Source organism: Pollicipes pollicipes, unplaced genomic scaffold, assembly GCF_011947565.3.
Source record: "Pollicipes pollicipes isolate AB1234 unplaced genomic scaffold, Ppol_2.1 Scaffold_3718;HRSCAF=4362_pilon_pilon_pilon, whole genome shotgun sequence".
Classification (NCBI taxonomy): Eukaryota; Metazoa; Arthropoda; class Thecostraca; order Pollicipedomorpha; family Pollicipedidae; genus Pollicipes; species Pollicipes pollicipes.
The window spans coordinates 112309-238894 of record NW_023596361.1 but is presented as its reverse complement, the minus strand read 5'-3'; the positions used below and the strand labels follow the sequence as shown (position 1 = coordinate 238894).

General features: G+C 56.6%; 6 protein-coding genes across 6 annotated transcripts; 3 read left to right on the top strand and 3 right to left on the bottom strand.

Annotated features, from left to right (window-relative positions):
• The first annotated feature begins 8130 nt into the window (after positions 1-8130).
• Positions 8131-35911, top strand: LOC119092940 (uncharacterized). Its single transcript, XM_037215837.1, has 6 exons — positions 8131-8227; positions 9873-10001; positions 11693-11810; positions 12248-12312; positions 12685-12701; positions 35875-35911. Exons 2-5 carry the CDS (start codon positions 9878-9880, stop codon positions 12693-12695), a joined length of 318 nt encoding a protein of 105 aa, XP_037071732.1. The 5' UTR covers positions 8131-8227; positions 9873-9877; the 3' UTR covers positions 12696-12701; positions 35875-35911.
• Positions 35912-39114: 3203 nt separating this feature from the next.
• LOC119092939 (receptor-type tyrosine-protein phosphatase U) lies at positions 39115-73944 on the top strand. Its single transcript, XM_037215836.1, has 15 exons — positions 39115-39379; positions 42899-43014; positions 46905-46992; positions 47355-47449; positions 51551-51685; positions 56571-56705; positions 57764-57912; positions 62949-63084; positions 63980-64226; positions 65296-65372; positions 66531-66662; positions 70247-70372; positions 71534-71721; positions 72276-72411; positions 72965-73944. The coding sequence occupies exons 1-15, from the start codon at positions 39133-39135 to the stop codon at positions 73040-73042; spliced, it is 2085 nt and encodes a 694-aa protein (XP_037071731.1). The 5' UTR covers positions 39115-39132; the 3' UTR covers positions 73043-73944.
• Positions 73945-74979: 1035 nt separating this feature from the next.
• On the bottom strand, positions 74980-81962 carry LOC119092960 (SUN domain-containing protein 2). Its single transcript, XM_037215857.1, has 7 exons — positions 81930-81962; positions 81738-81785; positions 80659-80799; positions 80264-80399; positions 77962-78215; positions 77124-77288; positions 74980-75854 (listed from the first exon to the last, which is right to left on the bottom strand). The coding sequence occupies exons 1-7, from the start codon at positions 81960-81962 to the stop codon at positions 75636-75638; spliced, it is 996 nt and encodes a 331-aa protein (XP_037071752.1). The 3' UTR covers positions 74980-75635.
• A 2873-nt stretch (positions 81963-84835) lies between these two features.
• Positions 84836-101221, bottom strand: LOC119092959 (uncharacterized). The gene is made up of 12 exons (XM_037215856.1): positions 101017-101221; positions 96394-96754; positions 90312-90408; positions 89466-89638; positions 88900-89027; positions 88312-88407; positions 87986-88132; positions 87076-87204; positions 86458-86698; positions 85934-86073; positions 85252-85406; positions 84836-84844 (listed from the first exon to the last, which is right to left on the bottom strand). Exons 2-12 carry the CDS (start codon positions 96513-96515, stop codon positions 84836-84838), a joined length of 1437 nt encoding a protein of 478 aa, XP_037071751.1. The 5' UTR covers positions 96516-96754; positions 101017-101221.
• Positions 101222-101787: 566 nt separating this feature from the next.
• LOC119092958 (DNA helicase MCM9) lies at positions 101788-112272 on the top strand. Its single transcript, XM_037215855.1, has 16 exons — positions 101788-101821; positions 102683-102816; positions 103682-103863; positions 104122-104288; positions 104592-104750; positions 105012-105112; positions 105908-106124; positions 106828-106948; positions 107120-107229; positions 108153-108299; positions 108481-108662; positions 109276-109447; positions 109683-109941; positions 110966-111033; positions 111487-111765; positions 112171-112272. Exons 2-16 carry the CDS (start codon positions 102683-102685, stop codon positions 112270-112272), a joined length of 2400 nt encoding a protein of 799 aa, XP_037071750.1. The 5' UTR covers positions 101788-101821.
• Positions 112273-115319: 3047 nt separating this feature from the next.
• Positions 115320-125930, bottom strand: LOC119092957 (prolyl 3-hydroxylase 3-like). The gene is made up of 7 exons (XM_037215854.1): positions 125878-125930; positions 120622-120829; positions 119909-120001; positions 119319-119466; positions 117355-117554; positions 116912-117098; positions 115320-116255 (listed from the first exon to the last, which is right to left on the bottom strand). The coding sequence occupies exons 1-7, from the start codon at positions 125928-125930 to the stop codon at positions 116188-116190; spliced, it is 957 nt and encodes a 318-aa protein (XP_037071749.1). The 3' UTR covers positions 115320-116187.
• Positions 125931-126586: the final 656 nt, after the last annotated feature.

Genomic DNA, 126586 nt, shown 5'->3' with positions numbered 1-126586 from the left:
GAACAGGAACAGGAGCTAACGTCAGATCAATTCTGTTTGTATTTTGAAGTTAATAGACTGCAAAAATCAGGCGTTCAACGACCGCGTGAAATAAATCACCGGCGCCTTTCATTTACAATGGTTTTGTTGACTCTTTCTGAAACGATAGAACTCGGAAGCTTTGTTTGAATTTTTATCCGGGCTGTTAAGAGATTAAGGACATCGCGAAGGTACATTGTAGATCGATATGTCTGATCGAAATTTGAATATGAAAATTTGATTGTAGATCGAGTGGTCCACAATGTGCATTAACATGATCAAGCCATGCTTGGCTGGAAACGTTCAACATCCAGTCAGACTCGATTAGTGATGCAATTCATGTAACATGTTTTTTAACATGCGCGCTCTCAAATCTTGGCGACAAGAACCTCCACTTCAAGCGTTGCAGTCTCCGTAGTCCGCGGAGCATTAGTGTAGCGGCTAACTTTTAGTTGTGGTCCATCGGTGGACGAAAATGATGACACTTCTGAAAAAGCTATCGTTAGACACTTGCATCCATTAGTGTCACCAGTTATGCGACATAATTTTGAGCATGCGCACGTGCAAATCTTGGCAACAAAAACCTCGACGCCAAGCATCGCAGTCGCCCCGGGCCGCGCAGCGTCGGCCCAACAGCAAATATTAAGCCGTGACCAACGGGCATTCAAAAATGATGACGTTTTTGAGAGAAGTACCTGGGACACTTCGGAACGTCAAATCTTGCATTTAGAAGGCAGTCTGGGCGCATATTTCACGTGCGCGATTTTAGACTGATGATAAGAATGAACTGGCACTTAAAGCACCACAAAGCGATGCTGGAATCTAGCGGGGGAATTGGAGTAGTAAAGGAAAAATCTTTATTTTTCGTGTTTCTGTAGTTATTAATCCGTCCAGAAGACATATCACCACGGCGCCCGCCGTCTGGTGACACTTGCAGTGGCTGATGCCGTTCGGTTTCACGGAAGCCGTAACCCAGGCCATCACTGTCCTCGCACTCGAGGTTGCATGCGGACATGTCCACACATGTCGACGTAATTTGTTTTACTCATCCATTCTTTAAGAAATCGGCGTTCTCAGGCAAACATGGGATGGCCTTGTTTGTTTTTTGTAGCTCATCTCAATGCGCTCTATCCAACAGGAATGAGGCTTCCACTTTACTCAACAAAATTGAGACCCCTTATTTCCTTCCAGGCGAGGGCCCTTGAGTAGAACACCCGGAGCACATAACATTACACGGGGCACATTAACGTTTCAGGTCAAGGGCTGGAGGGCCATTCCGTCCTATCGCAAAGTGCTTTCTAGCTCTCATTTTGGTGACACGGGGCGAGATCTCGTGATCGATCCGGAGGCCATTGGAAGGATATATCATAACAAAATGTTCCCCTCCCTGACACGGTAGACCTTCTGACCCGCGCAGTCGGCCCTGGATGAGCACAACAACCCTCACAGACGCAGCAACATCCCTGATCGCCGCAGGGGTCCTATAATTGTCGCATAGACTCGGGTTTCAATTTTTTGTGTTCTTCAGTGATATTGAGGACTCACTGAACGTAGGTTGTAGGTGAAATGAGGGTCCCAAATTTGCATTAGCATAGCTAATCCATGTTCGTCTTAAAATTTTCAAGATTCAGTCAGAACTGATCACTGATAAAAAATATGTAACATGGTTTAAACATGCAAGCTCGCGTCACAGCAACAGCCCCGATGCCCGGCGTTGTAGTCTCCATAGGCCGCGCGGCGTCGGCCCTGTGGCTGTAACATAAAGCAGTGGCCTATGAGCAACCGAAAAACATAACGCGTCTTGAGGAAGACGACTGGTAAACTAGGGAAATCGGCATGTATGTTTAATGTAGTGTAAAAGTAAGAAAACACAACCTTAATCTGAAAAGTGGGGGGGGGGGGGGCAGTTAACGCTGCTGCCCCCCCCCACCTTGAAAAGTGGGGGGGATCATGGCCCCCTGCCTCCCCCCCCCCCCCCCTGTTCCTACGTCCATGGTCATCCACATCGCACCGTAGAGGATAAAGACACAGTTCACTTAGCAATGACGTCTTCATTAGTTGGCACGCGTGTGCACGAACCAGATTTCTCAACAACAGCACTGGCGGTGCGAAAAACGGCTTAGAGGCCATTGCCGGCATTTCTGGTCTACGACGGCATATAAGCAGACTTATGATATAAATAGCATGATTTTCCATTACACCATTCTTGAGAATAATACATCGTCCTGTTTTGAAGAGAATCGCATGACTGGCAGTTGGAATCCATTGTTTTTGAAACTTTAAAAGTGACGTCTGCTTCTAGAGTATCTTCTGGAAGCATGCCAGGTGGGCGCGACAGAATGTCTGGTGGCAGAAGCCCTGGCCACCAACAGGCTTCAGACGGAACTCACCTGTACTGGTGTGCAATGAACTTTTTTGTGATGAAGTGTCAGCCACGCACGCCAGCACCGAGAGCCTCCCAAATACCTCAGGCCGGGTTTCAGGACGATGCTCATGGATGCCCTGCGACGCCCGCTGGTACATGGCACAGCCAATGAGCGGCGACCTTTTTGCGTTAAGCCGCATTCGCACCTATGACGTCACAAAACGCCAAGGTAGTCACGTATCTTGGCATTTAAGGGATCGATAATGCACTGGTAGCACGAAATATTAGACTCGCGCTTGGGAATAGCAACGCGGGAACCTCTGAAAAGCGATGCCGTGGGGTCACCAACTTAGTCCGGAGAGCAAAGTTATCTTTTTATCATGGCTGACCTGGATATTTCTGGATAGCGTGGATCTCATTACTGCTTCAGCTCCTGGCCTGACTGATGGCGGGGCCTAGCATCAGCGTGCAGCTCCTGGTTGGGAAGGTGCCGACGGTATTGCAGTTGACTCACGTCATCCGCCATTCTTTTCTTCTGGTTGCTTGATTTTGTATCATCGAGTAGCCCTTGCTCTGATACGGGGTCGATATGGCCCCTCTAGGGTTTCTGAGGATCCATATCCGGTATGTTGTGCAGTCGCGCCCAAATTTTCAGTAGCACGTGTGGCAGCCATTGCGTGGGTTTTGATACATCAAACGTGTTCATAACATTTCTGGTTTCGGATCAGCGGCGATTTTTGAGGGACGCTGCACGGCGATCTATAGCCTGGGCGGGCGGCAACCGACAATACCTGGGAACGAGCGCGGCGGGACCATATTGTTACATTTTTAGGGCCGTAGATTTTGACCATATGCTTAAAACACCTAAAACTGTATACTATGTACTAGCAATTTGACAAATAACACTCTTGTTTAGGTTTTGTATCGCTGTTAAGTATGGTATCGTAGATATGAACATGTAAAACTGAAAAAGTGCGATTTTTTGGAAGACTTACCATTGATCTGGGGTGGTGGGGTTATTACCAAGCGTGAAATCTCGTTGAAACGAACCCACTGGTGTTCTCCACCCGGCTCTCCGTTCGTTACCTTGTAAACAGCAGGGAGGTCGAACCCCCCCCCCCCCCCCCTTCCCCATCGGTCCGTAATTTGAAAAGCGACGAGTTGGGGCGAGGGTAAATGGACCGGGGTAGGCCGTACACATCATCCAAGAGTGGCCCAGAGTTCCCCGGGCTCTCCGAGTGCCGAACACAAACCCTGAACAGGTGCCCCTGTACGGGCCTTGCATCAGTGGATGGAAATGCAGCTGCGTTTGGTTCTGCCCCATCGTTGTCCACTCCCCTTTATCTCATAGCTCTGGGACGTTCATTGCTTGCCGGAAGGGTTCTAATCCACGCAACTTAAACAACCCGAACAGTTGCTCTCTGTTGAAACTGTAGGGTGAGATCCATCTGTTTCTTGGCTGCGGTCAGGACAGCACGCAGAGTTTCACAAGCGAAATGTTCGACCTTGAAGCAGCAACAATGTTTTCTAGTCTATCATTTTTGTCAGCACACCCAAGAGGCGTACGGACCTAGTGACCTCGGGGTCACGAGCCCGCGAAGGCCAGCGTACTAGTTGTGCTGTCGGAGCGTGAGCAGCAGCTGTGTTGTGACACTATGTATACCAGGTCCTGTCCTAGACCCTCTTCTGCTTCACACATAACATGGGCGTAACGGCTGAGTGGTTAGCTCGTCGGATTCCCTCGTGGGGGGCCGCCAGGGCCCATGAGCGCTAATATGGCCAATGCAGGTGCTTGCACTCCATAAAATGGACGTGGTGACGTAAATCGCGTTGCCTTTTAATAATAGAAGATGTAACACGGCTCGCCGACTCGTGCCTCAGAGACAGACTGATCGGACGCGTCTGCACACCGACCGCTGCCCCGGGACAGGTTGATCGGACGCGTCCGCACACCGACCGCTGCCCCGGGACAGATCGATCGGACGCGTCTGCACACCGACCGCTGCCCCGGGACAGGTTGATCGGACGCGTCTGCACACCGACCGCTGCCCCGGGACAGGTTGATCGGACGCGTCTGCACACCGACCGCTGCCTCCGGGACAGATTGATCGGACGCGTCTGCACACCGACCGCTGCCCCGGGACAGATTGATCGGACGCGTCCGCACACTGGCCGCTGCCCGGGACAGGTCGATCGGACGCGTCCGCACACCGACCGCTGTCCCGGGACAGGTCGATCGGACGCGTCTGCACACCGACCGCTGCCCCGGGACAAGTTGATCGGACGCGTCTGCACACCGGCCGCTGCCCCGGGACAGGTTGATCGGACGCGTCTGCATGTAAAGGTCCGATCTTTAGACGCGATCGGGGCTCCGATGTGACCCGAACGATAACAGCAGTTGGACACGAGTGATAAAACTTCAGGCACGAACGATTATATTGTATCTTAATCAGTTTAAGTGTGAGAATCTCTGGTGTCATAGTGTTATCTTTTTGCAGCGTTTATCACTCAAAGTGAGCCATGAGCATAGCAAAGGTCAAGTTATGTCTCATGTTTACCTTGTCCTTTCACAGCGTGGTGAACACATTACGTGCTACATGAACACAATCAATAGTGCGGTTATAATGAGCACACAGTGAGGGGTAAGTTATACCAATGATGTTCATCCAGGTGACTCGTCTTTTTATCATAGACTCGTGCTATGGCTATGGAAAAAGAAGTGAATTACCAAACGTGAAAAACTGTTGCCTGGCTTTTTAAAAAAAATTCTTAAATAGTAGATGGAGTTTGGATGCTGATCACGAGGGTGCATATCATTTTGAGCCACATTAAAAAAATAACGCCAGGAGATCTCGAGGTCTACGAAGTTCAAGGTAGTTAAAATTAGACCCCCACGACTTCTTCAAGCCCATGTAAATGGTAATGCTTGACATGCTTATTACATTTGGCCATCTTGTTGCTCGTTGCATTTAAAGCTGTGACCGACAGGTCTCCAATGCCTAAGGTTGATCAGGACGCAGGGGTACAGGTCACTGAACGTGTACCCTCACCATTCATCTGAAACTTGTATCAATGGTAGATTTTACCTTTTGAGTACTATGGCGTAACTTGTTATTTGAATGTCACTGATTGTCGATTAGGGAATTGTTCGTAGTGATCTCCTCGTTCAAAGCAACGACACACATCACTTCCCGTCACTTTGAAAGTTATTGGTTGTAAAGGCCATACAAATATATTGCTTGCGGACACGCACAATTTTTTCCCCAACCTTTGTTTCCATCGGTCTTTGGAATTCTCGCGACAAAGGAACGTGTTGTTTACCAACACTTCTAAATTCACGAACTGCACAGATGTAGGTCATGGCAGCCACCGGTAAACTGCCGCATTCATCTTCATATTTATTACAATCGAGCACTGACCCCTACAATTTTTCTCAAGTGCAATCATGATCACTTTGATTTGTAATAGCGCTTCGGCCGATGTGACGATTTCGCTCTGTGCTGTTGTGTCGACGGGTAAAATGAAACAATAGAGAGGGGACACGCTCAGCAGACCGCCACTAGCCCGATGCGGTGACTGCCAAACCTATTTAGCTAATATATTATAAGCTATGCTAACGTGGTCTACTTTCCTGTCAGGAAAGTAGACCACGTTAAAAGGAGTGTTCCACTTTTGGAGCATATTTCAAAAACATCCTCTGTTGAAACCTCAGGACTAGTTGCGTATAATAATAGCTCTGGGTTGTAGCACTGCGGTACCGTCAAGACACATTACGGATATAAATTTTTATGATTTTCGAGTCCCAATTACATTGTAAATGTGTTTTGTAGCAGAACTATCCTTCCCTGCAGTCGTGACCAACGCCGTCATGACAATCACCATGCGCACCTCTACCGAAAAGAACTTTTGTTCTTTTCGTGAGGGGACACCTCTACCACCTCACGCACCTCTACCGAAAAGAACTTTTGTTCTTTTCGGTAGAGGTGCGCTAAACGTGCCCGCTGACATTTTTGTGCAGCGTGCAAGGGTCTGTTACCGAGGAGCACATTGGTTGCAGTTTGAACAAGTGCGTCGCGGGGATTATGTGATACTCACGTTCCCAAAGCCAACGGGCGCTCCGAAAAGAGCCACTGTCGTAAACGCCATAGTAAGAAATAAAAAAAAACATAGCATAACGCTTTACTGAGTTTGTGAGATAATATTTTCCTGTTCGCATATCGGTTTGGCTGAACAATTTTTCAAACTTCCGAATATTGCACGAACATCTTGACAAATTAATGTGTTCCAAACATTGCAGGACACACATTGGAAAAAGCGTAGCAAGCAAAATATATTGCTTTCATATTGGTGAGCAGGGAGTCAAATGAGATTTCTCCTGTATGGCTACTTCAAGCAGAAATTTTGAACTATTCAGAAGGATTTCGAGAAAGCTGGCATAACTTATCAAATCATACGCATCCGATGTAACAATAGGTAAAAAATACAAAAAGGTGGGATGTTTCATTTGCGTCCAACCGCAGCTTAGAGTTTCGTCATGACAGAACGTTCAAACTCGGAAAGTAACCTATCAGCGGCATCAGTGTCGTCCAACCGCAGCTTAGAGCTTCGTAATGACAGAACGTCCAAACTCGGAATGTAACCTATCAGCGGCATCAGTGTCGCGTGATGTCCGAGGAATCTCTGTCTCTGAGAGCTGAATAATGTGCAGTCAACAAGCGTGTGTTTTGCAGTCAACATGTGTCCACACCGTTCACATGTGGGGACATCCGCTGTGCCGTTCAGTCAGGATCTGTGGATGCCCCACATGTGACCAATGCGGAGACAGGTCGGAATGAGTTTGCCTTTTTTGACCTTCCGGAAAGACAACTCTCAGTCCCCTATCTTGAATTTGATGGCTTTCAACTTGTTTCTTCTGCGTTCCTCGCCCCACAGCTTTTGCCAGTCAGTCAGGATATAGCTCCCTGTAATAGCGTGGAGGTCACTGTCGGGAGACCGATCGTTCTCATTTGGGGAAGGCAGTGCTGCAGCCTGCATTGCCCGATCAGGCGATCATTGCCAGCCAGACCGGACCTGGCGAGCCCTGGTTTAACCGTCAGAGGCTACATGCACCGATGTTCCATGTCACTTATTTTTGTAACGTTGCAAACGTTATCCGAAACCTATTTCCACTCAACTTAAGTGTGCTCAGCTTTCAAGATAACATTAGTATCTTATTATGGTGCTTCGTTTGACAAAGGCGAGACAAACTTAACATCGGTCATCCAAGGTCTCATACGGGGCACATACCATCTCCTGCGTGCCTTACGGTCCTTCTTTTCATTCGGTGGAATATTCTGTTTCGGTGTCGGAACAGCGGGACGGAGTACTGCATGTTTAAGGGTTTCTTTCCAATCTGGCATCGTCCTGCCAAGAGGGTCGCAATCTTGGCACAATATTAACCGACATGGGCATATTTGCTCGTTACTACAAAGGCAATCTGCGAGATGACTCCTAGAATAGTTTGTTAACGGAAAATTTAAACAGTAAACATGCCCGATTATGATGTTATTTATTTACAATGTTAATTGAAAGAACGTACAAGAAATTCCGCAGCCAAGAACGATACAATATTTCTTTATGATGTATTACGTCACTTATCCTAAGTGATAAGGACTACCACTAAACCCGACCAAACCAGTATTCGTCTCATGTGCGGCATAGACCAATATTGATGTTTATTTTGATCCGATTTCCAGTTGGACGTGCAAATGTATGGGGGTGGGAGTTGCGTGGGTCAATGATCATTTTGTTTGGCTTTTAAGCGCCTGTAAAGAGAGGGGAGCTGAGAAAGCTGTCTGAAGCGGGGTAAGAAAACCTTGATGCCAGCGTAGGAATTACAATGTCACTGAGAGGACTGGTTAGAATGGATTGCTGCCTCAAGATGGTGTTCATTGCTTGGATTGACGAATCTCGCATTAGTTGTACATTGTTGCATTGAAGAAATAAAACAATGCATTAATTACTTGTTGGGGAGCTTCCTGCACTGTTGAAATGCAACCATACATTGAATAGTAAAAGCCAAAATAAATACAACCAAATACATAGTATTTGGTGGCAGGCACATCCAGGGCCCACCATGGTGATTGGTTAAATGTTGGTTGATATGCGGTATGTGCAATATGACAATAAATATTATTTGCAATGGTTCCACGATTCAGAATTGATCACTGAAAAAACACGGAAGTGCACCCCATTTGCATATTTTTGTTATAGGACATATTTTCTCTATGAGGCCAGATTTTAATATATTTGTTAAAGAAAATCAATGCAGCAGACCAAATATGCTGACAATTATAGTTATGCAGTTCTGTTATGTCTGCAATATGGAATAATAATTGCATGAAAATAACATGATTTAAACTGTTCACCTGCAATCAGAAGTGGTTACCATGCTCATCTTAAAATCAGGGCAGAGGCTAGGGTCATTTGGCAGAGGGAAATTTGTTTGACAAAGTTATCTTTGATAGTCATCTATTAAGATTGTTCAGTTACATTTAGCAGGTCTAAAAATTATCCCCTTGTTTCAGCTCTCATGCTCTGTGCACATCCAATGGTTGCACCTATGTATGGCATAGAAAGATACTCAGTTTTGGCTTTGCTTTGAAAGTTATCTGTTTTTCATCCTCTGTATGGATAATTTACTGTAGCAATTCTCACAGATACCTATTTGCACTAATTCTTGGTGCTGGCATTGACAAATTTTCAAACACTTTAGATAATTGTCTGAAATTATCTGCTGGCCGAGCATGTGTATGACGTGAATGTGTGTTTGAGGTTATGTCTTTCTAATGATCTGTGACATTACTGGGAAATGAAACTAGATGGCTATGCAAGTGATGTAACATAACATAACATTATCTTATGCAGCCTAATTTAAATTGGCCCTAAACCACAAATCCTATGACATGTATGTCCTTCCTAGGTGCTAGAATGGATTGATGCTTACAGTAACCTTGTTCTTTTCTCAGTTGAGCCTGGGTGTGAAATGAGTAAAATGTAACTACTGTATTAAGGATACAATTGCAGCATACCTCTTCATGCCTCAGACAAAAGTACGGAGATGTGCATCCTAGATAAGCTAATGATGAGTAAAACAGCCGGCTGAGTAGGTCTCAGTGTCAACAACTAAATCTAGTATCTTTGGAAGCCTGGCCTGGTTGTTTAATCATGTCTAATCATGCACCCATTACTGAGCATTTTTAGGGATTGAAGTGAAATCTGGATGACCCAGTGACTCATCAGCATGGTCATGGCAATTCATTTGGTCTGTGTGCAAGGGATGCACCAATGAATCCTCTGGCTTTGAATCAGGCAACATGGTACTAACAAGACACAAAATGGAATGCGCTTATCAGCTCCACATGGTTTCCGGATGAACCGCTTGACCACAGGCTGACCTAAACAACCCCACCAAAAGCAGTTATGCTTCACCACAGTCTTCCGCCCGCAGCTCCGATGCAGACCACCACGCCGGCTGCCGTGTCCGCGGCGATGGATGGCGAGCCAGCGGAGCTGCCTGCGCTGTACGGATGGTCGATCACCGACAACACTACCGTACGGCTCGCGCTCAACGGCACTGGTAAGGCCCAGGCAGCAGCAGTAGTCACGGCGGTGTGCTCAGCGCTAGGAGAGTCTGCACTGGTGAGGCCCAGGCAACAGCAGTAGTCACGGCGTTGTGTTCAGCGCTGGGAGAGTCTGCACTGGTAAGGCCCAGGCGGCAGCAGTAGTCACGGCGGTGTGTTCAGCGCTGGGAGAGTCTGCACTGGTAAGGCCCAGGCGGCAGCAGTAGTCACGGCGGTGTGTTCAGCGCTGGGAGAGTCTGCACTGGTGAGGCCCAGGCGGCAGCAGTAGTCACGGCGGTGTGTTCAGCGCTGGGAGGGTCTGCACTGGTGAGGCCCAGGCGGCAGCAGTAGTCACGGCGGTGTGTTCAGCGCTGGGAGAGTCTGCACTGGTGAGGCCCAGGCGGCAGCAGTAGTCACGGCGGTGTGTTCAGCGCTGGGAGAGTCTGCACTGGTAAGGCCCAGGCGGCAGCAGTAGTCACGGCGGTGTGTTCAGCGCTGGGAGGGTCTGCACTGGTAAGGCCCAGGCGGCAGCAGTAGTCACGGCGGTGTGTTCAGCGCTGGGAGAGTCTGCCCTGGTGAGGCTCAGGCGGCAGCAGTAGTCACGGCGGTGTGTTCAGCGCTGGGAGGGTCTGCACTGGTGAGGCCCAGGCGGCAGCAGTAGTCACGGCGGTGTGTTCAGCGCTGGGGGGGGGGGGGGGGGGGGTCTGCCCTGGTGAGGCCCAGGCGGCAGCAGTAGTCACGGCGGTGTGTTCAGCGCTGGGAGAGTCTGCACTGGTAAGGCCCAGGCGGCAGCAGTAGTCACGGCGGTGTGTTCAGCGCTGGGAGAGTCTGCCCTGGTGAGGCCCAGGCGGCAGCAGTAGTCACGGCGGTGTGTTCAGCGCTGGGAGAGTGTGCCCTGGTGAGGCCCAGGCGGCAGCAGTAGTCACGGCGTTGTGTTCAGCGCTGGGAGAGTCTGCACTAGCGCGATGGGCTGTGTGGAGTAGGCTATTGATAATGGGTTCCAGGCCCGGCTTTCAGTCTGCCCGGTCGGCGGATAACGGGCGCGGCCGGCCGTGTTTATGCCTAAGGGCATTGACCACGTGACCTGGCCGAGGTCGCTTGTGCGGGCCTGAGTGGCCGCAGACTGGAGGTAGGGACGGCCGGGTGTCGCCTGGAGTTGAGTTGAGAGCGACTGTAATACAAAGGACCAAGTGAACATTTACGTGATGTGGTGCCACCTTTGTGGGATGATTTTCGCCATCAGTGGGTGCATGGTTTGCAAGGTCATTTGCTGTCTCGCGGCATTGTGTTTAAGGCTCATTGTATCGTCTCTTGACCTTGAGACTTGTTTCCTCGGCTCATGAATTATTGTTTTTGGTCGGTTGTAGTGAAAAACTCCTGAGTCGTGTCCCCTGAATGAGTCGCGAATAAAATCGCGGGCTAATCCAATCTGAGGCTGAGGATGATGGCGCTGGAAGAGCTGTGATTATTTGCATGGTCCCTTCAATCCAGCTCATTATTAGGGTCGCACTCAGGTGACATGGCCACGGCGCACAGTACACAAGGAGAAGCATGTGACATATGCCTGACGCGTCCGGGGCTGGGTCGGTGGAGCAAGCGGGGCTGTTGTGAGCTCGCCTCTCTGGTCTGTGTTCGGAGCGGTCTCCTGCAGCACTGGCGGCACGCGACCGGGTGTGCTCTTCTGACCCGACCCTGCCCTCGGTCGCAGTGCTCGACCCCGACTGCTGCGGTGCCGGCTGGCAGGTGTCCAGCAGCACGTGGTGGTGGTTCGGCTGCATCATGCTCATCGTGTGCGCCCTGATGGTGGCCACCCTCAAGTATTGCAGGTGAGCGGCCGGGTGCCGCACGTGCTGGCCTGGTCCGGTCAGCCGGTCGGCCGCTCGCTCCGGCGTCGGGGAGGTGTGCTTATGACGCTGGTCACCGGTGCATGCGGCCGTAAAGAACAAGCACAACAGTACCGTGCCACTGCAGCTTCATTTTAAGCCTGTTAAACGCGACTGAATATTAAAAGCGGTGATCGACATTGACCAAAGTTCCTGAAGAGGTGAGGGCTGTGTCGTTTTTGCGATTGGGTTCTGATTGGTACATATGATTCCAGACGCGACCGTTTTTAGGCGAATCAAATCCAGCAGTTTATATGATATCATATTTGTATCCAACAGTTTATGTGGCTCAGTACCAACAATACGGTCAAGGTAGATTGATGAGCGCCGACGGAGCCCATGCAAGTTCGTTGTTTGAACGTGGTGCCATCTGTTGCCAGCAAACTGGCGAGTGATCCCGACGCCGTGGCGCGGCACAAGCAAGCCATCTACGAACTGGTCCACGGTGAGTGAACGTCGCCAGGCGGCTGCCCTCCCAGATGGCTGACCGCAGAAAGGTGCTCAGAGACAAACTGATACTCAGAAGTCCGGTGGATGTCGTTTATGTCGTTTCTGTCGACCAGCACAACTTTGGTGTGACGGGAATGATTAGATATTGTGGAGGCCGCTGCATTGCCATTTCGGGATGCAGTTGCCATTTTAGAATAGCATTTTGCTCATCTCAAAACAGTGAAGGCGATTGAGCGACCTGTACTTGATGCCACTTGCATTGCGATAGAAACGGTGTCAGATCACGCTATGGACAGTTTGTGCCCGACCTTTATGTGAGACACTTCCGTTTTGTAACGATGGTTCGATGTTTTCATTCTGCTACTAGGTCACGGCTGAAGATTGGTAAGCCTCGACCACAGTGTGCCGTGGCTCTTCTGTTTTAGTTTTGTTTGCTGACGGATCACTAATCGTAGAGTCAAATCCATTTATCTTCCTTGGCTGTCCAAAGCATGCTCAGATGCACGTTTGTGTTGTGCATGTGATTGGTTTGATTTTTGTGCGGCTTATTTTTTATTGACAATGACTGTCTAATATTACCGATTTTTCGGTTGTTGCATGACACGCACGACTAAAGCCGCTTGCCTATGTTTGGCACTGGACCATTTTTTGTCTACCAGCTAGCCAGACACAAAAGTTCGTACAATCCAGTTGACTGCTTCAATGAAGTGGGAGGAGGGGGGGGGGGGGGGGGGAGGAGGGTCACAGCAAACATGTGTCGGAGGCATGGTAGGTCGAATGGACTCAGGAGCCCTGTTGCTGTACCTTGCGACACGAACCCACGACACGAACCCACGACACGAAACCACGACACGAAACCACGACACGAACCCACGACACGAACCCACGACGCGAACCCACGACACGAACCCACGACACGGACCCACGGCAATTTCCGCATTGTGCTCGTACTGAAATTAACCGACTTTTCGCTGGAAATAGCATGGTCAGTATCTACAGGTCAATTTTTGAGAGATGCTTCCTTGAAAAATAAGTATTCATTGTTTCTTAGATAGTACGCCAAGTATTTGATGCTACGAGCGACTTAACAATACATACCAGTAAGACGCCGCGTTAAGCAGCGTAGTACGAGCGGGCCGTTAGTAGGCGAATTCTATCGTCATACATTCAGTTCCAAAACTTACCTCATGTGCTATCAATGCACTGCCACGTTTTTTCTTCTTCTAAGGTGTAGTAGGCAGATTTTGGTTTAATTTAGTAGGTGGATGTGCGCTGATGTGTTCCGTCCGTCCACAAATTAGCCTACGCTCTGATGCGGGGCGAGGGAGGGAGGGGGGGGGGGTTGACATGACCCCCCGAGGTTTTCTGAGGATATGCCATGTTGTGTTATCACGTCCAAAGTTGGGTGACCTTTGGCGCATTCATTATTTTGCGCATGCTCTTGCGCGTGTTTTTGGCTTTTTGCGCGTGTTTTGGGCGTTATTTACCTAGGAACATAAAACTTCGTCACCGACCCTAACAACCAGTATCTGGATAACGGCTGCCCGGCCGGGTGACGCATTGCCCTGACGTCACTGCCCCGGCGGGTGACGTACTGCCCAGGCGTCACTGCCCGGCCGGGTGACGCACTGCCCTGGCGTCACTGCCCCGGCCGGGTGACGCACCGCCCTGGCGTCACTGCCCCGGCCGGGTGACGCACCGCCCTGGCGTCACTGCCCGGCCGGATGACACGCTGCCGCAGCAGTGATTTCCCAACTTCCCGCCTTCCAAATTCACGGTTCCCATCATCCCAGCGTCATCCTGCGGGCCGCGGCTCGGTTTTGCCAGTAATGTGATATCTTTCGGTTGTATTAAGATGGAACGCAGGACAATTATTTCTCCTAAATGCCGGGTCGTATTCAAGAACAATCAAGATGATGGGGTGAATCGAGGGTAAAAATTGCGGGCCAGCATACACCGCCACCCTTGCCCTTGCCATTATGGAGGCCCTGCGCGCCACCCCAGCCTTATGTAAACCCCGTAGCCAGCGTGCGAGGAAGCCAGGTGCACCCAGAGAGCTTCGGCGAACTTTTCTGCTGCACCTCATTCCGCCTGGCGCTGAATCAGGTCTTTGTTAAATGTCGTGCCAACAGATGCTGAAAGCCAACAAAGCTTCGTTCGACGCTCCTTGTTATTTGAAGAAGCGGATGTTGGTGAGTGCCTCACACAGACCGATTTCCGGGGACCGTGGCTGAACGGGTCGGAGTGTTTGTTCGCCGCGCGCCTGGGCTTCTGAGGGTCTTTCGCGCGCCGCTGGCTCGTGTCAAGGACAGCTGGGGAGTCCGCGTGTTCTGCCTGTGATCTGCGGGCCCGGCCGGCGGTGCCGCGGGTGCTGCGTCGATCATCGCCGGAGATGCCGGCCCCTGCTGAAAAGCTGGTGTGATGAGTGGGCCTGCGGTGATGGGCGCAGGCTGGAGCCGTCCACTACAAACGCTCGGTTCTTCCCCGCCACGAAACCGGGGAAGGTTTCAGTGTTTATCAACGGGAGGCAGTTTTTAGAATGTCCCATGCGTAAGCCTGCTGCATGACGGAGTCTAGATGCTGGGCGGCGCGTCACTGTCGCGGTGGCATACACGCACGTATTCCGTTACCAACCGGAACCGCCGCCCGCCGGCCGGCTTATTCCGGTTGGTTGTTCCTGTGCGATCGGACTGCGGGCGATCACTTCTCGGCACCGTTGCGTCGTCTCGCTGCGCGCTTGGTTAAGGTGGGATCGACTCTGTAAATGCCACCTTTGTAGCCTGAAGACCTATCTGTCATACTGCACGCCTTACGCTATCAAAGTCCTCGCTGCAGTCTGTCACAGACTCGAAAGCAAATACCAGCCGCCCAGCGTGAAGAACGGTCTGTCAAACGGCACGCGACGCACTGCCAAAATCCTCGCTGCGATGCGTCGCCGGCTGAAGTACAGTGCGAAGAACCGGCGGCGCAAAGGGGTGAAGACCTGCAAACTGCGGCACCCACTGCGGGCGAGCGACGTGACTGTCACCAAACGCGGCGGGCTAAGAAAACACTCGTGAAGTTTCATTGTACTTGTGGGCCAAACAGGAGCTGGTGGTGCGCAACCGTGTCTAGATTGGTGGCGAAATACACATATAAACGGCAGGCAAACGGGCAGGGCTGAGTTTTCCACGTAACTCACCACATGCATGCCGAGCCTTTTTAAGAATCGCACTCCGCCTGTACGCACGAACCGCCATGTTGCGCCAAAGGTCCCACCGGGCTGTCCACGCGATCCCATCGGCGCTGCCCACGTGCCTGCGACTCCAGCCGCTGCCGCACCGGCCGGCAGCTCGGCTCGAGGCAGTTGGCGGCCGCCAGTCTGCGGCCCGCCCCCTCGGCGCCGCTGCGGCCGCCGCTCGGCGATCCCAGCCTCGGCCCGGGCTATTAGCCGGCTCAGGTGGGGTCATGTTGGCGGCTGATTGGTTCTACGCGTCAGCAGCTTTGACGCGCTGCGCCCCGCATCCCCCGCCTCGCCCCGCCCCCCCCCGCCCCTCCCGCCCCGCCCCGCCCCGCCCCGCCCCGCCCCGCTGCCGCCGTTGTCCGAAAGTGCAGCGGATGACCGCGTTGGAAACGAGTGTATGGCGAGATGGTGACGACAGCGTCTCAGTGGAAATCATTCAGTTGCTATGCTTTTTGGTTTAAAAGTGCGTATCCGTTAATGCTGTTGGGAAGTAGATCATGACGAACAGAATATTTTCTGTCAGGGCACTGGTTGTAGGTTGGACACAGTTATCCAGTGATTGACGGCAGTCGTAGAGTCTTGCGTGGTTGAGTTTACCGTTATTTCATGTGCCATGAGTTGTCATGCCGCCATCTCAAGCATCACAAGTCGTCATGAAATTTGCACATGCATCGGGCCACTTTGGCATATCAGTCAGCTCTCAGCGAATAATGGGCACAGCGCCGTTTAGACTGCGCTGTTGTCTCGTCCCATCACTTCAGTTGGAAGGCCAATCGTCGGGCGTGCGAGGGTGATTAATCACCTGTCCCGGGCGGGAACGGGCAGGACTTTTGCGGCCCAGGGCCGGCAGTAGTAAGGGTAGGAAAGGTGTGTCGCCTCCTTTTCCGTGTTCTCTTCCCACACCCTACCCACCTGGTGATGGCGAACACGTCAAACTCCTGCCGCTAACTTTCCTTCCATCCACCAGCCTACAGGCCAGTGATATTAGAGGCTGAAGGTAATTTGTCTACTCTCGATATTAATCTGACATCAAATTGCTGATTGTAAATTAGTCATCTAATTGCAATGCTGGCGGATGTTATGACGCAGTTAGTCGCAAAGCAGAAATGAAGGTCGTGGTAGAAATATCACACCACAGGTGTAGGCTCCAGCTTGGCTCGCCCATATCACATCAGTGAGCACAAGAAAATTTGTTTCCCTGATGTAAAGCCGTTTGAAGAAAAAAAGTAAACTAAAGGGCATCTCTGATGTTAGTGACCATCATAGCGCACGTGTCAGTCTACTACTGTCGGTTGTTACAGAGGCTTCTCATGTGTAAACAACGTGTACCTAGTTTCGCGTGTTGAAGTTGTGTATGCTATGCCTGCGTGGCGCGGGTGTGCTGGCCAGCATACAATCTTCACTGCTGGCTGAGCCGAGGCAGCTGGCGCCTATCAGATGGGCCTGCGCTGTGCGCCGACGGGGCGGACGAGAGAGCGCGTGCCGCCAGCAATGAGCCGCACAGCGTGAGGCGCCGGAGTCCCGCTGGGGCAGCGGGTCTCCGCTTCAGATCAGAGCCGCGGCGGCCGGAGACAATCTAGATCGGCAGTTGATGAGGTGACGCTTCAGAGCCGTGGCGGCCGGAGACAATCTAGGTCGGCAGTTGATGAGGTGGCGCTTCAGAGCCGCGGCGGCCGGAGACAATCTAGGCCGGCAGTTGATGAGGTGGCGCTTCAGAGCCGCGGCGGCCGGAGACGATCTAGGCCGGCAGTTGATGAGGTGGCGCTTCAGAGCCGCCGCGGCCGGAGACAATCTAGATCGGCAGTTGATGAGGTGACGCTTCAGAGCCGCGGCGGCCGGAGACAATCAAGGCCGGCAGTTGATGAGGTGACGCTTCAGAGCCGCGGCGGCCGGAGACAATCTAGGCCGGCAGTTAATGAGGTGACGCTTCAGAGCCGCAGCGGCCGGAGACAATCTAGATCGGCAGTTGATGAGGTGACGCTTCAGAGCCGCGGCGGCCGGAGACAGTCTAGGCCGGCAGTTGATGAGGTGGATGAGGCTTCTGTACTGCATGGGACGGTCGTTCTATTGATCAAAGCGTTTTCTGGGAAATGGACCAACGTGGTGAACCAGTGAACCAGAACTATTAACCAGTGTGCTGATGAACACGCTTCCTTGTATACCTAATATGTATCCGGGGCCATGTAAGCAGTCTAAAGGCGCGATCAGTTGTAATCACTCCGAGAGTCCAACTTGTCTACGCACTCGATAGGAAAAAAGTGCTTAAATGAAAGGATAATATTATTGGGCTTTTGGAAGGCGAATGAATAGTTAGGTACAGTAGTTACCAGCCCTCTCTAGCGTGCCTTTATTTAAATATACTAGCTCCTTAATACCAGCATGTTTATAATACCTTAAATGCGCCTTAAGTAATGCTGCTGTATCTGCAGCCCTGTGCTTCAAATACACAGTTGCCTTAGCTCTGTACTAACCACACAGCCGTCGGCCGTCCTCCGGCCCCGCACAGCCAACGCCTGACCGACCCGGCCGGGTCATGGTCAAGACGCACCTGTCCCGGGCCTGCATATGGTGCCTGATGAGCGACCCGCTAGGTTCCCCGAGCGGAAGCCGGTGCGAACCGGGTGCGCCGCAGCATAACACTCGTTTTGAAGGCGGGCTGTGGAGGTCGGTCCCGTCTGTCACCTTATCTCGCCGTCCGGGACCTGCAGCTCGCCACTGTGTGTCGGGCGCGTCTCGTAGAACGGGTGCCGGCCGGCTCAACGAGGGCTTTGCGAGGAGTGTAATGGCCGTTTCAGCCTGGGTGGGGTAGCTGTACGGTTGCTCGTTGGCTTCTCCCGTTGGGTGTAGTCTTCAGATGACATCAGTTGTGCGGATCACTAAGCGGGCTCCCATGGTGGGCGAATCGCTGCTTTTGAGTCAGGATTGTCGCTGCAGACCATTTGCTGTGGATTGGTAACCCGTCCACGAACGAGATGACTTCATCTGATGAAAAGTTTAAGCTACCCAGCGGACTGTAAGTAAGAAGCGACTCGCTTCAACCAACATTACGTCTTGCAAATGTCAAGTTCTGTTTCCCATGGGAAAGCGGTAGACGAAGCTGGCCAACTGTGATTCCAGCGGAGCGGATCTAGTTATTGGTACGGTCCGCGGTTGACGATAAATCGGTTCGTGGCGACACATTCATGAATGTGCTAAGTGCCCCTGTCCATAGTGAACTTTTATGTGGGGGCTTGAGCCTTTGCCTGCAGGAGAATCCTGGACAGGACTGGGCTGGAGTTGGCAACATTTAATGAGATGTCTTGCTGCCTATGCATGACCCTTCGTAGTCATAGGACTTGTGAGAACCACAGGGAGCGGGAAAAGTACTACAGCCTGTCTGACTGTACTGCCGACCTCGGGACATGCCTGGAGGGCTTGTGCGCCGAGCTGCGGCGGTGCTGTGAGCAGACCTGGCCCCTAACCGAGCTGTGGCGGCGCCGTGAGCAGACCTGGCCCCTAACCGAGCTGTGGCGGCGCTGTGAGCAGACCTGGCCCCTAACCGAGCTGTGGCGGCGCCGTGAGCAGACCTGGCCCCTAACCGAGCTGTGGCGGCGCTGTGAGCAGATCTGGCCCCTAACCGAGCTGTGGCGGCGCTGTGAGCAGACCTGGCCTCTAACCGAGCTGTAGTGGCGCCGTGAGCAGACCTGGCCCCTAATCAAGCTGTGGCGGCGCTGTGAGCAGACCTGGCCCCTAACCGAGCTGTGGCGGCGCTGTGAGCAGACCTGGCCCCTAACCAAGCTGTGGCGGCGCTGTGAGCAGACCTGGCCCCTAACCAAGCTGTGGCGGCGCTGTGAGCAGACCTGGCCCCTAACCAAGCTGTGGCGGCGCTGTGAGCAGATCTGGCCCCTAACCGAGCTGTAGTGGCGCCGTGAGCAGACCTGGCCCCTAACCGAGCTGTAGTGGCGCCGTGAGCAGACCTGACCCCTACCCGAACTGTGTCGGTGGGTCTGGGCCGGTCGAACTGTGCCGGTGGGTGGCTACGCTGCAAGCCCGATGTTGCGGAACGTCACGGATCTCGCGCGAAGAGAACCGTACAGGGGGCCTGTGTGCCGTCAGGAGCATTGTCCAACACCGCCCGTGTAGATAGGTGGACACGTCGGGCGCGGCAGGCCGTGCGTGCGTGCAATACGGTCCACCTCCAGACAGGCGTGTCTGGCGCGTCGCTCTGTCGGGCTGTGTCTGCTGCACACTGCCCGGGTCTGCCGTCTATAGACCGACAGGCCCACACGGGATCTTTCGGCATCTCTGACGAGCCGGTGTTGGCCTGCTCTTTGTGTGGTAATCCACTTCGATCGCGTATGGAAAGGCGCTGCAAGTTACGGTTATTCTCTCGCGCAAAACCTGTGCATGTGTATTGCTCTGCTGTTTGGTAAGGCAGCACAATACACAGAATCGACGGGGCGATCCCTGACTTAATGCGCCGCGCTGACCTCGGGCCGACGCCGGCCGTCGTCGAGGCCCGCTCGCTGCGCTGCGGTAATGGTGCGCGCGGACGAGCGGCGCTTCCGGCGCTGGCTGCGGCCGGACGCGGCGCGGCGCAGCGTCTCGGAGGCGCTCACGGCCGGCCGCGCTGGTTCGCCGGCCAGCCCGGCGACGTGGAGCGCCGCGCCGCGACGCCGCCCGGGCGCTGTCACAGCGGCGGCGCGGTCGGCTTCAGTCAGGCTGCGCCCGTGCAGGCGGCGGCGCGCCGGCCGACCTCGCGACTGGCCCGCGGTCCGGCCGGCCCGGCACCGGACGCCCTCCCGGAGCGGAGCGAGCGACACCCGGCCGACCGGGCGACGGTCTGTCCGTGCGCGGCCTCTGCTGCCAGCGGGGGTGGCGTCATCGATTGCCCGGCTCCGTTTTGTTATCGTGTATGGGATAAGGTTATGGTCGATGTGTGCGGGGCGGGGTCGTCAGTGGCCGGCGCCGGGCGGCCGGGGGTGGAGCGCCGCCGCCGCCGCCCCATGAGCGAGGCCGAGGAGCCGGAGCGCGTCGGCTGCTGTCGCCTGCGCCGGAGCTGCCGGCTCTGTCCAGGTACGGGCGCCGTTCCGCCGGCTGGCGCGGGCGACCGTGTGCTCAGGGCGAGACCGGCCCGCCGGCCGACCGCGGCTCGACCGCCGCGTAGTGTGTGACGATTTTTGCAGACTTCCGCCGGCGGTATGTCTCCTCTCGGAGGACTACCTGCTGTCGGGGGCGGAGGCAGGGTTGTGACTTGACTGGCCCGCCGGCGGTATGTCTCCTCTCGGCGGACTATCTGCTGTCGGGGGCGGAAGCAGGGTTGTGACGTGACTGGCCCGCCGGCGGTATGTCTCCTCTCGGCGGACTACCTGCTGTCGGGGGCGGAAGCAGGGTAATGAAGCCTTAAACTTGTGCTCTCCAGAACCAGGGCATGGCGTATTTGCCCCCGTCCGTCCCCTAGCGGGATGAATTTCTCCTGTTATTGGCCAGGTCATGGTCGGGTCCCGTGCCATCTGTGTCGGAGTCGGGAGGACTGTGTCGGGTTTGCTGGGTTTGGGGGTGGTTCCATTTGTCAGCGTCTGTCAACCCCAAGTTACTGCCTCTTGCAGGAATTATCATTTTCAGGTCACAAGGCCTTATTGGGCTCATGTCATTGCCTTTTTTTGTTGCTGCCATTTTTGTTCTTTAGATCACTACGTTTGTAAACCTCTATCGCCAGTTGTGTGCTCATCTGGACACCCTGTGTAAATCTGGTGCTTATTTATGTACTCATAGTTGCCCGCTACTCACTCATAGTTGTCCGCCGCACCGGAAGGGGGTGTGGATCTACACCCATCGATCCGATCCGGGGGCCCCGATCCATGGTCATGCTATCTTATCCGTCAGTGGTAGCCAGATACGTCATCAGCGTGCGCGCAAACAGTAAACCCAGCACGGCACATCTGTCTTTTGGGGATCCCAGGGGCAGTCCCCGACTAGCTGCGGCTCATGCGCAGCATATTTGTTGTCTGGCCAGTGATTTCAAATGATTCCCGGACAACATTGCAGGCTTTGGTTGTATTTTAATACCCACTACATCGTTTTTCCAGCACCCAATCTACCTTTGCATTTGATTGCATATGATTGCATTGCATGTGATTGCGTTTGGTAGGCACGCTTTATGCACTAAGGCAGCCAGAATCAGCATGTTTGGATAAGAAGCAGTCAGGTTGCATGTCCTAGACGACCACCATTCTCTTCTCTAGTATGGTGGATGTCTTCGTTTCCGATGTTCTTCTTCAACATCATCCACATCGGCTGTGCGCTGAATAGCGGTGATACCAAACTTGCATATACGCAACTATGAGATTTGAACCTTGTTCTCTCTTCTCAATGCCGTGGGTCCACTTGGTTAGTTCATTAAAGAAGTGGGTATTTAGTCCATTTTGTGTTATTTGCCCCCCGCTTGAGATTTTCCGTGGGTTTTTAAGATGACATGTGATGTCTTGGTGCTTCCGACTGTCCTGCAAGGTACATGTATTTTTCCGCTTTCCGGAAACAAGATAGGTGGCATGTGTTTGCATTTGTATCAGCAGCTGTCCAGCGTAGGTATTTTCTCCCTGATAGCCGCAGTAAACATTTGCTACTGTCATGTTTGAGGCTCCGAGTTTCTGTAAATTTTTATTTCGGTCGCTTGTATTTGTTCAGCTTGTTATCTTGGCGGCCTGTTTGTTAGCTCTAGCTTTGGGATGTGTCTGCCTTCCTATTCAGCTCACGCAGTTTACTTGAACTGCACCAGCCGTGTGTTGTGGCGTTATTTAACGCCACATTATTTTTGGGCACACAGTGTCACTCCAGAAGTTACTTTGTTGAAGTTTTTCATGGCTACAACGTCAACGCTTTTGGAGTCAATTGACAATGCAACCGTCATCTCGCCGTTGTCGGCTGGACGTACTTGATGATAAAGGCACGCGAGACACGATTGTAGTGGGAAACTCAACGTTTATCTCATTAGGATCATGTAATAGCTACCAGTATACAAATAATAAGGCCTTTGAAAGATCACGATAGTAACTGGACGGCACGCACAACTGCGCTATGGTCTTGTGATGCGGCGGCGTTTTACGCCGGCATTTCTGCGATATTATCAAAGTGTTATCGTTTGGTTCTGGGTCCGTGAAATAAATGGATGCCAGTCTCACAGTAGTCAACGCTGCGTGACGCTGTCGCCGTACATCAGTTAAATCGGGACGTTTCCGAAACATTCCGAGCATTGACATTCTGCTCCTGAATAATAAAAGAGCGAAATGGACTACGTTTTTCTCCGGCCAAAATACATCGAGGCTGGTACAAAATTGTCCCATACATCACTCTGGGTGGCGGGCAATGTTCTGCCAGCAAATCGTGCCCAGACGGTCAATGCCGATCCCAGCGCCATTCGGGCAAACAATAGCATGCTACCCACCTCCGTAAACTTCTTACTGTCTGCACAGTGTACAGTTCCACAGCCCTCACATGCCATTTCCTCACAATATGTATTACATAAGCTGCTTTGATTGTGATACTGGTAAATGACGACTTGGTCACCATATATCAAAAGAAGGCCAAAAGTTCAACCTAATTTGTTTTGCACGTCAACAGAAAACAAACCTTTTGATTTTTAAGCATTCTCCGGACGTATCGTGGGCAAATGCAGGACTATTAGGTGCGTAATCTTTATCATGCTGCCCACAGTTTATTTGTAGCACCTATCGCACGTGAATTCACTTAATTCAGACAGGACAAGTGCCATTAGCATTGCTGTGCTTGCGATGTTACTTTCGCTTTCGTGGAATTGCCTTCGTTTTCCTCAGTGTGTTAACACTGTTGTAATTTTCACATGCAGTGATGAAAACCTTAATGTGTTCGCCATGGAGATGGAGATACGTATAATTTGAGAGGAACTACATACAAATTTTCGGCCTCTGGAAACAGGCACACATGCGGCCGGCCTGTCGCACAGCATCGCCTTTCATGAGTCTGGCTTTCAGGAAGTCGCTTACGGATAAGAACTGGGATTACCGCGGATATCAAAGCGTAACAGAAAGTCTCTTGATCGGAATGTTGGCGGTTACTACCCTGCGGGTACGGAGACGTGGGCGAGTGCAGCTGCCCGTGGGTCGACGCAACGGCCGGCTGATTTCCAATGGATCAGCGGCGTCGAACAAACATGGCATTAGCAGCCAGTTTGTGTGCCGCTGTGTAGCCCACTAATAAGACAGTTGTGGTGTGGAGCAAGCACCTTGTGGGGAGACTGTGTCAATGTGTACCTTACTAACGAGGTGTTTGCGCGGCTCCAGTCACCCGCGAGGAACCGGTTGAACCAACGGGCCGATATTGGTGTTCTCTGACGCTACGGACGACGCTGTGTGACGGACGCTGTGTTCTCAGGCCAGTGGCTGCTGTCAGGAGGCTATCCGTACGGGCTATACATCCGGCCTTATGCCATATATAATCCGACCACGACACGCGGAGATCAAACTCGCTTGCGAGTTGAAGCTGTGAGACGAGCCCGTAGCGTCGACCGGAGGCAGCGCCGTGCAGGTGTTCGCCTGTCGCCATTTGCTGAGCAAACTTGCGAGATGTTGATCAGGCGTGCTTACGTAAGCATGGGCTTATTCAGCAAAACTGCCACCGCTCGGTCGGCAAAAACAATCGACGCAGCGAGTGAGCTCGCTTGAAGTCAGTCGGGCGTTTTGAGGCATACGAAGCCAACTTTGTAACCATCACAACGATTCGCGAAATAACAGGTGGTGTAGGATTGAAGTAAAGGCCTAATCCGTCAACTATTACCCTGGACAATATTTATGTTGTCGCCCGATGTCACCCACATGAATCGCCAATGCCAGGGCGACAGCATCGAATTGGACAATGTTGGGGTCATTAGTTGTGCCGGAAATGGGCATGAAATTAAATGTGTATAACGCCCCTGTGTGTGTAAATATTTCCCAAAATGTGGAACAAAATCTCTCGACTCTCTATTTCATGCTTCACCTCGGGATAAGCTTGAGTGCTGCGAAACGTGAGCGGGGTCGATGCCCCACCCGTCTCCACATCTTGGGCTGCTGGACGATCCATTGATGCCGAACATGCTCGATCTAGCCTCACGAGTGAACCTTTTTTGATAATTAGCTGTACTTGCATGACAACCGTGTTGTCGGCAATTTTATGTCAAGCATCGTGATGATTCCCATCGACCCTTTTGCCACGACTCGTTGACCAGGTCAACCTCTCCTGACACATGTGCCACTTTTGTTTGTAAGGCGGCAGTGTGCCGAGCTGCCTTTGGCTGACGTGGCGTGATGTCCTGCGCCGGAGGCCGGCTGACCGCCGGCTCTGGCGTGCTCCGGGGTTGTCGGGGCGCGCGGCTGCCGGTGCCGCCATGACGGGCTCCTGGCGAGCCTGGCAGCGCAGCACGGTGTTGAGACGCCTCCTCTAAACAGTGGCGCCGGCTGGCTCCGGCGCCCGAGCTGCCGGCGCCGACAAAGGGCCGACTGACGGCCCGGCTCTCGCCGCCGCCCAAACACCGACGAACGCCTCCCCCGCTTGCCCGGTCCTCCCCTCCCCCGGCCATGGACTCGGCGACCGGCTGGGCCTCACGCTTCGATCCTGGCGTCCCTTCTCGCCGCTGCCTTTTTCTATCCGTCCACTTCCCCCGGCCCTGCTGGACCCCGGGGACAGCCGCTCCGCTACCCCACTGGTATCCTTCCCTGCTCTCAGGTGCCCATCGTGTCGGAGCCCTGACTCCTGAGGTTGAGACGGAGTGGTGACTCCTCTGCTTTCCGTCTCACCGATACCGGTCCCGTAGAGAGCGTACAGGTCCCTGACTTCCAAGCCGGCATCCCTGAGACCAGCGCGGCCCACTGGTTCTGCCCCGCCCGCTCTCGGACTGGTGAGACTATTTAAAGGGATTACTCCACCTTTCTGGCACTTTCACTGGTCGGGCTCGTCCGATTTAGTCGGTACTACTAGTTTTCTCGAAAATCCTCTTGAAAAGCTCTGAATTTCGATTTGAAGTGTCCTCTCCGACGGACTGTCTTACATGCCGGTTACTTCGATTTGAAGTAGCCACCTTTGAACTCCCAGCTCACCGCTATGAAAGCATTGCTCCCCGGTGGTTTGGCTATTCTCAACATGTGTGTCATTTCAGGTACGCCAGACACCAGTTGGCCAAAATGCCTATGCAGTAAATGGTGCGAGAGCTTAAAACTTTACTGAGGAAAAACATGTACTTTTAAGAAGCTAATGATTATTATGCGAATTCAACAAAAGGTCGTACCGTGGCTTTGATTTGTCCCTTAAGGTCTCCTCTGATGGCTTAGCACAGTGCCCCTTTTCGAAGGGAACTGTGGCCATGGGAACCATTGTTTACTCGGACACTCAGTTCGTTGCAAAGGGTACGTTTACAAAGCAAGCATACACCAGCGATGTATCAGTTGGCTCTAGTATGCCGCAACATAGCCCCATCCTGAGCCGACCGGTTTTACTTCGCGGTGAATACAAGTAACCAACTTGATTTACACACGAGATGAGAGGGACAAAATGGTAAAATGGCCAATTGGGGCTGGGAACCAAGTCAACCTTGGGGGACAGGCGGCAAAAAAGGCAGTCTTGCATGGAAAGTCACGAAATTCGTGCATCCTGCGGGTGACTTGACCGGGGGGGGGGGGGGGCACCAGCTAGATTGTGATACACGTTTTCCTTGGCTGCTCCATGCATACTGGTAGATGCAGCCGTGGCAATCAGGGGATTAAGTGGAATATGGGGTAAAGCCAAGTGCAATATGAGACCTGCCTTGGTCAGGAAAGAAAAGTCTTTGATGAAATGTTTCTATATCCGTGAAAAAATGCTCGAAATCAGTCCGGAAGCAAAAATGATGTGTAACATTTTTCACATACGGCAGAAAGCTGAATAATTGAAAAAGAAAATTGGATTCTTAACGTATGGCAGAAAGTTGGACAGTTGAAAAGCTAACTGGGCTGAAGAAAATGGATAAGAACACAGCAAAAATGCATGGTATAGAAACGGTGCGGAGCTTAAGATCCTTTACTTAGGGAATATATATATATATATATATATATATATATATATATATATATATATATATATATATTTGAAGTTTATGATTGTCCCATAAACTCAACAAAAAGTCACGCTAGCTTTTTCCCCATCGGAGAAATATGTATAATATATGCATTTTGTTAGCACGCCTTTGTCACCTTCGTGTGGCGCACGCATTGCTATACCCATGGCAACCATGGAATGAAGTGAATCCCCGTTGATGCACAAAAGCAGGAACCGGGTTTGGTATTTTACTGTTCATAAGGAGACCGACTTCTTGGTTAAAGAGCACAATTACTTGTTTTTAAATGTGCAGCGACCACAGTCTTTGCACAAAGATGTAAAGGCTGTGTGCTTGTGAGAACATGATAATAATTTGTATTCTTGCATTCATGTTACAATGTTTTTTGTTCTCTATTATTTCAGTTGAACCTGTCCAGTTTTCGGCATGCAGAGCTAAATAAAAGCACTGGGCGGAAATAACCTGAACATTTAGTTGATACCAACGAAACATGACATACACAAAACAAAACAAAGTGTTTCTTCACTGCCTGGATGCTATAAATGGTTTGTATTGATATTAACTCACTACATCTGATTGTTATCTTTGACCAAATGTGTTAACGTTGAGTGTGGATGGTATTATTTTTTTATTATTATGCATTGTTTTAGGAAATCCATCCACCACACAATTAACATAATATTATAAACTTCCTGGCAGCCTTCTCTCACTATTCGCATACTGCGCACGAATTACAGCAGTTCTCAAAACGACCGTGAACTACATACGGACGGATTGTTTTGAAAGCGCCAGTGTCGTCCATGCGCTGGGTGACATATGGGGCTACTAAAAGAAGAAATAATGGTGGTGTTGGTGTGAAATGTTAACACACGTTGGACTCGATGACAAATATAATTAAGCTCCTTATAATGTCCACTTGGATATACAGTTTCACTCCCCTGTGCTATTTATAGTAATGGCACGAAAAGAGCCTGCTTTTGCAGCATGCTGCAAAAGTCGCACACTCCGCCTCGCTCATGCCTCAGACCGACATGGCCCTCGCTTCCGGCTCACAAGTCAGCCGTGAAGATACGGCATTTAGCGTGGTCAGTCGAATTACCTGACTGACCGCGGCCATCCATTGTCTGCCGGAAGAGACGCACCGGGCACCATCTGGTGACCGGCTAACCAGCAACTCCGACCCCTGTAGGCATTCCCAACTACAAAAAAAAAAAACGCAACGTGTCGTGCGCTTGACAACGGCGTGGGTGGGTGACTTGTAGTAGTGTCCCAGGATACGGAAACCGGCCAAGTTGGTACAAAGCGTGTGTACGGAGAACAGGTACTACAGCGCGTAACATATGTTATATTAGCAGTTTGAGGTGATGCATCTTAGTGCACCACCCGCACAGTAGTTCGCCTTCTTCAGAGGCATCCGTGTCGTTTGAAGGTATCGAGGGAGATAGTGTGTGATCTATCCGTACGCGGGGTTGCCGCGGCAGCTGTGTGCGGTGACGTGGGAGTGTGGCTGTAAAGGTATTGGGGGAGATAGTGTGTGATCTATCCGTACGCGGAGTTGCCGCGGCAGCAGTGTGCGGTGAAGTGGGAGTGTGGCTCTAAAGGTATTGGGGGAGATAGTGTGTGATCTATCCGTACGCGGAGTTGCCGCGGCAGCTGTGTGCGGTGAAGTGCGAGTGTGACTGTGTTTATCGTGTGAAAGCAGATGCGTCAGGGCGACTGCCTCCCGATGCCGTTGGAGGGCTGGGGATGTTTTCTGTTTATTAGGCTGTGGGCGATTTGTCCCTTCTCGCTGCTCGTGACGGTCAGTGCTGCGGTCTTTGCTTTGATGTGTTTTCCTCAATCCTTGTGTTCACCTTTCGTGCTGCTCCGGCTTTCACGGCCGATTGGTTATTGGGTGACGACGCAAAAACACCTCATGCTTATGTAACCGCCGCTTGTAAATTCACCCAAAGTCCACGACTGCCATCATTAGTTTTATCTCCTGAAACAAATGCATGTGTTATGTAACCGGCGCCTGTCAACTCACCCCTAGTCCACAACTGCCATCATTAGTTTTATCTCCTGAAACAAATGCATGTCCTGGAAAACAGCTGTGACCGTCGTCACAGCAGTTGCTCCCTGATTACCGTCACCTGTCTTCTGACCAGAAATTCTCGAGTGATCATTTCGTCGAATTGACCGCCATCTGGCAACTGCCATGGTCTTTCATTGCACTGTTATTTTTCCGACTTTTAGTTTTTCCGATTTTTTTATTATCCCTGCCGCATCACTAACAAATCTGAACAGCGACACCAGTCATTTCGCCGTGAAAGCCCCGAACCGTCACCCTGTAATTTTGCCAGGGACTTACCAACTGGCACCGCGCTCTGTCATCTCACGGAAAGCTCCCCGGACGAATTATTTCCCCGGTCATCAGTGAGTCTAGTGGGCCGTCGGGACCGGCAAGCCGCGTGGACCATTCAGTCACCCAGCCGCGCAGGCCGTCCAGCCGACAACAGAGACGTGGGAATCCACTATCCTTGCGTGATGCCGATGTTGGCGGGCGCCGGGGTGACGTGCCGTCAACGGCGGCCGGTCTCTGTGGTCGGTCACGTGGCGCCGTCTGGGGCCGAGCGCGACGAGCGAGCCGGCGTGGGGCGACTGCAGCGCCACCAGCGCCGCACGGCCGGCCGGCCCCTCTCCAGGTGGAGCTGCAATACCGGCCGGCCGCACCCAACGGTCACTGCAGCGCCCCCAGCCCCTGCGGCACCGGCCGGCCCCACTCCACCGGCCCTGGGCACAGGAGCGAGCTCCCCCCCCCCCGCCCCTTCCCCCAACCAGCTGGGAATCACTCTGTGTACGGTCCGGTGTGGCGGCACCGGCCCAAGGTGCACCAGAGGTGCCGCTGAGACCATTGTGGCAACACTACGATGCCTGGCGGTGTCGATCCGGCCTGACATGATCTTGTGGTGCCTATTGCTTGCTTTGCTCTTTCACCGTCTGCTGCGACGCATCCGTTTCATGTGGCGAAGCATTTCATGGGCACGCTATGGCGATGTGTCTTTTTCTTCCAGTTTTTTTTTTCTCTGAGTGGAATGCGGACAGAACTGCGCTTCCGTTCCGAGGCGGAGAATGCGCATCCCCGCTCAAGGACGTCATCCACTCTATCATATCTGTTGGCTGTCTGCCGCGGCAGGCATTCTCATGTCGGCGCGCTCATGGCCCCGCCGACCCACATCCGCGGCAACGGGCGTCGGTAATATAAGCGCGACGGTCTCCAGCGCGGTGGCATTCGGTTGGAACGAAGGCGGGCGCCGCCAAGTCGGCGGCCGACGGGCGCTGGAGGCCGCTGCAGAGCTGGCGGCCGTCCCACAGTTGGCGGCTCGGCCGGCAAACACTGGCGGGCGCGGCGCGGGGCGGCCGTGACGTATCGACGGCCATTCACGGACGGCCGGCGCTGTGCGACTCTGCAGAAGGCGGGTGCCACGGCACAGCGCTGCAGAGGAGGACAGGTGCCACGGCACAGCACTGCAGAGGAGGACAGGTGCCACGGCACAGCACTGCAGAGGAGGACAGGTGCCACGGACACAGCGCTGCAGAGGACAGGTGCCACGACACAGCGCTGCAGAGGAGGACAGGTGCCACGACACAGCACTGCAGAGGAGGACAGGTGCCACGACACAGCGCTGCAGAGGAGGACAGGTGTCACGGCACAGCACTGCAGAGCAGGGACAGGTGCCACGACACAGCGCTGCAGAGGAGGACAGGTGCCACGACACATCGCTGCAGAGGAGGACAGGTGTCCACGACACAGCACTGCAGAGAAGGACAGGTGCCACGGCTCAGCACTGCAGAGGAGGACAGGTGCCACGACACAGCGCTGCAGAGGAGGACAGGTGCCACGACACAGCGCTGCAGAGGAGGACAGGTGTCACGGCACAGCACTGCAGAGCAGGACAGGTGCCACGGCACAGCGCCGCAGAGAACAGCTGTTGCAATGCAGCGCTGCAGAGGACAGGTGCAACCGCATTTCTGCCGTTTTTAGGACTTCAGCGCGGCCACGTCATCACCCCTGTTCTCGTCGCATGGTTATATAAAACCGACATTTTAACGCGAATCGCTTGAGGAGATTCTTAAAATATTTGGTCACAAGCCTTGGGGGGAATGGTATTCTAATCCAACAAAGATATTAAGCCGTCACGCCCCAGCGGAAACCTGTGAAGAAATATTACTTATATATATATATATATATATATATATATATAGGCAATATTTCATTATGTATATGAATATAAATTATATATATATATATATATATATATATATATATATATATATATATATATATATATATATGGCGAGAGAAATCGGGTATTTATTTCAAGATTTGCTTGATTTGTACGGATCTAGCTGTTCTAGGCGTAAGCTGGATGCATAGCTGTTGATAAATTATGTGTCAGGGTGACGGGGGTAAATCCATGGGTGCTGTGGGCGAGGGCACCCCCCTTTGTGTTGATCCGTGATGTGGTACGCATATATATATATATATATATATATATATATACACAAGATCAACACAAGGTCACGATCAACACGGATCAACACAAGGGGGGGGGGGGGGGTGCCCTCGCCCACAGCACCCATGGATTTACCCCCGTCACCCTGACATAATTTATCAACAGTTATGCATCCAGCTTACGCCTAAAACAGCTAGATCCGTACAAATCAAGCAAATCTTGAAATAAATACCCGATTTCTTTCGCTTAGCAACCAACTGCACGAGGGGACGCGAAACTGGGTCGGACCTGCCCCCCCCCCCTTCTCTGAAACCCTGCCCCTGAGAGCGGAACACAAATGACACACACAGGAGCTGCGAACGCCGCCTGCTTAAGTACATGACATTTCGTTGGTACCTCTAAAAGTGGCAAACGAAACTAACCGGAAATGGGTACGACGCAGTTCGTGTTTGACCAATGCATTCCGGAGCGTGGGCGTATGCAGCGACCCCTTTGCGTTGGAGTTGGAAGTGCAGCGTTCTCTGGGCTCGCCCGTATGTTTTGGTATGACTCGGATGGGGCAATTGAGATTCTTCTCGTGCGGGTGGATTCCTTGACGTGCAGGGAAATGTTGTTCGAGCTGAAGAAATAAATATCCAAAATGAAAGAGAGCCACATGATGACCTTGGCATAGCGGTTGGAATGGCGCCAGAAACATCAGATAAAACGTCGTTTAGGCCCGTCCGCCATGGTCCGGTGACCCATCCCGTCTAGTTTTGACCGGAAACCTGTGTTATATGTCGGCCGCGTTGTGCTTCAGTACCGCTGTCTAAATATACACAGCCAGCTGCCGGCAGTGGGCTGCCAAGGGGTCCCGTGGGAACAAAGCGTGATCGCCTTTTGGTGTCGGTTGGTTGCAATGATGGCGTCAGCCATTCTTTTTCCACTCGTCAGCCATTTATAGCGATCATGGTGGGATTTGCCGTACGAATTTTGTTTGCTTTGCGGGTATTGCGCCGCTCCATGGCCATGGCCACCATCGCGTTGCTTGCCTCGCGGCGTTCATTTAACATGGCAGGAAAGTCTCCCTGTGTTTTAAGGACCTGCATCAGCTCTCATTCAGCCTCTGTATGAAACGATCTTCAAGCCCTATGCTCTTTCGCGTGTAGCAGTGCGTGAAATCTGTGATTATCCTCCCATCTTTAAGACGCAGAATCCTGGGACACGTGCTACCGGTTGTGGGGGGAGGGAGGGGGGGGGGGGGGGGGAAGCGGCCGGCAATTGTGGCAGCGGCCGCGCCACCCTCCATTGAGGATTTTCCCTCTGACAGTTCATTGGTCCGGCTCCTGTGCTGCACCAGCCGTTCTCAGCGATTTCCACCTGCGCACGCGGCCGTGCGAGTTGTCCACGGGGCGAGTTTACGGCCAGCTCTCGGTGTCACCCGGCACACTGTCTCCGACCTCCCTGACTTGCTCACCCAGTGGGCCTAATGTGCCGTCGCCCCCTCCCCCCTCCCAACATCTCTGCAGTCAGATATCTGCCGGCCGGACCGAGCGGTGGTGGCGGCGATCGGATCAGGCATTTTGCCGGTGGATGTGATCCGATTACATTGGGCAATGTTCCACCGCCAACCGAGCTTTGTGCGGCGGTCGGTTCGAACAGTGCTTGGGCAGCCAATGCGCATCAGCAGAAGCGTGTAGCGGTTTGGAATGTACGGGGGCTGGCGGGAGATTCCGGGATTCAGCACCTGCTGGAAGTTCGCCCTGTGTAGTATGAAACCTGATGAAACGAGGATGACGACTGCTGAAAGGGCGTCGGTTTTTCCGACTTTGCAAAGTAGTTGGCTTGATTGAAAGGAGCTGTGTCGTGGTATGACGGCCCGCCCTCAACGGTGAGGTGTTCATTTCCTGATCTTCGCCTGTTATGCAACACTAGTCTTCAGCGTTTGTTGTCCCGATGGGCTTATTTACTGGGATGCGTTTTTCGTTCGGTGGGTCCAACGCGACCTGTTTCCGTCGTGGTAATTCCTTTTGTAAGATTGCCGACCTTGGAATTATGGGCGTCTCGCAATGTTATAGATTTTTGCTGTTGGGCCCGAGTCAGGTACATGTTTTTTTTTGCGACACGACTCAACACGAGCAGGACCGAAGCTTTTCCAAGCCCGTCGGCCGCTCCGCGCCGCTCGTAGCCTGGCGGCTGGCACGGATTACATACTGCACCGCATGGCACTGGCGCGTGACGGTGCATTATACCAGGCCAGGGCGGATTCAAGCAATCATCTCAATCGGACTGGGTGAAGTCAGCTGATAAACAGAAGTTTGCTTGGTTATTTGGCCAGCGCGAGAAGCCGCCAGATTTGTTTTTAGAACTAATGTGGATTTTGCCTTCCATGAGTAACCATGGAATTTGTTCCGTGGGCGTTGGTATGCGGACTCGCGCTAAACTGTTAATACGCCCAGCCCGGCGGAACTGACTTCACGATGACGTAACCCGGAAGTTCAGCGCTTTGCGGGAGTTGCATGACATGTGGTGGGATATGGCATTGAGTGTTCGCCTTGCGTGCGTTGCATGACATTATTGCTGTGACGTTTGCTCAGTGTTCACGCTGATATCATTGATGACTCATGTCGAAGCAGCTTTAAGGAGAGTGTGGTGCGTTTGCGGATCTCTGCCTGATGTGCTCTTCCCCTGGCCGAGTTCGACAACTTCCGTTGAATTGTCACCCACGTAAGGCGGAATTGGCTCGATGATTCTGTTGTACTTGGATGGTATTCAGAACTAAAAGGCTTGCGGACCATCCATTTCGGTGTGATGCCAAGTCGGAGCCGTGAACCGGAGTTGTTCTTCAGTGGAAAGACTCTGAGTCCTGCACCTCTGAAGGACTACTTCCGTGCTCATGAATCACAACATCTACTATCCGCAATCATTTAGGATCGACACAGGCAATCAGTAAGCGGCCGTACCAATCGCCTCGTCATGTCCGTTAGCGGTTTCTCGCGTAGCCAGGAACGGCCTCCCTCCCGTCGATGCGCAGGGTGTAAAACTGGTGCAAACGCCACTAAGTCATCCGATGTGATAAAACACAAGCTACCTTTACTTAGGGGTAAAACTGTATAAAAGGTATTGGGGCGCTGCAACACACATTTGGAAGGTAGACGACCTCACGCACCCGTCGTCAGCTTATCTCGTACAGTAGCCGAGGTAAGCGTGTGTTTCTTTTGACTTGTTCTGCCAGGTCGTCGACGCTGCGGGCAAATATGATATCGTTGACGTACTCGGCGCGATGGCCCAAGTATTTTCCATCGGAGTTAAATATGAACGGAGCCGTCTCAAACCCCTCTGTCCCGGACTGGCACGCGTGTCATTGTCATGTGTGTCATGTCATGGCATCCGTGTCATTCTTCGGTCTTCCATGCAGAATGAGGATGGCCCGCCTTGCACGGGCGTGTCTTGCTAGCATCTTACATCAGGGATGGACAACATGCCCTGTTTCACTTTCCGCAGTGCTGGCACTGACGTACTTATGTTTTATTTAACACGCACTAGGGCGGGGGGGGGGGGGGGGGCAGATTTTCGAGCGGCGCGACGTAGCCGGGGAACATTTTGCGTACCTGTGGAAAATTGAATAGCAGATCGCTTAGTATCATAAATTTGGATGCAATTGTAAGGTCGCTGACCTCGGGCAGATAAAAATCAAGTCATGGATTCAGGGAAGTCAGTTTCGAGGTAATCGTCCAATCTGATGCAGCAGGTGGAGTGTTAAACGAAGCCATACACCCCTGCGCAACTTTCTCAGACAACACAACACTTGAATGAACAAATTCCATTGATCTAGGGTCAGATGTGAAGGTGAGATCAAGACCAAAACCAACCTGTTCCATTACTTTTGGGCTTGCTGTATGGAATAGTTTCTGGTGCTCATTTCGAGTGTATTGGTAACGGGAACCGCATAATACATCTTCCATGGACTGCTTACGGGTCGGAATACGTTACTGACCTAAAATAGCCTGGGTCATTATTTTGCTCTTGGGAACATACTGCCAGCGCAATCTTTGTCGCTTATTCAAATGCAAAACCCAAAGCAGTCCTGTATATTTTGGTCACCATGATCTTCGAAAGGTCAAGTGAGGTCAATGACCTTAAATGAGCACCAGTGAGCTTTTGCTTAGGACATATATCTAGATTCCGCAGGTACTTTGGACACCATCCCGGAGTGTGACCTTGTTTGGCATTATTTGACCCAAAGGTCATGACCTAGGAACCTCAATATTTGACCCAAGTGAGCTCACGCGCAGGACAGCGCATTCTAAGAACTTGGTGTCTCTAGCTCTCTTAGTTCCTGAGATCTGAGAGGGGTCAAATTAACCCCTACTCGAGCGAAGGGTATCCAACCGGCCATCCGGGCGCGTGTTAATGCTCCACTGAAGTTGATCCGCGAAAACCAATTCACGTGACGTCGTGTAGGACCACGTGGACCTTCTGACAGTGCGAGGTGATCTGTCATACCTAAAGCGTGTTGTTTTTCTCGCTGAACTTTAAACATTGGAGGTGGCCCATCGTACCAGAGGTGCGTTGTTTTGCTCGATGTTGGACTTTTAGCATAGCCGCCATTTCTTAGTTTCTGGGAGCCATCACGGGATTATTTTGACTATTTGGTGAATTATGTGGCATCAGCGGCCAGTTATCTGACCACAAACCCGCCACGGACCGTTCTTGGTAAAAAAGCCTTTTCATTTTGACTGAGACATGTGCTGGAACTACAGACGCGCCTCTTTCCAGACTGCCAGCCCGCAGCCCCTCGGCGGCTCGCCCCGCCCCAGCCAGTCGGGGATTTGGCTCGTAGAGCCCACCGTGCTGCCATGCTGGCCCGGCATTAACTCGCAAATATTTGGTTAAATACAATCTTTGTTTTGTAATGTGTCTTCTTCTTAATTTTGGGCATATGGGGGAATTCCATGGCGCCAAAAATATTTTACATTAATGCTAGTTTCCAACTACAAATGGGAAGGAACGGTGTAAAATTGGAGTTGGAACCCTAACCAAGATGCGCCAGAAATTTTTCCGTTCTACCTGACGTCAGTACACCATGAGGTTGGTCTTGTAAAATTGGTTACAACGACTGATGGCTTTGCATTGATAAAGGATGAAATGCTGGGTACTTTCAAATCTTAGTAAGCCTTAGTTCATTGCTCTGTACACGAGCACACATGACTGACAGTCCTAGAAATGGGGAGCTTTTTATGCTGCACTTCCGCTAGAAGTTGCAATTTTCAGTCTGCCACAGCACAGAAGGCGATTGCGTCATAATAGCCAATATACATGCGCCGGATTCAAGAAAGATATTCAGATTCGTTCGTGATATTTGCTGTTCTTAAATTGACACCTTATTCCACAGTACGGAAGAATGGTGGTGGTGATTTTGGAAGGGTCCACATTTCCCTCCTACCACTGTCCATGTTGCTGTCGAGGATGTCCGTCACTAAGTCATTTGCGTGGTGCTACGTAAAAGGACATCAGCAGCACTTTCGTCCAAGAGTGCCGTCAGTGTCGCTCAGTTGGCCTTATTTACTCTAAGCAATGTCATAAAATGTGTGGTTGAATGCTGAATGCAAATTTCGACGTGAACGAATACTGACCAGAGCATGTTTAAAATAGCCGTTCACATGTCTGACGGCTGCAGCGTCCTTTCTTTCATCGAGTGGCTTTCGTCTATGTACCGTGTGCGGCTTCCTGAATTATATCGAATGGTTGACGTCATGTGTTCTGTTGAATGCAGCTTCCTGAACTGTGTGCAATGGCTGACGTCATATGTTATACTGGAATTTTTGACACATGCCTGAAGACCAAGTGTCGCACGTATGACCCCCTGTTATCGCGGGCTAAATTATATGCCCTTGAAAGTGTAGACAAGCGCAAGCATAAAGGGACACGATCTGCGTTTCCACCGCTGGATTTGTACAAGAGTTGCGCATGTCATACACCTGTAACTGCGGACTACACAGATCAGAGAGCGTGGCTATAGCAGTGAACGTCACACTGTTCGGTTATGTCATCAATCATTAATGGTGTTCCTGAGTTTTGGTTTGTGTATGAAACAGCAAAATTTAAATGTTCCTCGTCCTTACAATAACGGCTTAGCTCAGCGTGTCGTGTTGATATTAACGAGCCACATGACTATTACTCAATGCAATCAGGCCCAACTTCGATAATTTAGATAGTTAATCTTGACTTGTTCGTCGAAATAATCGGGGAAATTGATTGTCTTGTGTCTGCCATGGGTTTTCTATCAACTGGGGGCTCGCTAGAAAAAACAAAATATGAATATTGAATGATTGTCTTGTATATGGCTGTGCGCTCTGTTTCTTTGAAGGTTTTGAAGTCTTGTATATGACTGTGCGCTCTGTTTCTTTGAAGGTTTTGAAATTTGAATGCTTGCAAAAATGTATAGTTTTGTCTGTTCAAATTTTAACCCGCAAAAGGCCGCGAAGCCCGACTCACACTCCTGCCAAAAGTCCGCTGGCTCTTGCCGGGTCGCGTGTGGCGGGCACGGCCCCCTTGATTGGGGCTATCCTTAATATGCTCGTGACTATACGGCCTCACGTCAGGATGACAGAAGAATAGCTCACTGGTTGTCACATGACATACTCAGAAGTGCTCGCACAGGCGTCCACAGTCGTTCAAGAGCCTAACACGCGACAGCAGAGCAGCGGAGCAGCGAACGGTGTGGGGGGGGGGGGAGGGGGGGGGGGGGGAGGCGGCGGGTACGGCAGCAGGGAGCCGTACCGCCGCGGCGCATGGCTGCAGATCCGCCTCCAGCTCACCTCGGCCCCGGACCTGGGCCCATACAGGCTGCCGTCCCGTTTCATGTGTCGGCCGAGGGGTGTCCACAAGTGGGGCGAACACCAGGTGGCGTGTTTATATAACTTGAACAAGCAATCTCGACCCTCTTTGAAATCAGAGCTTGAGTCAGGACTTGTAGGACTTGAAGGCACATATGTGCATAATTCATGTGCACCCTGTAGGTCGGAACTGTCGGTCCTGCACTAAGAGATGAGTGTCTCCTTGTCCGTACGGGGTCCGGTGGCTGCGTGTGCCGGCGGCCGGCCGCTGGAGGTGCGGTCTCCTGACCCCCACACTCGCCCCGCCAGCGGTGGCCGGTGGGGTCCCGGCCTCCTGACCCCCCCCCCCCCCCCCCCCCCCGCCTGCTAGCGGGCGGCCGGTGCGGGTTTGCTCGCCGACCTCCGCCAGCGGCCGGCGCATTCTGCCGGCATTCCGACCTCGACGCCGGCGCCCGGGCGCCGACCCTGGCTGGCTGGCGCGGCCTCGGCCGGGCTCCGCTGCAGCCGGCGACGGCGGCGGAGGCAGAGGAGCCCGGGCTGGTGCTGGCCGCGGGCGCCGAGTGTCCTGTGACCCGCGGCGCCAGGCTTCACCGATCCTGGGCGGTGCCCGCCGGTGGGTCACCGACTGACGGTTCAGATGATCAGCCACGACACGGCCTAACCGGCGGCACCGGCGGAGGCGGAGGAGCCCGGGCTGGTGCTGGCCGGGGCGCCGAGTGTCCTGTGACCCGCGGCGCCAGGCTTCACCGATTCTGGGCGGTGCCCGGCGGCGGACCAACGGCTGGCTGTTTAGATGATCAGTCACGACACAGGCGGACCGGCGCGCCGGAGGGGCGGGGGTTCTTCCCCACGACCGTCGTCCGAGCTGTGCCTCTCGTGGTTCACGGGGTCCGTTTTGTCTGTTGTCGCCACCGCCGTCATGGGTCGACCGTCCACCTCTGGCTGTCGTCGGTTTCCACCATAAGCCGCTATCCGTCGGTCGGTCTCCACCATGAACCCTGGTGGTCCGCCATGAGCCCGGTCCGATCGCCGTCCGGTTAGTGCCCACCATAAACCGCCGTCCGTCGGTGAGTGTCCACTCTAAGCCGCGGTCCGTCGGACGGCAACGTCACGCGACGGACCGACGCGGCCGCCACCGCCGCCGCCACCGCCACCGCCGTTCAGTCGGCCGGCGGGGCCGTAGTCGGGTGCACGCGCTATGGTCGAGATGCGCGGCCACAGCGTGGACCGTCTGGACGAGGGGCGCAGCTCGGCGTCGGTGGCGTCGGACGCGTCTGGCGACGGGGCGCCGCGGCTCCGCGGCCGCCGCGCCCGCTCCGCCCAGCGCTACGTCGACACCAAGCCCAGGCGGCGCCACCGCGTGCTGGGCTCGGCCGGCAGCTCCCTCATCTCGATCCCGGCCAAGATCCAGCTGAGCATGCTCAACAGCGGCCTGATCCCCATCGGTAAGGCCGGTCCCGCCGCGCCGTCGGTCCGGTAACGAGCGCCCGGGGCACGGGTGCTGGTGGTGGTCCGGGTCCACCGGTATCGCTGTGGCGGTGGGTGCTGGTCCGCTCCCGTCGGTACCGCTGGACGGTGGGTGGTGGTCCGTTCCCGCCGGTGCCGCTGGACGGTGGGTGGTGGTCCCGTCCCGCCGGTCCAGCTGGGACGGTGGGTGGTGGTCCGATCCCACCGGTACCGCTGGACGGTGGGTGCTGACCCCGTCCCGCCGGTCCAGCTGTGGCGGTGGGCGGCGGTTGGATCTAGTGATGTCAACCTAGGACCACAAATTTGGTCGACCGAAAACCGTTGTAAATCAGTTCTGTTTCAATTGGTGATAACAAAGAATCGGTCCATTCCTAGACAAACAGCTATTTGATTAAGCGCTTTTTATTAATCAAAGTTGGAGGTTATTGTACAACGGCGATAACTCACCATAACGAGGCAGTTTCATAAGCAGTCAAAATATAACAGTTTTATATTTTATATAAAAAGTAAAGCCCTTGAGCTTTGCGTTTGTCGCATTGTAAGTCGGAAGTTCTCATTTTAACAGAAATCGACCTGGCCAAGCAAGCTTGGCAACATGATTTATGCTATCGATGAACACGTCAATATAAAATGTACCACATTTGGGATCGCCGTTGTCAGTGAAAAGCTGCTCTAATATGTACGCGCAAGCAATTGTCTAAAGGCTCGGAATGCAAGATCAATACACCACACTGCGCAGAGCGCATGACAGAACCATATGTGAGATTACAGTTATGAACATTTTAGGCCACCTTTCTCCAAAAAGGAAGCTGAAATGTGCGCGTAAAACTAATAATGGGCCCCATGTGAAAGAAAGCGGAAAGTCCAGATATCTGGCTATAGCGACGGGCATCCCGCCATTGAGCCATCTCAAGCCAGAATGCTGAGGCGATATATGTAGTCCAGTCCAGATATCTGGCTATAGCAACGGGCATCTCGCCATTGAGCCATCTCAAGCCAGAATGCTGAGACGGTATATGGCACTGTGAGTGGATCTTGTCGGCTCATGGCAGGTTTTATGCGGCAGCTGACTATCAGTGAGATTGATCTCAACGGATGCCGATCCGCAGGTGTGCGGCTGTTTGGGAGCTCGCGTGCAGCTCCTCTAGTGGGCACCAGAACAAGCATTTGATTTGTGTCCTTTCTCAACATCACAAGATAGAATTGGAAAGAGTCATTGCACGGTAGCGCAGACATTAGCGTAGAAAGTGCGTGCACTGGGCCAAAATGCCCAATTGTTGTGTGAATTCAAACCTTTTCTGCTTGATAAAATTGCCAGTGGTATAAATTGCGATTATTTGAGGGACATTTTGTTTCGAGTGTTTTTTTATGCAGACATGGGACACCCAAGTAGCTATGATTTGAACTGTTTTTCGGTCCCATGGTACGCCTTCCGTGGGAACATATGTTAGTGTTACAAATGCTGCGTTGCGCAGTGGTGAAACTTACATGTTTAAATTTTTGAGCGTGGCAGATAATTGCGTGTAAAAATAATTTCGACATGTTTATGTCACCCGTTTATAATGTTTGTTTTAGCATGCGATTACACAATCATGCGCATGCAAGTTAGATAGCTGAACGCACGCTCTACAGGTCACCGTACCGTTCATTCTGAGGTTGCAAATATCTGGTACATTTCACGGGGCAAACTATGTGGACCTGGGCTTGACGTTAACCGTTCCATCACATCAGCTTGCAGTCGTGCATCATCAGTACATTGCAGTCAGGTCATGAGTGCTCGAACGTGCAGACACTCAGACACTGACGCATTCTAACAAGGCCGGCAACAACCTACATGTGCCCAATTTTCATTTCACTTTTAGGCATCTCCATATGCCGGTCGATTCCGGGTCTCTCTCCCCGTACCCTCATACCCTGTAATTGTCGCCATGGTGACGTAAGTTTCACCATATAAATCGAAGCCCTATAAATTCGACGTATAAGTGAGGCCCCAGTGATGGACGGAATGGTCGTGAATGGGCACACCGATGAAACATCCACCACATCTCTGTCTCGCCGCGTACGGGATGTTTTCTCAACTGTCAATGCCAGGTGCCAAGAACTGGTTAGAACTGTTCAAGACTTAGATACTGTTTCACTGTTGATTCCAGGGTCAGTTCGAAAAACCTGGACATTCTTTTTAACACGACCTGTAAATCCACCTTAAGTGTTTTTAATCACACTTTCACTTTCAAGCTACTTTGTGCTTCACGTTTACAGCTGCAGCTATATGCTTTGAGCATAATGCATATGTGTTACGTTAAGACGTTTCCTTGGGTGGAATTTGCGTCATTTCAAGCATCATTCAAGAATCATTTTGCGCATTTTCAGTTGAATGGATTTGTGTGCAATCTTAGGAATAACCGTTATGATGTCGTTATGACGCATGCCGTTCAGTGGATGATCGTCGCTATGGCGGGAGCTGAAGTCCGGTTGGGTGGGTTGAGGTGGGGGTGGGGGATGGGTGAGGGATTGTGTGACGATGTTGCGGTCCATGGTCTCATTTCCGCGGGATTGGAACGTTGTGACGTATTGTTTGGCTGCTTGCTCGCTTAACGATGCACGTTTTCCTTGTGTTGGCATTTTTGTATTTCATAACCTGCAGAAGGATAGTAAGCGTCTCTCAAGTATACACTTATAAGCTTCAAAAAGCAAATATGAACATTCCGTTGTTCATAACAACCAGTCGCACCCACGCTGATGCTTAAAATACGGGCAATGTGAAGGGTATCAATGACATGAGCCAGTTCCGTTACCGACCATAGCGTGCTGTCCTCCGCTGGCCAGAAGCTCACTCAAATATTTGCCCAGTGAAATCCCTGTGCTCTAATGTTCGTGTCTCCTGATTAATCTGGACCGCGGCTCGGAGCTACATCCGGCCGGCGGCTTACTCTGGCCCACGGCGCAGCATGTTGACACGGTCCGATGCCTTCTGTTCGGGCCGACTGGCTGCCTGCGAGGGTCGGTGATCCTCCGAGAGGCGGCGGCGGCCGGGATCCTGGCACGGCACAGCCCTCCCACACGGTCCGATACCGGCTGTCCGGCCCGGTCAGCAATATGTGATGGAGCAGTGCTGTTGCCGGGGGCCACAGCGCCGGCGGTCATCTTGGATAGAGTCGCACTGTCTTCCGACACGCTGCGGTACCGTCTGTCGGAGCCGGTAGCCTGTGCGTGGGCTGGGGATTGGCTCAGAGACCATCGGCCCCAGGCTCACGGCGGCTCCGGCGGACGTCTCACAAACGCATGTGTACTGGGCACCCCCTGGTCCGTCTGGCTTAGTCCAGCCCACCCGGTCTGGTGTGCGCACGGCAGATGCTGCGCGTCAGCTCGCTACGACACCGCGCCGACACGACAGCGTCATCTGAGCTGCCCCTGACGTGGCGACCGAGCACCGGCCCACCGCGCAGCCCGACGCTCCAAGCCGGTGATCGCTGCTGACAGAGCGTGTCTCCCCGCAGCCGAAGAGGACAAAGCGATCCGAGCCATTCCCAAGAAGCCCGTGGAGAAGGCCAACTTCATCAAGTATTGCGAGCAGCACAGAAAGTACCCGATTCTGTTCAAAGTCGAATTTCAGGTAAGTGGCCTCCTCGTTAGCTCGCTGGTCAACACTGCGGCCGCCGCCCGCAATTAGCGAGCGGTGGAGCCAGCTGACGCTGAGCGCGGGACCCGGCCAGTGGGCTCCCCTCACAATGGCCGCTGCAGTATCATGCGGCGCAGCGGCCGGCCGCCAGCCCCTTTTGTTCGGCGCTCGTTGTCTTCGCTCCGACGGACCGGGCGGCCGCGCCGGCCCATTCAGCCGGCCTCGGCGCTCAGGCGACCTTGCCGACGGCGATCTGGGTCAGGATCGCCGGCGCGCACGGCCCGCTGGCCCACATTCGGTCGCCGTGGGAGACGGACGGACGGACAGGCGGGGGGCGAACGCCGCGCTGCGGGCGGCCCATGCGGCCCCGGCGGCGGGCCGCGGCACCAGACACAGCTCGGCCTTTGTGAGAGACGCGTCAACACCGACGGATAGGAGCCGCCCGGTAAACGGCCGCCGACTGGCCGGGGCGCGGGCGGCGCCGGCGGCGGCCATGACCTGCCGGGCTGGGTCGGCCGTCGCCGGCCGGCGCCGCGGTGCGCGACCTGGCGACAGCTGCCGGCCGGCCGGCGCCGCGTGCTCGGCCGGCACTCTGGCGGCGGCCGCGCCGTTGTTTGTGCGCCGGCCGCGTGCCGCCGCCGGCGACACCGCCCGCTGGATACGTCAGCCGGCCGGACCGCGAGCCGGCATTTGAGTTGGCAGCCGGCGGCGCCGCCGCTGCCAGCGCCGGTGCTGGGTGGCGGTGCGCGGCCTGCGGTTCGGAGGGCGCCGCCGCCGCCTCCGCGCCCGACGCAGCGGCCGGCCGGGCGCGGAGGCGGTGCCGGCGGCGGCGCTGGCTGCCGTGGAGGGCCGCCCCGCCGCGGGGTCGTGGCCCCGAGAGATGATCGCCGTTGTCTCGGGACCGGACAAAGGCGCGGCCGTCCCAGCCTCATGGCTTCGTTCGTGGCAGTTCTGTTCCAGATAAACCAGCCCAGTCTCGGCAGAGTTATAGGGACGTCATGATGGCGGGCCTCGTAAATCTTTTCATTTAGATAAGTTTATTTGACGATGCATGCAATTGCAGGCCATTTAGTAACCCGTTCATCACAGGCGTTGGCGAGCTGCAATGTCGCTGGCTGTGGGTCGCCGTTATTTGAAAAGATGCCATTTTAGTATAACAAATTGTGAGTTTTCCGAGCGCATTCTGAAGGCCTTTAGTCTTGGACAAAGGAGCTAGAGAGTGAGAGGAGCGCTCACAAGTGACATGTTACGGTTTTGTTACCCGCCGGCTATCTCCCAACACAGAATCGCCATGTGGACTGATGTCAACTGACTGGGTGCCGCGTGTTTTGCGACACCGACGATGCGTTTATTGTGTTACAAACCTTTGCCGCGCTGTTTGTATTGCTTATGCTGATGCTCAATTTGTTAATCCTGAAATGCATCACTACGCAATCTCAGACATTCGTAACACTTCTTGTCGTGGGCGTATAATATGCCGTGGAGGGAGTATTGTAAATAGCTGGCACTGGTAAACCATTGGTCGATGCGTTCTTCTGGTGAAAAGTACACCGATGGCGGCGGGGAAGACGTATGTAGTTCAAATCATCGAAGTGTGCAACGAAACAAAATCTCTCAGATCTCAAGATCAAAACCGAAAGCTCTCAAGAAAGCTCGGGTTGGGCGATGCGTGACATTTGCCAGACGTGCGTTTTGCTTTCCTTTTTCCTTTTGCTTTCCTTTGTTCACAACACGCGTTCTGCGGAACGCGTGTTGTGGACAAACACGTGTCATTAAATTTCGAACGCAGGTGACCGACGAGACATTGATAAGTCCTAAGATAAATTGCTTATGACAGTCTTCAAATTTTCACAGGAGGTGTGGAAATGTTCAAAACTCTGTCGTGCGGAGCGTCAGCGGTATGCGTTTAGTGACTGAAAAGTCTCTGGGAGTCCCGAGGAGCCTCCCTCGTCCGGCGAGGGCTAAGTGACGGCGCGGTCTGCTGGGGTGCGCTGGAGCGTTCTTTAGGCATTTGAGTCTCTCACGTAGCTAACGATGCCCATCCTCGGACGAGGAGGACATGGCGAGAATGTAAAGCAGGTTCGTTGTGAAGGAGAAGTCACAGCGCGCGGGTCGGCGCAGTGGTCACACTTACCAACATATTTATGCGCGGCGTCCCTGTGTGCAAAAGAAACAATGCACGGTAAGATGCACACAACTGTTTTCGCGTGCTCATTCACATTCCGGCAAGTCATTTACATAGCCGAGTGCCGATGCCGCTTCATTGCGACACTTGTGCAGCTGCCTAAATAAATCGTAGTCGGCCGTGTCAGCTCCACCACCTGTGTTGTGTGACGAGATAAACGCGTTTGAAACACATGGTCGGCCTCGCCTCCGGTCACCCACTCTCCGCAGTCCGCGTCGGACAGCGGGGAGCGTCATTGTTTTGTCGAGTGCGCGCGGCCTCTGGCTCCGCTGCCACGAGCGGGCGCGGCGCCTTCGTGTGTCGTATGTTTGTGTTTGTTTTTGCGGCGGCCCGGCGCCACTGGCGCCCCGTGCGCCCCGCCCCGGTCCGCTGTTTCTGAAACGCTTCGGCTGTTGACGCGTGGCTCCGGCTGAGCGGGGAGACGAGTGCCGGCGCCCGTGCTGCGGCCAGCGCCGGGTCGGTCCGCGCGACCTGCCGGCATCCTGATGGCGGAGCGACTCGTGTCTGGCCGGTGTCCTCACACGGCAGACACGGCTGCGTCTGGCCGGTGTCCTCACATAGCAGACCCGGCTGCGTCTGGCCGGTGTCCTCGCATAGGACACCCGGCCGCGTCTGGCCGGTGTCCTCGCATAGGACTCCCGGCCGCGTCTGGCCGATGTCCTCGCATAGGACTCCCGGCTGCGTCTGGCCGGTGTCCTCGCATGGGACACCCGGCCGCGTCTGGCCGGTGTCCTCGCATAGGACACCCGGCCGCGTCTGGCCGATATCCTCGCATAGGACACCCGGCCGCGTCTGGCCGGTGTCCTCGCATAGGACACCCGGCCGCGTCTGGCCGATGTCCTCGCATAGGACACCCGGCCGCGTCTGGCCGGTGTCCTCACACGGCAGACCCGGCTCGCGTCTGGCCGGTGTCCTCACACAGCAGACCCGGCTGCGTCTGGCCGGTGTCCTCACACAGCAGACCCGGCCGCGTCTGGCCGGTGTCCTGTCGCGCGCCGGCCTTGTGGCGGCTCCTTGACATCATCCGGCGCGGCCGCTGGTGACAGGCCGGTCCGCCCGACCCGCGTCGTGTGTCGCACCGCGCACCATTAGTCGAGCGGCGGCCACCCGATGCCGGCGATACGGCCGGCCTGGCGGGCCAGCCGGACAGGTGCGCGCCGGGCCGCGGCCCAGCTGGCCCTGCGCGGCGCCCTGATCGCCGAGCAGTGGCAGCGCGGCGCGGCTGGGCTCGGCTCGGCTCGGCTCGGCTTCAGATCTCAGATGAACCGGCCGCAGATGCCGTCCGCGGTCTTCTCCTTGGCGTCCTGACGGGCTGCTATCGACCGACGCCCGGAATGTCGCGGCAGCGGCCGGACGGGCGGCGTGTGTCGCCGGCAGCTTGTGGCGCAGCTGGGCTCGCTCGGCTGTCAGGTACCGGCCGCGGGGCGTGGCGCCGCGCAGCCGACACGCAACCGGCGGAGCAGTCGCGGAGATGTGTGTGTCTCTCGATGTCTGCGTTGTTTATCTGACGATGTGTGGGTTGGAGTAGTCACTGCGGTCACTGCCTGGCGACGTTATCGGCCGGTTTGCACGCAGTCAGTGCTAAAATGGGCCTGGCTGTCGGTGCTCCTGAAACCTACGATGTTCGCTTCGGCTCCGGAAGTTGTGCGGCCCAATGTTCATGGCGTTTGTCAGCCTCTAACCGGGCGTCTCTCCACAGCATGCAGGGCGAATCGAGCCGCACCCCTCGCGTCACGGCAGCAAACCGTGCAACGAGACCAAGAACCAAAACCAGAAGATGGTGCCATGTGAGTGCTTGGTGGTGGCCCCCGCCTGCGACGTTCTGGCATCTTAAGACTGTTACTGGGAGTCGAGCCCAGTCGGGCTGGTGACCCAGCTGCTGCGGCTCCAAGCTGCGTTAATGCAATCGCGCGTACAGTAATGGTCATTTGTTTCATACTCACGTCTGTTATGTTCAAATGGGCGTGACTGGCGTGAAAGGGTCAATACCGCTTAGCTTGTTCCCAGTGCACCATGTTATCTCACGAAGCTGTCGTGGCGACTCATGTCTCGGTCAAATTGACCAGCCAATCTGCAGGCCACTCAGCTGTGTAGCGGCCAGCTGCGTCGCACACGGACTGACCGCGCCTCCCGTGCCGCCCGTTGCCAGACGACTACAACCGGGTGGTGCTGGACATGCTGCCGGCCGAGCCGGAGCCCGTCGACGAGGCCGAGTCCGACTACATCAACGCTTCCTACGTGGACGTAAGTGGCATTATGGGGGATGGAGGCTGGGGGCGAGCGTGCCGGTCGCCGACGGTGCGTTAACGGGCCGCACCGGGCCGGACGAGGCGGTGCGCTCCGAGCCGGCGGCGGCGGTGGCTGTCGCTGGCCCGGATTCGGAGCGGGGCGGAACGCTGGCATTGGCGGCTCATTGTTCGGGTTTTGCGTCGCCGCCGCGCCTTGCCACGCCGCCATTGTCTCCGTGCGCCGTGTTCGAGAGCGGGAGGAGTCCTGGTCGCGTCGGTGTGAGGCCCCACCGCCGGCCAAACCGCCGGCCGTCGCAGAAACCTCCTCCCTCCCCCTCCCCCCTGAGCCTTTGATGCTATCTCTGCGTGGGCGCTCCATGGCGTTAGTGCTACAGCAGGAACTCGTACCAATAAGAGTGCTGCCTTTCTACTGACAGTACTTAAACACGACATTATTTCGACGCGTCAAGACCTGTCCTCCGTCGTTACTTCTACTGCTAAAACTTAGTCAGTCATGACTTGTACACATTACTTCTACCGCAGACTTCAAGGGAAATTAGTGCTACACGCCAAAGTTATACTTCAAGAACGTATAGCTATTATTACTGCTGCTGCAAAAACTTATAGTTCAGCGATGTACACCTGTCATTGTTTCTGCTGCAGAAGCTTATACAGCTTTTACGCTCACCTAACATTACTTCTACCGCCAATACTTAGCCACTTAATGGAAAATGCGTGCACACCTAGCGGCGACTTAGGAATAACTGGCAGGTTACTGGGCAATACTGTAATAAACACTCCGTGGTGTCGACACGAAAAAAGAATCATCCGTCATATTTCGTCATTTTTTCAATTTGCGGTGCTTTGCGTATGAGCGAAGGCTGTCATTTTGTTTGCAGAATTTCAATGAGGAACACAACTTTCTGAAACAATAATTCTGTTGTGTAGCACTAGGGCCTTATTTTAGTCATTGTAGTGGAAACCATGTTGCCTTTTAGTGAACACCAGGCCAGGGGTGTAGTTAAATATTCTGTCGCCGCCTCCATTCACGCCTTATCTGTGATAGGGGCGTGTCTCCATTATTTAAGCATGAGTGCATGACCTTCGCGGCGAGCGCCGTGTTTGATGTGGTTAGTGCCAAGTTTGGCTGTCGTTTTTCCAGTTAAGTCCCCAAACCCTTTTTTGGAACACCACTCCAGTGTCCCATACGTTTTTCCAGCATATGAAATGTCGCGTGGAACTTTTACCGTCGTTGGTCGCTTGATCACGTTATTTACACCAGCAATACTGCATCGATGCCGTGGAGTGGGCACATCTAGTTCGATTTCGTCCGTCCAACTGTACCCATGCGTTCGCTTCATCTGGGATTTTGGTGAGGCTTTAACTGTGGTGCGGAAGAATTGACGGGTATAATTTATGGAGTTTGACCTGTATCACACGACAAAAAAATTGTGCACAGGTATTGCCGGTCGAAGTAATTTCATGTATTAGTAGAGACAAGAAATGTTTGCAGCATTACGTTTTGTCGTTTTTATTACGTTACGCATTCACTACGTTTTTAGTATTGCATGGCACAAAAGTCACGTATAGCTCGTTACCGTGGAAGTAAGATCACTTGTAAGTAAAGGCCATTGCATGGTTTTTGCCTTTGTAGTATTGATTGATTTACGTGTTTTTGCAGTTTAAATTCGGTCGTGGAAGAGTTTTTTCAGTGGAAGCGATGTCGTGTATAAGTAAAGACTAGTGTTTTGTTCAGCAGATGCCATGACAAGTATATGTATTTGAAGTATACATTTTGCCGTTTCGCGCTCATGTCGCGTACCTGGGATGTCATTTGGCGCACGACATCACCTCTACTGTCCTGGTTCCCAATACAACTGAAGTGGCATTTAATTAAGTAAAATCCCTAGACTTTTTCGCAGTAGACGTAAAGCCGTGTAGAGCCGATTCTGTAGCACTCCCGTCGGTGTTAGTTTTGCCGTAACGGGACGATGTTGTCCAAGTGTAAGGACAGCGTCCGCTTGCTGACTGCGACCGTCCGCGGCCCTCGTCACGTCTCGAGGGCCTCACAAGGTCTTCGCACTGGCGAACACCGCCTCCCTCCTCGCCGTCCGCGACCCTTGTCACGTCTCGAGGGCCTCACGAGCTCTCCGCACTGGCAGACACCGCCGCCCTCCCCGCCGTCCGGGGCTCTTGTCACGTCTCGAGGGCCTCACGAGCTTTCTCCGCACTGGCAGACACCGTCGCCCTCCCCACCAAGCGTGAGCCTTGTCACGTCTCGAGGACCTCACGAGCTCTCTCCGCACTGGCAGACACCGTCGCCCCCCCCCCCCCCCCCCACCGAGCGCGAGCCTTGTCACGTCTCGAGGACCTCACGAGCTCTTTCCGCACTGGCAGACACCGTCGCCTTCCCCACCAAGCGCGGGCCTGGCCACGTCTCGAGGGCCTCACGAGCGCCTCACGAGCTCTCTCCGCACCGGCGGACACTGTCGCCCTCCCCGCCAGGCGCGGGCCCGGCACCAGGGCGATAGGTTTGAGTGTGAGATAGCTCACCGGACCCCTGCCGCTGAGTCGGAGCGACCCCCGCCCCTGTCTCGTGTGTGCGTGTGCGGGTGCGTGTGCGTGTGTGCGTGTGCCGGGGAAAGGCGGCTGCGGACCGGGCTGTCCGATATGGACGCCGTAGAATGCTAGTAGACAATCCTGGTCCGGATGCGCCGATAGCCAAACAGCCCACAGACAACGCCACCGTTTCTTTTTGTGTTTTGTTTTGACAGGGACTGGTAGTTTGATGGGGTCTGCTGTGGATGTCATGTTTTGACATCGTCGGTGCGCGCCGAAATTTGATCAGTGAGACTTCCCGACACAACTTCCAGTCCGTAGATAATGTGCCGTTTCTTTAAGTTCTGAATGTGCTTATGAAAACTTTGAATCACCTGCAAGTGATGGCCAGCTGTGTTTTGTGGTCGAATAAATTGCGTGCCGTTTTCGAACGTTAGTTTGTGGTGTGGTGAACCTCGTGACGCTCGACATTTGCCACGAACAGTTTGCTTTGGGGGCGGGGTGCTTTGTCATTCTGAAGGCGTGCATTAGTCTCGGAAGGCAAGTTCGATGGCGCAAATGATGGTGTGAATGTCGCGGTGAGTCTGGCGGCGCCGAGCCGGCTCCCGGCGGCGCGTCACGATCGATGGCTGTTTGGCTCGGTCGTTTGGGTCGTAGCAGTTGGGTCCTCCAACCATTAGCGTGGCTTGCTGGATGATGACAATCCGGCCACTCGCCTGGCTGATGTCAGCCGGGGGCGGCACTGAGCCTGACGTCCTCGCCATTAAGCGCGCGGGGCCGCTGGAGTGGCATTATCCTTACGCATTGAGTACTTTCGCCATCCTCAGGGGCCATTGACATTTGTCCTATTATGTGGTTACGGGCTTGGTTTCCTGGAGGGGACGGCGTGCTAGTGGTTCCGAGTGGGCACAACCTGTTTTGGACAACTTCTTCTCAAATGGATCGTCGTGGCGAACTTCTGTTTCCGTGTGGTCATTCCGCTGACAACGCGTGGTTGTGATGCAAGCTTGGTGCTGCGCCGCACGGCACGGCTACAGTGCGGAACACTGATCTGCGATGCTGCGCCGCACCGGACACTGATCTGTGATGCTGCGCCGCACCGGACACTGATCTGTGATGCTGCGCCGCACCGGACACTGATCTGTGGTGCTGCGCCGCGCCGGACACTGATCTGTGATGCCTCGCCGCACCGGACACTGATATGTGACGCTGCGCCGCACCGGGCACTGATCTGCGATGCTGCACCGCGCCGCACCATACCGGACACTGATCTGCGATGCTGCGCCGCACCAGACACTGATCTGTGATGCTGCGCTGCAACGCGCACTGATCTGTGATGCTGTGCCGCATCGCTCGGCTGCTGCGCCGGACACTGGTCCGTGATGCTGCGCCGCACCGCACACTGGTCCGTGATGCTGTGCCGCCTCGCACGGCTGCTGCACCGCACGAGACACTGGTCCGTGATGGTGTGCCGCATCGCACGCTGGTCTATGATGCTGCACCGCACACCGATATGTGATGCTGCGCCGCGCCACACGACTCCGTCGTCCTGCCGCAGAGCTTGCTGAAGCCGAACGCCTACATCGTGACACAGGGCCCCAACGAACGCACGCTCAACGACCTCTGGCGCATGGTCTGGAAGGAGAACTCGCCCTGCATCGTCATGCTCACTAAGACGTTCGACTTTATCAAGGTGAGTCATCTCCAGAAGATGCAGGAGCGGAGCCGACGAATGCTTGTCTTATCTTTGCTAGGTCGCGGTGTTGATTCTCAGCGCCAGATGTGTTTCGATTTCCTATCAATGGGTCGTGGTTTTGATGATCAGTTCCGGATATGTTTCGGTTTGCTCGCTGCAATTGGCTTGACGGATAAGACTGCTGATGCAGGCATGCCGCGACATGGATACTGCGGATGGTTGTATGGTGCCGTGAAATGATCGACCACTTCCTGGAAAGTGAGCCCGATCACCGAGCACAGCACCCCCGGCACCCGCGGCCGGCAACCTAGCGCCCCCCCCCCCCCCGCCCGTCCCTCGACGTGGGGATGGCCATAGTTGGCCCCGCTGTAGCCGTGTGTCCGTCTGGTCTCAGTCTATTCGCTGTCATGCGGAACCCACGTGTACTGAGACCGTCTCGGCGTTTTCGGCTTAATGATTGGCCGACGCCTGTACGGCCCGTCGCGGTCCGTTCAACGTCATGCCTAGCCCACGTTTGCCCGAGCTGCCGCGACCTATTCGCCGTAATGGTGGGCGCGCGCTCCGCCCCGTCCCGGTGGGCGTGCTGGCGAGGCCTGTGTTTGCTCGTAGCGCGGCGTGGTTGAGGCGTGACGCGCGCCCATCGGGGCCACGTTGCCCGCTCCCCGCTGATCGGAGCCGGCGATGTGGCCGGGGCCTCCACCGAGCCGAGCGGCCGGGCCTCCACCGGAAGCGAGGTCGGGGCCGGTGTTGTGTGGCGCCGCCCGGCCGGCCGGCCTCGTTGACGGGCGGTGGCGCGGCGCCGCGCTGTCGGCGGCGCGGCCGTGTTATGACCCGCTGTCGTGACGGATCAGCGTATCGCGCTCCCGGGCGGATAAAGAGCGACGGCAATGGCGCCGCGGGCGCGGCCGCGCATTGGTTCCGGCCGCTCGGACTTTCCCGACTGGGTCCTGCCGACTGCGACGGAGCAGCGGCCCCGGGCTGGGACGAGCCAGGTCCGTCGCCTGATGTGAAGCGCCGGCGGGAGCGGGTATCCGGCGTGACTGCGGGTACACCTGGCCGTCCAGGCGGTGCTGTGATACCTGGATCATCGGGGCACGCCTGGCCGTACAGCCGGTGCCGTGATACCTGGATCAGCGAGGCACGCTCGACCGTCCAGCCGGTGCCGTGATACCTGTATCATCGGAGCACGCCTGGCCGTCCAGCCGGTGCCGTGATGCCTGTATCATCGGAGCGCGCCCGGCCGTCCAGCCGGTGCTGTGATATCTGGATCATCGGAGCACGCCCGGCCGTCCAGCCGGTGCTGTGATACCTGGATCATCGGAGCCCGCCCGGCCGTCCAGCCGGTGCCGCGATACCTGTATCATCGGAGCACACCCGGCCGTCCAGCCGGTGCCGTGATACCTGTATCATCGGGGCACGCCCGGCCGTCCAGCCGGTGCCGTGATACCTGGATCAGCGAGGCACGCCCGGCCGTCCAGCCGGTGCCGTGATACCTGTATCATCGGAGCACGCCTGGCCGTCCAGCCGGTGCTGTGGTACCTGGATCAGCGGAGCACGCCCGGCCGTCCAGCCGATCCCCTGATACCTGGATCAGCGGAGCACGCCCGGCCGTCTAACCGGTGCCGTGATACCTGTGTCACCGGAGCACACCCGGCCGTCCAGCCAGTGCCGTGATACCTGTATCATCGGGGCGCGCCTGGCCGTCCAGCCGGTGCCGTGATACCCGTATTATCTGAGCACGCCTGGCCGTCCAGCCGATGCCCTGATACCTGGATCAGTGGAGCACGCCCGGCCGTCCAGCCGGTACCGTGATACCTGTATTATCGGAGCACGCCCGGCCGTCCAGCCGGTGCCGTGATACCTGGATCAGCGGAGCACGCCCGGCCGTCCAGCCGGTACCGCGACACCTGTATCGCACGGTCCGCTGCTCCCGGCCCTGCGGTTGGAACTCCGGTGCCGGTTACGATTTTGATGCGGGCGGACGGGCGCTTCTGAAGCGGCGGGCCAGGCCTGCAAACACTGGCCACGTCCGAGGCACGTGCCATCCGGCTGCGGGCTGCCTGCATAGCGCCGCGGCGCCGCGGGCCGGCGCAGCCTCCGACATCGACGCCGATCGCCCCGGGGCGGAACAACGCAGCTGGCGTACACAAACGCGTTCGTCAAATGAGGAGCTGGCGCCACGAATGGTTGATGTTGACTTTTTGGAATTAAATAAAAGGCTGCGAGGCACAAAAACAGCGTACATCATTTGTGAGCGTTAATGCGGTGTAGGGGTATGAGCCAAACATCTCTCGATTCCGTGGATTCTTCCCATTTATCAATGACGTGAACGTGTATCATAGGTCAAACTGAACATTTTTCGTTATGCATGCTTGCTGGATGAGATCACAAACGATGCAGTTTATGCTTCTGCCTTGTGAAATTAACCGGTGTGTTGCTGCCTGCCCTGTCATGCAATGTTTTGATTACGGAACTGAGCCGTGTTTATAGCACGTATTTGCCTTGAACGGTACAGCTGATGACAGGAAGCGCTTGGACGCGTTTCCCGGTCAGCCGCCATCACAGCCACATCGCTGGCGGAGATGCATTCGCCTCAGCAGGCGTTTCATGTAACAGATCGCCGGCGCATGCCGCGTGTGGTGCACGATCAATCACGCCGGCTGTGACGGAGTGCCGAGGCGGCGGACGGAGCGCGCCTGCTCGCGGCCGTGGTCCTCTGCAGCCGGTAGCCGGCGGCGGCGTCCAGGTCCGGACCGGCTGATGCCGCGCCGCGGCCGGCGCTCGGCGGGCGTCAGGGAGGCCGCCGCCGCGGTGGCGAGCCGCCTGATGGACTCACGGACCGCCTCTGCCTGTCCGCCTCACGGACCGCCCGCGGCCGTCGATGGCCGCCGTGCAGCGTCCCCGGCCGGCCGACGCGGGCTCAGCCGACTGGTCCCGGCCGGGTCCGTGGCGGCCGGTGCCTGGCTCTGCCGGCGGTGCGGCAGCCGCGCCGCTGACGACCTCTTGGCGACTGGCAGCCGCCCGGACCGGCTCAAAATAAGCTCCGGTCAGGTGCTGTCCGCTGATTGCGGCAGCCATCCGCCCCGTGCTGATCACGTGGCGCTGGCCGCGCCGCCGACAACGGGCTTGTGTTTCATAAGCCGGGATGGGTGACGGTGCTCAGCCGCCGATTGCGGCCGGGCTGAGCCGCAGTCTAGTGCTAAGTGGAACACAAGCCGTGGTGAAAAGTGCACCTCAAACGGAGGGCGCTTTGAACGTCGTAGGATAATTACGTTACTCACTTTGCATTCTTGCGAGGTTAATACCCTATGCGGCGACCCTGCACCCTATTGGTTGATGGCGATGGAAAGCCTTTTCGTGCCTACTAACGACGTACGTGACGGGATCCCGCGCTGCGTGTGGTGCGGGGATCTGCGCCGCACGCCAGGCGCGCATCGAGCGCTGCGGCGCAGATGGACCTTTGTCGGCACCAGTCCCGGATCTGCGTCGGAACTGCGAAGAAAGCGTTCGAGTGCAGCCGGGTCGGTTGATTCTGACGCTTCGCCGACGGTGAACGGGACTCCCCTCGGGAACAGGACTGTGTCGGCCAACCGGATGAGTTGCGTAGCGGGGTGTTTGGACACCGTGGAAGCGTTCTCGTTCTGTCCAAGCGCGTGCTGCTGAGCGTCCGACGCCGTTCTGAACCTCTTGGGCGCCGCTGGTCTTGTGTTCTCGATAGGGGGGATGATTGTCTGCGAGGGATGGTCGAGGGATGGTCTCATGTCCCAGATGGGGTCTTCGGGTACCAGTTCGTACCGCTTTGGACAGGTCCGCGCTTGTCAGACGTTCGGCGCCGGCCGCACGGTCGAGGATGACGCCGATCCCATATAGCGGTGTTATTCATGCTGAGTGTACTCGTATCTCGAAGAGGAGCGGTTCGGCCAACTCGACCCAGAAATAGTTTCGCCATTGTGGGCGAGCGTGCCCGCATTGGCTGAGTGGAGATCGCGATTCAGCGTTCGCCCACACTCCAAACAGGGTCTGGTGCGTCGTAGACGCCCCGCCCCAGCGTCCTGCGGTGACGCACCGGCTCTCGCTCGCGTTCGTCGTAGGCGCCCCGACCCCAGCGTCCTGCGGTGACGCACCGGCTCTCGCTCGCGTTCGTTGTAGGCGCCCCGACCCCAGCGTCCTGCGGTGACACACCGGCTCTCGCTCGCATTCGTCGTAGGCGCCCCAGCCCCAGCGTCCGGCGGTGACGCAACAGCTCTGGCTCGTGTTCCAGCCTAGTCAGCATACTGAATGCCATTCAGATCTCATGTCACAGCCCTCGACAATGGCCCTAGCGGTGGTGCGGCAGCAGCGGGCGGCACGGCCTCTGGAAGGAGTCAGCGACAGCTGTGCTCGTCACAGACCCGCAGGAACCGCTGTCAGGCCGTGCCGGACAAATTGCGTGTTGTTTGTCCCCGTGACCACTTACGGGTCGGTGCCTACGATCGAAGCCGGGTCGAAGGGAGCCCACATGAATGTCCGGTATTACCGCCAGCCCCGGCGGTCCTGGGGCCCTTGTCACGGACCTCGTCACACACGCGGACTATTAGCGCGAGCCGGCCGAGTGGCACGCGCGGCAGGGTCGCGCGACCCGGCCGGCGGCGCTGTGGCCCGAGGCGGTGACCGGGGCACCGCCGCGCCGCACGTCACGCGGGGTTCAGCAGGGACGTCAGGCCCGTCGCGTCGCCGTCCGCTGCTGTGCTCTGCTGTCTGGCCGGCCGGTACCTGGCAGGACACCGAGACGGTCCGCGCGGCCCGGGTCTACGCGTGACCGCCCGGCCGGTCGCCAGGTGACGGCGCTGGGTCGAGCCGCGCGCCGCGGCTGCTGACCGGCGTGCCGCCTCGCTGCCGACAGGTGATGTGCGTCCAGTACTGGCCCGTGCTGGTGGACAAGGAGGAGACGTACGGCGACATCGTTGTCACCGTGCTCAAGGAGGAACAGCTGGCCAACTTCGTCATCCGCACCATCCGGCTGAACAAGGACGACCAGGTACGCGTCTCCGCCGAGCCGCGCCCCGACGCCTGGACGCCGGCGCGCACGGACGCACACACGCAGGCACGCCGGCGCGCACGGACGCACACACGCAGGCACGCCGGCGCGCACGGACGCACACACGCAGACACGCAGGCACGCAGGCACGCAGGCACGCAGGCACGCAGGCACGCAGCCCGACAAGCCAATATGGTTGTTGGCCCACACGCACGCTCGCGTACAGGCCAAGGATGCCGGTTGGCCGCACTCGGTAACGCATTGATCAGCGCACGCGCGATCACACACCAGCGCACTGTGCGCACTAAGATCGGCTGAGCGCGGCCGACGACCTGAGACGCACACACCTACCGCGCACACAGCGCACTAGTTTACAGGCGCCCCTCGAGCTGGCGCTGGCGTACTCTGCTGGTTATGGCGCCAGGCGTGGCGCCTGACGCCCCTGGACGCCAGATTACGCTTTGGCGACCGGCGGCCGCCGTCTATGATTAGTCGGCTCCGGTTGCCGTGTCCAAAGGTCAGGTGGTAACGACATCATCAGAGGACGCCACGCGCGCCGGCGCCTCAGCTGGTGCGGCCGCCCGCCGAGCCGCGGCGGCGCCGTGACGTGTCGCTGGACTGAGCTCACCGCCGCTCAGGTGTGCTTCTCTTCCCGTGAAGTGACGCCCGCCGTGACGCGTCGCTGGGCTGAGCCCACGGCCGCTCGGGTGGGCTTCTTTGCACGGAAAGTGACGCCCGCAGGCCAGTGATGTCAGGGCCAGTCGGAGGCTGCGAGGCCTCTCCGCCGGCGCTGGCCACCTGTCGGCGCTGTCCGGTGTCGATCTCGACATGGCCCAGCTGTGTTTGCGCCGTGCTCGCGCCCCCACCCCGAGTACGGCTTGTAGGTGGCGTCAGGGTGCGCGCGCACTGAGCCGGTGGGATGAGGCGCTCGTCGCGCTCAAAGCTGGACAAAGCGGGCTCTGAGACGTGTTCGACGCGTTGCACTGGCCTTGAGGCGCGTCTTTTGTCGGGCGCGTGTTCAGGTGACCGCATCTTGCCTCCCCGTCGCCGTCCGGCAGGAGCGGACCGTGCTGCAGTTCCACTACACCGAGTGGCCGTGCCACTCGTGCCCCTTCTCCAACGCCATTCTGGAGTTCCGGCGACGGATCCGCATCTGCCTGCGTCACCGCACGCCCGACCTCGACGGACCCATCGTGGTGCACTGCAGGTCGGTACCGCCGCGTCGGGGGAGGGGAAGGGGGGGTGGGGGCGGGGCGAGGGCCGCCGTCAATGTAGAGCGCTGATGCCTGTCTGAGTCCTTGGCTCAGCGTTTTCCGAGGCCTCCTAGGGTTCATATTGTTGTGTTATAAATATTTTGATGAGTAGAAAAAACGGCTGCGAAATTCATCCTCCACCTTGAGGCGCCACCTTTCCGCAGTGTACGGGTGGGGCACGGGACGTCAACTGCACCGCGTGGCCAGCGAGAGAGACTTTGGGCGCCGCGGCTCGGTGTCACTGACTGATAGTTATTCAGACACCAGCCCGAGGGCGTGCGCTTTGTTTCGGCCGACTGATATACAATGGCCAGCTGGCAGCCGGCCAGGCGGCCCTTCTGACACGGCCGGTCGCACTGTAGCATTGTGCGGCACAAAGGAGATCTCTCGGCGCCCGCCGCGCTCTCGGCTGACAGACCGCCGGCAAAAATGACCATTTGCCCTGGATGTGACCCACTTCGCTGCTGGGCTGTGAGTGCACGCAATAAACGCTCGGCTGGCACAAGCGCCTGACATGCATGGCCAGTCCCGAGACGCTTGTGCCGCTTGCTCGAAATCATATAAGCACAGTGAGTCCTGCCGTTCGTCCAAGTGGCTAGCAATCATTGGGTTCGTATATAACGTACTGCCTACCTTGTTGCGCAGTAAAGGATCTCATTCTGTCTGAATGTCAAGGAGCCCTTATTGCGCCCCGCCGAGGTGAAAAAAAAAAAACGCTGATTGCTGTGCGTGTGCACGCCTTGTAGAATCAGACGAGCTGTTGCGCCAACCGGCCTCGGTGATCCGTGAATGTGTCGCGGAAATGCGCTGCCCTGCGCCACGGAACATCACATCTCAACGACGCCCACCGCCGGCACGGGCCGTGGTCGAACACCGCGCCGCCGCCAGCTGCGGCCGTGCGGGCCGGGCCGGGCCGAGGGAGGGGGGTCGGTGCCACCGGGAGCCGGCGCCGTGCTGATGGGCCCCGGTGCTTCGGTCTTGCGCGGCAGTCGATCGTGCCGACCAATTACCGCGCGGGCGGGGCATCGGCCGACGACCGCGACGCGTGCTGATCAGTGCGACGTCCCGGACCAGCGGCGGGGCACTCTGCCTCTCGCCGCGGGGCTGACGGTGCGCGACTCTCTCTCTCTCTCTCTCTCCCTCTCTCTTCTCTCTCTTCTCTCTCTCTCTCTTCTCCTCTCTTCTTCTTCCCTCTTCTCTCTCTCTCTCTTCTCCTCTCTCTCTCTCTTCTCTCTCTCTCTCTCTTCCTTCTCTCTCCTCTCTCTCTCTCTTCTACTCTCTTTCTCTCTCTCTCTCTCTCCTCTCTCTCTCCTCTTTCTCTCTCTCTCTCCTCCTCTCTGCTCTCTCTCCTCTCTCTCTCTCTCTCTCTCCTCTCTCTCTCTCTCTCCTCTCTCTCTCTCTCTCTCCTCCTCTCCTCTCTCTCTCTCTCTCTCTTCTCTCTCTCTCTCTCTCTCTCTCTTCTCTCTCTCTCTCTCTCTCTCTCTCTCTCTCTCTCTCTCTCTCTCTCTCTCTCTCTCTCTCTCTCCTATCTCTCTCTCTATCTCTCTCTCCTCTCTCTCTCTCTCTCTCTCTCTCTCTCTCTCTCTCTCTCTCTCTCTCTCTCTCCTCTCTCTCTCTCTCTCTCTCTCTCTCTCTCTCTCTCTCTCTCTCTCTCTCTCTCTCTCTCTCTCTCTCTCTCTCTCTCTCTCTCTCTCTCTCTCTCTCTCTCTCTCTCTCTCTCTCTCTCTCTCTCTCTCTCTCTCTCTCTCTCCTCTCTCTCTCTCTCTCTCTCTCTCTCTCTCTCTCTCTCTCTCTCTCTCTCTCTCTCTCTCTCTCTCTCTCCTCTCTCTCTCTCTCTCTCTCTCTCTCTCTCTCTCTCTCTCTCTCTCTCTCTCTCTCTCTCTCTCTCTCTCTCTCTCTCTCTCTCTCTCTCTCTCTCTCTCTCTCTCTCTCTCTCTCTCTCTCTCTCTCTCTCTCTCTCTCTCTCTCTCTCTCTCTCTCTCTCTCTCTCTCTCTCTCTCTCTCTCTCTCTCTCTCTCTCTCTCTCTCTCTCTCTCTCTCTCTCTCTCTCTCTCTCTCTCTCTCTCTCTCTCTCTCTCTCTCTCTCTCTCTCTCTCTCTCTCTCTCTCTCTCTCTCTCTCTCTCTCCTCTCTCTCTCTCTCTCTCTCTCTCTCTCTCTCTCTCTCTCTCTCTCTCTCTCTCTCTCTCTCTCTCTCTCTCTCTCTCCTCTCCTCTCTCTCTCTCTCTCTCTCTCTCTCTCTCTCTCTCTCTCTCTCTCTCTCTCCTCTCTCTCTCTCTCTCTCTCTCTCTATCTCTCTCTCTCTCTCTCTCTCTCTCTCTCTCTCTCCTCTCTCTCTCTTCTCTCTCTCTCTCTCTCTCTCTCTCTCTCTCTTTCTCTCTCTCGCTCTCTCCGGCGTATATGTCTGACAAGCCCGGACTTCGAGAAGCGAGCGCTGGAGCTGGTGCTGTACTCATCGCCAAACGCTCCGACGCCGGGGCGAGCCTGGGCACAGAGGACCGGCCTACCGGCGTCCACAGCCGCCAGCTTGTTAGCGCCGGTCTCGGCGCGCGTGACGGCGGCTCACTTCTTCTTCCGCTTGTTTGATGTCGGCCCGGACACGTGCTAATTGCTGTCAGCCGCACGACGTGGTGCTGGGCGCCGCAGTCTCCGCCTCACGGGCTCAGCACGTGCCGTTGCGCCCATCGCACGGTGCGTTACAAACATGATAACGACGTGAGTCGGGACGTGTGCGCCCCACAATTTTGGGCCAGTCTCTTTGTTAGCTACACGCCACGGAGCATGCGGACTCCTACGCGGGGCCCAAATTGAAGTCCCGGCTGTGCCGTGTGCCCCTGAGCGCTAATATAGGCAGTGCATTCGCTGACGCTCAGTGAAAGGGGCGGGCTAATCCAAAGCCTCACGTGTATCGCGTATGACGACGTGTATCGCGTGCCCTCAAAAATGAATGGATGTCGTCATCAGAGTGGAGGATTGCGCACCGCTTTGTTGATGTTATCAACATTGTGGAGGGATGGGTATCGCCTTATACCAGTCAGGCGGTCATGGACAGACTTACATGATTGTGGGGCATGTCATACATGTACTTATGCAGTATGACGCATGGGAATGGGAGTAGTGCGCTCCGAATATTATGGTGTGGCACTACACCAGCAGTCACGTGCGAACCTCCCCCCTAGTACTAGCGGTACTTCATCCCGCATTTTTGTTTGCACTCGTTCTATGATACTTATGTCATGGCTCGGTACCCAGGCTGAACGATCTAGTTACAGCTGACTTTGTGGAAGACGGAGGGGACTTAGAGTTGTAATTTCCAGGGATTTAAAGGCTGAAAAGCAATGTGGGGCTGCTAGGAGCGAGGCATTTCCGATGCTGGGACTTGTAAACAGGAATGTCCATTACAAGAGAAGGAATGTTGTCAAAAAGTTGTACGTGGCTTGTGTCAGACCACACCTAGAGAAGCTTGCTTCCCATGCCTCCAAAAACGAATGGAGCTGCTGAGGCTGAAGAGAGTACAGCGAAAAGCAACTAGGATGATATATGGGTAGGCCATCTTAAAACATGAGGATAGGCTTAAGGCTTTGGATTGGTATTCACTGCAATATCGTAGACTTTGAGGAGATTTGATAATGGCATTCAAGATTATGAAAGGGATAGACGAGGCAGATGTACAGGGAGCGCTGGAGGTTAGGCCGAGACTTAGTTGGAACCAATTTAAAGTAACAAAAGGTAAGAGTAGAGCTGTGCAGGGGCAGATGTGATTTGGTAAAAAAAAAAAGTGAATCATTGGAACGGATTGCCAAACGAAGTTGCAGGAAGTCCCTCCCTAGCAACATTTAAGAATCGTTTGAACAACTTCTATCGGTCTAAGGATCTCAGTTATAGCTACATTCAGGCAGGTCAGGTGGTAAGATTGGTGTCAAGGGTGAGTGCGGAATCTGGGTTAGGCCAACCTCGATGGCCCCTTGTGGCCCTTTACTGGCCTGATGTCTGCATGTTTATATGTCTAACGCCGTCGAAGGAATGAACCGGTCACCAATCAGTTCACCCCTTCTGACCTGTCTGCTGTCGAGGGCATGCGCCTGGATTAGTACTGTTCCGCACAGCATCTTTGTGCTGCGTTGCAGTCTAAGGCCCAAGATTTACAGTTGAGAAAGAAGGCGCCCTGGATCGCGAAGGGCCTTATTTTTGCTGTAATTATACCATGCCCGACCCCAGTGTCTCTGCGCGACCAATAAGTCACAGTATTGTGTCAGCCCATGCATGGCAGAGTTGTCTCACAGTGATACGCAGTACCGTGCCATCCCGCGCCTGACAGCGTTGTCTCCAGCGGTCAGTGATGCACGGTACCGTGTCATCCCGCGCCGGACAGCGTTGTCTCTCCTGGTCAGTGACGGAGAGCTGCCGTGTTATGTCTTGTCTGACAGCGTTGTCTCCGCCGGTCAGTGATACGCGGTACCGTGTCATCCCGCGTCTGGCAGCGTTGTCTCTCCTGGTCAGTGACGGAGCGGTACCGTGTCAGCCCGCGTCTGACAGCGTTGTCTCCGCCGGTCAGTGATGCGCGGTACCGTGTCATCCCGCGCCGGACAGCGTTATCTCTCCTGGTTAGTGACGGAGCGGTATCGCGTCAGCCCGCGTCTGACAGCGTTGTCTCTCCCGGTCCGTGACGGAGCGGGCCGGTCAGGCCTCTTCTGACAGCGTTGTCTCTCCCGGTCAATGACAGAGCGGTACCGTGTCGTCCTGCGTCCGACAGCGTTGTCTCTCCCGGTCAGTGACGGATCGATACCATGTCGTCCCGCGCCTGACAATGTTGCCTTTCCCGGTCAGTGACGGAGCGGTACCGTGTCGTCCCGCGCCTGACAACGTTGCCTTTCCCGGTCAGTGACGGATCGGTACCATGTCGTCCCGCGCTTGACAACGTTGCCTTTCCCGGTCAGTGACGGAGAGGTACCGTGTCGTCCCGCGCCTGACAACGTTGCCTCTTCCGGTCAGTGACGGAGCGGGCCGGTCAGGGGTGTTCCTGGCGATTGACGCCAACATTGAGTTGGCCGAGGAGGACGGCGTGTTCGACGTCTACGGCTACCTGAAGAAGATGCGGCAGGCCCGGCGGGGTCTCATCGAGACGATCGTGAGTGCCGAGCGGTCGTCAGCGCGGGTGCACGTGCCGACCGGCTGGGGTTGAGATGGAGGGGAGGGGGGGGGGGCAGCGGGAGGTGATCGTGAGGTGAGTACTGAGCAGCCGCCGGAGTAAGAGCGAACGTGCTGGCTGGCGTAGGGGGCCGGGTGGGGATCGATTGACGCGGCAGACTGAAGATGATCTTCGATGGCGTTAATGATGAGAGGATGGTGAGTTCGGTGGCCGCGTTGATGTGTGAAGAGGGCGTTTTTGCATAGTACTCCTTTTTGGCGACAGTGAGCTGTTTCAGATGGGGGCCAAGCGTTTACACACTGCCTTTATCTTCAACTTGGCACTCGGCCACGAAACTAGGCATACCCTCCACTCCCCAGTGTTGTGGAAGAAAAGTGCTGTGATGAAGGTTCCGGATCCAGATGCGCACTGGCTGGTCTTCACACACTCAGCTGATCAGCGGCGGGTGCTCTTTCCAGTTGATCGTTTGGACGTGTGGGTTGTCAGGTAGTCGAGCTCGTTTTGGGATCGAAGTGATGGGGCATGCTGTGTGGGGAGAGGGAGGGGGCGTTTCGCAGCCAAGCACCCCGGGCACTGCCGTCAAGTGTGGCACCTGATCAATGACTGGTTCGCTCCATCTCTGGAGCCCCCACTAGGAATTCGGAGGCCCCTGGCGACTCAGGACGCATTCAGCTGGTGACGAGAGCCTTAGTGGTGGTGTCGGCCGGTAGCAGTTGTGCTTCTTGGCTGTTCATCGCTGTACTTCTCGGCTGTTCACGAGCAGCGTTGTCTCGGAGTTGTACACGGGCAGCGCGTCGCCCGGAAGGTCACCAGCGGTGTGTGGTGTACACGCGACGCCACGGGCCCGCCTAAGCTGTCCCTACGCTACCCGCAGGACCAGTACAAGTTTGTGTACGACACGCTGGAGGAGTTCGTCACGTGCGGCTATTCGTCCTTCCCGGTGTCGGAGCTGTCGCAGCGGCTGAAGGAGAAGGCCGTCAAAGGGCTCGACAAGCTGAACGACTACCAGCGCGAGTTCAACCAGATCTGCCGCCAGGTGCCCAAGTTCACGATCGGCGACTGCGCCGGCGGCCACCGCGCCGACAACCGACACAAGAACCGTGACGTCATGATCGTGCCGCGTGAGTCCTCCATGTGTGACGTCATGACAGCGTGACCTCATCGGCCGGCTGTGAGGCGACTGAACGGACCAGGCAGGTTTGCGATGCGCATGGTGGATGTTAGGTGAGTGCGCTGCGCTGTGTTTGCGACGACGCCTTGTTTGTGTCAGTAAGCAACTCAGTGATCCCAGATAACCAATGTCCCCAAAGTCACGATGTTGGGTGACAGATGGTGCTTGAAATAACTTCCCGCCACTCCATCGACTTTTTCCTCTTCACTCTCGGTATAGCGTGCCAACGTTGTGTTTGCAAAGGTGGAAATGCGCATGACTGATCCCCTCTTTAATTTGTCTTTGCCAGAAAATAAAGCAGGACCCTTTTTAAAAGATCCGCCCTCGGCCTTCTTGTTAATCTTCCACAAAATTCCGGAAATGTTTGTCGTATAACCAGGCAGATCTAAATGATACATTAACACGTGCGCAAAGGCGCACCATGCGGTAACAATCGCCTGCGGTTATATGTCCCCTCCGACCTTTGAAGTCCATGAACTTTGATTTATGGCACCCTGTGCACCATGTATTTCGGGACGTTGCGATTACCTGGCGAGCCCCCTGTGGTGCCCTGACCCCGCCGGCTGAGTCCACCATGACGCCACATCCGCCGGCGGCCGTCCCGGGTGACGTCACGCAGTGCCGAGCCAGCGCCGCCGGCGCGCGGTGGCGCCTGTGCCGGCGGCGGCGATCGTGGCCCGCTGCTCACCGCCGGCCCGCGGTGTTCCCTGGGCCGGCGGCGGTGATTGTGGCCCACGGTGGCGCCTGTGCCGGCGGCGGCGATCGTGGCCCGCTGCTCACCGCGACCTGCGGTGTTCCCTGGGCCGGCGGCGGTGATCGTGGCCCGCTGCTCACCGCCGGCCCGCGGTGGCGCCTGGGCCGGCGGTGACGATCGTGGCCTTTTCCTCGCCGCCGACCCGCGGTGGCGCCTAGGCCGGTATTCCGGCAGGCGGCGGCGCTCGTGGCTCGGCGGGACGCGACACCCCCTTTGTGCGCGCTGCCGAGCGGCGACGCTGACGTCGGCGGCGCGTGCGTTTCAGCCGACAACTTCCGCCCGTACCTGAGCTCATTCCAAGGCACCAACTTCACCGACTACATCAACGCCGTGTTCGTGGACGTGAGTATGGCGGGGGGAGGGGGGGGGGGGGGGGGGAGCCGGGGTTGGCAGGCCAGCCGGGCCGGGCGGCGCGCGCGACGCCGTGTTTTGCCGAGCCGGCGCGGTCAGGGACGGGCCGAAAGGCGAGCCGTCGTCGCCGCCGCCGCGGTGGACGGCTGCCTGTCGCGGCGGCCGGCACGCGCGGCATCCGGGCGGGAGCGCCGCCGGAATGCGGCCCGCGCGTTAATTTGTCAGGCTCCGTTTCGTCGCCGGTTGTGCGGCGTTTTGAGGTCCGGAATGTGGTGACCCGCCCGGCGCATAGCTGCGGAGAGCGGTCCGAAGTCCGCAGCTCAGCGTTCCGAGCTTTTTCCTCGAGGAGAATGTTTGGCTGGCCGCCGGGGGCGGTTATTTTGGTGCGGGTCGGAATAGGATTCCTCGTGTAACGTATTTGATGTCCATTTTGAAAAGCTTGTCATTTGTGGAATGCCAGGTTATCGGCCTTCGCATTCCGTGGTCACGTCTCAATGTGAAGCACTTAGGGAAGAACGGAATGTCTTCAGGGAGTCGTGCGATGGATTTTATGTGGTTGGTGGACACACCGCTGTGTTGGTACCCTTTACTGGAATACGTAGTTTTAGTAACCCTACAGTGAGCCAAATTTGGTGTGTTGTACCTATTGAAATGTTGCGTGATTTACAAAACGCTATTTTTAAGTGATGTCAGTCCGTCATTTGCCGTTTGATATTGACCTGGAGACTCGCGCGTGGGCGCAAATCTCGAGAGGTCAGTTTCGGAGTTAAGTAATTTTACGACAGTCCTTGGTTGTTCTCAGTTTCGTTCGTTAGAGGATCATTGTCTCGCTGTGCATTGCTTTTATGTTGTACCAGTATAATTCTTGGGGTTTGCACGTAGTGATGTGATGATTCACTAATTTCGTACAAACGGTTAGCCTGTGTTGTTTTTTGCCGCGGCTTTTGTTTTTGGGCATCGAGCCACACCCCGCCCACGGAGACTTTTCTGGCATGCTTCCCCAGTCCCCGCATTTGCGGTTGGCGCGGCTGCATCCGCCGCCTTGTGGCCGTCCGCAGTGGCCGTGTCCCTCGTACCCCAGTCCATGGCGGCCCGCTCGGCGCGGCCGCAGCGCGCGCGCGCGCCTGACACCGCAGACGCCTCTTGCAGGAGTACAACCGCGCGCGGGAGTACATAGTGACCGAGTGGCCGCTGCGCTCCACGCAGAGCGACTTCTGGAGCCTGGTGTACGACCACGACTGTAACTCGATAGTGGTGCTCACCAACCCGGGCGACAGTTCGGTAAGGGGCACCCGCCGCCGGTGTCGCCGCCGCCGCCACCGCCGCCCACTGCTCACGCGCCGCTGTTGCAGGGCTACACGCACCCGCGCGAGTACATCGTCACAGAGTGGCCGCTGGCCAGCACGGTGCCTGACATCTGGTCCATGGTGTACGACCACGACTGTAGCGCCGTCGTCGTGCTCTGTAACCCAGAGGCGTCGCCGGTCAGTCACGCGACGGTGGCGCCGCGCCGCGGCCGGCCCGTCAGCTACGCGGCTTCCGCAGCTTGTGGCGTGCCCGCTTTGCCCGGCCGGTGTGACGGCTTGTGCCCCCGCCCCCCCCCCTCGCCCCCCGCGCCTCCGGCGGTCACGTGTGCCCCGTGTGTTCCGCCCCGGCCGGCGCGAGCGCGGACGGCCCGTGCTGGGACGAATGCCGTGCGTGAGCGTTGCCCTGTTCTCCCGCGTAGATAGTCGCCGGACAGTCGCGCTTTCGAGGCCGGGCGCGGGTGACTGCTCTCCGAGACGGCCGCCGCCGAGGCTTGTGCGATAAGCGGTTTTATTGCTGTTTGGTTTTAGCAGCTTTTTCGTTGGGTGCGCCCGCGAGTCGACAGTTGTAGTTTGCCGCAGTTGCGCTATGTGTGAATGCCGCGCGACGCTCTCCGTGGAGTGTTTACATTTTGGCGTGTTTTAGTAGATTAGTCGGCTGTTGCAAGGCAGGTTGCCACGCGCAGCTTATGTGCGCCGTCCGCGGTGCCCCCTTGACACTCGCGCACGTACTGCCTGCAGATGTGCAGCGTTCTCCGGCTAACAGTGGCGCACACGCAACACACATGCGCATGAGCATACTGTGTGTTTCCGCGTGGCGTTACATGGTTATAGAACATTCCGAGAAGCGAGCCAGTCTCAGCGGAATGATCGCGGAAATGCTTTAGTGAGGCGCGGCCGTCAGCTGTGCGATCTTGCCTGTCACACAACACCAACGAAATGTATCGTGTGTGTCTGTGGATAAGACAGCAGTAATAGCCTTACTCCTTGGAGAAAGGCCGGGAGAATAGAGACATGAGAAGTGAATTCACTTCTGCCATTGTTTCGATGAAGGCATGTTACCAGAATATCAACCCATGTATAGATATAGATATATATATATATATATATATATATATATATGTATATATATATATATAGAGAGAGAGAGAGATATATATATATATATATATATATATATATATATAGATACAGATATAGATATAGATATATATATATATATGTATATTTATAGATATATATAGTTGTATATATATATATATATATATATATATATATATATATATATATATATATATATATATATATCACCGTTCTCCTGGTGTTTTTCTCCGAGGGATAAGGCTAGTGCTACTGTCTTATCTATGTGAATAATGTTCCTCGCTAATGCACTGAACAACTTTCGCGTGCGTGTGTTTTTGTGTCAGGCTATGGACATCGGTGTCCTGGGTATATTGCGGTGAATTTGGTCGCACGGCGACCAGTTTTTGTTCTGCGTCGCAAAGAGTACTGCTCGTTTTATTTCTAAAGCGCAGCTGACGGGCTGCCTTAAACAGGGTGATAGTGAACGGTGTGCAAAATCTTCACATTAAGTGTGCGATCATTTTTCGCATGACCGTGAATATATGTGTGTCATGCATTTATGTTCAAAGCGTTGTTGCTCTCATGTTCAGGACACAATTTGCACACCACTCAGTCATCACTTTGTTTGAAGGATCCCCTCTGTGCTCATGTTACCCAGTTTTGCTTTCTGTTTTACGCGAGATAAGCCAGTGTATGGCGTGTTGGACCTATCTGTTGGACACATCTTTTCGTTTCGTTAAGTAGCGTTATTTTTTCGCAGCCTACACTAGACGAGTGCCGTGTCCCCAGTGATGATCAGCCAGTGGTGTCGCAGGGATGTGGGAAGGAAGTGATGGCCCTTCTATTCCTCCTCAATGCTGCGTTTAGGTCACCTCCGATCTGCTGAAGAAGCACTCTCGCGGCGTGAACATATGTACTCAGTGTCAATACTTGTGCGTCTCAATCGCCGCCGACGGCGCGTGGCATGGGTTGACGCTCAGCTAAACAGCCGCCGCCTAGAGAAGGCGAGTCATTGTCGCAGTAGCGCTGATGAGTCTGATGGACTGATTCATATCCCTCGTTTGGCTCCCTGCCGCTCCACTGGCTGAATTGGGAACCCGCTCCCCGCGTGACGTCTGTGGCTGACTTGATGTGACGTGGCGTGCCCGACATCATTCGCACAAGGTCGTACGCTTTATTTGCATTTAACGCACTTAGCACATCGGAACAAATAACATTCCTGTATATAGAGTGTTTGGCATAGATGGCTTCATGTTGTGCAGTGTTACCACCACCTCCATACGTATATGGATGCTCCCGCGTTTACCGAAAGTACCCCCCCCCCCCCCCTACTCCCACCGCGCCCCCGTCACTGGAAAACCACACCCATCGATTGTTGGTCCTTCGTCGCTCTTTCGATGACAACATGGCGAAGTTGTTAGATTACACATCTTCTACACACGCACGCGCACCCTCACAAGCACACGCACCCGCACAAGCACACGCACACGCGGACTTACACTCGCACTTACACGCACGCGCACCCGCACAAGCACACGCACCCGCACAAGTACACGCACACGCACAAGCACACGCGCACGCGCACGCGCACGCACGCACGCACGCACGCACGCACGCACGCACGCACACACTACATCGTCTAGAGAACCTGATGCTACAGTGCAGATGCGATAGTATCTGCTTGCGTTTGATTAGTTCCGCGCACTTTGTTCATGTGTTTTGTCCATTATTGCCTGGGCCTCTTGGTCGGTTTTTGGCCTCAGACATACAATGGATAGTTGGCGTTGTTGGGAGAAGGCTGTTGAGTTTGCGTCTGTCGTAGCATTTCACGTAAAAAATAGTCAAGCGTATGTCCATTTGCAAGCAGTGCGTACTGCGAAAGGTAATATATTACGTGACGTGGCTACACCCAGTGACGCATTTTTGTCGCTCCAGCTCATGTTAGGACCGTGGCTTCCACTAAAAGGGGCCATATGATGCCAAATTGTGAGATAATTTCTGAGTGCCTCACGCAGCATCGGTTTTCATAGTTAACGAGATTGGACAGTGTGATACATGTCGTGGCTAATCGGACTGGAGTTGGCGGTTGGTTTTGCCCGTGCAGTTGTGCTCATCTCCGCGTATGCATCTGACTTCCGGCGTTGCCATCTGCATCGTTTGGTTTTTGGATTGTTTCCCGTCTGATTACCGTTACTGGACTGTTCAAGTAAACCCGATTTCGCAAACTTTGCCGTTCGAGTAGCTGCTCGACATCTTCTTACTTATGACTTCCCCGTGAGGTAGGTTTGACTTAGTGATGATCCCCATCCCCACTGATAATCTTCAATGTTGCGCGGTGTTCAGATCGGCGCCTGTCAGTCTGTCGTGCGTCTCGGCCGATGGGACGCTACGGCGGAAGGGGCGTGTCAGCCAGCGCCGCGTGCCGCGCCGTGGTCTCGGACGTGACGTCAGGACGCTGAGCGGTGGCCGCCGTTGCAGAGCTTTCCCCACTTCTGGCCGGAGAGCACCAGGTCCAAGAAGTACGGCACCGTGTTCACTGTCGAGCACATATCGCACCAGCACTACCAGAACATCAAGTCCTGGGTCTTCAAGATCAACAAAAAGGTAGCGTGCTGGCCGTTTGCTTCAGGTTTGCTCTTCGTTGTGTCGTCTGGCATGATTTTGTGTATTGTTTGATATAGTTTTGCAACTACACTTTTATTTGCGCGCTGCTTTCAACTTCCGTTGCGTTTTGACTGCGTTCCCTCGTTTGCGGGACCCGTTCCCTGCGTACTGCTGTCGGGCCAGCAGATAACACTGTCGTGTCCTCTGTTGCATCACACAGCATAGCGGCCTAGCTCCCCACACTCGCACTCGCGAGCGCTGCTCTGACCTTTCTCTATTTGGTACTAGGAGATAGCGCCGTACCGTAAGACCATATCGACCAACGTGGACCCACATCAAGGCTCGCAGGTGAGAACTGGCGCTGCATGCAGAGATTCGCCAGCGGCCAGGCAATTGGACTGGGGCTGAAGAACGGTGGCTTCGTCAAGGGATGAGATGAGTGCGGCTCGTATTCCGGCCAGTCGGTGCGAGTGCTCCATGTCACCATGTAGCGCTCGCATGTCCCGCATGTCGCGTGTCGCTGAGCCCTCCATGCCAGCATCGTGACCGTGTTGCGTCAGCATGGGCCGCGGTGTTCTCGTCATCACTGCCGAGGCTGCGCGTGCCGGCGGCGGTGGCTGAGAGCTGACTTAGGTGTTTTCGTCACGACTGCCGAGACTGCGCTTGCCGGCGTCGGTCGCTGGGAGGTGACTGACGTGGGTGGCTAGCGACTTTCCTTACCCGCGCCATTGAACGCCTGGTGCAGAAGGCAGCGGCTCGCTCCTGGGCCGTCACCGTCGGGCGGGCCGTGCGGAGCCCGGTGTGGCGCAGGTCGCGCTGGGGCTGGTGTGGTACAGGTCGCGCGGAGGCGGGTGTGGCGCAGGTCGCGCTGGGGCCAGTGTGGCGCAGGTCGCGCAAGGGCCGGTGTGGCGCAGGTCGCGCGGAGCCCGGCGTGACGCAGGTCGCGCGGGGGCCGGTGTGGCGCAGGTCGCGAAGGCGGGTGTGGCGCGGGTCGCGCGGGGCCGGCGTGGCGCAGGTCGCGCGGACATCACCACACCCGCCGCGCGTCGGTAGCTGCCCTAGCCTGCCGGCGGCCCATGTGGGCCTTTGCTGGCGGCCGGGCAGCGCTTGCTGACCCCCGTCCGCAGCGCTCGCTGACCCCCTTCCGCGCACCGCCCACAGATCGTCTCGCTGACTGAGCTGATGGCCGGCGTCAAGGCCGAGGTGAAGACGTGCCAGCTGTTCCAACTGACCTGCTGGCCGGCCGCCTACAAGGTGCCCACCTCCACCAACGCGTTGGTCGAGCTGATGAACATGGTGGAGCGGTGGCGGCAGCGCTCCGGCTACGGGCCTGTGGTCGTCGTCTCTCCGTGAGTGTGGGCCGGCGGAGCTGGGCTCGGCGGCTGGCGGCTGGCTCCTGTGTCGGCTTCGCTCGCTCTGTTCCCGATGTGGGCCGTGCCACACGGCCGCTCCGAGGGGGCTGAGCTGTGTTTGGGACAGTCTGCGTGGGCCGCGGGCAAGAGGTTCGCGGGTGCCCGGCGTGGCGTTGAGATGTAGCTGCTCGCGACTCCGGGAGGATCTCATTTCATGGCCAGCTGAGGCTACCTCGGTGTTGGCGTTGCGAGCCGTCAAAGGCCTCCGTGGACGTGGCCTCTGTTCAGCGCGCGCTACATGGGCGGTCTTACCTCGTCTGAACGCTGTCTGTCTCGCACAGCCTGACAGTCCGGTGTCACGACCGATCTCCGGGCCCTCCGTTGTCATGCGTGAGGCGCTCCGCCGGAGCGACTGACCGCGGTCGCGTCAGGTCATCATGCAGACCCGGTGAGGTCTGCACGATGCCCTGTCGCCATCGCCGGCCTCCGTTCGGTGGCGGTGTCGCCGTCGTCCGCGGGCGCGTCTCACCGCGCCGCCACGCGTTCCGCAGTGACGGCCAGTGCCGAGCGGGCGTGTACTGCGCGGCCAACGCGTGCATCGAGCAGGTGATCCAGCACAGCGAGGTGGACGTGTTCCAGGCGGTGAAGACGGTCCGCCGGCATCGGCCGCAGCTCATCTCCAACATGGTGAGGCCACCGCTCCCTCACCCCCCTCCCGCCGGTGAGGCCGGCCCGGCTACGCAGATGTTCGGCCCGTTCTCCAGGAGTGTTACCCATACCAGGGGTGACGACAGCCCGTGATGTGCTGAGCTCTCCTCCAGCCGCTGCCCGGATGGTAAATCTCAACTATAACGTGCCCTTACTTGACCTGATCACTTTCAGCTGCTGTGCTTGGCTAATTTCGGCTGATGCGATCTTGGTCGATAAACCTACTCGCATCAAACGCGTGCCGCGCTTCACGAATGCAATGTTCCATCAGTCTCGGTTCGGAATGCGGTGTTCCGGGCGGCGGGGCTGGGGATTCGGCCACGGATTAGAGCTAGTTGGCTCACCCGGCCGTGAGGCGCTGTGGAACACGGTTTGACGCAGCGCCGTCCGCCGGCGGACCCGGCCGTGCTGGTCCGGCCCCTGTGGCGGCACGGGCCTCGCTGCGGCGACGACGGCACTGAGCGGGGACGAGGCGCCGACTGGCCACTGGAGGGGCCGCTGGGCTGAGCCGTCGCCTGTCCGTCCTCCGCAGACCGAGTACAAGTACTGCTACGACCTGGTGCTGCACTACGTCCTCCACTATCTGAACCAGGAGGCGGCCAGCCACTAGTGACGGCAGCGGACGGGCGGGCCGCCGCGACGGTTCGGAGAGGCTGCTGCCGGCTGCCGCACACTCCTGCCGGCCGTGCACTGGGCTGCCTATGTGATGTGGGAAAGCTGGCAAGTGCGGGGTGGCCGGCTGCGTGACTTCCCCGCGCTGATGATCGGGTTTGGGCCTGATCTGGATCTGGATCTGGGTCTGGATCTGGGTCTGGTGCCGGGTCTGGGTCTGGGTTTCGGCCGCCAACCGTCGGTGGTTGGGATCTCGGCCGGAGGGGTTTCGGCCGCCGGCCGTCGGTGGTCGGGGTCGGGGTCGGGGTCTGGACCGGAGGGCTTTGGCCCGCCAGCCGTCGGTGCGTCGAGGGGCAGCGATGCCGTCAACGGCGTGCTGCACGATCTAACCCCAGGGGCAGGGGCGTCGGCTGTAAAGTCTGAGAGCATTGGAGGTCGAACGGAATTTGGAGCTCTTGGTGTGTGACAAAGGAGCGGATGTGCCATCGCCCGTCTGAGGGTGCCCGTTCTCTTCGGCGAGCGTCATTGAACAGGACTCCCGCGTAGCAGTTATGTATAGCGTTCAGACGTGTAGCAGCTGCGCATGTTTTGTCCGTGCAGTCGGCGGCATTCTGGGTGAAAACGTTAACGCTCGTCCCATGGTGCGAGCGTGTCGTTCATGTACTCATATTACGACAGCGATCCGTACCAGTTCGGTTTTGGTGACTGTTGAGCGCCGGCGTGCGTTGTTTGCGACTTGGAAGTTCAGATTGTATGATTGTTAGCGAGTTATCTGAGGATATGCCTTTCTGAGATGGCTATGCCGGATTTGGCGGCCGCACGTTACCGCCCCGTGCACGGCTGTCTGGCTCAGCGCAGGCGGGCAGGCCGTGCGTCCCCCTGCGGGTGGCCGTCCCAGCGGCGCCGTCGGGGGGGGGGGGGGGGGGGAGGGGGAGGCCGTGCGTCCCTCTGCGAGTGGCCGTCTCAGCGGCGTCGCCGAGGGGGGGGGGCAGGCCGTGCGTCCCCCTGCGGGTGGCCGTCCCAGCGGCGCCGTCGGGGGGGGGGGAGGGGGAGGCCGTGCGTCCCTCTGCGAGTGGCCGTCCCAGCGGCGTCGCCGAGGGGGGGGGGGGGGCAGGCCGTGCGTTTCTCTGCGAGTGGCCGTCCCAGCGGCGTCACCGAGGGGGAGGGGGAGGGGCCGTACAACCCTCTGCGAGTGGCCGTCCCAGCAGCGCCGCCGAGGGGGGGAGGCCGTGCGTCCCTCTGCGGGTGGCCGTCCCAGCGGCGCCGCCGGGGGGGGGGGAGGGGGCAGACCGTTCGTCCCTCTGCGAGTGGCCCTCCCAGCGGCGCCGCCGGGGGGGGGGGGGGGAGAAGGCGGGCAAGCCTGCACCCGGCGACGAAGCGCCCGGCCTTCGGGACCGCCGGCGGGTGTGCGTGTGCGTGCTGACCTACCCGGTCTGCGCACGCTCCGGCGCCCCGGCAGCCGGGCGGGTGCAGTCTCGGCCGGGCCATGTTCGGGGCCGACGTAGGGGCGCCCGTCGTGAGGCGCGCTGGATAAGGACTTCGGGGCTACGGTGCAATTGTGGCTACGCGGTGGCCTTGTGCCTCCGGTTTTGTACGGTGAATACAATATAGCCGATCCGGAAGTTGTGCGTCGCGTGCGATGGATAGCAATGGCCACTCAAAAATGTGCGAATGACCACAAAAAAAACGATACTGGCCTAGGCCCCAGAATTGTGACGCTCCCAGACGTGAACATATGAAGTATGTTTACGTCCGATTGCTGAAGCATCGCAGAGAAACAAGGGTGCTGCATGTCATTAAAAGGTAATCTCAGGTTTGATGTCCGACGCTGAGCCACGTCCATTCAAGACCAACGGCAGCGTCAATTGCAACAGCTTGATCAATTCATGTCAACCGCAGACTGACGACGGCCTGCTGCGTTGCGACACTCGCCGATGACTAAAACAGAATTTTATTCAACACGATGGTCCCGAAATCCAACGAGAAACGGGCTCAGGTAAAGCAGCGGATTTCTAAGCTTAAAAGTATTTTGCATGTAATCTGAAGGCACGCTAAGCATGTAAAAATGGTTGTTCGCACTCCAGCAGTCATCCATCGCATATCCCATCGTTAAGCAGTGTACCTCGCACTCGACAGTGGCGATGTTTGAAAACCCGATGAATATCTACAAAAAATGACCCGCCGCGTTCGGCACTCGCTCGCGTGTACGCATGCAGCTTACTTTGGCAACAGATCCTCGAACCTAGGGCAGCAAACGGCGTCCTCAAGCCAAGCGCGGTCGCAGGTGGCGACGGCCGTGTAACAAAACAAACGGGCTCCTTGGCGGCCGTGACCGGGCCGCCTGCACCGGTGCCTACTAAAGATGAGCGCTACTCAACGCGAGAGATCACACAGCTCGGCATTTGGTGACGCGTGAACCAACAGCGAACGGCCAGGACTAGCTCGCCGGCCGCCTCGTCTCTACAGCACACCCCGCGCCCTGTCCGCCAGCGCCCGTCGCCGGCGCGCTCGCCGGCCCTCCACACACCGCGATGGTTTGTACTGTTGCGAGCGAGCGCCGCCAGGCGCCGCTCGTGGTGGCGGCGCCGGCGCTACGCCCCGTCGGGTCCGGTGGGCGCACCGTGTACGCGGAACCGATACACGCACGTGTAGTTCGGATGTCCCCAGTTGGACTTGACGCGTAGTTCGACCACGCTGAAGTCGGCGGCACCGACGACCTGCGCGCCGAACTCCTGCAGCGGCGGCCCCGCCTCCTCGTACACGTAGTCGCCCAGCACGACGCCCTCCCGGTCCTGGGGGTCGGCCAGGCCCTGGCGGCGTGGTGCAGACAGGTCAGGTGGCGCGCGGGGTTCGGCCGGCCGCGCCACGCAGTCCGGACCCGTGACAGGTCCCGGCACTGCTGCCGTGCAAAGGCAAAACCCACATATTCAGGTTTGGGCATTTTGCGCTTTTTATGTCGTTTGATCTGTCTTCTCCAGTTAAATTCGGTTATCTAAGCCTTGCGTTGAACTTTTCGCGGACTTTTAGCCCAGGAAGGCTAAAAGTTTGTGAAAAAATCGACGAAGGGTTTAAGTAACCCAATTCAGCACGATAAGACGAATCAAAGGACGTAAAAAACACAAAATGGTCAAACATGAACATATCGGGTTTTGCCTTTGGACAGCAGACTGGCCTCGGACGGTGGTGCTTGGCACAGGCCTGGACACAAAACTGTCGGCGCAAATCCTGCGAGCCAAGGCAGCTCTAAAGCTCCGTGAGCCCCAAACTTAAACCATTATCTCCTCCCACATTGCCTGGGGCGGTCTCCACGCTTACACGGTGCATTGGCTTGAAAATCACACCTGAGTGACGCCCACACCTTCACGCCTTCGCCCATCCCACGAGGCGACGCCACCCACCAGCACGGTGAACTGTCCGCGTGTCCCTGACGATGGGGTGTCCTGAGGAGGCGGAGGGGAGGGAGGGAGCGGGGGCATCACCCACCAGCACGGTGAACTGTCCGCGTGTCCCTGACGATGGGGTGTCCTGAGGAGGCGGAGGGGAGGGAGGGAGCGGGGGCATCACCCACCAGCACGGTGAACTGTCCGCTAGTCCCCCGACGATGGGGTGTCCTGAGGAGGCGGAGGGGAGGGAGGGAGCGAGGGCATCACCCACCAGCACGGTGAACTGTCCGCGTGTCCCTGACGATGGGGTGTCCTGAGGAGGCGGAGGGGAGGGAGGGAGCGAGGGCATCACCCACCAGCACGGTGAACTGTCCGCGTGTCCCTGACGATGGGGTGTCCTGAGGAGGCGGAGGGGAGGGAGGGAGCGAGGGCATCACCCACCAGCACGGTGAACTGTCCGCGAGTCCCTGACGATGGGGTGTCCTGCGGAGGCGGAGGGGAGGGAGGGAGCGGGGGCATCACCCACCAGCACGGTGAACTGTCCGCGTGTCCCTGACGATGGGGTGTCCTGAGGAGGCGGAGGGGAGGGAGGGAGCGGGGGCATCACCCACCAGCACGGTGAACTGTCCGCGTGTCCCTGACGATGGGGTGTCCTGGGGAGGCGGAGGGGAGGGAGGGAGCGGGGGCATCACCCACCAGCACGGTGAACTCCCGGGGCGCCGAGTCGATGGCGGCACTGGGCGTCAGGTTACGCGAGATGTGCTCCATCACGAAGCCGGTGGGCACGATCCGTCGCGACAGCGCGATGACGAAGTAGCCCTGGCCGCGGAAGGCAAAGCACTCGCCGGGACTCATGTGCGGCTGCCGATGGAAAGAGAGAGGGTGTAAGCTGGTGACGAGGCGTCGGGCACACTGAGCTCGGCCACGACAGCGGCGAACACTGGTCCAGACGAAGCTGGTGACAGGGTGCCGGGCACACTGAGCTCGACCACGACAGCGGCGAACGCTGGTTCAGAAGAAGCTGGTGACAGGGTGCCGGGCACACTGAGCTCGACCACGACAGCGGCCAACGCTGGTTCAGACGAAGCTGGTGACAGGGTGTCGGGCACACTGAGCTCGACCACAACAGCGGTGCACACTGGTCCAGACGGAGAACAGGTTACAGGAAACGGACGGTGCCGTGGACGGCAAACGCGGTAACTGCAAGCAGTTTCTCAATGCAAGTAGATACGCGTGGAGTTCACGGACAATCCACGCTGGTTAGCGAAGCCGACGCGTTGAACGAACCCGCTCTAACGGGAACCCTACGCCCGTTCTGAACATATACAAGTGACACTTGTTATTACACCTACATGTGTACGTGATCTTTGCATGTCAATGCCAGCCCAGTGAGCTTACACCTTTTCATTGATCTTTGTATCTGTACGTAGAGTTTGGAACCTTCTTTTGTTTGATATGATCAACTTCAAAAGATTTATCAAGCGAGAGGGAACACAAACACACGCCGGGGCACGCCACGTCCGACAGCTGGTACCTGGATGATGGTCCGCGGGTTGTTGGACGCATACCACAGAGGGATGCCCAGCACGGAGATGCGCGCCGACTTGACGTTGTAGGACTCCGTGCACTTGGTGCTGACGACGCTGCCGCCGGCTGACTCCAGCGCGTAGTCGAACTTGCCCGTCTTGTCGGCGTCGTACAGAGCCAGCGTCTGGCGCGCGATGGTCTCCACGTCGGCCCGGCTGACGCCTGTAACTGCCACGGCCGGCGCGGTCTCCAAGGCCAGGTCTGCCGACAGCCCGCGCACACGAGTGTGCTGGAGATGGTACATAGGCGCTGTGCGGCCAGGGCAGCCCGTCACGACCCGCCGTAACAAGGGTAGTGGGGAGGGGGCGGTCTTAGGGCGCCAGGCTTCTGGACAGGACAGCGCGTCACAACCCACCTAAGGAAGGGGGAGGTCTGAGAACGCCAGGCTTCTGGACAGGGGAGCGCGTCACAACCCACCTAAAGAAGGGAGGGGGTCTGAGGACGCCAGGCCTCTGGACAGGAGAGCGCGTCACAACCCACCTAAAGAAGGGAGGGGGTCTGAGGGCGCCGGGCTTCTGGACAGGACAACCCGTCACGGCCCACCCAAAGAACGAATGGCGGATGGTCTGAGGACACTAGGCTTCTGGACAAGAGAACGCGTCGTGACCCACCTAAAGACGTGGGGGGGGGGGGAGGCCTACGGATGCTAGGTTTCATGACAGGACAGCACGTAATGATCCCACGACGTGGGCGGCGGAGAACACCTGGCGGCACCAAGTTTGACGGCTTGGTGGTGTCCGGACGGGGCAAGCCGTTACCTCGAAACACGCAGGGTGTGGACAGGTGATATGCCCGGGCCCAAGGAGACAGGGTCGCGCACGAGAAGGCACCTCCATGTCCCCGCGGGTACAGGATAAGCAGAGAATGACAGAATGATGCTATTCCACAGAATAACAGGGATGGGTGGCGTCCGGCGATACGCTCTGACCGTGGGAAGGTGAGAGCGACAGGGTCAACTCTGGACGGGGCAGGACGTCACCATACGCCAAGGGTGTCATCAGGTCCCGGTGTCTTCACCATACACCGAAGATGTGATCAGGTCCCGGTGTCGTCACCATACACCGAGGATGCGATCAGGTCCTGGTGTCGTCACCATACACCGAGGGTGTGATCAGGTCCTGGTGTCGTCACTATACACCGAGGATGCGATCAGGTCCTGGTGTCGTCACCATACACCGAGGGTGTGATCAGGTCCCGGTGTCGTCACCATACACCGAGGATGTGATCAGGTCCTGGTGTCGTCACCATACACCGAGGGTGTGATCAGGTCCCGATGTCGTCACCATCCACTGAAGGTGTGACCAGGTCCCGGTGTCGTCACCATACACCGAGGGTCTGATCAGGTCCCGGTGTCGTCACCATACGCCAAGGGTGTCATCAGGTCCCGGTGTCTTCGCCATACACCGAAGATGTGGTCAGGTCCCGGTGTCGTCACCATACACCGAGGGTGTGATCAGGTCCTGGTGTCGTCACCATACACCGAAGGTGTGATCAGGTCCTGGTGTCGTCACCATACACTGAAGTTGTCATCAGGTCCTGGTGTTGTCACCATACACCGAGGATGTGATCAGGTCCCGGTGTCTTCGCCATACACCGAGGATGTGATTAGGTCCTGGTGTCGTCACCATACACTGAAGTTGTCATCAGGTCCTGGTGTTGTCACCATACACCGAGGATGTGATCAGGTCCCGGTGTCTTCGCCATACACCGACGATGTGATTAGGTCCTGGTGTCGTCGCCATATACCGAGGGTGTGATCGGGTCCCCGCGTCGGCAAAATCATACAACCTTCTGCCTATTGCTAGCCATATGTGGTGCTTCCATCAGGTGCCCCACGACCAAACGCCAGTGACCAGCTGGCAGCGAACCGCCCAGTGCACCTGGTCAGGACGATGTCTGGCAACAGTGCGTCAAAACAGTCTGTTGGCAGGTATGGCAGCAGCTAACTGTACCAATCAACGCGCCAGTTCACAAGTACCCGCTGCATATTACTCAGCCATAAAACAGGCGTACCTGCACCGAGTCGCGGCCCAATTTATCAGCGACAAGCGCGCGTAAATACCTAAACGAACGCGGGGCCTGGCGGCACCCGTCAAGCCTGGCCCCGCGACAACCTAACCCTCGCGCCGGCGGACGTCGACCTCTCCGCCCCGGCTCCGGCTCCGGCTCCGACTCCGGCTCCGCCTCAGCTCCGGCTCCGGCTCCGGCTCTGGCTCAGCTCCTGCGCCGGCGCGAGCCCACCCGCTCACCTTGCTTGATGGTGGCCGCGTGCACCAGCAGCCGCTCCTCCAGCTGGCGCTCCATGTCTTGCAGCCGGCCGCTCAGCAGCGCGCTCCAGTCCGGGTCGGTCCGGTTACAGCACGAGCGCACCTGTTTCAGGCTTTCCTGCGAACAGGCACGGGCGCAGGCGTGAGCACGGCACGGCGTGGCGGGCGTCAGGGGATCGGGATCCGGGTCGCATGGCGTCCGCTCGGTCCGGTCCGCTTGATGCCGCGTGGAGCCGCCGCGCTGGCGAGCAGCAGACGACGATTTGTGTACGGACACAAAGCTGGACAACGATGAAGGCCACCGGCCGTTGCAAATTCGCAGATATTATAATGGATAATTATTCCTGGCCCAACCCCAAGTGCGGAGCAGACCTCACCTGGACCACCAGTAGGAGACGGTTTAGGTCGCTGAACTCTTGCTGCAATTGGGTCAGTTTGGCGGCGAGCGCGGCGCCGCGCTCCTCGCGCCGGCCAGCGTCCGCCTCCAGCTGAGCCAGTGCCTCGCGGACGGCTTGCAGCTCGGCCAGCCGCGCCGCCAGCTCGGCAGCGCTGGCCGCGCCGGCCGCCTCGCCGTCGGCCCGGCGCTGCTGGTCGGCGTCGGCGCGCTCCTGCAGCTGGCGGCGGACGGCAGACAGCTCCTGCGTCAGCCGGCCGTCCAGGCCCACCAGCCGCGCCGTCTGGCGCTTCTCGGCCGCCGCCAGCTGGTCGCCGGTGAGCAGCGCCGCCGAGCCGGCCGCCAGCCCCAGCGCGGCGCGCAGGGCGTCCGGCCGCGCCGCCGCCGCCGACGCCGCGCGGCACGCCTGTCGACGGACGCCACCGCAGGTCAGTGTCACGGCCGGTCCGTGTCACGGTCGGTCAGTGTCACGGTCGGTCAGTGTCAAGGACAGCGGCTACCGGCTATCACCAGGCGGAGGCTGGTCAGCGCCAAAGCCAGCCAGGGACAGCGAGTACGCGGGCAGGTCACCACCAAAACCGGTCACGGACGGACAGGTCACCACCACAGCTGGTCACGGACGGACACGTCACCACCACAGCTGGTCACGGACGGACAGGTCACCACCACAGCTGGTCACGGACGGACAGGTCACCACCACAGCTGGTCACGGACGGACAGGTTACCACAACGGCTGGTCACGGACGGGCAGGTCACCACCACGGCCGGTCACGGACGGCCGCACCGCCCGGGTTCACAGAGTGACCTGGCACGGCCAACCATGGACCCTTGCAGGTGTGATATCGCCAGAGGTTGCTGCTATTGCGTGTCAGCGTGTCCAATGGGGGGGGGGGGGGGGGGAAACTATCAACAAGCCTCCGGAGACAAGCAGACTTCACACCGAGCGGCAGCAAGGGCCAGGCAGTCGGGCCGCTGCCGGTCTGATGGCGACACGTGCCGCCGCCGCCGCCCTTCAGCCGGGCGCCGCCGCTGACGACACCTCTGTCTGGTCGGCCGACTCACCTGGAAGTCCGTCTGCAGCAGAGCCAGCTTGGCCTGCAGCTGCTCCAGCTGCGTGTACACGGCCGCCAGCGACTGGTCGGACGCGGCGGCCGCGGCCGGGGCCGGGGCCGGGGCCGGGACCGGGGCCGCGGCCGGCGGCGACACGAACACTGGCTCCGTGATCGGGGCGGCCACCGGCGCCGGCGCCAGAGCCGAGCTGCCCAGCAGCGCCAGGTAGCCGTACATGCCCTGCGGCACGACAGACCCCAGGTGACCACACACGCGTCAGCCAGCGCCACGTGTCCTGAGGCAGCGGTCTGTGACGCGTCAGCCAGCGCCACGTGTCCTGAGGCAGCGGTCTGTGACGCGTCAGCCAGCGCCACGTGTCCTGAGGCAGCGGTCTGTGACGCGTCAGCCAGCGCCACGTGTCCTGAGGCAGCGGTCTGTGACGCGTCAGCCAGCGCCACGTGTCCTGAGGCAGCAGTCTGTGACGCGTCAGCCAGCGCCACGTGTCCTGAGGCAGCAGTCTGTGACGCGTCAGCCAGCGCCACGTGTCCTGAGGCAGCGGTCTGTGACGCGTCAGCCAGCGCCACGTGTCCTGAGGCAGCGGTCTGTGACGCGTCAGCCAGCGCCACGTGTCCTGAGGCAGCGGTCTGTGACGCGTCAGCCAGCGCCACGTGTCCTGAGGCAGCGGTCTGTGACGTGTCAGCCAGCGCCACGTGTCCTGAGGCAGCGGTCTGTGACGCGTCAGCCAGCGCCACGTGTCCTGAGGCAGCGGTCTGTGACGCGTCAGCCAGCGCCACGTGTCCTGAGGCAGCAGCCTGTGATGCGTCAGCCAGCGCCACGTGTCCTGAGGCAGCGGTCTGTGACGCGTCAGCCAGCGCCACGTGTCCTGAGGCAGCGGTCTGTGACGCGTCAGCCAGCGCCACGTGTCCTGAGGCAGCAGCCTGTGATGCGTCAGCCAGCGCCACGTGTCCTGGACAGCAGTTTGTGACTCGTCAGCCAGTATCATATGTCCCGGACAGAAGTTTGTGCTAAACACTTATGGACATGCACAGTACGGAAAAATGAGGCATACATAAAATGCGCCGCGTGCAGGCATCATCAAAGCATTTCATAACCGTAGAGGCATTTTTTAATATTCTGAAAGCCCTAGCGCACGTTCCGGCAGTCATGGCAATAACATCGCCCCATTCTCCAGAAACAAAAACAGGTTGGCACTGATAAATTATCTGCACCGAAACTCATTTCTTTGAGTTGTTTTCAACGTGTAGCGCTTTGATTGCGATGACACCAGCCCGGGCTAGAACCACCCATATTGACAACAATGTGTCAAGAAGTGAGCCTACTCAGAGTTTCCCGCCAGCTCAGAACGTAGCTGTCCATCAAAACGCCATGACAAACAGCAATCACATCTCAAACAAATCAGGGAGTGTCGACACCCTGCAGGTCCGTGGGCGGGGCGGGACGAGGCAGCTCGCTACAAAACCCCAGCCGCCGCCGAGCCGAGGGTCAAGAACGCGCCGGCGGCCAGTCATGCTGTTCTCCGTTGTGCTCCTACTCCGCCCTGATCTATGCCTGTGCCTCGGCCAAAAGGTGAGCCTGAATGCGGTCCTCGTGTCAGGCGAGCCGACCGACGGGCCGCCGCCGCTGGCGTTCGAGGAGTCGGGCTTGGCCGAGACGCCGGCTGACTCCGAGCTGCTGGCCACCCTGGCCGGCGCCGACCGGTGCCTGTGCCAGCGGGCGTGCGCTGCGCGGCCGCGCTGCCTCAGCCTGGGCCACTGCCCGCCGCCAGCGTCCACACCCGGCTGTCGGTTGTACGGCCGGCGGGGCAACACAAGCAGCCGGCTGTCGGCGCCCGGCTGCGCGCTGCTGCTGCGGAGCCGCGCCGCGCGCCTGCATGACCAGTGCGCCGCCGACGCTGACTGCGCGCGGCTGGCGGCCGGCGCGCGCTGTCTGCAGCGCACGTGCCGCTGCCCACTGCCGCTGCTGGAGGCGGCCGGCGACTGCGTGCCACCCGAGCGGTACGACACGCGTACGGCCAACTGCAGCGGCGAGGCGATCTCCTGTGGCAGCACTGACTACCTAGCGTACGGCATCGTCACAGGCAAGTGGGAGCAAAAGTACCCGCAGTTGCTACAGCTGCGCTGCGTGCGCTTCGGCCCCGCGTTGGAGAAGATCATCACCGTGTCCAGCGGCAACGGCAAGGACAACCACCTGTTCGAGAGCACCGAGGGCGCTATTCACACCATCCGCCTGGCGAGCACCTGCGGCAGTGAGCCGCACTCTGCCGAGGCGCTCGCCGCCCGGCTCGGCCCGGCGCGCGCGCTCGCCGCCGCGGCAGGCGAGGAGCCGGCGGCGCTCGCCTGCAGCCTGGCCGCCGGCGAGGTGCTGACGGGCATCCACTGGCGCGCCAGCCCGCACGCCATCGCCCTGAGCATCACGTGCCGATGGCTGGAGGGCGACGCCAACTGAGCGGCCACCAACGGCTCGCCGCGGCAGGCGCACCGTTGCGACGACGGCGGCGGGACAGCGCAGACGGCGTCCGCTATGGGCGGGGCAGCGCGGACGGCGTCCGCTGCGGGCGGGGCAGCGCGGACGGCGTCCGCTGTGGGCGGAGCAGCGCGGACGGCGTCCGCTGTGGGCGACGCACACGACACCCGCGCCGCGAACAGCGGCGAGCGCACGTGACTCAGCCGGGACGCGGCGGGACTGAACGGCGCCGGAACGCTGCGCCCACAGCAGCGCCGACTGAGACCCACGGCCCTGGAAACGCTGGACGGACGCGGCGAAACAGACGCCAGACGCGCGAGGCGTCGGTGAACGGGGAGCCAGAGACAGCGACGGAGCAAGCGCCGATTCAATGGCCCGCTAACCTCGCACACAGCAGAGATCCACCCAAAAGACAACAGCGAGCGACCGCTTCGCCGCAGTGTACCAAGCTAGCGGAACGCCCGGCTTGACACGGAACCTTTCGAATCACTACGACCGCGAGCGGTGCACAGCCAGGAGCGGCGCACACACGTGACGTCAAGCGGACGCCATAATCTCGCCGTCAATAGCATGCGGATGAATGGAGTCCTGGACCCAAGGCATCCACGCCCAATCCACGTTGGAACTCAATACGTCTGGAGAGCCATTTCAAGGCCACACAGGGCTGCGCCCGGACGGTCCACACAATGGCGGGACACACAGCACAGGTAATGTTGCGTTTTTCTTGAGCCTATTTCAAAGCAACTGCTGGTAGAACTTGACGCACGTTTAAGGACGTACCAACGTTGCGGGTAGTCGTTCCCGTCACATACAACGTCACGAGACTGGTGAGTAAACCCTCGCTTTCTCAAGGAGCTTGTTCACCTCTGCTCTGTCAGTGGGCTTCAGAGCCCCCCTCCCCCCCCCCCCCCCTCTCCCGAGATCTGGAAACCGGGAGAGCTCCATCTCGCCATCTGGCGGGTGTGGCCGAACAATGCTGAATGTGCCTTTCACATGTCAAATTAGATCGCAGATGCGGATCACCGCGCGTCGGCCCACTCACGCTAGCCGTCTTCACCGTGTTGGTTCCCACGAATGCGGCCGTGTCCTTGAGGACGGCCCAGGCGGTGGTCGGGGCGGCTTTGAGCTGCCGCAGCAGGGCTGACTCGCTAGCCGCCGCCGTCGCCGCCGCCGAGTCGTCCTCGCAGTACAGGCCCCCTGGCGACAGACGCGTGACACGTTAGGTCGGCGCCGCCGCTGAGCGCGAGCTGCTGCATCCGTGACACAGAAACAAAATAAAATGAAAAATCGGCACCAGATTGGTTCTTAGCTGCCATGCATCTGACATGCCAGTGCGCGTGCGGACACCTGGCTTCACTTTCCAAGGCGCGTCGCGTCTTTGCGCAGTTCTCACTCGCTTCGTGTGTGCCTCGTCGCTGATGTACGCGCGACATAGCCGTCGGTACTGTAACACCAATACAGCGGGCCATGGTACGGGTGTCAGCAGGCGCGGGCGGTGCACTCACAAAACAGCGGGATGAGCAGCAGGAGCAGCAGCAACAGCAGCGGCAGCAGACACAGGCAGAGTCTCCGCCGGCCGCCACGGCCGGCCGCAGCGTCCGTCAGCAAGGAGCCGAACCCACCGGCGCCCGGCTGCCGCTTCCCGGCCGCAGAGCGCCGAGAGCCGGCCGCGCCGGGCCATACAGTGCGCCAGACACTACGGCCGGCTCCCGCCGCCGCCGCGCCGGTCCACTGCAGCCCGGTGCCGACAGCCAGCGCCGGGTTCAGGTAGTCGCTGGTGGTGCTGACGGCACTGGTGACGGTGCGCCAGCCGGACCGCACCATCGGCGCCGGGTTCAGGAAGTCGCTGGTGGCGGTGACGGCACTGGTGACGGTGCGCCAGCCGGACCGCACCACCGGCGCCGGGTTCAGGTAGTCGACCGTGGTGGTGGTGACGGTGTAGAGGGCGCTGCAGCCGGCGGCCAGGCCGCGGCCGGCGGCGCGGACCCACGTGACCGGGTTGAGACAGTGCATGACGGCTGACGAGCGGCGCGGGAGGTCGGCTGCCTCGCTGGTGGCGCGCGCCCAGGCCGACACGCGGCTGGACGCGGCCGTGTAGCCGACGGCAGCCAGCCGCACGGGGTTCAGGTACCACACCACGGCCGCCGCCGTGCTGGCGACGGCGACGACGGCGGAGGCGACGCGGCGCCCGGCGCGGCGCGGCAGCGAGAGCCGCTCCGGCGCCGGCCCCTGCGCCGCCGCGCCGCGCCGCAGCCAGTAGTGCGACTCGGTCAGGCTGGACGCCGTCCGCGCGGCCGGCGGCTGGCTCAGGCCGCGCATCCAGCGCCGGTAGTCGACCGTGTCGGCGGCGGGAGCGGCGGCGAGTGCGGCGTCGGGTGTCGGTGGCCTGTGCTGGCGCCGGAGCAGCCGGCGGCCGGCGCCGCTCGCCGCCAGCCACAGGTACGTGAACGGGTACAGCAGGGTGGTGACCACCGAGCGGGCGGTCCAGCCTGCAACGGCAGCAGCCAACGTCACAGGGCAGGACGGCTGGCACGCACCCAGAGGCTGACACCAGCTCAGCCAGAGCCGTGAATCATGAGTCGGTCACGAGGCAGATCCAAACAGACGCGGCCTTGCAAGTGCTCTTAGACGGTGGCCAATGTGCCGACGCCGGAAGATCGCAAGAAGTGCTTCAGGAACCTGGTGTTCAGCTCAAACGACGCGTGTGCAGACGCGCCCTAATCTGACAACAGTGCAAAAAGACGAATTCCCCATTAAGGTTAAAGATTAAACGTGACAAGTCAATAAACAGCCGCGAATAGCCCGGTCAGAACTAGGACAGACACGCAAAACATAACAAACACTGTCGCGTGCGGTTGGTGCTCACGGGTCTTTGTCTCGTGCGAGAGATAGCGCCCCGTCGCCAACGACTTGGAGACGTTGTTGTTCTCCATCTCGGCCCACTCCTCGTCTCCCGAGTCGGCGTCCAGGCCTCTGGAGATCTCGTACAACCCTCCTGGAATGATGATGATGATTTGGGTTTTGGGGCGCACCGACTACGTTGGTCATATGGCGCCCATAACCTCCTGGAAGAAGCGAGAGCGGGGCCGCAGGGCGACAGCGCGCCTCTCACCATCTGGGGGCAGCTCTCATCTCATTCAGGCCCGCCACTCTTCGCGGCGCGCCACTGCGGCTGTTTGGTCGGGGTGTATTGACACAAGCCCATCAGCTACCCCACTGTTTGTCTTCCATTATGAATAATCCATGGCATCAGAGCTCATGTGGGGCGATCTAATAATCTTACATGATGCAGTACGTCACAGATCAGTGACCGCAGAAGTAAATGCACAACCCTGTAAAAAAACGCAAAAACACGTTTTTCCAGTCTTACAATTTATCGATAGTCTCGGCGGTATGACGTCGCAGGCTGCTACCTAAAACTGGAAGCCACCAACGGGCACGTGAATCTCAAACACCTTTCGACTGCCAAAGGCAATTACTGACGGGAGCCACCAGCTGTCAGCCGACTTCTGGCTTCTAAACGTCAGCGAAGCGAGTCGGGCTCGGTAATGGGGATTTTACGCTGACTACGTGGGGATGGAAGGCAGCCCAGTACTGCGAGGGCCGACCGCTGCCCGCACAGTCCAGGGCCAGTCCGTGGTGAACGTCAGGTGACCAGAGGGTGCCAGGCGAGCCCACAGTCGGCAGTCGGTTGGCAGCGAGGACCGGTGCGCAGGCGGCTCGGAGTCATTCGGCAGAGGATGACGGACGGATGGGTGGGGGGCCGCCGTACAGACCGTCCGGAGCCAGTCTGTAGCGGGTATTCGGCGAGGAGAGGTCCGACGTTGGACTGGTGTCACCCTCGGCTCCGGAGATATGACGGGCGAGGTCGGCACAAGGCGCGCGAGAGATGGGAACGGTCGAGGCGCCCGCCGTCACACGCCCTGTAACGCAGGTCGAGCTGAACACCACGACGATGGGCGGGGCGACAAGGAGTCGGCGGGTCGGACCTCCCGTCACGACAGGCACGCTAACATTCAAAACAGACGGCGCGCCGGCCACTCCCCACGCCCCCACCTCGCCCCCACAAGCGCTGGCGCGCCGGGGAGCGGAGGGTGCCGACCTTTCGAGGCGGTGGAAACGCTGGTGGTAACGTGCGAGGTGACCTCCCGCCGAAAGCTGCGCACGGCTCTGGAGGACGCCAGCGTATCGAAGCGGTCTGCAAACATCACACATGCGAGTCAGCGGCACGCTTCTCTCGTCGGCTGGTGAGTCGGCGCGGTCGGTTGTGCCGGCTCGCAGCCGCAGCGCACTGCGGCACGCCTCCGTGTTAACCTGGTGTCGATCCGTCTAAACTGGGTCGACGCCATTGTTAGCTCGCACAGCGGCGACCTTCGCCGTCGACGTCCGTAAACAAAACACGAAGACCGTGGCGTAGCCATCCGCAAGCCCGCAGCGACTGATTTATGCGTGAGGCGCACCTCAGGTGGCAGCCAACCAAAGCGTTGCGTGCACGTTTGGGATGCCTGCCAACTGGCAGCCTGACAGACAAATACGCGTCAACTCCCTACTCATCACGCATCGCACTTAAAAAAGCGACAGCACACACAAGTAACACCACAGCGAAGTCCCCAGCCCAGCGGCGCCGAGTGCGCCTTCTGAGGCCGCCCGGGTGTCTGCCAGCGTCCGCAGCCGCCGGCTGCCCGCTCACCGAGCGCCGGCGTGCTCCCCGGAGAGTGCAGGCAGCGGCGCGACATGTTAGGCGGCGTCACCCGCTCCGGGCTGATGACGTTGTAGCTGACGCTGCGCGCGTACGTGTAGTCCGTCTTGGGCTTACTCCTGAAACAGCGGCGGGCGTCAGCGGACGGTAATGGCGGGTGCCGGTGCGCTGGGGGCGCCTCCAGATCAGCACCGCAGACTGACTGACGTTCTCCAGAGAAGCTGGACGCCGTTCTAAGGAATCGCGCGATAGTTAGCTGTTAGTGTTTGTAAATCTCTTCTACAAAGAGCCAGGACATTCACACGGCAGTAGCGCATGAAGGAAATATTACCCCATGTTCTACCTTAGCGATGGAAACCTCCCACACTTTATACGGCGCAATAAGTGATAACAAACTAAAACAGAGTACCACTTACCTCATAACACCTGACATTTACACGGGCGTTATCATACAAGCGCCCCCCCCCCCCCCTCCCCTGACCCCGCAGTCCCCGTCTGTTGGCCGCCGAACGGGTGACGGGCATCAGCACCGGCGGCCGTGAGGCTGCGCCGCGTACATGAACTCCTCAAACTCCTCGTCGCTGCTGTAGGCCAGGTACTCCTTGAGCGCGGGGTCGATAGCCTGCCGGCCGCTGGTCCGGTGTGACCTGCGGCCGTGGCTGGTGACCTCGGCGGCGCCGGACCGCGCCGCCGGGCGCAGCCGCGGTGCCGACGCCATCGCTACCGACGCCTGCCGACACGGGCCACGCTCTGAGGCGCTCGCACCCTCACCAAGCGGCTAGAGGACGGTGGTCAGCGTCACGTATAAGCATAGGAGAAGCAGACAGAAGGAGAGCACGGTCTGAGAGCAGCGGCGGGGAACGAGAAAAATACCGAAGCAAGAAGGGTTTGGCTGGTAGGCGATATCGTTCGGGACCCGCAAGGGTTTATCGGTATACGACGACCCGGCAGCAATGTTTGAACTCCAAAAAGTACAACAACAAAAAAAAAACGCTGGACTCGGCTGCAAGACCGGTAAAAGCTATCACGCAACAACAAGGCACCGCAGCGATGAGCTTTCCGATTTCAGCATTGCTTGTATACTACCTCATCTTCAGAAAGCATGGATAAATTTGTCCGATGAAACCGGATCATACATTTATACCACTAACGGCATTCGCCAGACCTGCGAAAGCATTATGTTGACCAGAGATACAGACAGTCCAGTCTGGTTTGTCGAGCACGGCTTAACGCAAACGGTGGCCATCCTCGGTACCAGTGAGGTCAGAGCAATACGTTCGCAAACAAACGTGCGTGTTTTCGCATAGGCGGTCTCCACTTTGTACGCGTCATCACATTTGCAACATGAGCGCTTGCGAGAGCGTCGGAAAAGCGTCCCCACAAGTGCTGCTCGCGGAGCGTACCGTGCTAGAGGTGGAGACGGTCGAGAGGGCATTGATTTTACTGAGCGTGACAGTCTCTACACTGTTGCTCTTATTAGACGTCCGTCGATTTCTGGAGCTGAAACAGAGCACCGGAAAGGCGTTAGATAAACTACTGCCAAGCATAGATTAGTAAAGCGTCTGATGAAATATTCACAACTTGTGTATAAGCCGTTATGTAGTTAGCGAACGGAGCAACCGCGACCAGCCCAGCCATACGTCGTGAGTGGAAACACCAAGCACACCAGAGTAGCAAGCCATTTCAAGACAGCATCCGACCAGCACATCCCGCCGCAAATTCGCTCGCGTATGGCGGCAATTTCACCCAGCATTATTACTAAACAATAGCGGATGGAGCAGTCCGGTTAGCGTATCCCGCCGCCCCCATCCCCACCCGTCAGCGTGGCATGAGTTTGATATCTGCCTTGACCACGGCGCCCGGTGTTTTCCCCGACGTCGACCTTCGTATGACCGCTCGCAGCGCGACGGTCATTCCCAGCCGCCGAGCACGTGAAGCTCCACACACCCTTGTCAGTTGAACCCGACGTGAGACCCCGGCCAACACTACACAAGCGATTCACGAGAGCACGATCGGTGTGGGGCACACTGAAATGGCACCACTCAACGGTTGTTGTTCAGAGGAACACCTGTGCTCGGTACGGATCTGACGCTCCTTACTCATAACAAACGCATCACTGATGACCAGCCCTTTGCCAACGAACAGGAGAAATGTGAGAGCACGTGAGCAAATAATTCAATGCTTTCCACGCTCTTGCAAGACGACTGACGCTGCAATTTGAATGAAAATCGCCGTTATGCCTGACCTTTTGCACGTGTAGCCATTACGACGGGATCCTTGGACAATCTGGGCAGAGCACAGTAATCATGCCATGGGTAAAAGCAGCCTGTAATCATACATCTCCACACTCGCGATAAAAACCGCAGTTCCACAAGCGGACGCCGATAAGCATTGTGCGACAACACGCAGCAGATGCGCCCTATAAACAGAACTGCAAAAACAACTGAAGTGGTAGCACGCCGGCGTTTGAGGGTAGAAAGCTATTTCTGTCTCGGTGTTGTCGGCAAGAACTGACACAAAAACGCCAGCACATTTCTCCCGGTTCGCAGGGGCCATCTCTCACACGCCAGCGGCGTTTGGCATGCCGACAAACGACACCCAGCCTGCCCACATGTCCCGACAGATGTCGGGCGGCGTCGCCCCGCGATCCTGCCGCCGACGCACACCGCCGACCACGATACTGCTGACACAAAGAACGATCGATACGCACAGTCCAACGTCCTGGTCGCCGGCTCGGTCTGCACCCGGTCCACGTACCCCATCACAGGACCGCGGAGCACCTCAGACTGGTCAGGCCAGCCTGTGGTGACTCGCTACAGGCCGCACCGTTCACTCGGCACCGTCGGCGGCAGCTGGCCGTCGTACTCGAGCGTAGCGGGGGCGGCCCGGGGCAGCGTACGCCCGCGCGTCACAGCGGCACCGTCGTCGGCGGCGGTGCGCGCCCACCAATGGCCGGTTGGTGGCCCCACCTGGGCCGGCCCGGCAGGGGGAGTTACGCGCGCGCCGGCGGCCATGGCCGCCGGCCAGCACGGCCGTCCGGCCGCTGGCGGCGTCGGCGCTGGCGCCGGCTCAAGACAAACGGTCAACGGACCGGCGCGGCGCGAGCGCGGCGGCTCGGCGCGCGCCCGGAGCCGACCAGAGCGTCACCTCTCCTCTGCAGCCCGCCTGGGACCGGCCCGGCCGACAAACATCTTAGAGCTGGTCACCGCTGGGGCCGTACATGACGCAGCTGAATGAGACGCGCAGTGCGACAGGCTCGTCCGGCTGACAGGAGAGCGGCGGCCGAGCGAGCCCGGCGTGCCACCGGCGATGGAGCCAAACGGCGAAACAGCGCGGCCTGCAGGACCCCCGCCGGACCGCCGGCAGGGGAGGGGGGCGGGCAGGGCATGCCCCCACCGAGCGTCGCCATGCAGTCCGGTCCGGCGGCCTGCAGCCGCCCAAGGTCGGTTGATCGGGGACGCGGCGTCCACGCCGGCCAGCCGGACCGCCCACAGCCGCCGACCGCCGCCGGAACCGGACGGCGCAGGCCCGGCCGCCGCCGCCGACACGGCAGCTCGGCAGGCGGGCAGCGGAGACGCGACAGTGCGCTGTTGGCTCCGCTCCGCACCTGGCCAACACCTGTCACGTGGCGGCCGAGCGCTTCTGGCACGACCGCGGGATAAGAAAAGGCATGAGTGCTGGGTTTGGCCTTCATTCAAAATGGCTCCTTCTGCCTTCGAAAAATGCTACATCAGAGGCAAAAGATCTTGAAAAAGGCTCTGCTCCCAACAACACTATCAAAGAGTGACAGGGTCCGACCGCGCACAGCGTACATGGCTCAAACACAACGCAGCCAATACAGGAGAGCCTATAGAGAACGCGCCAGGGTACCGATGGCGCAGTGGTCAACACGTATGCGTTAATACTGCACGTCTGAGAAACCAGAGATACGGGGTTCGATTTTCCGCGGTGCCCGTCTTGCCTGCCAGCATGACACGCAGGCGACGCCATAGAGCCTGAGCAGCTGAGTGCGTCGTAAAGCCCCAACGACGACGACAGAACGCGCCAGCCACACCCTACCGTCCACTCTTCCACTTCCAACCATCGAACACGCGACCGCACCCGGTGGTCCGGCTCTCATCGTGCCTGACGCGCGGACTGAATCGAACCTGATACACGCGCCGGATGCGTAACGAACACAGCCGTGCGCCAGACTTGACGAGGCGTCGAGCTCATAAAACGCTCAAGGTCAATCAGTACGGACAGCGCCGGGCCGAGGCCCCGGGTCGGCCAGCGACTGCAATGTGCGCAGCAGGCGACGCCAGGTGAAGGGCAGCGGAACATGGTGGCGGGGGGGGGGGGGCGGGGTTACAGATCAGCACAAACCGAGACGCCCAGACGGGCGCAGCAGCCCAGACCAGACGACAGCGTTGAGGGACGGCGTACGGGACGCATTCAACACCGCTTTGACTTCGGCGTCGCCCCGGCCACCCGCATTTCAGCTCGCCAGCGACTGTCATGTACAGCAACCTCCGTCATCCGCCGCAGAAGTGCTCTCCCCCGCAAACAAGGCGCTCCGTGAGCGACCGCGCTCGACTCGAGCAGCGGCGGCCGGCGTCACCGCCGCGCGAGAGCCGCCGCGCCGCGCTAAGCCGGCGCTGCCGCCGACCGCCGGCCGGCGCACGGCAAACAGCCGCGGCACGCCGGCCGGCGGTGACGTCATCCCCCCCCCACACACACACATACCGGCCGCGCGCCCGGCCCGGGTGACGTCACCAGGGCCGCCCACGCGACGGCCGGCTCTCCGTGCGGACAGGATTGACGGCAGGCGGGCTGGCGAGGGGGCGGGGGGGGGGGGGGGCAGTACGGCGGCGCGGTGCACCATCCGACGCGGACCACGCACGCCGCAGAGTTATGGGTCGAGCGGGCCTGCGTATGTGGCAACGCAGACCGGCATGACTAAGCGGAACGGGCCCGCCGCTGGCCCGGTCCCCACTGTATTGCTAAGGCTGCCACGGGCGCCGCGGTCATCTCCCAGCGCGGGGACCAGCGACCAGCGATAATGCGGTCACGGCACAACGTCATCGCGTGGGGGCCCTCTCACTGGAGCTGATGCGCAGCCGATCAGAAGTGTGTTTGAGGAGCAGGGGCACGTCTTCCCGCCATGTTTGCGGCTAGGGTATGGTCAGATTACTCGCCCCAGCAGCGCGGCCCCAGAGCACGTAACGGGCAGAACCGGACGTGAAGCTTTACCCTTCCGAGCCCCGCAACAGCTCGGTGTCGGACGCCACCTGATACTGGCCCGGTCAACGGAGGCTAACCGAACGGCATCTCCGCGCGGGTGCCGCTGCTGCAGGCCCTGCCTCCCTCGCTCCCTCTCCCGCAGCGGGGTCCGCCTCCCGGGCGACCCTCTGCCCGGCCGCCGGCGGACAGGAGCGTCCCCGGCTCGGCGTCCGTCGCTTGCCGAGAGGTGCCGGACGCCGCCACCGTACCCGGCGACCCGACGCCGGCCAATCCTGACATCCGCCCGAACCGGCCTGTGGCGGAAGGGGGCGCTGCAGGCCTGGGGAGCCGTCACTGATCAGGACGGCTTCAACGGTGTGATCCCGGCAGCGGGAGCCGTCATCGCGGCACGACTCTGCGAGGGTCAACCGCGACCGCCGGCTGTCGGCGTGCACCCTTCAGATTCCGCGCCATCGTGTTAAGGGCGCCTTCGGCTGAATTACAAGGTCGGTCGGACGATTCCTTGTCGAACACTGAACGGATGGCCTTTGCCAGATAAAACCCAGCCATCACACACCCGAACCGACCCAATATTTCACTTCTCCGGAGCATGTTGGAAGCTTGAAATACTATTCTGGCAGCACTATCAAACTGCTAACATCCAATCTCCATCCCGGCATCATCCACTCATCATCTCCAGTCTGTGATCAAACAGCACATCTCCACACGGAACCTCATCCTGGTTCACGAGCGGCGGCGTCCACCCCTCCGTTGAGCCGTACTTCCGGCGCCGGCCGCCGGCGGGCGCCATTTGAGCGGCCTGGCGGGGAGGCCGTCTGTGGAGCGGCGATCAGCCGCCAGCCAGCCGACAGCGGCGGCCGATCTCGGCAGGAGGCCGGCCGATCCAGGGCATCCCGGCCGCCGCCCGCCCGGCCCACTTCGCCCGCGCCGCCGGAGGTAGGCGGCGGCGGCTACGCGTGCGCACGCATAACGGGCTGGCCGGGCTCGGGGCGGGCGAGGCGGCCGGTTCTCGCCGACTCTCCCGGACGCTGGGTGGGGCGTGCGATGCCGCCTGGCGTCAGACGATAGACACTGGTCCGGAGCGCGTCGACCGAGGCGAGCTGTAGCCCCACACGTGGGAGACTCCACCAGCCGCCGGCCGGCCCGCCCCGCCAGCAGGCCAGTCCGAAGCGGCAGCAGTGCGGCGTCGCCGGCCGCACCCGCCCGGCGTCCGCTGGCCGGCGGCCCGTCGGCCGGCGCCGCCGCTCAGCCAGGCGCCTGCACCAGGCCACCGCCGCGCCCTACTGAGCAGTGACTCACCGCGTCGGGCCGACGCTCGGGTCGCGTGTGTTGACAGTGTCACATACACATGACAACACACCGCCGATGGCGCCACCACGCCGGCCGCTCACCGACTCTGCGGTGAACTTACACACAGCGCATGAATCACGGTCGTCGATTCACGGTGGCAGGCAGTCACCGTTTCACGGTCCCTCGTGGTAGCGTCTACTGCAGAAAGTACGTAGTTGCGGGCGTGAGCTGCGCCAGCCAGGAGTAGGGTATGATTGAGATGGGCGGCAGGGCGATGGAGATTCAAAACTCTAAACGGCATCGCGCGCGGAGCGATCTCCCACCGCATGCCATTTGGTCGCTGCGCGGTTCGTCGCATGCCGCCGCCCACACCGCATGCCGTGTGGTCGCTGCGCGGTTCGTCCCGCCCACACCGCATGCCGTATGGTCGCCGCGTGGTCCGTCCCACCCAACGAGCCGATCCTGCATGTCGTCGCCGTCGCTTGCTGGGCGCATAGTCCTGATACGGCGCACGGACACCTTAACGGTCGATCCTGACTGATACCGGCCTCGCCTCGATCATCCCTCGTGCGCGAGGGCTGCGAATGCTGTCATTCAACACTTGCTATGAATGCGGCCCACCTCACGAAAGTTCGCTGTGCCCTGACAATTGTTAAGTTCCGAAACCCAAACGTCGGTTAGCGCACCTTCACGCAGTACTTCAAGCAGTCTCAAACCCCACACCTTCCTTGGTAACAGTTTGTTCATGTTCCAAATACGTTTGCACGTAGTCGAGTTTCCTGACAGGACAGCAAGTGCAAGAGAACCAGCCTCATCCCACTTCTCGCAGCCGCCAGCGCCCAGCCCGATGGGCAAGCCCGGTTTAGGTCGGACCTCGCGCCACCTCTCGTCGCTCCGCCCCCGTCCAGCTCACCCGTCGGTGCCGGTCACTCGTCGCCTCTCCCCCCCCCCCCACGCCCCCTCAGGACTCACCTCCTGGACACGTATCGCGGCGGCGTGGCGGTGCGCTCCCGCACGTACACGTGCTCGGCGCCGTCGCAGTAGCACCCGGCGCCGCCAGGACAGTGCGAGCGCAGAAATGGCTCGTCGCCCATGGTGCCGGCCCGCGTCCGCTCGTCGGGCACTCCGGGTCGGGCAATCACACCCCGGTCACGCGCGCACTCGGCGCCACGCACAGCACTCCGAGACACTCTCAGACGCTCCCAGAGACAGGGCGGCGCCGCTCACTGCGCGGCACGACTCCGGGTATAACTGAGCGGGAGTCGCGCCGCGCGTCCTCGATGGCGGTTCCAGGTTTGGTCGACAGGTGGCAGCAGCCTCCCGTCAGGACCGACTGCAAGCACGGAGAGGCCGGTCAGCAGAATGTGAAGCGTGGTAACCGTCTGATCGCTGGCCGCATGGGCTCTGTCCGGTGCGAGCCAGTGTACGCTGCCGACAGCTTCCGGCTGCCGTGGCAGTTGAGTGTTCAAGCTGTTGTTCGGCTGGCTGTTCAGTCAGCTCACGGCATGACGCTCAACACGAGGCTCGGAGAAGGGCTCGATCGGGCCAGTGAGCCGTCAATGCTCTCACACGCCTCTTCCACCACGCAACCAAGTGCTACCAAACGTTGATAAACCGTCATCCACAACGAGTCAACCCAATGGTGTGCGCTTGCACGATAAAAATAAATATCGTCATACAGATAGATCAAAAGGGGCAACGATCCACAGACGCACGAAGCTTGGTGAAAGAACATGTATCAAACGAAACGAAATTTACTTCATCGCTCATTGCAGCAACCAGGATCGCATTTTTCCGTTTGTCTCAAAGCTTTCCCTTTGTCTCATTTTATTATTTGCAACTGGTGGCACCCAAGATTGACGGATTTCAAGCTGGTGTTCCTAAATGTCATAAAAATTTCCACCTCGTGTCCCTGCGCATCCTAACCCATGTCATGTATTCTGAACCAAAACATTACCCAAAGTTATCCCACGCCTCATCAAAACTCTACTCCATGAAATCCTGTTCACCACTTCTTCGTGGCAAATTAAGGAATAATTACGTTCCTTGGATACCTCCCTACGCACAATACAATGTCACACAAATTACCGAAAGGCGGACACAGCGAACAAACAGTATTACCAGCTTCTACTGATTTCATATTCTTGCCGTCCTCCTCAACGTCACGTGACTTATACATACCAGGGTGCTTCCCCGCGTTCTATCACATCATTGGCACCTGATACCCACTTCTGGGCCCAAATTTACGTGAATGCTAACATGACCCACACTGCGAGACGGGGCGAAGCGTCGAGCCCAGCAGCGTGACATACCCAACACTGGTGTTTAGCCCGGCCACGTACGCGACGTCTTGTGGCAGTAAGGCAAGCATAGGACGGGTATCAGCTCCCAATAAATTAGCTCGCCTCATTACGCTTATAACAGGTCATCAAAAACTCAAACTACTCTGCATCATCACAGTCCACATCCACAATTTGTCACTGGATGTGAGACGAGCCGACTAGCGTGCTGCCTTAGGGACGCTGTGTTACATATCATGCTCTGTTCAATTCGCACACCTAGCCACGCATCGTATCATCATTGGGGCTTTACCACGAACTCAGCTGCTGAGGCCACTGGCGCTGCCTGCCTCTCACCCTGGCACGAAAAGCAGGCGCCACGTGGAATCGAACCCCGTAACCCTGGTTTCCCAGACGTGCACTGGCTGAAGGCAATGCTTCACATTTGAAGATATTGAAGCATGCATACGATATGCGACAAACTCGCTTATGGCTTTAAGTAAGCTTTTTTAAGTGGAAATGACTGCTCTAGACAGCACAGCTCTCTGTTGAGTAAATACGTCCTCAATGCATCATGGTTTGATTATGTCATTGTACCTTGCACAACATTGACTGGGAGCCAATTGACGGCCGTTGTATCTGGAAATCGCGCCCACAAACGCCAAATACGAATGCCTCGATAATCATATTCCCTTGGCCTTGATCGCCGCATGGGTTATGGAATGACAGGATTTGAATGTTGTTATTATTACGTCATGAATGCCAGGGTGACTTTGAAATATTCTCCCCGATACACCTTTCCCCATTTTCGCGGGCGTGTGGCTCAGAAACTAGAACGACTCGGGTCTAAAGAAGAGCAAGATTGAGAACAGCGCCGAAAGGTCAGTTCAAAACCCCATGTAAATGTGGAACACCCCAGTTAATGCATACTCTTCAATGCTTCTTTCGCCCGCGGATTTATCAGGTACATGCTTACGTAAAGGGACCTAAAATGTTGTGTGCATCTAAAACCAGTAACGTGACATATCGTATCATATCGTATCGTATCATATCGTGACATATCGTGCTCCTTGTCATGTGTGCGGGTGTGGATGCGTGTGTTACATTGGGGAGGCGCGAGGGCTTCAAACACTCCTTCGCCAAAGCATCAATCAGCGGGACATAAAGAACATCCGTGGGCTATCCTAAATCCATTCACGATACCTCACTGGACACTGGGCCACTCGATTAACAACGTGAAATACGTAAACTTCGAGAGTATAGAGCAAAGACGTGGTATATGGGAGGCTCAGAAAGAGGAGGTGAATTTACATGTTGGAAGCATCAAAACTTCAAGAGAAACTGAGCTTAAACCAATAACTAGTGTGCAAAATGTCTTAAAACGTGTGCTTAGCCGGGGCTGTCCCCCAACCAAACGAACCTGTGTCGATTACTTAAATTGTGGGAAGTGGAAACAACTGTTTGCCCAAGCTGATACAGGTTTCAATCAAACTGAACCAAAGAAGTGATTTAAGAAGCCTATGAGGAGAGAGAAAGAGAGAGAGAGAGAGAGAGAGAGAGAGAGAGAGAGAGAGGGCGAGGGCGAGGGCGAGGGCGAGGGCGAGGGCGAGGGCGAGGGCGAGGGCGAGGGCGAGGGCGAGGGCGAGGGCGAGGGCGAGGGCGAGGGCGAGGGCGAGGGCGAGGGCGAGGGCGAGGGCGAGGGCGAGGGCGAGGGCGAGGGCGAGGGCGAGGGCGAGGGCGAGGGCGAGGGCGAGGGCGGGGCGAGGGCGAGGGCGAGGGCGAGGGCGAGGCGAGGGCGAGGGCGAGGGCGAGGGCGAGGGCGAGGGCGAGGGCGAGGGCGAGGGCGAGGGCGAGGGCGAGGGCGAGGGCGAGGGCGAGGGCGAGGGCGAGGGCGAGGGCGAGGGCGAGGGCGAGGGCGAGGGCGAGGGCGAGGGCGAGGGCGAGGGCGAGGGCGAGGGCGAGGGCGAGGGCGAGGGCGAGGGCGAGGGCGAGGGCGAGGGCGAGGGCGAGGGCGAGGGCGAGGGCGAGGGCGAGGGCGAGGGCGAGGGCGAGGGCGAGGGCGAGGGCAAGGGAACAAAAGACATATATTATATTGTGTGTGTGTGTGCATATACCCTGCACCTGCTCCACTCCCGCAATGTCAAGAAAAGAAAACAACATTTTTGACACCATCCGCCAAGAGCACTGGTACCAGATTTGCCCGCAGCCTTCAACCAATCTGAGTTGCTCATGGCTTATATTGAACAACACTTACAATATTTGTAGACGAATAGAACAGTAGAACAGTCAACACCAGTCGTGTGACTATTAGGCCTCCTCATTGTCATGCTGGTGTCAGTAAAATAAGCGGTGACCGGGAAACAAGCTACAACCCACTCAATAACAAGATTAATGCTTCAACCAACGCACTTAATTCACGCACTTAGCTGTCACCCCACACCTAAAATACTCCAATGACTTATCGCTTTTGATGCTCCTTGATGTGTCTGGAATGATGCAGTCACTTTGGATTTAAAAAAGAGCTATGGCTGACATTCCTATGGGCAATGGCAGGCACTGCAACCTTGGCCCAGCCATAATGCTCATTGTTAGTAATTTCACTCCTCACCCTACACCCCTCATTGTTAGTAATGATACTGCGATGTTGGTTTTTGCTTTGACTACCCTGCTCCTCCAGCATGGTCTAAGACCTTTTCAGCACCAATTTCTGTGGATTTCTTGTTGAAATGTTTTATTTGTCTTTCTAGTTGTTTCCTCAATGAGGACACAACTATGAAGGTACTTGTGCAAGATTAACATCAAAATGCTTTCATAGGCAGTGTTTCAGTGGCGTGGTTGGAAGTTTAGGCAGTAAACAGTTGCTGTTGATTTCCAGCACACTAGTTCAACTGCTTAATATCATGATTATTGGTGTGTGCCTTGATGGATTCGACACATATAGACACTTCATCGCAAAAAGCTGGCAGACAACCAACATTCACCAGGCTGCATTTTCAGTGGTTCACAAAAAAACAAATACCTGCCGAAGACAGCTACTGCTTCCTTTATCACATGTACTTACCATGATAAGTGGCATGTGGACCTTTTGGCACTTAATCCATAGGCAATTCATATAGATAATACAAATTATTGTTTTTCACGCACAACATAAGTTAGAGACAGCCCCATAAATTGCATGCCAGACATTTTAATCCAAATGAAATCATTGGGTAGCAGATAGTAATTTGAATCAATGCAAGATGGGCATCAAGTAGCTTTAAGCATTTGTATTGCCACAGATCTCACAGACTTTGACGGCCTGCTAAACCGCACTTACCAGCGAAACTGGAACTTCTCGCCAAGAACTTTGGGCCTCGGGCGTTTGCGTAGAGGCCTACAGCAACGTCTTCGGTGGCGGTTTTGCTCCACGCGCACCAAATCAAGGCACCAAACCCTCGCTCGGCGGAGACACCGCCTTCGATGCTTGAATCACTAGAAGACAGGGCAGCAGGCCCTCTACTTCCAGGGCCTTAAAGTATCCCATCCCCCACCCACCCAACGCTTCTATTCAAAAACTGCAAAAAATTGGATGGCCTTGTATTGTCAGTCAGCTGGCCTAGTAGGAAACATGTCTGTGGTAGGTAGGTAAACTGTGGTAGGTAAACTAGCAGCTAGTTGAATTGGAATAGTGCCACTAAAGGGAAGGTCTCGAATTACTGCATTTGTTGGAACGCGCGCAAAACAAATGTTTTACTTTGCACGGCAGAACTAAGGGCGTAGTTGCGTTCTAAATTTGGTAGACTTCCCTTCATTTGGGCTAGGGTCCCGCAACTTTGAAAACAATGCGGGTCGAATCAAGGGCGAGCGCTGTTTGTTAGCGTGTTTTGGGGGCTTCGTTGGACCACTTTTCGCTTTCCAGCTCCCTTCATCCAAGTCACATGGGGATATGTACCTCATAAGTTTTGCACAAACAAATTGGTGGCGCTTAATTACCCTTGATTCTACTGCCCTGCATATCTACCAGATATACTTCCTACGACTTCCTACTAAGCCAGCGGACTGGGAAGACCCGTCCAAGGCCATCCGATTTCTGTAGTTTGTAGACAAAGTCCACGACCCAGCGGGCGCGCGCAGCTTGAATTGTAAGCTCCCATTAATAGTGAATTTTTGCTAATTGTCGGAAAAGCTGATGTTTTTTCCTACCAATAATCAGCGAGATGAAATATGTTATGGTACATTTCATGCATTTAGGTGCCAGAAAAACAAATACCTATTTGTGTGCAGGTTGCATGGTACACTAAGCTTGGTTGCTGATGCACAGTGCCCTGGTTTTTATAATCACAGCATCAAAGTGTGCAAACTTGTCATTGCTATTCTTGAACAGAACATGCTGTATGCTGTGTGATGTTGCCATGATATCTTCCATGTCTGTTGCTTTGCAAAATGGGTGCTGCATGACCTTTAGCAGTCGATGCGCCCTAAAGCCCCAAATCATCATCATCATTGCTTTGCAACAAGAATGAAAGTGGTGTTGAACCTTGTGATGTGAGTTGTCATATCTCTCCTTTCATATCATATCCTATTTTATTCTTGCCTATTGCTGCAAACCAGCAGCTTCATTTACAGTACAAACATGATTCAAACAATTTATGATGCAACTATTAATATGTTGGATAGCCTTGGATACAACTTAACACTTACATAGAGCTCTGACTTGATGCCTATGTGAGCTCACAAGAAAAGAGCATCATGTTTAAGTGCAAATCAAAGTAACACTTGCTGCAAGTGGATGGTGTTAGGGGTCCACAGCTAGCCCTCAATGCTACTATGTCCTCTAGCATATCCTATCCCATCAAATCATATAAAATTGATGGATGTGAGTGATTTTATTTTAGAGCTCAACTTTGTGGGCATTGTTTCACCTTATAGCATTCCATATCAGTCCAGTGGGGCTAATCTGACTTCCAAGTTGTCAATGTACCTGACATGCCTATTGCTTACAGATGGAGCACAAGGTTAACCTGAAAGAAATTAGGGACCAGTTCTACCATTATGTGCTTAGTGAGCATGCAGAAGATATTCAGCACACCTTGGAAGACACTGGTGATACAGCCAGGCACATACCTGTCTATATTAAGTAAGCATATGATGTTGTACCTATAGCCTGGCCTGATTTACACAGGCTTGTGATTTGTTTTAGGGCATCATGCCTCATTACAAACATGTCTCAGTCATCATCCACACACTGCTTCAAGATGTATGCAAAGGTCATGATGTTTGCCATAATGGTGGTCTATGATGTGCTGCATTGATGTTGCCTATTTCCATGTATGTCACTGCTGTAACCTGACTGAGCAAACCTGCATTGTGCTGAAGAGTATCATGCCTCATACTTTAGTTTTGTGGCATGGGGCAAGTGTCATGGGCATCTCATGCCTTACCTTTATGGTGCTGAAGGAGAGATGCATGTCTTGGTGTAATTTCCCAATGATTGGCAAGTGCTACACATGCTGCCACAGTGTACGATGCTGGGCTGAGCGAGTGCCTTGTGTCCTGTCCCAGCTTCCTGACGCTGAGCTGAGCGAGTGCCTTGTGTCCTGTCCCAGTTTCCTGATGCTGGTCTGAGTGAGTGCTTTGCGTCCTGTCCCAGTTTCCCGACGCTGAGCTGAGCGAATGCCGTGCGTCCCGCCCCAGTTTCCTGATGCTGAGCTGAGCGAGTGCCGTGCGTCCCGCCCCAGTTTCCTGACGCTGAGCTGAGCGAGTGCCGTGCGTCCTGTCCCAGTTTCCTGACGCTGAGCTGAGCGAGTGCCGTGCGTCCTGCCCCAGTTTCCTGACGCTGAGCCGAGCGAGTGCCGTGCGTCCTGTCCCAGTTTCCTGACGCTGAGCTGAGCGAGTGCCGTGCGTCCTGCCCCAGTTTCCTGACGCTGGGCTGAACGAGTGCCGTTTTTCCCGCCCCAGTCTCCTGACGCTGGGCTGAGCGAGTGCCGTTTTTCCTGCCCCAGTTTCCTGACGCTGAGCGAGAGCTGCGCGGTGCTGGCGGATCTACTGCGCACCAGCGGCAGCCAAGTGCTGCCCGCGCTGGACCGGGCGCTGGTCCGCGCCGCCCGCCACCTGTACGGCCAGCTGACGGACGCCGGCGTGACCGGCCTGACGCTCAAGACCAGCTTGCACGTCCGCCTCATCGGTCAGTGGGAGCCGTTCTCGTCAACCACCCAACCGTCTCCACCTGTTGCGCTGGCTGATGTCGGTGGGCTCTTCTACCCGGCGGTGATGGGCTCTGTTGTGTGGTGTTTATCGGCTCCGCGGTCTGTGCTCCGTCTGTCAACCGTCTCTGAAGGCGTGTGCGGACCAGCTCTGCTGTGTAGCGGGCCGACCGACCAAGCCGCCGGGTGTCGGTCGAATCCACCGTCCGCCGCTGACGCCGTTGCATGCTCCACCCCAGAGCTACCGGTGTGTGCCGAGCTGCAGCGCACGTGCGTGCCGCGGATCGAGGACGAGGGCCAGCTGTTGTGTGTTTCGGGAACGGTGGTGCGAGCCGGCCTGCCCCACATGCTCGAGACCAGGGCGTACTACACCTGTAACAAGTGCAAGCACCCGTTCACCGTCACTGTAAGTACGCCGCCCCACTTAAGAGCGAGGGAGGGGAATACCCAGCCGCGAGGGGAACGCTGGGAAGGGCTGCATCAGCTGGAGTATGCAAGCAATGCGCTTCGGATGTATCATAACTCCTGGCCCGTCAGTTTCCGGTTTTTGCACCAATGTGCTTTCAATTACGCGAACTGATAGCTTAAACGGACTACGGCGAGCTCAAACGGACTACGGCGCCTTATACATTGTGTGCGGTAGCGTGGCTGCTGGCCTGTCGGTTGTGGTGAAGCCGCCAGTGCGGTGCGGCCTGGTGTGTCGTCTCAGGCAGAGTACGAGCAGAGCTACCAGTCCGAGCGGCCCGCTCGCTGTCCGAACCCGAAGCCGTGCCGCGCTGGCGCCGGCTTCGCGCCCGCCTCGGCCCCCGACGTCAGCGTGCGCCACCACCAGGCCAGAGATTATCAGGAGATTCGGCTGCAGGAGCAGGTGAGGCTCACGACACGTGGCTTGCGTGCCCGCCACCAAGTGGAAGTCAGTCGATGTTGCTTGTAAAAGTGACCGCACTTGTCAGATGTCGCCTGTCCAGGCCAAATGACCGTGTGTCGCCGCGCCGAACCGATCAGACAGGGCCGGTGAAGCAGGGCGCCGATTTGGCGCACGTGTACGCGTGCTGCGCTGTGACGCAGTATTGCGAACCGTGATCTCGGCATGGGCAGTGCAATGTAACGGTCATCTGGTGCCGCGCAGGTACAGAAGCTGGATGTGGGCAAGATCCCCCGCGGCCTCTGTGTCGTGCTGGAGGACGATCTGGTGGACTCCTGCAAGGCTGGGGACGATGTGATCATCACGTGAGTCATGCACGCTTGCAGCGAAGAAGCGGGGCTCGCGCTGTAGACAGCGGTGGAAAACGACCAGCCTTGAGCGCTAGCGGAACAAAGTCTGCCCGCTGTGGCCCTTTAGGGGGTATTCGCGCGGCATGTCCTGCTTGCATGATATGCGACCGCTGATTTCTTTACCTTCATTAAACTTTGGATTTGGGTTGCTACGGGGTTCGATGTTACAGGTCATATTCGCTCATGCCTATACTGACAGAGATGCGCATACCGACATCGAAATATCCACATTGACGCTGGAATGCACATACTTAGTTGAGATGCACATGCTGACATTGAGTTGGATGTACTGACACTGAGGTGCACATACAAAGGCTACTTTTACCGCCGTGCTGATCCGCTGCGGGCTGGCGGTTGGTCTGCGCGCGTGCGCTGAGTGTGCTGGCGTGCCGGCCAGGGGAGACAGTGCGTCAGCGGTAGCAGTCAGCGGTGCGCGGCTCGCCGCCCGACATCGAGATGTGCTGAGAGTGATGATATGCTGGCCAGGGGGACGGTGCGTCAGCGGTGGCGGTCAGCGGTGCGCGGCTCGCCGCCCGACATCGAGATGTGCTGAGAGTGATGATATGCTGGCCAGGGGGACGGTGCGTCAGCGGTGGCGGTCAGCGGTGCGCGGCTCGCCGCCCGACATCGAGATGTGCTGAGAGTGATGATATGCTGGCCAGGGGGACGGTGCGTCAGCGGTGGCGGTCGGCAGTGCGCGGCTCGCCGCCCGACATCGAGATGTGCTGAGAGTGATGATATGCTGGCCAGGGGGACGGTGCGTCAGCGGTGGCGGTCAGCGGTGCGCGGCTCGCCGCCCGACATCGAGATGACGCTGCACGCCAACCGGGTGTTCGTCAACAGCGAGCAGCGCACCAGCCTGCTGCTGACCGACGAGCGGCGCCGACAGTTCGACGAGTTCTGGCGCAGATACCGGCACGACCCCATGGGCGGCCGCAACCGCATCCTGCAGCGCTTCTGCTCGCAGGTGAGACGTCTGATACCGCTCCTGTTCCCGGGTCAGACGTCTGATACCGCTCCTGTTGTCGGGTTAGACGCCTGACGCCGCTTCTGTCCTCGGGTCGGACGCCTGATACCGCCCCTGTTCTCGGGTCGGACGCCTGATACCGATCCTGTTCTCGGGTCAGATGCCTGACACCGCTCCTATTGTCAGGTGAGCCGATGGTCTCTGCATTCGCTCCTGGGACTGGTCCTCCTCGTCTCTGTCCCCAAGTGATCGCAGTCGTACTGGCTGATGTCCCAGCCGGGAGGGGCCGGAGAGTGGCTGCGCCCAGACCAGTCTCATTATTCCGTGCCTCGCTGCAGTTACGAATACACGAAGTGTCTAAGGTCCGTTCGGCACGAGAGGTGAGGTGGTCGGTTTACGTGCGGACTCGTGTGAGTGGAAGTTGTTACTGCAGCCATCGGCCTACGAATGGCATTACGGCATGCCCAGCGCGGCACATCCGAGCACGATACGTTGGCGGAGATGACACGTTCTCCCATAGGTTGAGCCTCATCTTAAATATACATGTCAATAATTGTGGTCTGAGATTTGCTTAGAAAGCACACAAGACCCATTGGGCATACAACATGCATAAAACATGGGTTTATTTACATTTATGGCGCCATATTTGACGTCGCGTTGGCCCCGACCCTGGCATCCGACCGTGGGTGTGTGTGTTCTCCAGATATATGGCCTTTATGTCGTGAAGCTGGCCGTGGCGTTGACCCTGGTGGGAGGTGTGCGACGGAGCGATGGCACCAGCAGTACGCGCGGCGAGCCCCACCTCCTGCTCGTCGGAGACCCCGGTAAGCTCAGCTGACAGACGGCTGCACACTTTTCTCTCAGTCCTTTGTTACACGCGGTGTGCCATAACTCTGCTCTGGGCTTAGTTTCCGAACCGCCGACCTTCACATATCCTGGGCTTAGTGTCACTGGTGCACCGCGGGATCCCAGCGACCAGTCGCCGTGGTCCGCAGGTACGGGCAAGTCGCAGCTGCTGAAGTATGCGGCCCGGCTGTGCGCGCGCTCCGTCCTCACCACGGGCATCGGCTCCACTTCGGCTGGCCTCACCTGCGCTGCTGTTAAGGTCAGGAGCAAGGCTTTACCTGCGCTGCCGTTAAGGTCAGGTCCAAAGCCTCATCTGCGCTGCTGTTTAAGGTCAGGTCCGAGGCCTCTGCGCCGCTGTTAAGGTCAGGAGCAAGGTCTTATCTGTGCCGCCGTTAAGGCCAGGTGCAAGGCCTCACCTATGCCGCCGTCAGTGTCAGGTCTAAGGTCTCACCTATGCCGCCGTTAAGGTCAGGTCCAAAACCTCATCTGCGCTGCTGTTAAGGTCAGGTCCAAGGCCTCACCTGCGCCGCCGTGAAGGTCAGGTCCAAGGCCTCACCTTCGCCACCGTCGATGTTAGGTCTAAGGTCTCACCTGCGCTGCCGTTAAGGTCAGGAGCAAGGCTTCACCTGCGCTGCCGTTAGGTCAGATCCAAAGCCTCATCTGCGCTGCTGTTAAGGTCAGGTCCAAGGCCTCACCTATGCCGCCGTCAAGGTCAGGTCTAAGGTCTTACCTGCGCCGCCGTGAAGGTCAGGTCCAAGGCCTCACCCTCGCCAACTTCGACGCTAGGTCCAAGGTCTCACCTGTGCCGCTGTCAAGATCAGGACCCAAGGCCCAGGACCACGCGGGCAGTCCGACGCGCGCTGTGCTCGAGGATAGCGCGGGAAGGAAGCATGCCGTCCAAATTGCCAACTTTTCCCGGGACAGCAATGTCTGTCACGCCCTTGGCGGGCTATGCAGTGGAATCGGCCGCGTTTTGGTGTCCGGATGTCCGACTTCACACTATATCTGAATTTATACCAGAGCGTGTTACAGCGCCAGCTGGCCGGTGCTCCGGCACCGTGAGTGAGGCAGTGTTGTCCGTGCTGCCCTCAGCCCCCAGGAGGGGGCTGAGTGGCAGCTGGAGGCGGGAGCTATGGTCCTGGCTGACGGCGGCGTCTGCTCTATCACTGTCCATGACCTCAGGAGGGGGCTGAGTGGCAGCTGGAGGCGGGAGCTCTGGTCCTGGCTCACGGCGGCGTCTGCTGCATCGACGAGTTTAACTCCGTGAGAGAGGCCGACAAGACCAGCATCCACGAGGCCATGGAACAGCAGACGATCAGTGTGGCCAAGGTCAGTGGAGAACCCGTGGTGATCGTATTCTCATGGTGCTCGTTCATCCGCGCCACTTTGTGGCAACGAGTTGCCTCATTTACGGCTGCTGTTCTTACCGTCTGGTGCACGCCCAGCGCTGTATGAGATCGACTCTGAACTCCGGTAACGTGACTTGCGTGTCCGTGCGTCCCTCCATCAGGCGGGCATGGTGTGCAAGCTCAACACGCGCTGCTCGATCGTGGCGGCGGCAAACCCGCGCCTCCCAGTCGACTGGGAGTCGGGCTGCGACGTGCTACCGAGGCTCGGGCTGGGCTCGCCTCTGCTCTCCCGCTTCGACCTCATCCTGGTGCTGAAGGACGCCGGCAGCCGCGGCTGGGACAAGTAAGCGCGTCCGACGGGGACGCCGTGGCCTGCTGTGGTGCGAGACGGCGAGCCACAGCTGGCTGCCGGTCTGTGTTTGGTCCCTGAAGTGTGAGAAGCTTGGGTCGTCTCACTTATTTCCGGTTAAGACCTTGTCTTTCTGCTAACAATGTGGTTTCCAACACATCCCTGCGTGGTCGTGCGTTGTATTGCAACTGTGCGTAAATGTCATTGCCCGACCTTTTTGCATTTCATTTAAGTCAAATGAGTGCGGTGTGCACGCTCCTACGTTGGATGAAAACCGTCCGAAAGGCTGCTCCTTCCCTAAATCCGGGCTACACCCGATCGGTACGCGCCAGCTGAGGTACGGGCCGCACCCCTTTTGTACGCGCCGGCTGAAGTCTGGGCTGCTCCTGATCGGTACGCGCTGGCTGAGGTCCGGGCTGCACCCGATCGGTGCGCGCCGGCTGAGGTACGGGCCGCACCTGATCGGTACGCCCCGGCTGATGTCTGGGCTGCACCTGATCGGTACGCGCCGGCTGAGGTACGGGCCGCACCTGATCGGTACGCTCCAGCTGATGTCTGGGCTGCGCTCGGCTGGTGCGCGCCGGCTGATGTTCAGGTTCTCCGCCAGACTTGTGTCCGGCTACATTCTGTCCGGCCTGGACCCGCTGGCCGGCGCCGAGCCCACCGCTGCCGCCGCCGACTGGAGCCTGGAGACGCTGCAAGCGTACCTGGCGCACGTGCGCACCCTGCAGCCCGAGCCGGACCGGCGGGCGGCCGCCCTGCTGCAGCGGTACTACCAGGCAGGTGGCGCCCCGGCCTGGGGCGACGGCGGCGCCAGGGGGCTGCCGCCTCCCACCCCGAGGACGAGCACGCTGCTGTTGGCCCCCGGGACACGGACTATGTGGGTGACGTCACTGGTGCCCGAAGGCTGCTCGATCGGTCCACTATGAGGTGCGAAAGCTCGTCCCAACTTGCCACGCTAGTGCTTCAGTGCTGATAGTCGCCGCTGACGCTGCCTGTGTGCGGCCCGCTCAGCTGGTGCGTGGCCAGGAGTCGGCCGGCCGCTCGCGCACCACCGTCCGCCTGCTGGAGTCGCTGCTGCGGCTGGCGCAGGCGCACGCTCGGCTGCGCTGCTCGGACGACGGCGCGCAGCTCTGCGACGCCGTGGTGGCCGTCACGCTGGTGGAGGCGTCGCTGGGCGGGCTGGGCGGCGGCCTGCTCGGCCCCGACGGCGTCGGCTCCATCCTGCAGACCAGCTTCCCGGACAGCCCGGCCGACGAGTACCGCCAGCAGTGTGAGTCGACGGACGGGACGGGACGGCGCGGTTGTCGACACGGCACGACGAAATCCTGCGTTGTTTGGTGTCGTTCCTGTCACCGTTACTTATTTTGGTGTGAACTCTGGCCATTTGCAATAAACTGACAGGGGGATACTGCAATTCCAGTGATGGTCATGCCCTCATGTGAGCACATCAGATTCGCCACAGGATCGTGGTCGTGGTGTTCATTACGCACCATACCGTGGGCAAGGCCTAGGAACTGGATCAACATTATATGAACGGAAAAGCGTCATCACTGAAACACCACTTGCATTGTTGGCTAAGGAATATAGATTGGCCTGAGCGTGCTCGTAAACGTGACGTGTTTGGCATGATGGTGACTGGTGATATTGATAAGGTCGCCATTTTCTGGCGCTTGTTCCAATGACGTGGACCCCCTGAGCATGCCGTGTCTGCTGAGGTCTACTGGGGTCTGGTCCGATGGCATGGACCCACTGAGCATGCCGTGTCTGCTGAGGTCTGCTGGGGTCTGGTCCGATGACGTGGGCCCCCTGAACATGCCGTGTCTGCGTCTGCCGAGGTCTGATGGGTCTATCCCAATGACGTGGACCTCCTGAGCATGCCGTGTCTGCTGAGGTCTACTGGGGTCTGGTCCGGTGACGTGGACCCGCTGAGCATGCTGTGTCTGCTGAGGTCTACTGGGGTCTGGTCCGATGACGTGGACCCGCTGAGCATGCTGTGTCTGCTGAGGTCTGCTGGGATCTGGTCCGATGACGTGAACCCCCTAAGCATCCCGTGCCCGCTGAGGTCTGCTGGGGTCTGGTCTGATGACGCGGACCCCTGAGCATGCCGTGTCTGCTGAGGTCTGCTGGGGATGTGCAATGCCCGTCCGATGTACCAGCTGCGGCCTGCACGCGATCCCGGTCGGGACCGTGTCGTGTGGATCCTGATCTTGCGATCTTGGATCGTCTGGATCCTGTGACGTCAGATGTGCCGTCCTGCGTTGCAGCCAGAGCTAACGCCTTGTCTGGCCACTCAGGTGAGCTGATCCTGGGCCGGCTCGGCATGGAGGACCTGCTGGAGCAGGAGATGGCCGCGCTGGACGAGATGCAGCGGCTGGACTCGCCCGGCCCGGCAGAGGACTCGCCGTCTCGGCCCGGGCCGGAGCCGGCACCAGACCCGACCGCGGACCGCGGCTCCTCGGACACCCCACCGAACCCGGCGCCTGGCAGCCCCGCAGGCGCCGCTGCAGAGCGCCAAGTAGGTAACCTCTCGGCTGCGACGGGGTCGTCGGACCATCAGAGGGGCGCCGGTTCGGACGTCTCAGAAGACGCCTCAACCATCCTCACGAGTGCAGCGCCGTCTACCGCGGCAGACCGCCCCACCTGCCGCGTCGGGCCGACGCTGAGCGCGAGGCTAGCAGCCAGCCGGAGCCGCGGCTCGGGCGACAGCCCGCGGCCGGCGACGACCTCCGGCGCCGGCGACGCCACGACCTCGACCGAGGCCGAGGCCGGGGCCGACGCGCTGACGCGGCTCCGCCGGCCCGACCACGGGGCGCAGGTCGGCGCAGGTCACGACATTGGCGATCTGTCAACCCTGGAGCTGGCGGAGGGCGCCACAAGCCTGGGTTCGACAGACGAGCTGCCGGTGGGCCGCCCCGGCGCCCAGCAGCTATCGCGTTTCAAGTTCGTCAGGAAACCGGCGGCCGCGTTCAGCCTGACCCGCTCGGAGGTCGGGCACGCGCCCGGCTTCAGCACCTCGCTCGACGGCTTCGTGGACGACCTGGACGATTTCGAGAGCTCGCTGCGAACCGGCACAGGCGGGGGCGGCAGCGCGACGGCGCGGCCTCGGCCGGGCTGCACGCCGCGCGGCCGCCGGCCAGCCGTCAGAGACGGGTCGAGGCGGACCGGCGCAGCGGCCGGGAGCATTGGCGCCGAGCTGACGCCGGCGGGCGGACCGAGACCGGAGCCGGCCGCCGGGTGGGACACGTCGCCCCCGGCCGACGGCAGTGAGTCGGGCCGGCGCGCACGGGACACGCCGCCCTCGGCCGGCGGCGGTGAGTCGGGCCGGCGTGCGCTCTCGGCCAGCACGCTCGGCAAGTTGGCCCAGTTCAGCGCGGACCCCAGCCCGGCGCCGGCGCGAGTCCCGGTGCCGGTGCCGGGTCGGGTCGCGGCGCCATCCGGTGACGTGGCCGCTCGCCCGGCGCGGGCCGCCACGCCGGATGCCTCGGGCCGGCGTGTGCAGGGGAGCGCCGCTGGCTGCTCACAGTTCGACTCTGCCGACGATGACTTTCCAGAGCTGGACCTGGACTTCAGCTGGCCGCCGACGAAACGTATCAAGTTGTGATCTCGGAGTAATATGTTTGCTGTGTGTGATGCGTTGTCTTACGTGAGGGAATAACGACGTGATGTTAGTCCACCCGATATTGGTGCGCCGCATGGTTACGGAATTCAGTTGACGACGTGCAATTTTCTTGAAGCGTTTTGCGTACGAATTCGAGAGGCTTCATTGGATTTTGTATTAGCACTTGTTTGTATTGCTCAGTTTTATGCACACACATTTTAGATAGGTGTTAGGTGGTCAAACATCGGTGAGTTAGCTCATCAAATAAAACAACAAATGCGAAAACCAAGCGCTGTAGATTATGGAGCTGGCGCTTCTACCAAGCACTGTAGCACACAACGATAATAACCCGTAACAGCGAAAGAACAAGGTGTGTCACATCCATTTATTCAATAGAAAAAAATCAGTTAGGCACAAGGTACTGCTGGGAACCGTCTTGTATAGGTATATATATATATATATATATATATATATATATATATATATATATATATATACACACTTCCTTGCACCCAGCAACGAACTAGGGACAACATAAATTTCGCGAACGTACCTTGATGGTACGCTGCGATGCTCTACACATGTAAGCCAAGGCATTTTCGGTTGGGCCCAATAATTTGAAGCGATCTGAATACCGTCCAACTCGCAGTGACGTCACTGATCGGTCTTGAAGCCAACTTTTGTTCCCCATCCACGGAAGGCATATGGGCGTTTAGCCCAGTCTGTAGACTGTCGTCCTCACTTTTGTCCTCGTCATTTGTATCGGACTGCACACTACGTTTCGGTCATTTAGTTAACTGGCCGTCTTCAGGTGTTTGTCGCTACTGTAAAGACCTGGGGATCTGTGGGGCATGGTCATGCGTCCGTATATTACACCCTCCAAAGTCTCTGGTATCCAGGGACTTTTGAGGCTGATTCGCACATGGCTGTGCGGCGAACGCCTCTAGGTCTTCTGCAAGACCGACGAGGACCTGACGACGGCCGGTGGAATAACTGACCGGACAGTTGCGGGCACTGGGGGAACGTCTCTGGGTCTTCAGCAAGACCGACGAGGACCTGACGACGGCCGGTGGAATAACTGACCGGACAGTTGCGGGCACGGGGGCTTACGGTCCTTCCAGCTTTTCAATCAGCACTGACACTTTGAGCTTTTCTGAGAGTACAACTTTGGTCGCAGTCAAAGAAACCGTAAATCGTGCAAAGTTAAATGAATTGTCGGCCAAGATGGCATGGTCTGGCGAGGCCCCCTGCCAGCGAACTGGCAAGGCACGTCATTTGTAAATTGATGCCTTAACCGATCTCGCTAAATCTCTGACTAACCCATCTGACAGACGAACGTTTAGATGTAGATCTGTTCGTAAGATTTCCAAAGTCGTCCGGCACCATGTTCCATTTTATTGTGGTATACATTATGAAAACAGCGATATTATCACCCCGACTTTTCCAGTCGAAGCACGCTTACCTTAGTTCAAATCTAACGATGATCTCAACTGTTTAAGTACTTTGGCCCACACGCAAGCATCAAGTCATGAGGCAAGCGTGGATGCTTTTTGGCTTAGGTATAAGTACTTGTTGCAAAAGAGAATGCGCGTCGTAAGGTACTTCGTTTCAAGTTGCTGGTCACTTATTACGTAGCCTAACGGTTATGTCTGACCAGTTATCCGTGGGTACACAACTAACAGGCTGTGACGGGTGACATTAAAAATACCAACGTCAATGAACAGATGCAAAAGTTAGCTGTAAAAAGGCCTCCTACACATATAATGTGCGGGAAGGTCAAATAGTCAGCGGTCCGCTATGTTGTAAGCCTCAGAATGGCTTCGTCAGCTTTATAAGCCTCATGTTTTTTATACGTTTCGCTCAGCAGAAGTCGCAGTGTCGACAGCGTTCCTATGTTAGCAAGCGGGTCCGGGTCACGTGGGAATGAGGCGCCCGACTGCGACATGGAGTACTCCGAAGACTGCAATACTCATTATACGCGCTAGTTCCAGAAAGAATATCGTCAGTTCTTCCGGGGACAAGGGTCCGTTGACAAGATTCGCTAGTTGGATCGTGGAGTTTGGCCCAACTGCGGCCTGTAGGTGCCAGCTGGAAAGTATTTAAGGCTTATGACTTATAGTATGCTCCTGAATGTCCGAATGAAAATGAAACTACGGCCCTTTTTTCTTAAGTCTGCTTATTATATTAATCTGCGAAGCTGTGAACATAATGATTCGTGGAAGTTGATAAAAGCTGGTCAACATGTGGTGAATAGCTTTTGGTCACTGCAACCAAAATTGACATGTTCGGAGGGCATTACATACTGGCCGCGCTTTGGAATTTCCCAGAGCCGGCCGCAGACTTGCGAAAGGTTTTACAGACCCGAGTACTTAACAATACCACGGTGATTCGTTTCGAAGCCGCAATTTCGTTTGGAGGTGCAATGCAACCCGTGTAGTAGGGTTCAAAGTCCAGCCCCAGGTGAAAGGGCCTCTGGCCCACACTTCGGTTCCCCAGGCGCCGCGCAGCAGTTGGCAACAGAAAGTGGCCAGATGTCCGCAGTTCTACGTGGCCGTTGGAAATCGCCTCTTACGGCCAGTCAGGGTAGTCCGCAGAAGAACTGGCTAACATATGTACCGCGGGTCGGTGACCGATCATCAGCGCAGTGCCCTGCGCCGCAGAGCGCAACTATAGCACAAGCCCTTCTGAAACCGCGCCGTGTAGACATACGGGGAGCATCAGCCCAATCGTAGCTCAAGGTTTTGATTTTAAGTCGTTGCTGCATGCATGACTGTGTACAGAAGCTTGCAATGACTGTCACAGCTAACATTTTCCACGAAAAACATTTTGGGGCATAGCAGGGGCGAAGTTTCTTGCATATCATTTTAATCGCATCTTTGGAATTAACGTATTTTTACGTGTCGTGAAATTAACGTATTTCTGTTTTTAACAGTCGGCGTCTATTCATATGCGTTTGAATACACATATGAAACTGATACCGGAAACGTACGCCCGCCCGAAACGCCCGCCCCCCCCCCCCCCAAACTTTAGTACGCCCCTGGATGACTAGGACAAAATGATGGCATCGTAAAATATACTAAAATACTAGGATGCTGGCAGTAACCCAGCATCCTAGCACATTTTACGGTTTGTATGCGATGCGGGTGAGGAACAGTGTGAGATAACGTTTTACTTTATAAAACTCTAACTTTAGGACCATGATCCCAGCATAGTTGTGGGATAATCTCCCTGACGCGATTGGTGGGGTTAGGTGGCACCTCCCACCGGTGGGCGGGCAACCGACCGTCGGATGTCCCGCTCTCCGCCGCGACCAGCACCAGGGCCCCGGCCACCAGCTAGTCACTCATCCAGTCTGCGATGTCGTCGTTCCCCTTTGCCTGGTTTATACTATCTCACAGCCGACGTTTACTCTTGGCACTAAAAAAGCATTCCTCCGAGAAATTCGCGAGTTCGTTAACCACACTACCACTGACCCCTGGCACAATATTGAAGCTCGTAACGATCATATGCCAGAACTGGAGCACGAACAAAATACGTGAAGATAACAATCAACAAACACATATTTAAACAACACCAAAGACCATCCGTAGCAAATAGGACGAATGAAAACAATGGAAGGGGTCATCTAAAGTTTAGACGAAAACCGTAGAACACTGTACCCAAACACACAGCCGGCAGCCGTAATCGATTTTCCCGCTTCCTGTCGCCCCTCCACCAACTCAAACCCGTTCAATAAACAGATCACAGTTGTTTGGCTCGCGCCTGCCCACACAGGGAAGCCCAGCGGCCTCGGTAGGAGGAAGCTGTCTGCTGGCCGGGATACCAGGCCAGCCAGCCTGTCTGGGCAGTACGCAGCGTCCAGTACAGAAGGCCAGTACGTCCGCCGTGTTGCCTCGTGGCCTCTTTCAGTAGCGATCTCTAGTGGCCCAGCATTTTGTCCACCTTCTTGAATTTGGCGTCCAGTCCGGAAACCATGTTCTTCACCGCTGCCAGAACACGACGTAACTCAAGGCGAGGTCTAGCTGCCTGTGTTTGTGAAACCGATGCTCAACGGTCAGTAATTCGCGTTGCGATTTTCGCGATTTGTGCACATTCACAAGACCGGAAATCCGCTTGTTTTCTCCTAGTCAAGACAACACGCCGCGCTTTTAGTAGAGATCGAAGAAAGGCACGGCACCATGGCGGTGTGGGCTCTACCGTGGCAAACATATCTCGTCCTCTCCACCATTTCTTTTTGTCCATTTACCTTTTGAGTGCTGCAGTGCAGCGCTTACTCAGCGCATACGATACGGTATATTCTCATTTTACTCGGAATATACTCTTAACAAGCATGGTCGATGCGGAAAAGCACTTTGGCGGGCAGGTATATCAGTAGGACTCTTGCTGCGCAGCAAGGCAAAGCGTGCTTGGAGGGAATGTTTTTGTTTTTTTGTAGTTAGCCACGTCCTCCGTGCTCTGTCCGTCAGGGAGACGACATAGATTTCGTGATGAAGGCCACGTAGTGAAATTCGTGCCCATCATGCTCGGCTCATGCAGTAAGACCTACATTCTCCGGTCGCGAAATAATACCCATGTCTAATTTAGCCGGACCAGGCAACACGGTCACACACGTCATGATCGGGTCATTCCGCGGGACTCGCACCTGCCATGCTGGGGTCGTGCAGGTACAGCTCGGCGACCATCTTCTCGTCCTCGCGCTGCGCGGCCGTCTCAGTGTACCACATGGCCAGGGCGTAGCGGGTGCCGGCCGTGACGGCCAGTACGCCGTGCGGGTTTTCCGTGCCAGCCGAGAAGCCCACCAGTCTGCCGCAGTGCGCGCGCACGCGCACCTGGCGCCGCCGCGAGGAGGTGCTGGGTCAGTGGGACAGCTCACCGGCGCTGCACTGCGACGGCTGGGCGGACAGCTATGCCTGTAGATTGGGCGTGAAGATTCACCCCACATCCTAGAGCTGGGTACGCTGGGGCGGAATGCTTTGCGGCGACAACGGGGGAGACGTATGCACAGCCGATGCGAAGGGGTTGGCAACCACATTTCTAAATCTAGCAGTCTCGTCCAAAACTGTTTGATCGTGCAGCGACACTCACCACTGGCTTTCTATCGATCAGATCCCTGGCGAATACAAACTCGCCGCCTTTGAAGTTGTCGTTCAGGTAGAGGATGGCACTGTAGTGGCGGTGAATGTAAGCGCCCTTGCCTCGCGAGCACGTTCCGTTGTCGAATAATAAACAGTTGTCCACGTGGATTGGATGGCTCAGATCAGAGGCTGGACGTTTCTGTCCCAGACCTGCCAAAAAGCATATTGGTTTCAGCGGTGGTACCTCAGTGGTCGATACAGCATGATACTCAGGCTGCCTTAAAGGGAATGTTCCACATTTGAAGATATTGAAGCAATCATCAGATGTGATAGAAGAAACTCATTTTTTACTACCCTTATGCACTCTAACTTCTCTTATGCACTGGTGCACTCTTATGTGGAAAATACTGTTCAAAACAACACAATTTTTTTGTTAAGAAAGCATCATTCTCAATACGACACACTCTTTTGTTACGTCATTGTTCATTGCACAACACTGATTGGGAGCCAATCGACGGTCATCAACAGAGCCAATTGGGAGCCAATCAACAGCCCTATCACTATTCTTTATTCCAGCCCCTTAGGACTATGCCGACTTCCCCAATTTCAACAAAACGTATATCACGTTTCTCAGTCATTTTGAGCCCTGGGGAGGCACAGTTAACCATATTTGTTGGATCACGGAGACCACTAAAAGAAACAAAAAGCGCTGTTAAACACGAGGACCTACTAAAACCTGGAAACTTACTTTTTGCTGGTGAGACAGCTTTTTGTGATTGGGCTGGTTTAAATCGTGAAGAGCCACAGTTATTGTTACAAGTAGTTCGCCTTGTAATTAGCTACTGTGCATCAAAAACTGTGATAAAGTTGGTCAACGAAGTTATAATGCTTCGCAGCTGTATGGGCAGATATTGAGATGGATGTGGTTTTCCACGGACCACGGATTCCACGGAAGTCAAGTGGGCCTCTGGATGCCTAGGTCACCTAGTTCACGCCGGTCTGGTTTCTTGAACAGGGACTTCCACTAAAATTGCATATGCCCTAGTTTCGGACCCGTGCCTCTGCAGGCGTGCAAGGAGCGATGCTGACATCTAAAGGAGTCCCAGCTTGAAAGCAGTTGAGACGCACAGTTCCTGTGGATATGGAAAGGCCTCAGTTCCTGGATTTAACCTGAATGTACTGCCGGCCAATGGGCAAGAGAGTATTTTAGCTTGTTTACTTTAGGCATCCCAGGAACCTGTTTCATTTTGTTTTGCAGTTCTTAGCTTGCCTTTTTACCGTTTTATATGTAATTGGAGAGGCCAAAGGGCAACAAGCTCTCCTTTTCTCTGTAATTTATGTGGTTTTTATGCCTTTTGGCTTTCACCCCCGATGATTTTATGTTTGACTTTCATCTTTTGACTATTCAACATTCCACTTTTCGTCATTTCACTTGCTATCCTTTTCCATTTCTGCCTATTCGACTTTTTGCACATGACTTATCTTTTTCAGTTCCTGCTATTTGATTTGTTGTTCCTTTGACCTTTACTGCTTAACTTTTATGCATTTCATGTATGTCTACCATGACTTTTTGCCGTTTGACTTCATCACGTTTGACTCTTTAACCCCTCACTTCATGGTTTTTGACTTCGTGTCCGTTTACGTTCGCCGAGCTTTTACTGTTGTCACATCCCAGCAATCATTGTGGTGCCTTGCTTTTATTTGACTAACGAGTGTACAATGTGGTGGCCTGAATCATGCCCGTGCGGCTTTTACGAGGGATCGACATCCTGTCCATGTAACGCTTTTGCCCCAGCCCGTCACACTTGTCAATAAATTAGACACTCGTACGTGACAATCGAGGCCGCTTCGGTCGCGCGCTGCAGTGACACGCTACCACCAAGCGAAAAGGTCTGTTGATAGGTCGCCGTGATGAGAAAAAGGCGCATCAAGGCACAGAGAGCGTGCGGGCACCTTCTGGTGGCCAGCACTCACCGGGCAGGTACGTCCTGCCCACCAGGTGTGTGTAGGACGAGTGGAGCTCGACCACGCCGAACTGCCGGGCCACGAACAGCCTCGCCGCGTCCGCCACGTCCATCAGGAAGCGCAGACTGTTCCGCGACGCCTCGTCTCGTGCCACCTTCTGAAGCCGGGCGCGGTCAAATGTCAGACCGGAGCGGATCGTGGTCAGCGGTGCGGCCTGGCCTTTCGTGGTTCCAGCGATCACTGCTTAGAGGGCATCATGACGGCACCACATGTTTCCGGAGGGGGCGGTAGCATATTCGGATGTGCTCAGGTGGAGCGTGGACGCGGCATCGGGTATAATTAGTTTAACTAGCAGGTTAATGCTATCGCACTTATCAAAATATTTCCTTAAGGCGCTAGCAAAGCCCAGTTTTTAATGGGATATTTCAGATTTTGTTTCAATAAAATGTGACAGTTTAAAAATGTATTTGCTGATAGGTAATATTTAAAATTCACAGAGTGCAATGTATGTTAGTGCCATTATGCGATGAGGCAAAGAGGAACGTAAAAATGAGAACGATGCGATTCCAATAAACGAAACGGTTCTGTGGATAGCTCACCACGACAAGGCGGCCGAACGACAGACCGCGAAACTCTTCAAACGGAGTGTGCGGTACCCTCTGGCGGTATCCGTCGCCCGCCACTCCCGCTGCCTGCAAGAGCGGAACACTGCAAACCGCTTGCTGTGTGTCGGAACCGTTTACACGTACAACAAGGAGGGCTTTGAGCAGAATTCATCGATACAAGCCCGAGCCAGGGTAAACTCACGTATTTGAGAGTTTCTTAATGCGGGCTCATGTTTACGTGGAAGACAATTAGCTGTTCGTTGGAACTATTGAGGCATTTCAACACCACTGGAGTAACGTGACCAAGAGAGACCACGTGGGCCATGCTACCCCGCTCGAGTCAAGACGTTTACGTTAGCTATCGATGGATTTCGTGGGGATGGTGTTTAAAGTCACAGGAGGTTGAGAAAACATGACATCGCCCTCCTGTTCTCCTCCGAAAAAACTATGGCTACCTGCCTGACAGGATCATTCTGCCTTAGCGCTTATTCCTCGTGTATACCTTGTGCAGAACAAATGAAGACTACACTCGTGCGCGTCAATAACTTTCATATCCCCTGATCCTCACACGTGTCTGGCCTTGGCCGAAAACGTTGCTCGTTTCGCCTGTTGCCACAGTCATTTGCGTTTGCATCTGACAGACAGCTGAGCCTCGATCTGTGTCCGCGCGTGCAACTAGAACATGAACCGAGCGGACTATCGCTGACCTGCAGGATGTCGATCAGCCGGCGGCAGTCGCGTGACGTCAGCATGCCGTCGGCCACAAACCGATGTTCGCCGCGCAGCTCGGCGGGGCCGCTGGTCACGTGGGTCCTCTCGAGCCAGGCGCCGAGTGGGCGCCACGGCGGACCGGCCAGCACCCGGTCATGCAGCTCCAGCAACCGGTTGTTCACCAAACGGGCCGACCGCTTCGCACTGGTGTCAGCGGTGGGATTGGTCTGAGGGTCGGCTTGACTTGTCACCAGGTCTGGAGCTGGTTCATGACCTGGGCTGATCTCAGCGGCATGTCTAGTCTTAGTTTTTGGACGTAACTCGATGCTCTCTGCGTCTAGCTTCCTGTCAGGTTCATCTCTAACTGCTGGCCTAGGCTCTGGATTTGGCTTTTTGTCCCGATCCGATCTGTCAGGGGATTCCGTACTAACCGCATGGTTCAAATCAGTCGGGCTGCTTGAGTCCGAAGTGATCGCGTGGTCTGGATCGCTGTCAGGATCTGGAATGATCTCAGGGTCTGAATCTAACTCCTCATTCCGGATGGGGCCCGGGTCTACGCTTGCGGCATGCCGGGCTTCCACATCCTCGGTCGCATCGGCCGCCGGTTCTGCGCGAGCGTCGCGGTCAGCCGTCGGCTGGCTGTCCGAGCTGGCCTGCTGGTCCGTCCTGGGCGGTAATCTCGCACCAGTCTCCTGTTGGCGCAGGCAGAGAGACGCGCACATGTCACGGCCACGGCAGCGAACCGAACGTCCTCTTGCGCTGAGAGAGCCGCCTCACGAGGCCGTGCGCCACTCCGTGGCCAGCGCTATGCTGTTGGTGTGTGGAATGTGCGGTGGGAAATCAGCCACACCGATAGTTTTCTGTCCCAAAAAGCACGCACCAGCACAGCCGGACATGCAACAAAAAACGTCAGCAATGGGTGTATCACGACGAATGCCTGGCAGTGCGGGTGGTTTATTGTGTTACTTTGTGATGCGTGAAGACTGGAGTGTCCAGTGTGCGGCGTGGTGCATGGAACCAAGCTTGTTTTCCATGCATTTGTTGTATCTCACCGGAGATCAATTCCATGCCAGAAATAGACTACGTTTTAGGTCCAGATAGAATCCAGTTGACTCACCGCAGCCCGAGTCGCGATAGTTTTTTGGTCTGGCCATTCACTCTGCTCCCAGGGACATTACTGAAAACTTCTCTCACAAACCGGCAGGCAGGGAAACACCATGACGCTGCAGCCCCAATGTATGCTGTACGACGTGGGCAGCTTCAATGGAATGCGAACGGTACAGTATCAATCGATGTATTACAGCACGCTTGACGCAAAGCGCCTGACAAGAAGTGACCGTTTTGACAGAGACGGGAACATTTTGAAAACATATAGAAAGCATGCCTAAGATGCTACGTGCAGACCCGAAGATTCTCTTTCATTTCGACTGAGAAACGCTCACAGTTGTGGTAGCTGCTCCGATTAGGTACTTTCGTAACAAGCCCCGGCACATGCGGCACAGGCAATAAGTGGATGAAGCACTTTGTGCTGTCCGGTGAACAGCTCCAAATACTGCCCCTGACGCTAAATGCTCCACTGCCTGGCAGTCATGGCTTTGCAAATGCAGTATAACTTGAGTGAGCCTTCCACATTTGTATGGGGTTTTGAACTGAAACAGACATTTCAAAGATCATTCGGTGCAGTTCACAGTCCTGGGATCTAATGTAAGGTTCTTAGTTCTACAAACCTACAACACCCCAGCTTCTGAGTTACACGCCCGCAAAGCTTTGCAGACTATTTTTGTGCAGAATATTACAAGGCCATTCAGGCATGCATGACGCCACACCAACTTCATCCAAATCCTGTCACCCTATAGGCGATGCAACATTCAAGGCCAAGAAGCATATTATCGGGAAATGGCTGCAAGCGCCTGAGGAATCTTCCCCTTGCGATAACCAAGCATGTAAAGATAAGTTAACATCTTAAATGCACGAATAAAAATGCAAGAACACCACGAGACAAGGTAAAAACCAGTACATAACGATATATGGCTCAGTGAACACTTCCAGTAACGCCACTGCCATCTTTCAATAAGTTGAAGTACTACCTGTGAGTGCTAGGGTGGCAATTTCGCACGCCTAGTTTGGCAGCACCTCGACGTCATACATCACTTTCAAAAACGCAATCAAATTGACGTATTGAAAAGCATATCTACTAAAAGGAGAGATTGTGTTGTCTACAGACAGAGCATACAGATATAGCAGTCTTTTCCACTTAAAAGTATATCAATAGTTTAAATTGAGCTTATTTCATCACATCTAACACTTGGTTTAATATCTTCGAATGTGGAACATTCCCTTTAAAGGCCATGAATTTCCGTTGAAACCGAATGTTGCATATTTCACGATATTGAGGTTAGCATCAGGTATGGTGAAATAAACTAACTTATAACGATTAGTATGCTTTTAAGTGGAAAATTGCTCTTAACAACACAATTTCGATGTTTAATAAATATGCTCCTCAATACGTCATTGATTGCGTCCTGAAACATTTGTAAGACAGCACTCACTTGTAGCTCTGCAATCTCCCGACAGGTTGCCCGCGGCGGAGCTGGCTGTGTGCTGAACCAAACATTGCTCGGCGCTTGTGTTTCAGCCATCTTCCTCAAGGATTGTCATCTTTTTCGATTACTCATTGGCTATCGCTAAGTACCACAGGCGCAGAGCCGACGCCACGAGGCCTATGGAGACTGCAACGCCCGACGTCGAGACCCGTTGCTGCGACTTACGAGCTTTTTATTTACGAGCTTTTTTACGAGCTATTTACGAGCTACGAGCTATATATGCAGCTTTACGGGCTGCAACCATTTTACATAGTTTTTATCGGTAATCCACTCTGACCGAATTTTGAACATTTCAGGACCTGCAATCTACGTTCAGAGAGTCTTCAATATCTGCGATGAACACAGAATAGCATGGAACTGGGGTGTATGTGACAATTATTGGACCACCTGCGGCGATCAGGGATATTGTTGCATCAGTGAGGGTTCTTGTGCTGATTGGGGGTCAAATGTGCGGGTCAGAAGGCTTCCCGTGTTAGGGAAGGGAACAATGTGACATGGTATATCCTCCTAATGATCTCCGAGTCGACCAGGAGACCCCGCCGAGTGTCGTCACAATGATAGTCAGAAGGCACGTCGCGATGGGACAGAATGGCCCTTCAGCCCTTCACCAAAAATGATAATGTGCCCCTGGTGTTCTGCTCGAGGGGCCCACTGCTCGGAAAGGAGTGAGGGGTCTCTATCAAGTAGAGTGGGGTCTCATTAATGTTGAATAGAGAGTGTCGAAATGATTTTTTAAAAAATCAAAAAAGGCAATCCCATATTTATCTGAGAACGTACACTTATTCAAAATGGATAAGTGAAACAGATTACACCAAAAGATTTGAGAACATGCCCGTCCGCAACCTCGAGGGCAAGGACAGCGATGGCCTGGGTTGCAGCTGCCGTAAAGCCGAACGGCGTCGGCCACTGCAAGTGCCACCAGACGCGGGCAACGTATTGAGCTCTCTTCAGGACAGATTAATAGTTACAGGAACACGAAAAATAAACACAAAATAATAAAATAAAAAACTCTTAAACGTCCACCTCCAGACTGCAGCCCCACTTTGAGGTGGTTTGAAGGCCAATTCATTCCTATCATTAGTTTACAAATTGCACACGTGAAATATGGGCCCAGACTGCCTTCCATATTCAAGATTTAATGTATGAAGCGCTCATAGGTACTTCTTTCAGAAGCGTCATCATTTTCGTCCACCCATTAACCACATCGCAGCGTTAGCTACTAGACCGACACTGCGCGGCATTCGGAGACTGCAACGCCTGGCGTCGAGGTTCTGATTGCCAAGATTTGCGATTGCGCATGCTCAAAACTTCGTTACATAGCCTGTGTCACTAATCGATTTGAGTGTCTAAAGGGAATTACTTCAGAGGCGTCACTATTTTCATCCACCTTGGCATGTGACTTAACAAGTGTATTGATATGGCTTGGCCGTGCCAAACACTTTGTTGACCACTCAATCTTCGATCAAAGTTTCATCTCCAAATTTCGATCAAACATGGCGATCCACAATCTACCCTCACGATGTCTTTAATGTCTGTGGAATCCAAATAAACAATTTTGACAAAGCTTCTGATTTGTATCGGTTTTGAAAAAGTCCACTTAACTATTGTAAATCAAGGGCGTCAGTAATTTATTTCATGCGGTCGTTTGGCGCATGATGTTTGCAGGGTACATATGGACTTCCAAATGCAAACAGAATTGATCTCATGGTAGCTGGGGTTTCTGTTCTGGTTGTAAGGTAAAAATAAGAACAAAACGAAGAAAACTGTATCCCTTGTTAACAACTAAACTATATCTAAGGATTTTGGGGGGTTACCATAAGAGGGCCCTTTGCCAACTCTGTGTCCCCCTTGGCAAGACTCTGGTTACGTCCCCGCTTTTATACAAAGGCAGATCAAGTTGCCTGCGTTGCATGGTGGAAATTAAATATCCGTTGGACCAATTCATACCTAAAACAGGCAGCTTCGCAGGGGGCTTTTTCTGGGGTGGTGTGGTGTAAAGGAAGACAACTGGGAAAAAGATATTGTTGCAGTTGTCCACCATATGTTTTACACACGATTTAGCAGCAATGCTGTTCCAGAAATATGCAACAAAGCAGCCATACGATCAGTTCGCAGTCGTTCATGCGGGAGACAGCCGGGCCAGGGTAGTGGCCGCCGACGGCGGACGGAAGCAGAGCCCAGATAAGGAATATATGATAGGTCTTTCATTCTGTAGCTTGGTTTTTAAATAATTTTCAGTTTATGGCTTTTGTCACGTTGCTTTGGCAGTTTCAAGCTTCCGAATTTGCTTCCGACTAAAATGCTGTGATAAGTCTTGCACTGTGAGCCATCGATTCACGTTCAATATGCTCACCAGCCTAACTTCAGGCCGTATTTTGGTATCCACCCTGTGGAGGCAGATGCTAATCAATGCCCCAAAACGTCTATCCGCTCGTGAAGTTTCGCCTCCCCATACTGAAATGGCCGCATAATCTTGGGAATCTGAATAGCCTTATTTGCCGGATGACATAGATGAGTCGAAAGGGCAAGATTGTGCACTAGTGAGAAGCAGCTCTAGATGCATATCTAGCATAGCAGCTATGACATTTGAATAAAGAGCGATAATAACCTCCATTTCTACACCTACCCCCGGCCATCGGGCTTGATTACCAGAAGAAGTTCCTGAAGTACGCCCTGAGCTTGGCCCTCACGTTCTGAAACATTCTAACGCCTATGCAATGAACGGTTACCACATCTGAAAATCGTGCTCACACACGCCAGATATGAACAACTCGACAATTCTAGCTTTATGGACCTTGAATACTGCATGGCCAGTGAAATGGCAGGATGTAAATGGCGTTATCATGACATCATGAATGCCTTGGTAACCTTGAAATAGTCGACACAAAATAGTCTTCACATCTTTGAATGAGTGTAGCTCAACAACTGAAGAGTTTTAAGTCTTAAGAAGAGCAGGGCTCTGAACTGACCTAAATGATCTTCAAGGTGGCCATTTCAGCTCAAAGCACTATACAAACAGGGACCGCTGCCTTTAAAGGGAGTGTGTCCAAAGTTTTCGGCTTTCTCAAAACACGCCTAGGGGGAATTTGGAATTATGTATGGTTCATTTTGGTTGCTAAATGTGCATTTGGGTCTTGCAACAGTTTTTGTTTATTCATTTTTATCGATCCCATCGATGGCTCTGCGTGAACAAGAACAATCCTGAAAGATAAACCAATCAGCGGGCAGGAAAGGACGAACACGCTGGCTTCTATGTTGCGGGTAACTGCGCGCTAGAAACTCGGCCATTGTTTGGTTGGTAAGCAACGAAGAGCAATCAGATTTTCCTCGAGCCTGGTGCAGCCGATTAACGCGACAC

What these genes read in the sequence shown, in the direction of transcription:
- LOC119092959 (XM_037215856.1), bottom strand. Translation starts at nt 96,515, where the DNA reads ATGGGCGACGAGCCATTTCTGCGCTCGCACTGTCCTGGCGGCGCCGGG. An exon ending in GAGGAGTTTGAGGAGTTCAT is followed by an intron (nt 89,028 to 89,465) that starts GTACGCGGCGCA and finishes CCGCTGTTTCAG; the next exon opens with GAGTAAGCCCAAGACGGACT. An exon ending in CACCGGGCTGCAGTGGACCG is followed by an intron (nt 85,407 to 85,933) that starts GCGCGGCGGCGG and finishes GTCTGTCGCCAG; the next exon opens with GGGGCCTGTACTGCGAGGAC.
- LOC119092939 (XM_037215836.1), top strand. Translation starts at nt 39,133, where the DNA reads ATGGTCGAGATGCGCGGCCACAGCGTGGACCGTCTGGACGAGGGGCGC. An exon ending in CAGCGGCCTGATCCCCATCG is followed by an intron (nt 39,380 to 42,898) that starts GTAAGGCCGGTC and finishes GTCTCCCCGCAG; the next exon opens with CCGAAGAGGACAAAGCGATC. An exon ending in AAACCAGAAGATGGTGCCAT is followed by an intron (nt 46,993 to 47,354) that starts GTGAGTGCTTGG and finishes GCCCGTTGCCAG; the next exon opens with ACGACTACAACCGGGTGGTG.
- LOC119092960 (XM_037215857.1), bottom strand. Translation starts at nt 81,962, where the DNA reads ATGTACGGCTACCTGGCGCTGCTGGGCAGCTCG. An exon ending in TGGCGCTGCTGGGCAGCTCG is followed by an intron (nt 81,786 to 81,929) that starts GCTCTGGCGCCG and finishes GTGTACACGCAG; the next exon opens with CTGGAGCAGCTGCAGGCCAA. An exon ending in CGCGGCCACCATCAAGCAAG is followed by an intron (nt 78,216 to 80,263) that starts GTGAGCGGGTGG and finishes GGCTGTCGGCAG; the next exon opens with ACCTGGCCTTGGAGACCGCG.
- LOC119092958 (XM_037215855.1), top strand. Translation starts at nt 102,683, where the DNA reads ATGGAGCACAAGGTTAACCTGAAAGAAATTAGGGACCAGTTCTACCAT. An exon ending in CACATACCTGTCTATATTAA is followed by an intron (nt 102,817 to 103,681) that starts GTAAGCATATGA and finishes TTCCTGCCCCAG; the next exon opens with TTTCCTGACGCTGAGCGAGA. An exon ending in CTTGCACGTCCGCCTCATCG is followed by an intron (nt 103,864 to 104,121) that starts GTCAGTGGGAGC and finishes GCTCCACCCCAG; the next exon opens with AGCTACCGGTGTGTGCCGAG.
- LOC119092957 (XM_037215854.1), bottom strand. Translation starts at nt 125,930, where the DNA reads ATGTTTCAGAACGTGAGGGCCAAGCTCAGGGCGTACTTCAGGAACTTC. An exon ending in TACTTCAGGAACTTCTTCTG is followed by an intron (nt 120,830 to 125,877) that starts GTAATCAAGCCC and finishes CGCTGACACCAG; the next exon opens with TGCGAAGCGGTCGGCCCGTT. An exon ending in GGGCAGGACGTACCTGCCCG is followed by an intron (nt 117,555 to 119,318) that starts GTGAGTGCTGGC and finishes GCTTTTTGGCAG; the next exon opens with GTCTGGGACAGAAACGTCCA.
- LOC119092940 (XM_037215837.1), top strand. Translation starts at nt 9,878, where the DNA reads ATGCAGACCACCACGCCGGCTGCCGTGTCCGCGGCGATGGATGGCGAG. An exon ending in GCTCGCGCTCAACGGCACTG is followed by an intron (nt 10,002 to 11,692) that starts GTAAGGCCCAGG and finishes CCTCGGTCGCAG; the next exon opens with TGCTCGACCCCGACTGCTGC. An exon ending in GCCACCCTCAAGTATTGCAG is followed by an intron (nt 11,811 to 12,247) that starts GTGAGCGGCCGG and finishes ATCTGTTGCCAG; the next exon opens with CAAACTGGCGAGTGATCCCG.